Source organism: Haemorhous mexicanus, chromosome 9 (assembly GCF_027477595.1).
Source record: "Haemorhous mexicanus isolate bHaeMex1 chromosome 9, bHaeMex1.pri, whole genome shotgun sequence".
Lineage (NCBI taxonomy): Eukaryota > Metazoa > Chordata > Aves > Passeriformes > Fringillidae > Haemorhous > Haemorhous mexicanus.
Genome location: NC_082349.1, coordinates 2,414,610 through 2,555,277, shown reverse-complemented (window position 1 = coordinate 2,555,277; position 140,668 = coordinate 2,414,610). Strand labels below are relative to the sequence as shown.

The 140,668-nt window shown below is 46.0% G+C and overlaps 5 protein-coding genes and 1 long non-coding RNA gene across 12 annotated transcripts; 4 read left to right on the top strand and 2 right to left on the bottom strand.

Annotated features, from left to right (window-relative positions):
* Positions 1-45,800: 45,800 nt before the first annotated feature.
* Positions 45,801-46,942, bottom strand: LOC132330773 (uncharacterized). The gene is made up of 3 exons (XR_009487425.1): positions 46,657-46,942; positions 46,433-46,530; positions 45,801-46,009 (listed from the first exon to the last, which is right to left on the bottom strand). It is a non-coding gene; the product is annotated as an uncharacterized LOC132330773 (long non-coding RNA).
* A 691-nt stretch (positions 46,943-47,633) lies between these two features.
* FOXD3 (forkhead box D3) lies at positions 47,634-49,367 on the top strand. The gene has a single exon (XM_059853625.1). It carries the CDS (start codon positions 47,667-47,669, stop codon positions 48,873-48,875), a length of 1,209 nt encoding a protein of 402 aa, XP_059709608.1. The 5' UTR covers positions 47,634-47,666; the 3' UTR covers positions 48,876-49,367.
* A 7,689-nt stretch (positions 49,368-57,056) lies between these two features.
* On the top strand, positions 57,057-75,158 carry ALG6 (ALG6 alpha-1,3-glucosyltransferase). 4 transcript variants are annotated; one of them, XM_059853619.1, is made up of 15 exons: positions 57,057-57,159; positions 59,448-59,548; positions 62,448-62,532; positions 64,270-64,359; positions 65,007-65,095; positions 66,748-66,830; positions 67,436-67,500; positions 69,376-69,561; positions 69,757-69,892; positions 71,932-72,017; positions 72,374-72,458; positions 73,500-73,570; positions 73,855-73,923; positions 74,326-74,524; positions 74,693-75,158. In XM_059853619.1, the coding sequence occupies exons 2-15, from the start codon at positions 59,467-59,469 to the stop codon at positions 74,885-74,887; spliced, it is 1,521 nt and encodes a 506-aa protein (XP_059709602.1). In that variant the 5' UTR covers positions 57,057-57,159; positions 59,448-59,466; the 3' UTR covers positions 74,888-75,158. The 4 variants fall into 4 exon arrangements, with proteins under 4 accessions (XP_059709602.1, XP_059709603.1, XP_059709604.1 ...); XM_059853620.1 differs by having other exon boundaries at positions 57,068-57,090; XM_059853621.1 differs by lacking the exon at positions 57,057-57,159 and adding an exon at positions 60,908-61,113 and having other exon boundaries at positions 59,424-59,548.
* Positions 75,159-76,891: 1,733 nt separating this feature from the next.
* On the bottom strand, positions 76,892-95,400 carry ITGB3BP (integrin subunit beta 3 binding protein). Of its 2 annotated transcripts, none has more exons than XM_059853623.1 (9): positions 95,319-95,400; positions 91,434-91,476; positions 88,563-88,701; positions 86,342-86,414; positions 85,524-85,602; positions 84,722-84,815; positions 83,565-83,624; positions 78,197-78,317; positions 76,892-77,775 (listed from the first exon to the last, which is right to left on the bottom strand). In XM_059853623.1, the coding sequence occupies exons 1-8, from the start codon at positions 95,321-95,323 to the stop codon at positions 78,208-78,210; spliced, it is 603 nt and encodes a 200-aa protein (XP_059709606.1). In that variant the 5' UTR covers positions 95,324-95,400; the 3' UTR covers positions 76,892-77,775; positions 78,197-78,207. The 2 variants fall into 2 exon arrangements, with proteins under 2 accessions (XP_059709606.1, XP_059709607.1); XM_059853624.1 differs by having other exon boundaries at positions 86,342-86,411.
* EFCAB7 (EF-hand calcium binding domain 7) lies at positions 95,398-115,704 on the top strand. Of its 2 annotated transcripts, XR_009487456.1 has the most exons (16): positions 95,398-95,530; positions 97,667-97,836; positions 100,412-100,623; positions 100,989-101,075; positions 101,508-101,697; positions 102,386-102,513; positions 105,511-105,652; positions 106,152-106,261; positions 106,802-106,959; positions 107,153-107,286; positions 108,725-108,873; positions 110,600-110,809; positions 112,101-112,208; positions 113,218-113,283; positions 113,896-113,964; positions 114,589-115,704. XR_009487456.1 is itself a non-coding variant. In XM_059853618.1 (15 exons), exons 2-15 carry the CDS (start codon positions 97,668-97,670, stop codon positions 113,902-113,904), a joined length of 1,872 nt encoding a protein of 623 aa, XP_059709601.1. In that variant the 5' UTR covers positions 95,398-95,530; position 97,667; the 3' UTR covers positions 113,905-114,124. The 2 variants fall into 2 exon arrangements, 1 of the variants encoding a protein (XP_059709601.1); XM_059853618.1 differs by lacking the exon at positions 114,589-115,704 and having other exon boundaries at positions 113,896-114,124.
* Positions 115,705-115,727: 23 nt separating this feature from the next.
* Positions 115,728-139,337, top strand: PGM1 (phosphoglucomutase 1). Of its 2 annotated transcripts, none has more exons than XM_059853615.1 (11): positions 115,728-116,032; positions 128,208-128,370; positions 129,099-129,245; positions 130,118-130,243; positions 130,758-130,948; positions 131,280-131,434; positions 132,374-132,489; positions 135,634-135,769; positions 137,222-137,405; positions 138,160-138,294; positions 139,126-139,337. In XM_059853615.1, exons 1-11 carry the CDS (start codon positions 115,787-115,789, stop codon positions 139,213-139,215), a joined length of 1,689 nt encoding a protein of 562 aa, XP_059709598.1. In that variant the 5' UTR covers positions 115,728-115,786; the 3' UTR covers positions 139,216-139,337. The 2 variants fall into 2 exon arrangements, with proteins under 2 accessions (XP_059709598.1, XP_059709599.1); XM_059853616.1 differs by lacking the exon at positions 115,728-116,032 and adding an exon at positions 124,226-124,542.
* The last annotated feature ends 1,331 nt before the right edge of the window (positions 139,338-140,668 follow it).

Genomic DNA, 140,668 nt, shown 5'->3' with positions numbered 1-140,668 from the left:
TATTTTTCCATATATAGAAGTTTTCCACATATGACTTGAAATTTCAGTGAATAAAAGCAACCAAAGCAGGTAAAACAAAACAAAAAAAAAAAAAAAAAGGAAAACTGTCATGAGGAAAATGAACACGTAGCTCTGGAATATACCCTTTAACTTTAGGGCTATATTGCTGCTTTTCTTTCTCAAATCATTACCCTTTTAATAAGCAGCATTAGCTGTGAAATAATCAAAGTTATAACAGTTAAACAACCTCTAGGATTGTTCAAAGGATAACAAACATGATTTTGAGTGATCACTAAAATACATGTGCATATTTTATATGTAGATATGTATATAGATATATGCACCTACATAGTCAGCACATACACGTATCGATATAGAAAGGCATTTCCAGAACAATCTGCTCTTCTCCAGCAGTGGACTTTGGCACAACACAATCACAGCAATTCTCAAGGGAGCTGATTCTACCAGTGCTTGCACAGGTTTGAAAGATTTTGGTTTTTTAGAAACCCTTCCCCAAGGAGAACGGGGAGGTGCCCCCAGGATTCCTGCCCTGGCATGCAAACCACCAGGCAGAGTCTGGGCAAGGCACAGATCCTTTCTGCCCCTTCCCAGCCCAGTGCACCAGCTGGGAATGATGGACTTCAGGTTCACCTTCAGAATGCTCCAGTCACCCACAAGGCCAATTCCTGATCATTTACCCCCAGGAGAGGGGAGGTGACAGACAGCTGATTAATGTTTATATTCCTCAGCTTTTTGCTTTTCAAGAATTTTGCCATTTTAAAATCCATGTTTGGAAAGGCTTAGATTGAGCACTAGTTCACAAAAGGTTACTTAAACTACCAGATACTGGGGTGAAATTAATTAATGCACTTGTCTAAAATTCAATGAGAACTGAAAACATTCAAAATCAGAAAAATTGTATGAACTGATATCTAATCCCATATCTCAACAAATAACAATGGACTGTTTATGCTGCATTGCTCTTTTCTAATCTCCACATATTACTATAATTATTAACTGCTAGTCCTAAAATCTATAGAGTTATCATTATTGTTATTATTATGAAACTCAATCTCATTTTCATGTCATAAAGATAAACCAAATCTCATTTCAATTAGTTGCAGCAGGAGGGAATGAACTTTAAACAGACATTTAATTTCTGAAAAAAAAAATTAGGAAGTTCTTCATGGAAATGTTATGGCATTTTGAAACAGATTAATAGTTCAGTATGAACACATCCACCCTGCAGCTAAATGATGGCTGTACTGCGATCAGGAGACAGGTTAAATGAGCAAAATCAGTTGATACCACTGGTTTGGATCTAATCAAATAGGCTTCATTTTTATGACTTTTTAGCTACATTATTTTTTCATCCCATGTGTTCTCTGAATTGTTACTGGGGGTGAGCTGCTTTGGAATTGGGTTATCTTTGGCTTCAATGGATCTGGGTGGTAAAGAAGTCCAAGGAGTGAGGGGGTGCTTGGCATTCTGGTTGCTGTGGGAATGATTCCAATCACTCTGTCTCCATGGAGCACATCCCTGGACACAGCAGCCACCTCCTGCATATTTTATCACTGCTCCAGGGCAGGATGTAAGCTCCACCAGGGCAGGCTGCCTCCCCAGCACCCCCACCCACAGCCCCTGCCAACCTCTTCCAGTTGGTGAAGAGTTGGCCCATGAGGGTGCTCAGTGGTTTTGATCAACAAATCTATGGAATCATAGACTGTTGAGGGGTTGGGATGGACCTTAAATATGACCTAGTCCCAACCTCCCTGCCATAAGTGGGGACACCTCTCAGGTTGCTCAAAGCTTTAACCAGCCTGGCTTTCAACACTGCCAGAGATGAGGCTTCCACTGGGCAACTGTTCTACTCTCACAGTAAAAGATTTCCTTCTAATATCTAACCTAAATTTCCTCCTTTTCAATTTGCACCCATTACTCCTTGTCCAGTCATTACAGATCCAGGTCAGAATCCCTCTCTGGCTTCCTGGTAGGTTCCCTTTAAGGCTGAAAAAGGGCACCCCATGCAGGTGCACTTCAGGATCCTTGCAGCTGGAAAAAGGGAATCCAATGCACTGGCTGAACCCACAGTTATGGATGTCTCCAGAAAGGCTCAGCACCATTGCAGATACTGCAGTGGTGACAGAAGCCCTCAAGCCTTGAGACATCCTGGTCCTGGTGGCATTACCAACTCCTATAGACCTCAGTGTCCATTTTTGCAGACACTTTTGCCAAGCTACAAAATTACTTAATTATCCATTGCCCGGCAATCCAAAGTTTTGAGCCAGAAACTGGAAGAAAAAGAAGGTGTGAACAGACTGGGGATTTCCTCACCTTGCTGCCCACTCTGCCCTCTGTTTCCCCCTCCCCTGTTCCTCGATGAAGCAGTAGCAGCGCTGAGCGGGGTCCCCGCGCGGATTCCCTGCTCCATCCTCCCATGGAACATCCCCACCTCCTGGTTAGCGCCCAGATCACAGCTCCGGCCGGGGGAGGCATCTCCTCCAAGCCTTCTCCCCACTGGCCGTTTACACGGCGGCGTTTTTACCCTTTCCTGGACTATGTTCAGAGGTCAGAAACATTAAATGTTTGATGCCAGGCCAACACTAAAACACAGAAATAAAAGACACCCTGAAGAGCTGAAATCCAGACACACGAAGTCAGTTTCGAGAAGTTTCACTCTCTCCTTCCACTACCATCAGGTATTTGCTTCCCAGCGCCCAGGCAGCAAAGGCAGGGATACACCCAGGAGACAAAAGCCGTGGCTGGCAGAGAGGGGCACCATGGAGGAGGACAGAGAAGGACAAAGAGCTGCTCAAAGTCTTGGAGGAGCTGACAGAAAGGAGTGGCCTAGGGAATGCAGAACTGGAAGAAACAGGTGGGGAATTAGGGGAGAGTGATAGACGATGAGGAACTTTATTAGCTGAGATGATGAGGTTTAGAGAAACTGAGATTGAATGAGAGGAAATTTCTGCATAAGGACAAAGAGCTGGGACAATGCAGAGTGGGGAAGGAGGGAGTAGTGGATTAGAAGCAAGAAATGTGTGGGAGAAACTGATCCAAGAAGAAAAACTAGAGAAGTGGTCAGGACTGGAACGAGAAAACTGGGGAAAAGACTGACCATAGTTTGAAACATGAGGGAATCCAGGCTTCTTGAAAGTCACAATTCCTCTACTTGCAGAAAGAACCGGTGAAACCCAGTGGCAAAGTGTGACTCATGGCCATGAACTCAAATTCCAAGTCACTGTGGTGAAGCCAAAGGTACCAGCTCTTGGGACACACAGGATGTAGTTAGACACTGTTTCATACAAGATTTTTCCAGTTGGACCCTGTTTGTCTATTTAACAGCCAGGAAATCACAGATAATAAAATCAGCTTTAAAATCATCAATTCCAACACTCCCATTCAGGAGCACCAGAGATAAGTTTGTTTCAAAAAACTCCAATTTAGCTCCATTTTATATTACAGCACAGCACTTAGAGAAAACATAATTAAAATCATTATATATTTTTTTCTTTTTTTTTTTTTCTGCAGAACTCTCTCACCACAATATCCTTTGAACGCAGGGTTGGGGGTTATTTTCCTGTAATATAAAATCAAGTGGCTTGTTTCCTTAAAGTAGATTAAAGTTGAATTATGGCTCTGTAACATCATTTTCGGTCTCTGGTTTCTCAAGAAATGCTCACAGAGTTGGCAGCAGAATTCTGTGGGCCAGACAACAGGATTTTCATTTGCCCTTCCTTTGTCTTGTATATATATAATACAACATATATTTAGCAAAAAATAAACTGCAATAAAAATTAACTACATAAATCCATTATCATGTGTTTTATAAAACCACAGGTATGATCTAATAACAAAACACACAGCCAGGGTGACTTCTGTGATCCCAAAGCAAAAATTACTCTAAATTTCTCTTTCTGCTTTGTGCACTGATCACATCTCATGCAGCAGTAGTCCATAAAGGGCTTGGAAAACTTATTTTAGAGAAGAATAAAAAGTAGTAGCCAATTTGGCTAGCAGCCAAATCACAGTATCACCATGCACCACTAAAATTTACTTTTCAGAAAAAGAGCTTTTACCATTTTGTGGTAAAAATCAGGGTCTTCTTTGGACATCTGCATCTGGGCATCCAAATTCTCTGTTGATTTTCATAACCTTGACCCACATCTCCTAACAGTCCTACTGTATTTATGAGCATCTATTGTAACACTTAAAATGAATAAAGAGAAGTGATTTTCTGCAAGCTTCTGCTCGAACTCAGTGAGATAATAACAAGTCTATAACGAAGGGAAATGTTTTTTTAGCAGATGAATCAGGTGGATCACCCAAGTAACTCAAATCACCAAGGCTTATTTGTTTGGTGTAATTCCTAATTGTTTTTGGAATCAGTTGAGTGCCTCCCCTCAACAATAAGTTTGCCTTATTAAGCTTATCCATGCAAGGAGAGGGATTCTTGACATGCTCAGGATTGCTTCTGCTTCCGTCTGTGCTAACCAGCAGAGAAGAAAGTTTTGCTGTGCTTACAAACCCCACAGCTGTAACACTCCCAGTCACAAGAGACCATGATTTACTGGAGTTGTTAAAATAAAGTGGGAGAAGAAATTGTTATAGGTCTTGGAAACTACAGAAAGTTGCCATTTAGACCACACTCAAATCTCAGAGGAAATAGGATCCACTTGAGAACAACAAAATACTGTGGGATATGGATCTGGTTCTCTGTCCACAGCCAGTTCATGTGCCAGAGAGTGATTTCCCTTTGTGAAAGGATTTGTTTTATGCTTTAACGGATCTGGGCATTTTATTGACATTTTAGGACATTGTTAATGGACGCTCCAGATCTGTATCCCTAATGATAATTTGACAATAGGCAGCATTCTCTATTTGAAGATTTATTTGGGATTCCTGAGGAATACTGCCCCACACAGAGAGCAGGAATCAGCTATTTAGCAGCATACTGTGATACCACAATAGTGTCAGCTATTCCAAAGGGAAAGTGAAAAATGTATTTCACTGAGACCTCAACAAGAATGCAGCAAGAGTGAAAGTAATAATCCAGTTGCAGCCAAGATGCCAGGGCTGTCTAAAACAGAAGCAAAAGGTAGTCCCCCAGGTTTTCAAGACTTTGTTTTCACACTTCAAGCTCTCACATGCCACCTGTACAGTGTTTATTTGCATTTCTACAGGACATCAGGGCACGAGAGCTGCAGAAAGGAAGGTACTGACTGCCCTGACTCAGAAGTGCCCCTTCTCCAATCACAATCAGGTTGCCAGTTCTATCTGAAATGCTTTAAGTAGAAAAAAAAAATTAAAAAGTAAAAATTATTATACTAAATAACTATTAACAATGTCTAGATTTCAATGACATTTCAGTAATTCCCTCCTAAAAAGTCATTCTGCAAAAACTGAATGTTCATTGGATGTTGGGGGTTCTCAGACCAAAGGCTTAGATATAAAAACTCCAAACCCAACAGGCCAAATTCTGTTTATGGAGTGGCAGCTTCTTGTGCATCCCTTGATGCTCTTGCTGAGCCTGTACAGGTTTTTCATACACAGCTGAGGAGTCTTGGGAGCCAAAGGAACCCCTCTGAAGGCAAAACTTCACCTTGAGCTGTGAGGTTCTGCTCTAGAGCCTTTTGCCTTTTTTGCTGTGTGACAACAGAGTTTTGTGAAGCAGCAGAGCTAAATGAAATGATTTGAGAAGGGTCAGAGCAAAAAGCAATCAACCAATGGGAATGGTCTTGGCTGTCTTGTATTACTTGTCTGCATTTCAGGGAGGGGTTTGCTATTCATATCTTTCCTCCTGATCTCTTTCCTGGCTGGTCTTCATGTTTTTGACCTCTCTTCTCTTTATTTTAGGGCCCTCTCCAATAGCTTATAAATGCCACTATTTGTCATGTGAAAATTCATTTTGAAAACGGGCTAAAACCCTCCAAATTTCCCTTGCTGCAGTTCAGTGACCCTCCCAGTTTTAGAACAACAAATACTTTGTTGTCTCTAATATTCCCTCTTCATCGTGTGTGACAGTGCAGTACAGGACATGAGTTATCCCTTCACTTCAAGAACAGCCTGGCACAGGGAATCCCAGTTTGGGTGGGAATAAATGGAGCCTTCAGGCAGCAGTGTATAAGCAGGATAAACACCAACCAGCCTGTGTGACACTCTGAGGTCAGGACATTTGCTCTGTTCTGTGCAGAAGGAAGGAGTAAGGATGCTGTTGGAAGGGTGACCTGGCACAGGTCCACATCCCTGCTCCCACACCACCACTGGAGATTTGGCCCCCTTGGAGCAGCCAACACAACTGTCCAGGTAGCCCCTGGTTAGTGCAGGCCTGGCTGATGCTTTGATCAGCCTGACGAGTTTTAGTGGCAGGTTCTTGAGGCAGGCTCCTCTGACTGGGCTGGTTAATGACTCATTACAGCAGCAGTTGTGCTCTCAGAGCTGAAGGCTGAGAGCTGAACCTGCTGAGGAAGCAGCCACCACAGACCAGACCTGCTCTGCTTGGAGCAGCCCCTCTGATCCTGAGATGACTTAAATTCATAGGAATTCAGATCCAGGGGTTCTTAAAAACATCCCAATGCCCTGACCCTGTGCCAAGAGATTCTAACACAAACACTTGCTGGCTGCAAGGTTAAGTTACATGAGAGGGACAAGCACACACAATTAGACATTGACACCTGTTCTGGCTTGGGGAGGTTTATGCTGCATAAAAACCTCCCAGGAAGGCACTACACCTGTCCCAAGGTAACAACAGGGGGTTGGTGCAAGGATTTACAGAGCTGGCAGGGAATATTTAAGCATGCAGGCTGATAGAACAGAAGGCTAAGAGGAGGTTTTTCCTCAGACTATAATAACAGTCTCAAATTTCAGATCTCCTTGATTGTTTTCTGCTCTGTACCTTCAAGCTGCCCCTCACAAACACATCAACAGCCCCCTAAAAACTGGGCCTATGCTCCAAGTTCTTAACTGAAGTTGGGATTTGTTCATGGGCTTTAGGTTTGGAGCCACGGACAGTTTACAGCTGATATTTGGTATCCAAGCCCTTCATGGAAAAATATAACACCATTATTATAATTTATTTGCATTATAAAGCCACTTAAAGGACATGGTGAGCAGAAAATTAAACATGAAGTGCTGATCATAGATGTAGCAAAGCTTCTCTGTTCCTCAGAACATATTGGCAAGATAAATTGCTGTTCTACAGTAATAGATATCTGAGTATCTCTTTGATTCAGTTTAAATTATATCTGAATCATATTTAATGCAAGTTTCACAAAAATGCTGTGTGATTAAGATCAATCAATTATTAAGGGTGTGTTTATCAGTGTGTAGTACCACCGCTAAATTTAAAAACATTCTTATTAGTTCTTTGGTATCTAATTATTCTATAATAACTCATATTAAAATTAAATTAAATCAGCAGCTGAGATGCACAATTTAAACCAACTTCAATTAAAAAACCAGCCAAATTACCCCCCCCTCAAAAATAACATCAAATAAAATCTAAACCCAAATAATTTTGAATTAACAGCTGTTCAATAAGATTTTAACTGAAACAAAGTGGCCTCAGTTGCTCAACTTTTACAGTTACACCTGCATGTTGCAGGTGCCTGACTCAGACACCCTTTGGTGGGTAAATCACCGTGTTCTGATTGTCTTCAAAAATCCCCTCTATTTGTTGGCAATAAAAATATTAACTTCTTTCTTCAGTTTCATCAGAGTCTGACAAACACCACAGATGAAAAGGAAGGAGTGTGTGGCAGCCTCGGGATAAGATTCACAGAATATTCTGAGCTGGAAGGAACCCACAAGGATCTTGAGTGAGTGGCCCATACAGGGATTGATCCCACAACCTTGGCATTATTAGTGCCATGCCCAAACCAATTGAGATTGTGCCTCATTTGATACATTATAATAAGCTCTGAAAGTCATTTTTCATCCCATTTTTCTTTTCCTAGAATCCTGAAAAAACAGGATGATCTGACACCCAGAATAATCTTCATCTATTTATGTGTCTAGATTACTCACAGAATTCTCTCTAAAGGGAGAGAAGGGAGAGAATCCTGGAGGGAAAAGCTCACTCAGAGTATTCTCAGGAGACAGGGACCCTTCCACAAGCAGGATACAGTGCTGAGCTACAGGACCTGCCTGTACCCTTCATCCTGTGCCAGCCAGGCTGGGGCTGCCACAACAGCACTCAGCCCTTAGACCCACTGTCTCAGGTTTAGCTGGGTGTGTATCCCCATGTGTCAGAGCTGGGGCAGTTATCCTCTGTTCATTGGGCAGTTTTCTTTACCTCTCCCACAGCCAATCCTCCCTCCAGGAGATCTCTGCTGTCCATGGCCAGTGAGAGTCCCTGCAGGGCTGATCAAATTCCACCATCCCATGGGGAGATGCTCCACCCAGGGGAGGAGCCAAGCATTCCTACCTGGATCCAATCTGCCCTGGGAACAGCCCAGCAGCCTTTGCCCCCTGCATTCCCAGAAGAGCAGCTTTCTCCTGCCCTGCATTCCCAGAGGGAGAGCAGGCCCATCTCCAGCAGCCCTGGAGCTGCAGAGGAAAACTCCCCCCTTCTGCAGGATCCCTGCTCCAGCAGAACCACAGCTGGCACTGCAGGAGGGCTGAGCCCCCCTGGGATGGGACTGTGCCACCACCCTGAGGCCCCCTGGGATGGGACTGTGCCACCACCCTGAGCCCCCCTGGGATGGGGCTGTGCCACCACCCTGAGCCACCCTGGGATGGGACTGTGCCACCACCCTGAGCCCCCCTGGGATGGGACTGTGCCACCACCCTGAGCCACCCTGGGATGGGGCTGTGCCACCACCCTGAGCCCCCCTGGGATGGGACTGTGCCACCACCCTGAGCCCCCCTGGGATGGGACTGTGCCACCACCCTGAGCCCCCCTGGGATGGGACTGTGCCACCACCCTGAGCCCCCCTGGGATGGGACTGTGCCACCACCCTGAGCCCCCCTGGGATGGGACTGTGCCACCACCCTGACCCACAGCGTGTGAGGTCGAATTCTGACTCTGGCAGTGGGGTTTTTTTGTTTGTTTGTACTATTGCATTTGTATTTTAATTTTCCTAATAATAAACTGTTGTTCCTATTCCCATATCTTTAAGAGAGCCTCTTAGTTTCAAAATCATAATAATTTGGAGGGCGGGGGTTTACATTTTCCATTTCACAGAAGGCTCCTGCTTTCCTTAGCAGACACCTGTCTGTTCAAACCCAGGCACCCACCAATACCTTAAAGCACGAGGCCACCCATAGCCAAATCCAGCACAACGTGCACAAAGCCCAGGCAGAAGAGTGGCTGTGCAGCTCTCAGGTGAGAAATCGTTCCACCCAAATGGACCATGAACGTAAACACTGACTAACGAGAGCGGTACAGATTGGGCCATTAAAAGCAAGGCAGAGATGAATGGAAATGTCTGAGCAGGAACATAAAGCAGCCCAATTTCTGCCACTAAGTAGGAGTGGGAGTATAACAGTCCTTGTTATAGAGTTGCTGGCAGTGATGTTATTGTTAAGGCTGAAAAAGACCTGACATTCCAAATCTCTTTTCCCTTGTAAAACAGCAAGATTTGGAGCTTGATCCTTCACTTCAAAGGCGGCTACTGCAACTGCTTGACAAAGGAGAAACACGGCATGGAGGAGAAGGGAAAAAAAACAAATGGATTACAGAAGTTTGTGCTGAATGCAGCCCCAGATGAAGGTGAGGTTTCAGTTCCACCGAAGCTCAGAGTTGGGGTCTTCTGCAGATTTGCCCCACCACAGTAAGCCAAGACAGAAATAACCAGACAATAACCCAACTACAGCAAAGATCAGAGCCAGGAAAACCCACATTTCATGAGAGAGGACAGGTGAGATGACAGCCAACTCCAGACAAAATGGAAAGGAGCTACAACTCTAGGGACTGATGTCTGTAATCTCAAGACTGGGAATGAAAGCCTGATTATTAGCAAAAAGAAAAAAAATAAATTGACCTTTAGAAAATAAACATATACAAATATATCTAGAAAGATCCTTGGCTCCTTTTTTTTTTTTTTTCTTTATATAGGAAAAAAAAACTTGAGGAAAAATAGGGACTGTTTGGGTTTTTTTTTTCCTGTCTGGCTCATTGAAGCTTAGGATTTATTTATTATTTTATCCAGCAACAGAAAGTTCTAATTCATCAATTCTGTTTGTGAATCCCAATGAATCCCAAAAAAACCTAATTCATGGCTTGGTTTAAGAACATTTTTTGGTTCCTAAAAATTCCAAATTCCTGGCTGATTCCACTGGGCTTCTCACTGAAGCTGAGAAACATTCTGAGGAAAAAGAGAGAAGAACTGAGTAGAGGATTTTGAAGTTTGAACATTTGTCTTTGTTACGATCAGAAATGAAACCTGAAATTTTCAATGAAGGAAAATTTGTACAACATGGGAAATAGTTTCAGTGCAAAATTGAAACAATAATTCTAACATGGCCTTTTAGAATTTGACCTTTTTATCTCTTAACAACATTCAAATATAATACAGAATTTGAATATTTGAAATGAAAAGTAATTTCAACATTTGAAATTTCCACTTTTTGCTCTGAAAATGTCAAACCAGGATATTTCAACTTTCTGGGAACTTTTTCCCCTCTCATTTTCATTGTAAAATGAGAACTTTCAGCTTGGGCTGCTCATTTACAGGAATCACCAGGACAAGTAGCTGTCAGCAGAAAGCTGAGGGACTGCTCCATAATCAAGCTCAACCATTAATTTCTTATTCCACTACTCACTACCTATTTTTGATAGGTTGTGGATACTTTAAAATATTTTTTGCAACTAACATGATTATGCAAATTTTTTAGGCTGAAAATTGTCTGTCCCCTTTTTATGGGGAAAAACAATCGTGAAAACTGCTTTAATTAAATCCGAATTGGACTGTGAACCAGAAGTGCCAACGCTTTGAGTTACCTTGATGCAAAACTGGAGTGGGAGAAATCAATTTATCCCCCACTCACAGATGTTTTTGCCAGTTCTGCACTGGAACTCAAGGTCCTACATTTGCACCTCAACCCAGCCATTCCTCATGGACAGCTGCTGGCCAGCTTCTGAAAAGGAGCTAATAACTCCACCTGCATTTACAGATAATTCTGAGATGTCTGAGTGGAGAGAATTATAGAATGACTAAAAGTTATTATGTATCATGCGTGTGTTTGCCCATAAATAATAAATTCCTGGAGCAGACCAAAGAAGTTCCCACTCCTGTCTACCTTTATAACAAATTCATAAGCAATAGCGTTGTACATGATTACTCACCCAGCTGTTCCCTTTCCAGTCATAGGTTTCCCTCTACATCCAAATACACCTCTCTCCTTATTTAAGTTGCATGGATTTTGTTATTTTTAATATTTCAGAATGGAAACACCCATTTATGAAGCAAAAGTGTAACAAAAAAAAGCACTGTCTTGTTTGATTCTAATTCTTTACGCTATTTTTTTCCTAATGCTCCTTATTTAGAGCTCTTCCCCTGTTTATAGCCCAGGAAATTGCCAAACCTGATCAATATTTTTCCCTGATGGTCTGTCAAGATTGCCACAGTCAAGCTGCCAGATTCTGGTGGTGGTGGGTCTGTGGTGCCCAGCCCTGGCCCTGGCCAGCTGAAATGGCTGCTCAGGCTAATTTCCCTGTCTCTCTGCATCCTACCAGGATTTTACACTAGAAATAAATTGTCACAGGGAGAATATTTAAATTCAGGAAACAAAATGTTCCCACTAATTCAATGTAGCCATCTCCTGCCTACTAAAAGTTATGAGTTATGTGTGAAGTAAAAAACCTCTCTGCTGCATGAGATAATGAGAAAACGGGGATTCTTTATTCATTGTACTTGTCCCTCTGCACATAACATTTGTATATCATGCCAGGACTAACCTGTGTCACTGCACTTATAGCCACAGACCAGACTAAATGCCTGCCCTTCACTGTTTTTACGTCATGATTCATATACTCTCCCTGCTCTTTCTGACTGCCTGCAATTACTTGTGACAAATGATTCTTCAGTGTACTGTCTGCTTTACCTTTTCAAAATGTTTCCATGGTTCACAGATAAGTCAGCTAGTGTACACTGTACTGTCTTGTGGGAAGTAAATCCCAGGACAAGCACAGGAACAGGTTCCACACCATTTTGCTGGCAGAACTGCAGACATTCAGCTCACTCAGCCTCAGCATGAGGAGCCTGGACCAGCCATGCCAGGAGGGCTGGGGCTCTTCCACTACAGCACTGTGGAGATCCCAAAGGAACAGATTGTTCCCTACAGCTGGACTCTCTTAGGAGCATAAATCCTTGCTCCTCGAGGAGCTTGATGTCATCTATAACAAAAATCTGGTCCAAAAAACAAATCATTATTTTCATATCTGCTGTGAAAGAACATGCAGCTGAATGACCCCTGTTGGCCTGTGTGTTGAGCACATCTGTAGCCAGAGGTGAATTCTGCCTGGATCGAAACCTCTGAAATTCGCGGGGGCTGATTCTGCCTTCAGCTCCAGCAGTGAGTATCAGAGGAGCTCCACTGACCTCAGGGGTGTAAGTGCCAAGAGACCCAATCCATCGCCTCCTCCTGGCCGCAGAGAGTGAACTCCCGTCTCGGCTGGATCTGCTCCTGCCCCCCGAGTGAAGGACGCTGTGCCACTCCCGCTGCTCAGACTGCCCAGCTCCAACAGATTCCCTGCCTACACGGGGTCCTTGGCCTGCCCGCGCCCCCGCCCATCTGGCTGGAGGCACTGAGCCCGTGCAGGGTGGTTGGGTCATTGGGCAGACACTGAGGGGTTACCTGTGCGGGCAGCAGAAGGCTGCTGGTGACATCTGCTCTGCGGGGACCGTCCCTCGGGAGCGGTGCTGGTCACACCCCCTGCGCCTGAGTGCGCCTGTTGATCACCACGTGCCGAGGAAGGCAGCAAAGCAGGGCCGGGCAGGAGGTGGCTGCTCCCGGGCGGTTGTGGCAGCCCCAGGGAGAGCCAGCGGAGGCTTGTGAGATTCCATGCTGTCATCATAACACTTGGCACTGAAAAGGAGTACCCTTCTTGTGCTCCATTTGCAGAATTTTCAGGGCTTCCTCTTGCAAAACAGATGCAAAACGCTGCCATCTGTTCATCGTGCCCATGACTGTGCGAGATGAAGAAGTAAAAAAAGTGCCTGAATGGGAAAGCTGTCATCATCCAACCCAAGAGCAGGCACAAGGCTGTACTGTGCAAGGGAAGGGCTGTTGTCACGGGGTCTGATTTGTAGCACAGTCATTTTCAGTTCTGAAATATTCACTCACTCCCTGGCACCTTAACCAAATAAATTCAGTGAACCCCAGTAAGCACGGAGTTTATGGATGTGGCGGGTCCTGGAAGAGAGCAAGGATCCAGTGCCTGGCCTCAGAATTACTTATACAGAGGGAAGAAGAGAGACAAACCATAAAACACTCAGTAGCTGTGCTGATACCAGATCAGGCTTGTGCCTGGGCACAGGACCCAAGCAGCAGCCAGCCAGCAGCTCAGAGCTGTGATTGCTGCATATGGTCAGACCTGGGTCATCTTCCCTTCACCGGTTTTGTTGGCAAGGTAACACCCAGCGTGGGCGGGTGCTCCCAGGCTGCAGATGCACCTTGAGCTGGCTAAGATGTACCCGGCAGGGCCACCAAGCTCCTCTGCCACATCCCCACAACTGTGCCTCTGGCTGGAGAGGGGCATAAGAGCTTCTGTGGGAGAAGAGCCCTACAGAGAGAATCCAGGGCACACAGTGTGGGAAACTAAGGTTGTCCTGAATGTTTTCTGCTCTGGTCACTGGTTCTGCTCCTCGTTGCCCACAGTGAACGCCAGCTCAGGCATTGCTGTGGGCACAGTTGACTGTGCTGTCTCTGACACAAATCCCAACCAGGGACAGAGGCACTGGCACGGCAATTCCACACAGGACACAGCACTGCTCAACTTCCTTGTTTTTATGGACAGGGACGCTGAACCCAGACTCTGAATTGTCAAGTGCCTCTTAGAATGCAGAATGCCACGCTAAAAAAAGCCAAGGGAAAGCAATTCAGAGAGAAGAAAAGGATGGAAATATCTATCATTCAACAACACTGACAAAAAACAAACCCTGGCAGCAGGCTTCTATGCACTGCCTTGTTTATGCCAATGTTGGTTGCAGCTCCTGTTGGGATCAGAAGCACAACAAATTGTCTGTTTCCCTGAATCCAGAGGGCTCTGATAGCTACTGACCATGCTGACAGAGCCCATTGCCTGCATTTGAATGGGAACGATGGATAGGAGAAACAGCCACGCTTGAACACATACAAGATTGTTTTTGTAAATCCAAGACTGTATTTACAAGTTCCAGCTTTTAAGGCCAGGGTATTTTATTTACTTTGCTGTTTTTTTTAATAGTGAAAAAGCAGGAGAGCAATCCATCTGTCTGAACTGGAAGCTTCTTATAAATAAACAGCAATAAAAAGCAACACTTGAAATTCATTTTGCCCACTTGTGTTTTGTCTGAGTCCCCCCCAGAATCTAAATCAACGAGAGATCAGACTGTAGTTTGTGAGCAAATTTCCTTCAGCAGGAACAAACAAAAATAGACAAAGATACCCATCCTCCTCATACTTTATGCACAGTAATGCAAGTTATTTTCCACTCCATTTAGACTTTTCACCTTCCTTTCATTTACCCTGTTTTTTACAGTTCAATAAATATTTTTCCAAGCTCCACTTGCCAAACAAAAGAGTTTAGCTTCAGTGTTACTCCTCTGACAAATATCCTTATGGTGTTGCACATGTGAGCCATTGATAAACAAATTAAAATTCTGTCCCAGCTCAGAGCTCAGCTGGCCCATTTCATCTTGCGGTATGGGTTTGTAAAGGTCTGGGTGTCTGTCATCCTCCCCTAACCTTGTCTTTGTCAAAGGGATACAAAAGCCTGCACGCTCGGGGCCTTACGATACTGATTAGTGTGAGTGACAAAGTGGAGTAGCAAGTCCACTCAGCCCTTCATAATAAATCTATCAAAGAGTAATAGAATTCCATCAATTCTGCATCATCCCCGAGGGTCGCTGTGCTGGGATGGAAAGTGTGTTCCGCTGGGATTGTACAACTGTTATTATTCAATTACACTCTTTTCTTCCTAGTTAAAGACCATGATATCATTATCACTTAATGAATACATATAATTGGATCTGGACTCTATGTTTGGCTGATGAATACCACTCACTATTCATTCAGTCTCAGCTCATCTTCTGACCATTTATTATAGACTTTTGGCTGAAAACCATGATGACAAAGGGAATTTGAAATTAGCTGAGAATTCATTCAATGCTCAGTTAGACACAAAGGCAAAATACAATTCTGACGCGTAAATGAGGCTGAGACCACACAGAGAAGTTTTGCCTAAAAGTTAATAGCTGTTGATTTCTACACAAACACATTGAGGTAAGAGCAAAGATATTTTTAAAGACCGCCTCACAACTTTGCAAGCAAGCAGAGATTTCCTCTCTCCCTTCCCCAAACTGAAAAAAAAAATTAATTGTCTCAAAGGTAAATAAATATTAGATCTTTTGAGTTGGTACTTTATTTCCCAACTTAAGCAAATTATTAGCTTTAAAGATGTCATCTGAGGCCATTATGAGCTTTAACTCAGCCCCGCTAAGCCAAACACCATTTTATGATTAAATAACATTTAAATCTGACAAAGCAAAAGTGCTTTCTATACAGTATATTTATTACACCTAATATCGAGACCATCATTAAGTTTCATCAAACAGTGTGCCCCCAAAGGAAACTGGCCCTCCTATTCATATTGTTGGGAGTAAATGTAGCATACCTCCTTTGGATCACTGGTGAACAGGCCACCTCATTAATCCTAGTTAGTAGATGCTGCTGGGCATGTGGAGCAGCCAAATCCAGATGCTACCCACAGAGCCTCTCCAGGCAGTTAGGGAATCACAGAGTACCACCTCAAGCCCTCCATACATCACTTCAAATTAAATTTACATTAAGTGCTACTCCATCAGAGCCGAGAGAAGCTGACATCTTTGGAAAATGCAGATGATAATCCATTAAATCCTATTATATACATGTCTTCTAATTTTACTTAAGCTCATGCATACCAAAGTGTGAGTTTGTGTTAAAAATTAAAGACCCTTTTACTAGAACAAAAGACTTTATGAACTGTTGACTTTGGGAGGGTTTATTACAGGATCAGGCTATTCTGTCAAGACAAGTAGACTTTTTTTTTTCCCCCTGTAAAATTTCTGGTTAATCATTTGTTCCTGGGATCTTTTTTCAAACACACAATGTGTCTTTGCTATTTCCATCACCAACTCTTTGTTCTCCCAGATAGAAGTGCAGCCTCTTTAACTTAATCAAATGTTATGAATGAAACAGTGGGACACATATTGTCTCCTTTTGCAATTAAGAAAATATTTGCTGGCAGCTTCCTAACTGGCAACAGCAAGAAGATGCTATAAAATCATCACAGTGAAAAAGCTAAGGATTTAATTGCCCTATTACCACATATGTCAATCCCTTTATATTTTCATAGTCCTTAGTCACAGTTTTTACTTTTACTTTGATGAATCTCTTCTAATTTCAGAGCAATGATCTTACTATTTTTGATTCCAGGTACTTATTTTTTTACATTTAACCACTGTATTTTATGTTTATGTTTCTGTCTCATTTACCTTTCTGCAAAAATGGAAAATACACAGATTTCAAAGAAAGGCAATAATTATCTCAGATATAAGGCAAAGGTATTATAAGGAAACACACCAAGAAATAAAAGACACACATATGCATATAGTCACACAATTAATTTAAAAGTTATTTATCTGGCCTTTTAACTTTTAATCAATGTTTGGATTTCAGGCTTAAATTTGCTTTAGCTTTCAAGCCAGTTCTTTCCAAGTGTTTGACTCTGTTTCCTTTACAGAACATGTAGGACACAGATAGATAGATAGATAGATAGATAGATAGATAGATAGATAGATAGATAGATAGATATACATACACCTAATAAAAATGTGTCAGCTTTTAACTGTTGTCAGTCTTTGGCAATGGCAGAAGTGATGGGGCAGACTGTCATCTGGCAGAAATAAGTGTAACACCATAAAATTCAAGTGAATTAATAAGCTGACTGAAGTTTTTCCATGGATATTTCTGATTTATGTCAGCTGAGGATGTTTCCCTGTGTTACTGTCTAGAAATACAGCAGTAGCCCAGGTTTACAAGCTGGGTTGCTCCTTTTTTCTCAGTCCAGTGTGAACAGAACCTTTGTGAGCTGGTGGTGCCTCATGGAGGACCTCAGGTGCTGTGGCAATTGATGGGGCAGCTCACCACAGCCACAGTCTCATTTTGCAGTAATTTTTAGTATTACAAATACAGGCTCTGAGCAGAACTCATGGAGGATGGGTAATAAAACAAACACATGCAATTTGGAGGTGGTTTTCAAAAAAGGAGTGGCATTGGCTGCTCTCACAAACCTTTGCTCACCAGTCTTCCTGAAGAGTTGTACTGAGGCTCCCTTACCAAGAAGGACACGTGACAAGTAAGAAAGTGATGTCACCAATAATTAAAACTGGAGAGTTCAGTTTAATCTTCTTGCACAGGGATTTATGCTTGTTACTGCCATTAAAACTAGTAGGATCTGCTTCCATAAATTCCCATTTAGCAGGTTTATAACATTACCCAAATTATTGCTCTATAATATATTTACACCCTATGATTTCAGAAGATTCCTTTACCTCTGAACATCCCTGGCTCCAATTTTAATAAATCATCCCATCAGGAAAATATCAAACAACATCTATCATTTCAAGTTTCTTATTTCATTTTTTACAAAGGGACATAATTTGTTATGTTTTTGTTCCTGATGGGTCAGATTTCGTTTTCATATTTGCAAGTAAATGGCAACTGAATTGGATGAGCCAAAAAACACAATTGACCTTCACTATTAGGTTATAGCTAAGAATTAATAGTAGTCTCTGAAAGATGAGACTGAATTACATAAACACAGCAACATGATGAAAAAATCATATTAAAAGCTTCATATTAAAAGCTTCATATTAAAAGCTATGGAGAAAAATGCAGGGTCATCCCCTTTTCATATTTTAGACTGCCTTTTCCAGGGACTAGAAAAGAATCAGTCAGGCAAAGACAACCCCAGGCTCTACTGTGGGATTCACAACCCATCTCCACTGCTGATCTCCACCAAAACAAAACAGAGACACTTTCAGAGATTTCCAGAATCTGGCATTTGAAGCAGCTCAGAAAAAGCATATCAGGTGTATCAAAAATAAAGCCATATATTAAAAAAATTATCAAGTTTTCAACAGTATCCATGAGGAACAGTCCAAGTACAACCAAAACTTACCTTATGCTGGTGTCAATCCTGAACCTAGAAGAGAGACTTCAAAACCAAAACGGGGGTTTAAAGGACCCTTGGGAAAAGGCAGCATTGCCACTGATAACAAACATCTCTGGTGTAGCCCTGGTGACAGATGTGGATCTCACAATTACAAGGAGCTCCCAAAACCCAAAAGAATTTTCAACCTAACCCTTCTGGGAATTATAGCTGTAACCCAAGGGCTCAGCTGAACAACCCAGGGCTGGGCTGCCAGTTTTCCACCTGACCCACAGGAGTTCCTTGCTCACAGCAATTGCAATAAAACACCACATAATTTGGGCTGATTTTGGACCAAATAAGTCATTTTCCATTTGCCCCACAGCATGGATCTGCCTCTTTGCTGTGTACACCTCAGTCCCTCATGCTCAGGAAGTGTCCCTAAGTCATGAATCCTGGTGCTCAGCCACCTGGGGAGCTCATGACGGCTGAAGTGGCCTCACACCATTATCTGTGGGGCAGGGAACACCTTTCTGCTCTGTGCTCTGTTTAGCAACAGCAAAAAAAGCTCATGGCAGAGGCTCTTTTTCCTCATGTCCTTCTAGTCTGCCACCAGTTTGTACAAGTGCCAACTCTTTCTCTTTCTGTGAGCTCCAGAGGAGGAGCTGAATGTTGTTATTTACATGCAGCACCACTTGGAGATGGAGCCTCGCAGAGGTCCCAGAGCACCAGACATGGTCGGTCCACACAAACAGCAAGAGGCAGCCCTTGCCCTCAATAACTTACAGTCCAAATAAACAGGACAGGCAGAAGGTCAGAGAGGAAACAGAGGGACAAAAGAAGTGACGTGATTTGCCTGCAGTCACCCAGTAGATGATTGGCAAAGTCAGGATTATACTAATAGATCACTGAATCAATCCACTGGCTAAACATACTGCTTCCCATTATTTCTTGGGAGGCAAACCAGGAAGAATGATCTCACTCGGCTGAGAGCCATAATAAAAATAACAGCAGCACTGAGGGCAAGTTCAGAGCTTTCCTCATGATGTGCTGCAGATCTGCTAGTGGAGAGGTTGCTCTCTCCACCACCATATTTTGAATTGTCTTCACGGCAGCAATGATGGAAGACAGAGGAATGGCTGACAGTACTGAATAAAACTCCATGTAAATTCCCCTTATGAACATCTGATAAGTATTTATATGGGCATAAAGGGTTATTTATTTCCCCGACCCCATGAATGATTTACATGCTACTCTCCATTTTTATAACGCACTCACTCAGGCTTGAGCAGCAATGTACTCGGACTGGCTTTTTCCAAAGAAATGACTTGACACAGAGCTGGAGCCAGGATGCTGGGTGGGGGTGGGAACATTTCCAGGGATTTTTTCTGTCTTTCACAGTAGCCATTTTCCTCCCTCCTTTCCACTTTTGACCTTTTTTTTTTTTTCCACTCCTGTCTATGAGTTTCATCTTTCCCCAAGTCTCTGCAGTCTCCAAAGTCCTTTGCTCATTCTGTAGGTAGAATAATCTTTTTTATCTGACACCTTTTAAGGATGAGACTCAGGAAAGAGACTGCAGAAGTTTAAACTACAATCACTCAGTGAATGTGACTGCAGTGTCTGGGAAGTTTCTCTGCTTCTTTAGCTCTCACTCCAACTCAAGCTATGCCAGCATCTCCTCCAAGGGTTTTCCAACCTGAGGGGCTGAGTAGGATTTTTGAGAGCTCTGCAATTTCACACCAGGTTGAGCCTCAGAATTTGAAAATCTAGGTCCAGTTTTGTGGTTTAAAAAGGGAAAAATCAAAGTTTGGACCAATTCCTGATACAGAGTTTACAGCTCAGCCAAATCTTAATATTTTTCCCTGAGTTCATTTCCTTCTGCCTGCCAAATGTGCATCTTAATAGTACAAAAAGTATTTAAATGGGTGCTGTGAGAAATATTACAGATAGATTTTACATGGGACTTATAAGGCACTTGGCCTTCAAATTCCAGGCAGATGAGTGGGAGTTCAGCTTGAGGAAGCACATTTTTCTCCTGGATTCAGTAAAATGAAGAACCGAATACCTCACTTCCATTAACATCAAATGTAATGGATGCATTCCCACTCAACTGTATTTGATAGCTGGAAGGAACACAGTAAATATGTTTACAATGTGTTGGACAATAATTTATCACTTACATTTCAAAGGAAAGCTTTTTAAAGAGTATAAATTCATAAACCTGTGGCTCTGCAACTTATTCTCTGACCCTTCATGTTCAATGCCCAACATCTTAAGAAAATAAGACTACTTTGTCTTCATTAGAAATACTATTGGAATCATCCAGAATGGAATTTGATAATGTTTTCCATTTCTTTATCTGTGTAGCAGTATTAAATTACTTTCATTTTACTTGTAAAATGCATTCAGTTATTAAAAAATTAAGGAAATTAAAACATGGAGCTCCATATCAGATATGAATCTGATAGGAATTGTGTACACTACCTTTGTCAGCTCTGAAGCAAAAACAGCAGCACAGTTCTGAGGTTGTGTACAACCTGAAACAAAGAGAGAATTAAAGTTTTGTACATGGTTCTCTCATTTTGCGAGATTTAGTCCAACTTTCTGTGAAGTCAGAATAGCCCCAAAGGCTGGTCCTGCTGATAGCAGCCTCTTCTATGTTTTTTTAAATTATTCCACAGCCCTGACTCTCCACCAAACTGACTGCAACAGTAAAAACCCTGTGTGGGAGTCTGAAGTGGTGGTGTTAGTCTGGATTTCTTCTGTTTGTAGCTTCGTGCCACTTCTGAGGAGAAGAATTCCCCTCACACCCATCACTCTATAGGACCACACAGTCAGCCCCCCATATTGGAATGTCAAAGCATCTCCCACCTCAGGGCAATCAGCTCCCTGAGGGCATCTCTGCCATCACTGGACTAACCTGCACAGCCAGCCAGGCTCCACAAGAAAGACATTAAACCATTTGAAAGCATCCAAGGAGGGCAGCAAAGATGGTGAGGGGCCGTGAGGGGAAGCCTGTGTGAGGAGAGGCTGAGGGCTCTTGGTCTGTTCAGGAGACTGAGGGAGGCTCATCCCAGTTACAGCTCCTGGAGCATTTGGACAATGCTCTTAGGCACAAGGTGGGATTGTTGGGGTGTCTGTGCAGGTTCAGGAGTTGGCCTAGATGATCCTTGAGGGTCCCTTCCCACCCATCAGTTTCTGTGATTCTTTGATTCCGCCAGGATGTGCAAACCGACCTGGAACAGCCATGGCCGGCTGTCTCCTCACGAACCCTCAGAGGTCCAACATGGCGCCTGCCTCTCCTCAGCGTCTCTCAGCCTTTCTCCTCCCCTCAGGACAGCCAGGCTGTGTGGGAGTCACGTTCTCACACAGGATTGCTCATAAGAGGATTGCTCATTGCTTCGTCTGACTGGTGGCAGGCGAGGATTGTGTGTGAGGGAAGCGTTTTCCCGCTTCCCCACTTTCCCGCCTCTCCGTTTTCCCGCCTCCCCGCTGCCTCACAGCGCAGGAGGGGCCTGGGGCCGCGGATGGTGAAGGGTTTATCCCGCACCTACTCCTGCACTGGCTTCTTTGCCATCCCTGCTCCGGGACCAGTGTGACCATGTGCTGAGGCAGAAATAACATGGGAGATACTCCTTGCCGCCCAGCTTGTTCCTGCAGGCAGGCAGGCATGGCGTCCTCTGTGCCCACACCATCTCCTCAGGGTTTAACCCTGTGAAATTCAGTGGATTCTCCACAGAAAGCCCAGTCACAGCAGCGGCAGCAGAATGCTCCAGGCTGTCTGGATCAGCTGCTCTGGTTCCAGGGTTGTTGGCAGCCACAACAAAGGAGCCAAACCCACAAGCAGTCCTGTGCTCTTCATTCTCCAACAGAGCGAGGCCATGCAGGTCCATGGATTAGAACCCTAGAAGCATAGAATATCCTAAATTGGAAGGGATCCACAAGGATCCTTGAGCTCAAATCCCATCCCTGCACAGGCAGCCCTGCAATCCCACCCTGTGCATTCCTGAGAGCATTGTCCAGACACCCCTTGAGCTCTGGAAGCCTTGGGGCTGTGTCCATTCTCTGGGGGGCCTGTTCCAGCATCTTGGGCAGAAACAGAACCGTTTGTGTCACTGCAAAAAGCCATCAGTGAAAATTTTGGTGGCCTTAGCACCGGAATTTTCAAATTAAAAAAATTAAGAGGCTGCAAGCGAAAGAAATTGCAAATAGTCCCCCCTGTTGGTACAAGGAGTCTGTTGTGCTGCTGCCGCTATGAGATTTTATTGTGAGCTTAATGTCAACAGCTTCAATTACCATAACAAAAAGAAGGCCAGATTTCATGCTGGCAAAGTGAGTGACCTTCTCTGAAATCTTTCTCATCGGTACAACATCTCCATCTTCCCAGGGCTTCCCCAGTGTGTGTTTGGTCAGCCAGATTCCCTCAGTGACCTGCTTTGACTAACATTTCCTCACAAAACAAAGATGAAATTATCATAAACAAAGATTACATTTATTTTAACACTCAGCTTTTCATCAACATTTAACCTTTATGGGGAATCAAATTATTTTTCTCCATGACTAAGAAAAATCTAGTGATATGTAATTAAAACAACAAAGACGAGTCCCGTTCTATACAAGTGTAATTATGTTCATGTGGTACCACTGTAATTGAAACACAGAAGATGTTTCAGTCTGTATTAAAAGAGAATTTCTTTCAGTGGGTTTCCTGAAGCTCATTAGATATTCCCTGGCCTATTCTCCTAAGTAATTAGATTTTAACAGGATTTTCAACAGATCAGAGCAATCTCTGTGGGTGCCAATAGGAGACTCTCCCTCTGGCCTTACCAGCAGGGCAGCATGGATAACATCCAGGCTGGGAGTTAATAGGACAATTACTGGCCTCTTTTAAATGAGTTACATTAATGCACTTAAGCTAAATGGCTCTGCATATGATTAAATATTAACATCTGCAAAATATGAAACCATGATATGCAATCAAGTTTTGTTGTTTTAATTTCCCAAATGCCGGATTTCAGTGGTGTATGTAAATGTTCATTGGATAGTGTATGTTAAACTTTCAAAACACAGATCAACACTGTTTGTGAATGGTTCTTCTGGAGCTACTAAGTTAAACATCTTAAAATAGCACAAGGCAAGAGGAAATTATCAAAAATTTTATAAAAACAAGAAAAGGAAAAAAACCCCAGTCTTCATTTTGAATGCCTCAAAGTGAGCCAGGTCACGATTTCCAATGCAAACAATAAAATTCAAAATTTTGTTTTAAGTACCTCAATACCTAACGGCTTCCCAGCAGGGATGGGAATAAGACATAATTACAAAGGCTGAGGAGAAGGCTGAGGTACTCGATAGCATCTTTGCCTCAGCTGTTTGTGGACAGTTGTTCTGCAGACACCCAGCCCCTTGCGCTGGAAGACAGGAATGGGGAGCAGAATGGAGCCCCCATAATCTAGAGCAGCAGAATTTCCACTCTCCCAGGTTGTTCCAAGCCCCCTCCAGCCTGGCTTTGGACACTTCCAGGGGCAGCCACACTTCTCTGGGCACTCTGTGCCAGGGCCTCACCACCCTCACAGCCCAGAATTCCTTCCCAATATCCCATCCATCCCTGCCCTCTGGCAGTGGAAGCCATTCCCCTTTGTCCTGTCCCTCCATGCCTTGTCCCCAGTCCCTCTCCAGCTCTCCTGGAATCCCTTTAGCCACTGGAAAGGGCTCTGAGCTCTCCCTGGATCTTTGTCTTCTCCAGGTGAACACTCCCAGCTCTCCCCACCTGGCTCCAAAGCAGAGGGGCTCCAGCCCTGGAGCATCTCCATGGCCTCCCTGGACTCATTCCAAGAAGTGCCCATCCCTCCTATGGTGGGGACCCCAGAGCTGGACTCAGTGCACCAGAAGGGCCCTCACCAGAGCAGCGAGAGGTGAAGAATCACCTCCCTTGACCTGCTGGTCACACTTCCTTTGATGCAGCCCAGGACATGGCTGGATGTCTGTCCTACAGTACGTTCATTTGTTGTTCTGCATCTCTCATCCACTCACCAGACCCTGTGCCCTGTCCATGCTAACCCTGACCTCTACTTGCACGTCTGCTGCCTCAGTAAGTCCTTTCTGTGAGTTGACTCTGTCACCCCAACGTGCTCCAGCCCCCTGCAACACTCACAAAATCATCTGACAGGAGAAGTAAACAGAGCTTTGATGTGGGCTGGAAACACATTCACTTTGCAACAAGAGGTTGGACTGTGTACTGATGCTTCTACATTATTTCCCCAAATCCTTCCTGTGGGAAAGGATTTTTTTTTGTTGCTGAGAGTTTCTCCTGTCAAAACTTCTAAATATTCCTTATATTTCAAGATTATCAGGCCTGCACAGCACAGAGGCACTTCACTGTTCCATCTTGGGCTCCAGAAGTTAATAATATCAGCAATATGGAGCACATTCTTCCCAAAGTACTCTACAAATATGAAATAATTACTCACTGTGAGCCTGCTGTATGGCAGAGAAATATTACTACTGTCTTTCAGCTGGGAAACTAGAGCAGAGGTTAAGACCCAAATCCTTCAATATCTAAATCCCCATGAAGGATGTAAGGATCTGTGAAGTCTAAATGTAAGAATCTGAAGTCCAGTGCCCCCAAAATCAGTAGAGAGCTGGGATAAACATTAATTCCTGGGGTTTAGCTATGATTTCAGTCCAGAAAAAACTGTCTTGGACTTGACCAAGTCCATGAAGTCTAAAGCAGGACTAACAGTCTGGTAGCAAACTCTCTTGTTTCCTTCCATGACTCAAATTTACTCTTTGTCATAACTACCAAGCACAGTGAGATGGAACTTAATTTGGGGTGGTGCAGTGATGCCTTTAGATAATTGAAACAGCTTCTCCTGCTGGGTGGTGAGGGCTGACAGCAGCATTTTATCAGCTGCCTCAATTTGAAATAAATCAAAACTACGTATCTTTAGATAAAAAACACAATTTCCTCTTTCTTTGCCCAAATTCCCCAGACTTTCAGATCAGTTCCAGCCATGCCATGGTCACAGTCCATGCTTCCAAGAGAGGGAACTCACCCCAGCTGCCTCGGGTGACAGCGCTGAGCTGTCACCATCTGCTCTCAGGAAACACTGCCATGAGAGCTGGCCATGCCATAGCAGCCTCCTCACAAATCTGATGGAGAGACACAAATGTTCACATGGTGCAGCAGCAAATGGTGGCAGCCCTTGGAACCAAGATGGAAAATATTAGTGTAACAGCATGACGAGAATGGAAAACAAAAGAGAACAAGCAGGACAATACAGAGGCACAAAATTGCAGTATGAACCTCAGTAAACGTGGAGATATTTTAGCCAAGGGTGCTATTATTAGCAACACACAGGCTTGTGATCATCCAGGAGTTAACCCAGGCAGGCTCCCATGAAAAGCATTATTGTGAATTCCATGAGAAGTGGGGCAGAGCAGTGCCTACAGTTCAGCTTCTGACACTCCCCATTGTATAAATCTGACTTCAGTTGCCCAAATCTTTGCCAACCTTCACCCATTTGAGATGAAATGTCCCATGATGACTGTCTGCCTCAAGCTGGATTCTCTTGCTGCATTTCAGAAGAAAAAAAAAAGAAAGAAAAAGGGGGAAAAAAAGGAGTCACATCTTTCTTAGAACAAAGAAAAGGCAAAATATTTTCTTTTGCCCACATTAAAAAGAATCTCACAAGAATCTCATTGAGGAGATCTCACTCCAGTATGGTTTGTGCTTAAAATTTGGCTGGGAGGCTTCTGTTGCTTGTGGGAATGAATTCTTGATTCTATCTGGATTTGGTGATGTTTATAAAAAGTTAGAGGTTTTAGAGTTTGTCCACAACATCCTCTGAAAATTGTCTTTAGCACATTGCTCCTCAGGCCACCATGATGCCATTGGAGCAAGCAAGAGAAGAGCAGCTTTGGCACAGGAGCAGAGCTTCCCAGGCTCCCTGCTCTACCTCCCAGCCTCCCAGCAGCACAGACCATGAAAACACAGCCCTGCTGCAGAGATGAGCCAGACCTGGCATTAAGGAGACAAAGGCAGAAATTTGGATCAGGGAGGCAGATTTTGGGGAATAGGACTGGAAAAGAGGGGGATTTTCAAGTGGAAGGAAAGGGAGAACTGTTGAGAAGGCAAACAGGAACTTGGATGCTCAGAAATTATCAGAATGTGCATGTGTGCTCAGATGGGCTTCAGAGGCTTCCACAGGCTCTTTGCCTCAGTGCCTGCAGTGTGCACTGCACAGAGTTGTTTTCTTTGAGTTTGTACTTTTTTGTGGCAGCAGCTGGAATCATGCAGTTGGAGACTGACTCTCTATTCAGGCATATGACAGAGACAAATTAAAGTGACCAGAATAGCCCCAAATCAGGCTTTTTCTAACTTTGGCATACTTGGATTGGCACTCCCCTCAAGTAATTTTTGGGTTCATTCATCTACCCTGTAAAGCGAGCTCAGATCACCACAGGCTCACTCAGCAGAGCCCACATCCAGCAGGGATGATGGGAGAGATGGGGGTTAGGCAGGAGAAAATGCCAACCATGGTTATAAAGCCACTGAAGTTAAAAGGCATGGCTAAAACAGAAAGAGCTTTGGGGTGAGAGAACAGCTCCCATTTGCACCTCGGGTCAGTACATTGGACCCAGCCCACCCCACCTCTTCAGTTTGTCTCTAATTCCCAGCTAGAAATGCCTGGCTCAGTATTTGCCAGCTCGGAGCAAAGCTTGCCATGGGATGCACTTCCTGAAGGGTCAACCCCCAAACCTGGGACCATTTGCTGTATCACATGTGCAGGTACATGTCGGGGGGCTCAGAGCTGTGCCATATCTGGATGAAAGTCTTTGCCCCCCAAAACCAGCTGTCATGAGGGGACACAGCTAGGTGCACATCACAGCTTCCCAATAAATATTTCCATGTTTCCTTTCGTGTTCTGGCCCAGCACAGCTTTTACAGTACTATCAGGGTGCTTTTATGAGATTCACCCCTTGCAATGGGAAGGTTTTTATTAGAAACACGCCTTCCTCTCTGTCATTTATGATAAATAATGTTTATTGATGTTCACTTCCTTCAGTGAAATAAAGTGTCAAACAGCACGTTGGTATTTGCCAATTTTCTTTTCACATTTCATGTTATGTGCTTTTTATGTTACATGCCTGATTAAAAATTTAAACATTGTCACCGTCAGTGCTAAAATACGTTGCCAGAGCATCTCTAATTATGCTTCCTTGTCTGCTCTGAGCAGGGACTGACATTTCTGGGTCAAGATCTGGTTGTTGATATGCAGCACGGGAAGTATCCGATAGCCACTTGCTGAAAAATAGCTCCTTCTCTCCCACGATTATGGTGCACAATGCAGAGCAGGTACCCGGGGCAGGCGGCTCTGCCACGCCAATTCCTGGCTCGGGAGGCGCTATCTGCTCCCTGCACATCATCTGGGATCGCAGCTGATTTACCCAAAATACAAAGTGCTAGAGGAGGAGCTCCTCTCATGGAGCTGTTCTGGCTGGGAAGGTGGGCAGGGGTCCCATCCTGCTCCTGGCCCTGCACATGCTGAAGCCCAAACATTTTTCACCCTCCTGGACACATTGGCTATGTACTCAGGCTCCCAGAGCAGGAGGTGCCAGGAGTAGCTGCTTTAGTGAGGTCGTGGGAAGCATTGTTCCCTTGCTGTTTGTGCACCTTTCTTCAGCAGATCTTTGGTTTTTTTCAAGAGAACGTGAAAATATAAAGTCCCTCTCTTGTTTTTCTCCCTCTATAGACACATCCAAACCAACAGACACACTTCTGTTAGGTTTGGAAGCATTTTGGAATGAGCTTTTCAGCAAGAATTTTTTAACATGCTACAGATGTTTGTATTTTTAGCAGTTTGTTTTATGTTTTCTGGCACAGGCAGGAACCAGGGCTGGTCTGCAAACACCAACCTGAGTATGGAGCAGGACATCTGACAACACAAGTGACCTCCAGGAGGAGCCTTTGCACATCTGAAAATGCCACTAGTGCTGTGCACTGGTGGAAATATGGCTATTAACAAGAATCCCTTTCAATGTTTGCTGCGTTTGTTTGCAATGATAACACATTTCACATAGTTAGAACCAGCCAGGTTTTCCAAGAGATTCCATGATCAGAAAACTCAGCTGTTCTCCTTGGGAGCTGATGGTTGATGAACAGTTATGAAATGCAGCCATAATTTATTGTGGATGTTCAAATTAGTTAAAAGGTGGTGTTATATATGGCTCAGTGTTTCATCAAGAGTGTCCTTATTTGACCCATTAAATGCACATTGAATAAAGACTGATATTTTCTGAGATATTGTAAAAATCCTTCCCTGATGTTGCTAGAATTTTCTTGCATTGTTTTTTGCTCTCAGAAATTACTGACATTTTCTCTTTGGAAAGAAGAAAAAAGTAAGAAAAATCTGAAATGAAGCTCCAAATTTGAAAGTAGCCATTGAAATTCTAGAGGCTTTACTCAACTTCCTTTCATTTTCTGAAAACACTGGAATTGTTTTTATTTAATTTTAAATATAACTCCCTGAATTTTTGACCAGTATCTCTGTGTGCCTGACTGGCACAGAGACAGAAAGAAAAAGGTGTCTGGCTAAAGGGAATTTGAAGAGTTTCAGGATTTAGCGCTGACAAACCTGGCTTTAAGTGGGAAAAAAAAAAAAAATCTCAATATCAGCAAGACTGAATCAAATTTGTGGCCTGAAGAATAAAGAAATCCAAATATCCAAATATACAAAAGGTTTCAGCCAGAGGAGCATAACCCAGGTTGCATGGCATGGCTGGAAATGGAGCTGGGCACTGGCTGCCTCTGCAGCATCAGGCTCAAGGCATTTCTGGCAATCACATCCAAGACCCTGAGATCCAGCTCTGAACTCAAACCTGTTATCACTAATGAGGATGGGAGTCATTTTGCAAGAGCTGTAATAAACATTTGTTCAAACAAAAAGGAAAGTGAGATTAGAAAACACGCAGTCTGTCATGGCATTAATGGAAAACCTATTTGTGCCTTCTATTTGGGAAAAATTATTGAAGAACAGTTCATCCATGTGAAAATATTAGCACTGTAATTCTGTCAAGGTCAGTGAGACCTAGAGGTTTGCTGAGAAATCACCTTCATTTCACCAGGTAAATAAAGAACTCGTTTTTCAAAGGAGCCTATTGAAGAAGGCACTCCATAGCAACAGTTAAATTATGAATACAGCACATATGTTCCATATCATATCATTTACAGCACACTTTAGCATAGACATAATGCTTAGTAACAAACTACAATACCATTCACAAAATGCATTTAAATAGCATAATTTAGTTCATTAAATCCAGTCATTTACAGTAAATCAAAATTATCACAGGAATTGAAGAGAGTACACAGTTGTTTGTTTGAATAGTTAAGCTAGGGAAGTCAATTCCTTTTTGAAGGTCAAGGACACAGTTGTTTCCATTTTCTGTTGTAAAAAAGATACAGCCTGTGTCATAAGATAATTTAGTGTCATCTGAATGTGATCAAGTCCTTTCCTCTTGCTTGTTCTGTATTATATAACTGGCATGCCTAAAATATATCTAAGTCAAGAAAATGCTTTATGTATAATGTTATCAAATTAGACTTCTTTTTCTTTTACGGACTGAGTGGATGTGATTCCAGGCTTTTAAAAGGATTTAGCCTTGCAAATCTGCAGCCTATTACTTGGAAGCAAAGATGTATGTTTTCCCCTAGTTCAGCCATCAATTGCTTGGCCTGTGGAAATATTATTATAAAAGAAAAGTGGATTTTTGGAGCCTTTTTAAGCGATACATTCTGGCTTTTGCCATCAGAGGTGCAGCGTGTGTCTGTGTGTGTGTGGTGCTGGCAAGGCAGTGGGTGCAGAAATGACTTTGCAGCACACACCAACTGCACAGGGATCTCAGGAGGAGTCACCAAATCCCCCTGGGAATTCCTGAGGTTTAAACCCTCCTACAGTTTCTTGGGCATCAAAGAGAGGAAGGTGAATTGAATTACTCCCCACATTTAAAAAGCGTGCTCCGTTTTTCACTCTGAATTTGCCAAGCATCTTCTTGCACCTCCCTGTCATCTTCCCTGATTGACATAGGTTGAAAAGGCCATGACAAAAGTTTTCCTGTCCTGGCAGAAACTTTTGGATTGTCATCAAGCCTTCCTACACTGCTCTGAATTTTGCTCAATAGAGTCCTTTACCCAAGACCATGCTTTTCTCTCCCTTTCTATAATTCCTGCCATCAGAATCGCTTCCAGGAAATGAGAGCCCTCTGCTAGGTCTTCTCTCCCTTGCAAAATTTTGTATGCGATGGAGATGCCTCTGTTGCATCCATGAGAATGAAATGCCAACTCTTTTCTGACCACCTGGAGGGGAAAATGAATAAGTTATGATTTCCCACCAATGGGCTATCCAAGCACCTGAAAGTGCTAATTAATTAAGCCTCGTGTCACCCTGGCAAAAGAGGGGGGTTTGTGTTGGGTGTTTTATTAATGATTCTACAGTCTGTGTATAACTAAATTAGTTTAGCCTTAACTGAGCTTTTTTGGGTGCTGATGGCTGCCTGGCTGGAGCAGCACAGAGGATGCTCTCCACTTCCAATCCCACATCATTTCAGAGCTGCTTTTTTCTCAGCCAGACTCCACGGGAGGGCTGGGAATTGGGCAGTAGCAGCTGTCCAGGAGGGAACAACACCTTAAACTGCCCCAAAATGTTTGCATGGAGCTCTCCCTGTTCCCGCTCGCATGGAATTCCGCGGGATGCCCTCGAAGCAGCAGCCGAGGGCTGACCCCAACTCGGTGGAGCTCTGGGAAACCCCCGGGGAGAGCCTGGGAACAGCGAGGCAAGCAGCCAGCTCCGGACGGGGAGGGACAATTAGAGCCCAAACAAGAATGAATTATGGTGCAAATTGCTTGTTGACACTGGCGCAAAACAAAAGAGAGAGAAGGAGAAAATGTTCTAAAGACAAATAACCTTCTCCATCTTGCCGGGCACAGGGGGAAATGCCGTGAGCAGGCACAAAGGACACAGATGGCAGCGTAAATCCTTTGTATCCCACACTGCCAGCACAGCTGTCCTGGGACCGCAAGGGAACCGACCTCTTACTGCTTACCCTGGGCACTGAGGAAGCACCAAGAGGGCTCACTAGAGTAAAAGTGCCAACGTTTGCAAAGGACAGAGCTGTGAGCCAAAGGCCAGTGCTGCAAAAATGTGTCTGGACACAGCTGGAACCTCCTCTCCTTGCCAGAGTCCTGGAGCACAGTGAGGACCAGCCTTGCCTGGAGCCTCCGGGGAGGAGGGGTGCACTGTGGAGTCACTGAGGATCTTTCCCAATTTTTTAGCTTTCCAGCCAACAGCTGGAAGGCCAGGCTGTTATCAAGTTCTTACAGGCTGGAAAACTAAGCTTCAGATTCCTGCAGAGGAGGAGGCCCCATCCCTGGAAGTGTCCAAGGCCAGGTTGGATGGGGATTGGAGCACCCTGGGTCAGTGGAAGGTGTCCCTGACCATGGCAGAGGGTGGAACAAAATGAGATTTAAGGTCCTTTCCAACCCAAACTATTCGGGGATCTGGAATTCTTTGAAACCAACTCAGTGGAGACAAGGAAGGAAATGAAGGCAGTGCAGGGATTTGTCGAGTTGATGTTTGTAAACGACTTTCAACACAGCAGGGCAGAGCTCACCTGGAAAGGTGCAAGACTTTTTCACATGCACAAAATCCATGCACACAACAGCAGGCTCCAGCTAGGAACAAGCACATACAAAAGGAGTTTCCAGTAGTTCCCACCTCCCTCTGCACAGATATCAGACACTAAAGTCCCTGGCACAGAAAGACACGTTCTGTGTTTTACCCTGGGCACCTCCTTCAGGAAAACATGGGATGTAACAGTTCAGGGGGAAAAAAAGTGTTAATCCAGGACTAATTTTAGCCCTGATTTTATTGCAAGAAAAGTTGGGTTGATTATAATCCCCTTTTCCTCCTCTGGAGTATTTCCTATACAGCATTTTTCTGAAACAGATTTAAATCCTTTCACAGAAAAAGGCAGGTTGTTCACTTATTTTACAGAAGTGGAAACTGAGGCACAAGGAGAAAACAGTTACTTGTTCCTGGTGAGCTGCAGCCCAGGGAAACTCCAGCTTGCAGGCTTCAGCTAACTGGTCTGGAAATTGCACAAAATCATTAACTCATCCTTGAAATTTTTTCATGATAGATTGTAACTATTCAGTCTGTCATCCCCAGAGCCTGCCTCTCACAGGAATTATGACTATGTACCTGAGGGCTGCCACTATGGAATAGCAGAGGGATACATCACATCTGCTGCCAGGCAATCCTTAATGTGGCTGTGTTTGAGTGCTGCCGGCTGTTATTGGGACTGCTACTTCCACTGCTCTTACTTGAACACTACAGTGTTAATTTGGCACCAAAACTGCATTTAAGGCTTCACAGTGGGACTGGAAAGCAGCGAGCTCAGGAGGAAAATTCCAGCCTCAATTTGAGGTAATTATAAATCTTTTCTCTCCCACTCAGACATTATATTAATGCTGCTGCATTGGACCAGAATTTTATCTTTCATTTCCACTTTGCTTCTTTGGATGGGCTTCAGCCAGGCTTTGAGAGGAGGGGGGTCAGAGCTGAGCACTGACAAAGAGCCTTATTCACAAACCACCAGCAGCCCCAGTGGCAACTTCTCCCAGCACCCCGGAAGCAGCTACGCCGTGACAGGAGAAACTTGGACATCAGACAAACTCCAGATCTCCCCTGCAGCAATTATTTCCTGATAACTCCATGTCTGACTTCCAGCACTGCACTGCCTCTGACATGGACTTGCAGACTCCTCCTGTTGAGCTCAGAGACCTTAGGCAGAAGCTATCACGAGCCATCTGCCAGCACAGCACCAGCTAAGGTGTTATTATTTATTAAAAAGACTTTGCTGCCTCCCAAAAAACTGTCTTTGATGGAGTTAAAGGACTCTGAGCCAACCTCACCAGTGTTTCTTGGTCTGGATCAGTGGGGATGTTGAGCTATGCTTGGGAGCTGGACATAAGGACTGCTGCCTGTGCCTGACACATTGGAATATTGCATCCCAGAGGGTTGGGAGGCTTTGGGAGCAAAGAACAGCTGGTGGATGCCCTTGCCCCTAGAGCCATGCCCCTACAGAGTCCCTGTCAGTGTCTCCATTACTGGGGACAGCTCAATCCCACCCTTCTGCATGTCCCTGGTGGGAAGCACCATTGTGGCCAAGGTAGTGGTGTGTGTTGCAAAGCCAACAATAATTTGTCACACCACACGGGGCTAAAGGAGTTCCAGCACAGGGGTGGTTTTCAGCAGCTGGAGAGAGAGTCCAGACCCATGAAGAGAGGTGACACCAGTGATGGTGAAATATTTCCAACGTGGAGATCAGCAGCAGAATAAGAAAAGGTCTCCTGGCCAAAGCAAGCCCATCCAAATCCCAGTCTGCTGCAAACACCACCCCCTTCTCCTTGGAAAAGCAGGGACACCTACCCTGGGTGGGGTATGTACAGCTCAGAGCTTTCAGCAACAGCTCAAGCTCCCCACATCCTTACAGTGAGGGCAAACCTCACTGCCATGGTGATTCAAGACACCAAAGTCAGGCTCCTGCTTTTAATTTCTCTCTGGTGGTGTTTCACTTCCTCCCCATTGCTCAGATGGAAACCCTGGAGCAGCTGGAGGGGGGAGCAGATGGGAGGTGAGGAGCCAAAGCAACGTGGGCACCACCCTGGTGGTGTCCCCACCAAAACGTGGGGACAAGGTGGCCATGGGTGGCACAGGCAGCCCTGCTTGAGCAGGCACAGAGCTCTCTGCTCCCAGCCTGTCACAAATCAGCACCCAAACAAATGTCTCATGCAGCAATAAACCTGTTGAAGGCAAAAATGAGCTGCACAGCAAGGTTGTGCTTTGGGAATGTCTCCACCACGGCAAGAGGAGCTGCTGTAGCCAGTGATTAGGTTTATATTACAATGTGGCTTTTAAGGCTCACTGTGCTGAATAAAAATTTAGGCAATTAGTGCTCTTATTTCTTAGGAAGAACTGCTTGCTATCGTATATTAATACAGCTTTTGCTCAATTAAAATTGTTCTCAGTCAGCAAAAACAATTTCTGCACTGTAATGAAATAATGAAATAATTATATGCAAGGGAGGACTTCTGATCTTTTTAATTATTCTATTCTTCATTTTTAAAAGGGCTATTTCAAAACGCACTCTTATAATTGATTGCTATAAATCAGTCAGGAGCATTCTAAGGATCATAAATATTCTAACTTTTAAAAGACAAAGAAATGCTAAATATTCAATGAAATCCTTCAATATTCAGAAAATTTAATCTAGGGTAAAAGGATAGACTGCTCTTTTGAAAATAAAAAGTAAATTTGTTGTCCTGTGAAAAATGAAATATCTTGAATGTCAGTAACAGAAATGGAATTAACAAGAGATCTTTTTATTGTTTTTTAAGGTCATTAGGCTGTGAATTCTATAATTATGGAAATTGTCAGTCCAGTTCTGTGCAGTGTTTGCTCCCATCCATAAGGTATTGGAATGTTCAATCAGTCTCTCTCGTGGGAAAGTTAGGTCATAACTGTAAGTGTACCAGCAAAATTGAATTAAGCAAAGAGATTTCATTAGTATTTATAGCCAGAAGGCATCTGTAAAAGTACAGGGCAAAGAAGTTATGTGGAAGTCAAAGGAGAAAAAAAAATGGGTTTCTGGTGACAAAGGCGAATCTGAAAGAGATATAAGTGTATAATGAATAAGAGCTATTGAGCGCTGCTCCAAGGAGGGAGTTGCAAAGATGTCAAATATTGATTTTCTTGTGTATGCCTTTGGACTACATATGTAATTGTTTGGATTTGCTGTCTTCATGATACAACAATATTTGTTGTTGAAGGTTAAAAAGCAGAGTGTGAAACAACCCAAAAAAGTCTGAAACGTGTTGGAGAATTATAATAATTCCAGCAGGAGGGCTGCAGGAGCAGAATGTGGACTTCAGAGCAAATAAACACTTTTATGACAGGCAGTTGTGTATTGGAGGTGTCTCTCCTGGAGCTGCAGAAACACACACTGGGTGCAGGGCCATCGAACCATATTGCATTTATTGATTGAAAATATACCATTGGCTTCTAATGAGTCTCTCCCAGTTTTTATACCGTGGAAATATTCTGAGATCAGGTTTATATGTGCAGGGCGCTTGTACAGACAAATGTTGTGTGTGCTTTTGTACAGACAAATGTGACCCTCAGTTGTGAGTTGTTTGTTGAGGAATGCCAGTGCCTCTCTGGGCTGTACTGCAGAGCTGAGAATGTGTTTTCTGATGCTGATTAACATCTCAATGCAATCAACCTCTTGAAATGCTTTCGTCCTGAAGAAACAAGTGCACAAATCACCTTCAGAATTAGTCTCCTTTCTAATAGTGCTGACATGGAAATTCTTGGTATTTCTGCACAAGAGGGATTTGTGACTGCTTGGAGTGACATTTTCCACATGGGATCCTTATGCTGGCATGCCAGCAATCAAATCTTCACTGGCAACTTTGTGCCTGATTCCAGAGGCATGTGGATTTCAACAGAAGAGAGATCCTGGAGAACTAAAAGCAAAGGGTGTCCCTGGAAAGTTGGAGACAACCCAAAAATCAGAGCCCACCTAAATTATTCAGTCTCATTTTAGGTGATCAAGTTGGGAGGTGGGGTCTTTATTTTCAGGATCTAACAGAGGCTGACAATCAGCTTATAACAAAGAATTCCCAGCGAGGAGCAGCTTGGAAAAAGCCCAAATCCCAGCTGTAAACAAGAGTAGGAATGGAATCAAACTCCCAGTGAACCATGGCCATGATGAATTTGGTGTCACAGCTCCCTTTGCTCTCCGTGGGGCTGCAAGTTCATCCTCACCTGCAAAGAGAAACTCCTCAGGGACCCAGGGAAATTTGCAGTGCTCCTTAACTTGTCTAAACATGCAGCTCTCTCAGGGGTAAAAATCACATCTGTTCCTAGTCCAGGGGTGTGACTTGCTGGTTCCTTCCTCGTTCTGTCCTGCTCAGGGTACCAAGGCACCTCATCTTTCACCCAAGTCCCTTCTGCAGAGCCCTCCTCAGTCACAGCAGCAACTCTGCATGCTGGAGGTGTAGGGGGATCAGGAATTCAACTTCCTTTTGTGCAGTAAGGAAAGAAATCTGGAATATTTTGCCCTGACTCTCTCAGCTGGAGCACTTTTACTCTGGTCCTCATGTGGTGTAATTCTATTTATTCCATTACCCACAGCCATCAGTGAGATGGGATTTCAGCACAGAGAGCTGAAGTGATTTTCCCAAGGTTTTCCTACAAAAAACCAGGAATTGGTGTCAACAACTCTGATATCCAAACCTATACAAACTTCTCCAGACTATCCTATTGAGTATTTCCCTAAATTCAACAAATCATCCATAAGAACTCATCTTGAGGACATCCCTTTCCTCCCTAGGAAACACTAATCAAAACTAAATGTGGATTTGTTAATCTTAGGTGAAAATACTTTCTAATAAGGCACGTTTGTTCCATGAAAATAACATTTCCAAACCTGCTAAACTGGGAAACTGCTTGATTTTTCAAACACCTCCAAGAGTGGAGGGCAGGACTTCCACTTCTCAAACCCATGCCATCCCTTCTCCAACCCCAAATCCTGCTGCCTGTTCTGCCAAGGAGTGAAGGGGCTGGAAGTTTTTGGAGCCCTGCTGTCAGAGTACAATGTTGCCTAAGCAAGCATTAAGAGATTATGGTAATAATAGGTGTGCTTACTGCAAATAAAAGGTTTCATTAATCAAGCCATATCGAGATAAACCTGTCAGTGGACAGAGGAAACTAGAAATCAAACGCTGTGAAAGTTCTGACAGATTGTTAAATAGAAACCCTTTAAAACTGAATTTAATTTACTGTGATATTACAGATATTTATGCATCAATAGGCAAGTGCAGATTGAGTTCGGAGGTCAGCTCTGGTGCTTGAAAAATAAACGCACGGAATGAAACAGAAGGTGACAGTTACCTTTGTCAGAAATTACAGTTTATTAAACTAAATATGAAGCTCTCTCATCTGGTTTGTGTTAAGCACCAAGGCATGGGGCTGGGGGGTAATTTACTGCAGTACATTGGTGAGGAGATAATTATGGAAACACTCCTCCCTTTTTGTCAAAGTTGGCTTTATAAACTTTAACAGAAGAAACCAGGAACAAACATTGCAGCATAGAAGCACAGTCAGGTACCAAAGGGCAGCGAGCACAAAGACCTTTCAGCAAGATTATTCACGAGTTATGCCATTAAAATGCTGCTCTCCTGTCAGGCAGTGGGATTTTATACTTCTATATTAGCATTTATTTAATTAATTTCTCCTGTTGAATTTTTTTCTAAGTTCTCCATTTTCAGATTCGTACCTTCCTCAGAATCAGGACACTCCTCTTCCTTCCCCCTTCTTCCTCAGCTTCAGGAAATCAGATGAGCAATGAGAAAGAAACACAAATTTAAGGAGATTTCTGTCCAGGTAATTCTGGCAGCGAGTTGCACAAAGTTGTTTTTGAAGGGAGGTGCCATTCCCCTGGTCAGGAGCTGCAGCTCAGCCTGTTCCATGTCATTCTCTGAAGGAATAAAGATTGGTCACTGCAATGTCAGGGGCAGATAGAAAATAAAACATCATTCCTGTTCCTAGCAATATCAAATCCCATACATACAATCTTTCCACCACTGGATCCATATCTAACATTAATATTTAACTTAAACACAACAGTTACATTGCTTACGTGGTTTTATTTCAGATGACTGAAATTTGAAGGGAAAATTTGGACCTAATAGTGCTCCAGCTGAGCCAACACCAAGGACAGAAAGAAGTCCTTGAATAAAAGCAGTCCTAAGTGAAAATAAGTATGTCAGTGCTATATGAGATGAACATATTTATCTGCCAGACTTATGTGAGATCATATCTAAATGCATGGCTCCAAAACATATAAGTATATTACATTTCACACACGTAAGAAACATGTAAATCATGCAGGACATGCTAGCTATAGCTATGCTGGACATATGTCCTTCCCAGAATGACAGCCTGAAAAATCCTTACCAACTCAGGGAAAAACTCCTGCAAGTAAGTACTGCAAGGGAAGCAATGCCATGAGTGAAGGGGTTCAGGATCCAGCACAGCTTTTTGAGAAAATGCCCTTTTTTGCATGCAGAAGGAGTGCAGGACTGGGCTGTTAGTTATTAGAAGCCAAATTAATTAATTAATAAAAGCAAAAGCAGCAGGATAGTGTGACAAGTCTCAGCCATGAGCCTCCTCTGGCCATCCTCTCTCCATGAGCAGTGTTTGTTAAACACCCACCAGCCCTGTTTCCAGCCTGAAGTCACTCAGGAGCTGCCTTTGCTGCAGCTTCAGTACAGGAATGACCATTGCTCCAGGTTGAGGTTCACTAAGAAATGAAAATAAAATGATAAAATCTATCAGGAGAAAGGCAGGAAGGAAGATATTTCATATATATGAAGGTGAAAATTTACCTTACAAATTTGAAGAAGACCTATGTGGAAAATGAAGCTCTAGTTCAGCCTTAGAATATTGTTAACCTGAAGCACATGTTTAAGTCTCATTAATTTACATGGTTTAAATGCTATGCACCTTTAGGCACTGGAAGGGGCTCTAAAGTCTCCCTGGAGCCTTCCCTTCTCCAGGTGAGCACCCCCAGCTCTCCCAGCCTGGCTCCAGAGCAGAGGATCTCCAGCCCTGCAGCAGCTCCGTGGCCTCCTCTGGACTTTATCCTGCAGCTCCACATCCTGATGGGACCCAGAGCTGGAGGTGGGGTCTCACCACAGAGGAGTAGAGGGGACAACCACCTTTGTCACAGGAACCATGAGAATGAGCCCTGAGCAATGATCTCATCTGGGTTTTAAGGAGGAAAGCCACAAACTGGAAAGGTTTAAATAAAGCCAAGGAGCCCTCTTATAACCATGGTGTGCAAGCCCTGAATGATCTGTGAGTATCACAGAGCCATTTTCACCAGGAAAAACGCAAGGAGCAGCAAAAAAACAAGTAAAGAGGAGCCACAATGGGTGTGAGTTTCCTGTCTGTGGCCAAGGGCTGGGGCAGAGATCACTGCCCACCTTCAGAACCTGCTCCAAGCCCTGTGGCCACATCCTGACCTCCTGCACCAGGAGCAGCCAGTCCCAGACTGGGCACAAGCCCAGCCCTGGGAAGGATTAAGATTTTTATCCCCAAGCAATACTCACTGCTCCTTAGCAGAGAGCCCAGACAGCCCTCCACCTTTTATTTATTTAGATGAGTTTACAAAGCAATTAAGACATTTTGGCAAATGCTGAGGTGCAGATTTCCTCCCTTATGATAGATCATTCCTGGCTTTTTTTCCCCTGTTTCCTTCTGGACAGATAAATGTTTTGTGGTCCCACAGACATATTTTCTCTCTGCCCAGTTGCTCAGAATCCATTTAAAAATGCCTGTTGAACTCTTCTATCACAGAATACTTTAACAAGAGTCCCTAAATAACCTTTATTTACAGACTGCAAATACTGCCTGACCAGCTCAACATGTTTCATCACTTCCTCAGCTGGAATTCCTCTTGGAAAATTTTCTTACCTGAGCAAAAGGAGAAAATCCAACAAAAAATAGTAATATTGATATGTTTTAGGGAATAAATACTTATTCTTCACATCCTCCACTTTTAATTGGAAATACCACCCTTTAATGATTTTGGTCAAAGTTAAAATCCTCCCTGGTTTTATCTGTCCTGTCCTAGATAGGAGCTGAGTTGCCAACATGTGCTCTCAACATGGAAGTGCTGGAAAAGCTCATCCAGAAGCTTCTGAAATCAGTAGGGTTTTACAACATGCCCTGGAAGGCATTAAAAAACTTTAATAAAATGTTTAATAACATACCTCTAATAAGGTGAAGGATCTAAATGGAATTTGCAGAAAGACCCTGATGAATGTAGCTGATAAAGCTTCATGGGGGAAGGAATCTGCAGCTCTCCTAGAAGTGTGTTGCCCCCAGAAAATTAGAAATATATATTTTTTTGGTTTTAAGAAATAGATTTTGTTGGGGGGGGGGGGAATAAAGCAGGATTTTTTTCCTTCTACAGCTGGCACTTCTGTTTCCAAGATGTTTGTGGAGGTCACCAAGTTTTCATAGAAAAAATATGATCATTTAATTCTGTGTTTGAAGATGGAGGAGGAAAATGTTGGACTGGCAGGTCAGGATGGCCCTTTGGTGACTCCCCATGCTCTGCCCTAAGCCAGGACTTGCAGGGCCTGAGCAATGCATATTTTCTTTCCCAAAAACAACCAAGAAGTCCCCTAGAATGTGTTACAGCACTCTCCAGATAAGGAGCTACCTGGTTTAGCAGGTGAAGAGGTGCTTGGGGAGTTTTTGATAGAGAGATTATGGACCTGATTACATTAATACCTAACATGGGTTTTAACCTGCATTTTGGGTAAAATTCACCGTTCTGCAGAAGGCCCATAAAAGGCCTGTGCACCACTTACGCTCCACCAAGGCCCCATTTGGATGGTGCACGTGGAGCTGGGGTGATGCATGGGCCCCGTGCCTCGGGATGGGCCCATCCCTGACCCATCAATAATATTCCACGACTTGGGGAAAAATATTAGCAGAGTAATTTTATTAACAACAGCCATAACTCACCGCTTGTCTTGGCACGCTTAATAAAGGGAATCGAGGGTGCTGTACACGAGCCAGAGGGGCGGCTCGCAGAACTATCCTGCTAAAAACAAACAAACAAAGCCCTGGGAAGCAGGAGAGCACGTGGAGGGGGAGCTGGCTCCCACCAGTGTCCTGGCTGTGCTGAGGAATGCAATGAAATCAGCTGGTGGATCTCACGGGGTGGGGAATCTCACGGGGGTGGCTGTGAGTTAACTGCTGCCAGGAGCGCTGGGGCAGCCCATGGAGAGCTCCCGGTTTTCAGCAAAGGGATTTCCTCCCAGCCCTGGAAATCCTCTTAGCGTCTTCATTTGCATCTGGCTGGCCAGGGGAATAACTGAGAAAACAACCCTGCTGTGTCTCCCTCACACCTCCTGCCTACCTGCCAAGTCAAAACTCGCCGGGACAGTGGTGTGAAAGGAGCTGCCACTGCTGCCTCGCTGTGGGTCCTCATTCTGAGTCGTGTCCCTTCTTTTCGTGTTGCATCCCCCTCTCTGAAGGCATGTCCCCATATTTGCTGCCACACCGGCACCACTTGCACCATCCATTCGGGCCACACTGACATGAAGGAAAAAATACTTTGTCGTGTTGGTTTATTCAGATAAATAGGGGCATTTTCACATCAAATTCCCTCATTTTCACTCAAAATCTTCTCTCCTGAGCCTATCCAGAGTGCCCTTTCCATCCATAAATGGAGGAATCCCCAGGTTTTGAAGGAGCAAGGGTGGTCTAAGCACATCCCTTCCCAGAGCAGCCATTCCCTGGGGATGAGCTGGGGGTGTCCGTGTCTCACCCCGATATTGCTGCGGTGCATGGAGCAGGGCTGGGGGCTGCCCTGTGCCTCCCCCTCCAGCCCTGGTCTGGGTCACCCCTTCCCACCCATCCCTTCCCTCCACTAACTCCAATCAATCAAATTTAAAGGAATTTTTTTGCCAGTGAATTTTGCTCCTTTGTATTTATTACAGCTCACAGTACAGGAGCCTCCTCCAGGGGCAGGGATGTGCCAGGGTGTTTAGGGGATGGGTTTTAGCCATTTTTTTGGAGATGGCTGGGGATGTGAGCAGGGCCCTTCCAGAAATCAGCACTGCTGGATGCCAGGGCTGCGTGGGACTGCAGAGTGGGTGCAGGTGCTTGCGGCCAAAACCGGGGATAAATATCCATTTGTTTAGAGTGGGGATTTGCAAAATGAGAATCTGAAGAACAAACGAATTTTGATTGAACGAGTGCCAAATGTTTGGGTGTTTTTTGTTTTTTGTTTTTCAAATCAGGTCTCAGCTAACTTTGCAGCCCTCTTGCCCAAAAGGCGGCAGAGCTCCTCTGCTCACACAGCCTCATTTGCCTAATAATAATTCTGTATTTTAACTTATTTGATTATTTTTGCTCTCTCCTTGCTTTGTAAAGCACCCAAATCTCTAACCTGTACCAGGCTGCACTCTTCTGACCCTTTTGATTTTATCTGTAGATCCCAAGAGGATACCTTGGGACATCTGAGTGCTGCTGCCTGTTTTTGCCAGCTCCCCGGGATGTTTTCCTGCCTGTATCCAAGCCGGGGATGTCTCCCTGCGAGCCGAGCCGAGCCAGCACTGCCGGGTGCCCCTCCACCTGCACCCTGCCAGCTCCCAGGGGAGGGGAGGCGCAGAGGAGGCAATGACCAGCACCAGGACGCGCCTTCAGGAAAACGAGCCCCAAATTGAAGGCGATTCGCGGTTCTGCACCAGCACGGCGTTTGGCTGGTGTGTAGATCCGGAGCAGGGAGAGGCTCCGGGTGCAGCCGCAGGGGCGGCGGGGGGATGGACTCGGTGCGGGGCTGAGCCGCTCCCGGCCCCGACGGTGGCGGCTGCCCGGGGGGAGCATGTGCGGCTCATAAATGTGAACCGCACCTACACGCGCATCCCCCCGAGGGGCCGGGGGGGGGTCCGTGCCTCCCCCGCCCGCCCGCGGTCCCCTGGGGCCGGGCGGCGAGCGGGACCGGTCCCGCGGGGCAACCCCGGCACCTCGGCCCCGCTCGGAGGGGCGGGGGAGGGGGGGGGGGGGCGTGTGTGGATTTGGGGTGTCTCCCAAAGGGGAAAAGGCTGCAGGACGTGGAAAACCCGCACCTGGTGAAAGCCAGGCTCAGCGGGAAAAGCAGCGCGCAAACAGCGCGGGGACACGCGGGCCAGCCGGGAGAGGCGCAGGATCCGCGGGGCGCGGCCCCCGTCCCTCCGGCAGCGCCGAGGGTGCGAGGGGGGATCCCATAAGTTGCCTTCCCTGCGCGGCCGCGCACCTCGCGCGGGGGAAAGTCCCGCGGCCGCGGAGCGCCGGCCGCCCCCAGCTTGGGTTTCCCTAAAGGGGATCTGGGGCTAAATAATGGATCGATCTAAAATTAACCGGAGGAATGGAAATGCTCTAAAAATAAGCCAGCAGCTGCCGTGGTCGCAGCCCCCCGCTCCCGTGGGGAAGGGGGAGAGGGGCCGGCCGGAGGAGGGGGCGCGGGCAGAGCCGGACGGGCTGCGCGGGGCTGCGCGGAGCGATGGCCGCTGCTCTGCGCGGGCGCGGGGCCGCTCCGCACCTCGGCGCGGACGGAGCCCCCCCCCCCAAACTCCGCCGCCCGCCTCGCCGCCGGCACACCTGCGGGTTTTAATTTTTCTTTGTATTTCTCTATGTTCAATTCTTCTTATTTCTGCATGGAATCTCCGAAAGCCTTTGGGGAAGCGGCGGGTCGCTCCCCCGGCAGCAGCGGCCCGGGGCGGGGAGCGACCCCGGGGGCTGCGGAGCGTGTGCGGGAGCCGCGGCCGCGGAGCTGCGGGGCAGCGCCGGGCACAGAGCCGGCCCCGGGCCGCTGCGAGCCCCACCGCGCACACACACGCGCACACACACAGACACACACACACGCACTCACACTCGCACACACCTCCTCCTCTTTCCTCCTTTTTGATCCACGCAGCGATCCCATATCCTCCCGGCTTGTCTCTTTTATTCTTTTGTACTGAGGCGCGTTGTCCTGGCCAGCAGTGTGAACGGGGGCTTTGTAAAACGGGACAGATAAAAATGAGCAACATCATATTGTTTGACAGAATGATCCAAAATGATAAAATGCCTTCTCCGGAGGGGGTGAAAATGGTGAATTCCTAAAAAACAAGAGCGTCGCTTCTCTCCTCAGCCTCCCTGCGCTGCTCGCTGTAGCCTAAAGGGATCTGCCGCCTGCACCAGCCCGGATCACGTCCAGCCACTCTTTTCATTGGGAAGTCTCTTTTTAAAAGCCTTCATTTATTTATTTTTAAATAAATAAAGAAGGGGGGAAGCGGCTTCGGCTCGGGACCCCCCGTTCTCCTCGCGGCGAATGAAAAGCGCAGTTTTCGAGAGAAAGGCTCGTTTTGATTAAATCTGACATGCTGCTGATAACTCCATGCTAATGTGAAATAATTAACATAATAGCCATAATTAAAAGCACGCTAACAATGCCATAAATTTATCACACAATTTTACTAGCTTTCTGCCCCTAACTGCTCTCTCATCGTTAATTAAACGTGTTGCCTTTTACAGAATGGATGTTTATACATTTCCAATACAAATAAATCCGAAACCGTTTTGGAAACATGACCAATTTCGTTTTACACTGAGGTCTGCCGGGTTTACGAGCGATTTATTACGATTTAAAAAAAAAAAGAAAAGAAAAAGGAAAAAAGGATAGAAAGAAAAAGAAAAAAAAAAAAAAAGAAACCAAACACGTGCAAATAGAGGCCTAAGAATAGAGGGGGGAAATTATATATATTTAATTATCTACATCTTTAGCGAAAAGCCCTGCCGAAGGGGGTTCCAGGCCCCGCCGCTCGCCCCATTTCAGCCCCGACCCCGGTCCTAGCGGTCGGGGGATGTCTGCGTGTCCCTGTCGTGTCCCCTCCCTTGGATGTGTTTATTTTACAGGGATTTCTCACCCGCAGCCCCTTTCCTGCGAGCCCTTTTACCCCCGCACGTTCGTACCGAACGACAATGCTGGTTTAATCCAGGTCAGGTCAACGATTTATATAACTCATTAGTGAAAGTAATAGGCTTAAGGAGCTGAAAGGGGACACCTTTGGTTTCTCCTTCCTTTAAAACGATTACAGAAGCAGAAATTGCCCCAGCCCTGTCTTTCCTCCACAATCCCCCCCACCCCCGAGGCTCAGCCTCCGGATTTATTTTTAACTCGCTTCGCAGCCCAGGATCTTGCTTTCCCATATTAGAATCAAATTGAGTTGTAATTAATTTCTCCCTCTCTATCATAACTTATTCCATCCTCCCTTTTCCCGTTGCGCTGCCGTGTCTCTATTTGACTCCGTATCGATCCGGACGATACAGTTTGTTTTTCTCCTGTTGCTAAATCTATCTGTCTATATGGGCGCCCACTTTCTATTTCTGGCCGTGTCATTATTGTGGGTTTCCACCTCCACGGGAGCTGCTTTAATTGTTTTATCGCTTTGCAGGACGCAGCTCCTGCTCCCGCTCACCTCCAGCCCTTGAACTTCCATGGGTTCGGGGGCTCCCGGCTTATTTGGGGGAAACTTTCCTGATTTTTTACAAAGCTTTTCTCCGCCCTGGTGGGCTCCTGAATACTTTCCAAAGGGATGGGCTTCGAAATGCTGCCCTAAACTTCAGCAGGTGAAGGCCTGGGAGCCGCAGCAGCGCCCGCGGACGGGCGCGGAGAGGCGCGGAGCGGGGCGGCCCCGCTCAGCCGGCAGCCGTGATTGAACACGGGATTAGCACAATAGAGCCCTAATCGAGGGGAAACGTTTCTTTTCACGCTAAGCACCGTAATTAATAATACGAATCAATTAATTTGACTTTTATTGTGCCGAAGAAAAGCGCAACAAATGGAACAGGGGGCTGCGGAGTTGGGGTTTTTCCTCCTTTTTCCCTGGGAGAGCCTTTGCGGCGCGCCGGGTGACACACAAGGCGAGCGCGTGTGCGAGCGTGTGTCTCTGTGACTCCGCGTGTGACAGCGGGCGGTGCGCGGGTGCGGAGGTCACGGGCCGCGGAGATCCTGTGGGAGACGCTCAAGAACGGAGAGCGGGCCGAAAGCAGCTCCGCGCCCCGCGGGAAGGTTCTCCCCACCCTCCCCCCCGGCACCGGGCCCTGCAGAAGCTCTGCGAGGGGCCGGGACAGCGACCCTTCCGAGCCCCGGTGGGTTTGGGACAAGGACGGGAATGGCTTTCCCTAAACCAGCGCAGCTCCTAGGAAATCGTTGACTCCTGGGTTATTTCCCTAATTTAATTGTATTTACCGAAAGCGGACAACACGTGCGGGAAGCACCAGAGCGAAGGGCTCGGCGGGACGGGTTAAAAAGCCAAACCCCGAGAGTCACCCGCGGCCGAGGGCCCGGGCGGGGGGTTCCGCACCGGGGCACGGGTGGGCAGCCGGGCCCCCTCCCGCCCCGCCGGGCGCCTTTCCCCGGGCCGGGGCTTACCTGGGGCCGCGGCAATACGGTCCTCACATTCACACACACTCCCTCATTTCCTACTTTTTCATATGCTAAAGCCCGAAATGATTAAGTCGTTAACACCTCTGAAAAGGAAAAAAGAAAAAAGAAAAAAAAAAAAAGAGAGAAAAAAAAGTAACCGGCGAAAAGGTTCTTTATTTATAGTTTCCCTTTGTTATTTTACGTCTTTTTTATTTCTCCCTGCAACTAACCTAATAGATTAATCAATAGCTATTCTCCGGTCTTCCGTTTCCAGCTGGTGCTGCTGCCGCTGGAAAAAAATAATTAAAAAAAAAAAAAAAAAAAAGAAAGAAACCGACGGAAAAGTGGTTTCAAAGCCCAAACTTGGTGCTTTTAAGCGCTCCTGCGGCGGCGCATCCGCTGAGCCTGCGCTGCCGAGCGCCCTGGGAGCGGCGGCTCCGGGCCCTGCGCACCGGGAGCGGCAGCGGCGAGCCCCGGTGCGGCAGCATTTCCGCGGGGGCCGGACGGTGCCGGTGCCGTCGGGCCCCGTCGGGGCGGGCAGAGCGGAGCCGCCGCGGGTCTTTGTTGACAGTCCATGAAACAACTCGAGTTTTGCATGACTTCACAGCGGGGCGCCTGACGTCAGGCGGTCACGTGGAGCCGCCTCCGAGTATATCTTTAACGGGAAAGTAATCTATCAGGCAGTCGGGACCGCCGCGCTGCCAAAGTGGCGAGCGAGGCCCCGCGACCCCCGGCCTCCTGCCCCCGCCCCGCCCGGCCGCCGGCAGCTCCGTCCCCTCCCTCCGCCGAGGGGGGGAAAAAACAGCGGCCAAAAAAAAGCCAGACGAGAGAAGGAAAGAGGGAAGAGGAAAGGAAAAAAAAAAAGCCAAGCCGGCGCGGAGGGCAGCGGAGCGGTGCGCGGCGCGGCCGCGGAGCGGAGCGGTGGAGCGGCGGCGGCCCGCGGAGCGGCCCCATGCGCGGCGCCCTCGGGCGCGCATCGCGGCGGGCGGGATCCGGCGGCGCCGCCTGAGCCCCGATGCCCGGCGGCGGGAGGTGACCGGGCGGCCAGGGCAGCCCCGCGGACGGGAGAGCAGCGGGCGCGGCCGCCCCATGCCCCGCGGGGACGGCGCCGCGGGGCGCAGCCGGGCCGCTCGGGTGTAGCCCCCGGGGCCGGTCGGAGGAGCGGCGGGAGCGGGGCGCGGGGGGAGCCCGGTGCGGGCGGGAGGCCCCGCCGCCGCCGCGCCCCGTCCGCCGAGCGGGGATGACCCTGTCGGGAGGCGGCAGCGCCAGCGACATGTCCGGCCCCGCCGTCCCGGCGGCCGAGGATGTGGATATCGACGTGGTGGGCGAGGGCGACGACGGGCCGGGCAAGGACAGCGAGGGCGAGGCCGGCAGCCCCGCCGCCCTGCCGCGCCTGCCGCTGGACGAGGCGGCGGAGCTGGCGCTGCCAGCGGAGGCGGGCGCGGAGAGCGGCAGCAGCGGCAGCGGGAGCCCGGCCGGGACGGCCCCCGGCGGCGCGGCCGAGGGCGGCAAGGGGGGCGGCGAGGAGGGGGCGAGCGGCGGCGGCGGCGCCGGGGCAGCGGGGCAGAGCAAGCCCAAGAGCAGCCTGGTGAAGCCGCCCTACTCGTACATCGCCCTCATCACCATGGCCATCCTGCAGAGCCCGCAGAAGAAGCTGACGCTCAGCGGCATCTGCGAGTTCATCAGCAACCGCTTCCCCTACTACCGGGAGAAGTTCCCCGCCTGGCAGAACAGCATCCGCCACAACCTCTCCCTCAACGACTGCTTCGTCAAGATCCCCCGGGAGCCCGGCAACCCGGGCAAGGGCAACTACTGGACGCTGGACCCGCAGTCCGAGGACATGTTCGACAACGGCAGCTTCCTCCGCCGCAGGAAGCGCTTCAAGCGGCACCAGCAGGAGCACCTGCGGGACCAGACGGCGCTGATGATGCAGGGCTTCGGCGCCTACGGCCTGGCCGGACCCTACGGCCGCCCCTACGGGCTGCACCCCGGCGCCTACACGCACCCCGCGGCGGCCGCGGCCGCTCTGCAGTACCCCTACATCCCCCCGGTGGGGCCCATGCTGCCGCCCGCCGTGCCGCTGCTGCCGTCCAGCGAGCTCAGCCGCAAAGCCTTCAACTCCCAGCTCAGCCCCAGCCTGCAGCTGCAGCTCAACAGCCTGGGCGCCGCCGGCTCCATCGTCAAGTCGGAGCCCAGCAGCCGCCCGTCCTTCAGCATCGAGAACATCATCGGCGTCCCTGCCGCCAGCTCGGCCGCCAGCGCACAGACTTTCCTGCGGCCGCCGGTCACGGTGCAGTCGGCCCTCATGGCCCACCAGCCGCTGGCGCTGGCCAGGACCACTGCGGCCATCGCCCCCATCCTCAGCGTGCCTACCAACATCATCGCGGGGCAGTTCCTGCAGCCCGCGGCCCCCGCCGCCGCCGTGCAGGCCAAGTGGCCGGCGCAGTAGCCCCGGGCGGCAGCCCCGGGCAGCGCCCCGGGGAGCTCCGGCCGCCCCCTCGGGGCTCCGCGGCCGCCCGGACCCGGAGCAGCAGCGGGCACCGGCCGCCGCCACCGCCGCTTGTACATATTTGTATCAAAAATCACTGACGTTGCTTTCGGGGTTTTTATTTTTCTAAAGAGGCGAAAATGACGGTCGCGATTAGGAGCTGCGAACTTTCACTTTTTTTGAAGGTTCCGGCGCTCCGAGCGGTTTTATCCGAAATAAACGAACAAACGAGGAAAAAAAAATGTATAAAAAAGAAATAAGCGGGGGAAATTTTAAATATTAAACGAACGAACAGAAAAAAAAAAAGAGAATTTTGGAGAGAAAAAAAAGGAGGAAAAACGCTGTCATTCTATTATAGAAGTCTGTTTATATATGAATGAATATATGTATTCTAAATGTTATTCCCTTCGTGTTGTACACAACTTTGTAAATAAATTTTTAAAATGCTCTGCCCGTCTCTGTGTGAGCGGTGTCTTTGTGACCCCTGCCCGCAGGACGGGCTGCGAGGCCGCGGAGGCTGGAGGCGCGCTCGGGGCGCGGCCGCGGAGCGCCGGTTCTCCGGTGCCTCGGGGCTTTGGGTTCCGCCGGTGGCGGAGCGGGCGGGTTTCCCGCGGTCCTTCCACTCGGTTCGGGATGCGCCGTGCGCGGCCGCGTAGCGACAGTGTCCGGCCCTGCTCGTTCGCGGAGCGACCGCGGCGGCGTGGCCGCCATCACCCCGATTCCTTCCAAATCCGACCTTCCCCTGCAGATCCGAGACTCCCGCGAGCGCGGCGTGATGTTTCCCTAAATATATTAATTTTTCTCGGCCTGAATTCAACACTACATCCCGGCGCTGCGGCATTCCCGGCCGGAATAGGTATGCTTTGGGTCTGCGGTCGGGGCTAATTAGAAGCTAAATTATTTTAAATAAAACACGTTGGGTCGATTTAATCAATGTTTACTATTTATTTTAGAGGGAAAAAAAAAAATATATATATATATTCAGGCTGTGGCCGTGCGGTGTCCGAACGCGGATCTTTCGTTTAGATCAGAGAAATAATCAGGGTTAAAGCAGCGGTTCTTCCCCCGGGAAAGGATCGGCCTTTCCCAGTTAATTCCCAATAACTCAGCTTAAATGGCAGCTGTTAAAATTAAAAATAATATACATACATACATATATGTGTGTATATATATATATATATATATACACGTATTTTAGGGACTAAAATAAGGAGACAGTTAAAATCAAAATTAAAAAAGGAATTAATATGTAGCCTTCTAATATTTAAAGCAGCGCGTCGGGGGGTTGTGCCTGCTGAGATCTCGGTGTCTCCTGTGCACTGACAGTGTTTGGTGCTTTATTATCTCCCTCTTACAAAGTTGAATTTTGTCACCTTGGAAAAGCGTCGTGGATTTCGCTTTTCCGCTCAAATAATTCGTTGTCTTTGTTAGGAAAATCGGCGGCATAAAATGCAGGCGGGATGCGGGATGCGGCAGGCTCGGCTGCGGGAGGAGCTGTACCAGGCGCTTATTTCCCCTCCAACAACCCTCTGGCAGCCGTGGATTTAAAATAAATATATAAATAAAAGTGTCCTTGCTTTCCTGGTAAGCAGTAAATATTATTTCTTCCTAAGTAAATATTTATACCTCTGCATACATAGACTAAAATAAACCGAGCAGCCCCGGTGATGAGATCGTTTGAACTTTATAAATAAGGACTCGCTAATCATCTGCCGGGGACAGGGAGAACCTGCAGGGAGCGGGGACACGCGGGGCCCTCCGCGGGCACCCACGGCCCCGCGGAACCCCGCGGAGCGGAATGTGGCGGTGCGTGGCGGTGTCGGAGGAACGAGTTGTTTCACAGTTGTGTCTGGCTAATCGGTTTTACACAAACAGCAAATGGTGGGTGATTCGTGCGATCGAGGGGGTTTCTATATTTAGCCGATCCCCTGGGAAAAAAGAAAGGAGCCTCTGCCCGGAGTCGCTGCGAGGCTCAAGAAGCTGCTGATCCAGGGCTTCCAGAGGACACCGGATAACAGGGGCTCATTCCATTCCCCAGCCTTTGTTACTTATAAAATTACTCGCTCATATTTCCCCACATAGCAGCAATGCCTCGGCTCGGCATCTGCGCGCCGGCGGCAGCGGCACCGGCAACTTTCCTGCCCGCTGCCTCCCTCCGGGAACCGCTTCTCCCTCCGTAACCTCCGGCCTCTCTTTCTCTCCCCGGCTTTCCCCTCCATCGCCGAGGACAGCGGCCCGCAGGAGAAGCCTTTCCCGGGGAAACGGCGGCGGCGGCTCCCGGGGCCGGGCTGCACCGGGAAGGCTCGGGGCTCGGGAAGAACCCCGGGATGAGCCCCCCATCCGACCGCCGCCTCCCCGCGGGAGCCGCCGGCAGCCCACAGCCGCGGTGCCGTGAGCGGCAGCAGGGCCGTGCCCGCAGCTGGGGGCTCCCGGTGGCGGCGGGGCTGCAGTGACGCACCGGGGCCTGCGGGGGGCGCGGCAGCTCCCGCTGCACCCGCGGGGAACGGGCGCGCCCCCCCGGGGCCGGGAGCACCCCCGGGACCGGGAGCATCCCCGCAGCACCCGGATCCGGGAACACCCCCGGAGCATCCGCGGGGACCGGGATCACCCTCACGGCCCGCGGGGTCGGGAGTACCTCCGGGGTCGGGATCACTCCCGGGACCGGGAGCACCCTCGGAGCCGGGAACACCCCCGGGGGCTGGAACAACCCCGGGGCTGGGAGTCATCGGGGAATCCGGGAGCAATTCGGGGGCTCGGGAGCACTCCCGGCGCCCGCAGCCACCCGGGACGGCACCGACCCGGGCGCGCTCTTGCAGCGGGCGGCACGATGGGGCGTCCCGGCCGGTCCCGAGAGCTACCGGCAGGGATTGGAGTAGGGAGTGTCAAAACTCGGTTCCCAAATAGGGGAGGGTTTGCAGCTGGGACGGGAGCGGCTTTCCCGGCTCCCAGCGGAGTGGGCGCAGCCCCTACAGCCGGACCGGGAGCGGGGTGCGGGGGAGAACCGGGAGCAGCGTATCCCGGCGAAGTTCCCTCAGCCACGGGCCACAGCCAGACAACAGAAACTCCTTCCCTTGTTCTTTCCCTTGTTTTCCCTTCCACAAACTTGTCCGCCGCATATGGCAAAACTTGACACGGCCGGTGACAGATGCCCATTAGTATAAGTCGTGTCACGTCGGTCCCTGGGGTGTGTTGGAAGTAACTAGATCCTAAACACCGGGAAAATGACCCTCCCGCAGCCCCGAGAGTTTACCCAGAACCACCACCCCCTGCACCCTCCCCGACCCCGCTCCTTATTTATTCCAATTACGGCCCCGCCGCTCCGTCCGCCGGGGGAAGGGATTTATAATAGGATCTGCCGATAGGATCCGGCCCTAATCCTCTAAACCATCACGCTGGTTGAGAAAGGGACGAGATGGGGCTCATCAGGGCCATTTCCTCGGCTGATGCGGGGCTCCCGGGGAACCCTCTCGTTTTCGCTGCTCGGCCGCGGGTGTTGCGCCCCCCTTTCCCCCCTCTCCGCGCTACCGGCCCCCAACGCCGTCTATTTATAGCATCACTGGTCTCTCCGGGGCACCGAGCGGGGCTGAAAGTTTCGGGCTAATGGGTGTTGAAAGGCTGCGGCGAGCGTTGGAAAAGGCAGGAAAAGACCTTTTGCTGTTATTTATTAACGTGTGCTTATCGCGCGTGTGTTTTTATCTCAGTAAGCAGCCCCAGCTTTCGGGGTATCCCCCCCGCCTGCCCCCAGCCCAGCCGAGTCCCGGGTGGCCGCAGCAGTGTCCCCGCAGGAGGCAGCGATCGGAGACCCCGCTCCGGAGCTGCGGGAGGGCACAACTGAGGCCGGGTTTACCGCAGGGGACAGCGCCGGGAGCGCTCCGGGCGGCCGGGGAGCGATGTCCATCACAGACCTTTCCTTCTCGGTCTGTCGCACCGAGAGGTGGCCGGAGGAAATCATCCACCGGCTACATCAACCCGCTTTGGGACACGGGCAGCGTTTGAGGACGGCTCCGGCTTCCTCGGGGGTTACGGGCTCGGGTCGGCACCGGCGGTACCGGGGGATTCACCCCGCCAAGCACTGCCCGAGCCGGCCCGGGCTCCGTGTCCTGGGCCGGATACAAAGGAAGGAGCGCCAACATTTGGCTTTGGGATGAGGCACCCCTCATCCTTCGCGGGGCCCTCGGGGGTGTCCCACTCGGGGAGAGAGACAGCAAGGATTGCCTTAGGGGAATTGGGGATTTCCCCCTACCCGTGTGGGTGCGGGTCAGGGGGCAGATCCCGGGGGATGGGGGAATTCGATGGGGGACCACGGGCAGTTTCTTTTATCTCCTTCGTGTCGGAGGTGCGCGCTCGGGGCCTGTCCCCGCCTGCTCCACGGAGGCGGAAAAACAGGCTGGCCATTCCCGGGGGCATTTAATTGGTGTTAAAAGGCAGAGAGTGAAGAATCACAGCGAGCTCCGCTCGCAAGTTACTCTGCCCATCCACGCGGCTGCGGACAGTCCGGGCATCCCCCGGGGCGGCGACTGATGCGCTTCAACCTCCGCCCGCAGCCGGGAGCGTCCGTGTCATCCATCCCCGCAGCCTCCCTCGCCACCGCCGCGCCTCCTCCCCGAGCCGCACCCGGGCAAACACCCGCCATACAGTTTTCTTGAGAGGCAACTCTTCAATTCCTGGGGTTTTTATTGAATTACGTGTTACCAGTCCTAAAACATTAAGCGTTATGTACTTAAAAGATACAGAGCATAGGTATTACATCCACAGGAAGTATTTTAGTCAGTGAATGTTCAATGTAGCAGGTAGAGATGAACTTAGCACGTCTTCCAGACTGAACTGGGAACAGACTCTTCAGCCATAAAATGCACTTAACAGTCTATTTAATAGTGGCGAGGTCCTTGAAAATGCAATATCCATGCTAATCTTGCCTTTTTCTAAATCAGAAATGAAAAATAGGTCAGGAAGGTAGAACCTTCCCCTTCCATTTAAAATATGACATTTAATCTATTTAAATAACTAAGTAAACTTTATTAATCCGGGATTTGGTAAGCAAGCTGAGGAAGCGGGAACCGCGCGACTTTATTAAGACGGCAAAATGTGAGAGGGAGCGTCCTTCAACTCCAGGTGCGATAAAATCCCTAAAATCCCGGTTTTCTTGAGCTTCAGCGAAAAGGGAAAAACCGAGACACACGAAAACCGCCCGACCCTTCCTGTTCAGGAAAGGATGGAAGGAAAGGTCCTGCTCTGCTTTACCGAGGATTCGGAGCATCCCTCGGGCTGGAATCCCCGGGTCGGACGAGGGAAACTCCGTGTAGCCCAGCGCCTAGAAAATGAGAAAACCCCAAACTCTCAGTAATTTGTAATTACATTATTAACAGCCAATATTTAATGGGGAAAAATAAAAACAAATCCATCTCCCTTCGGGCTCAGGTAGTGGTTTCTGACAGGTTTACTCCTGGTTTTGCTCGGCAAAGGAGAATGCGGGAGAGCCGAGGCTGCTGAGGGCTCAGAGCGGGGCTCGCAGCGCGCTCCGTGCCCGCTACATCCCGGGCGATGTCCCGGGGTCGGGATAATCTGGGAATCTGCAGATTGGGAATGTGCAATTGCAAATGCCTCCAGAGTTTGTTCCCCAGCTCGCTCCGGTACCGCGGCTCCGCTCACAAACGAAATTCTGTATGAGCTGGAACTTTTTATGGCCGCAGGCTCTTCACCCCCGCCCGCCCTAGCAATGACTTTCTCATTATTTTGGCCGCATTTCACCCCAAATTTGTGAATTTTTGCCTTGCCACCGCTCGGCTGCCATCAAACCATAGAGTCGGGGTGGAAGAGAGGAGGCAGCGGAGCTCCGAAGCCTCCCGAGAACGCCAAGGGTTAAGAAAAGCCGTTTATCTGCTCATTATCGGCTTCTCCTTACTCCTGAGCACCAAAGCGCGCTCGTCTCCTACCCCGCCGTATCAATGTGTCCTGAATGCCTTTTCCAGTCATTGATCTGGTCAAAGTCACCGCAGAAACACAAGTGACAGAGACTCAATTGCAGGCGACGCGCCCGATGCGAGTATTTAGAAAGCATTCAATAAAAACGCTTTCCCGGGGAGTGAATGATTTCACCTTGCAACAAAGAGCGCTCGGCTAATTGAAATAATGCACTTGAATGTGCGGCCGTGGGCTCCTGCTCGCTTATCCCAGCTCCAGCAGAGAATTAGCAATAATCTCCAAGGAAAAATCCAAAACCTCCTCTTTTAAAAAACATTTATTTATTCTTTTTTTTTTTTTTTTTTTTTTTTTTTTTTGTAATAGTCCACAGGCACCGAGCGTGGACTCTGAGTTATCAGCACTCCTCGGCCTTGCTCTTTGGGGAATTCCGGGCATGGAAAATCCTGGAGGGGAGAGTAAAAAGAGAGGAGAGAGGTACTGAAATAGGAATCTGCCCTGGCGATCCTCCCCCGGGCTTAGGCTGGGAATTCACTTATTTCAGTGCCATAGAGCAGCTCCAGCCGCTGTGCGTTCAGGAGGTGTAACTCTAAATTAGTTCGTAATTGATGAATTTGTAGGATTATCTTTATTTTACAGACTTGTCATTTCCAGACATCCTGTCAAAATCCTGACATGGATGCACTTTACCCAGCAGGAATATAAATTATTGAGTCTATCGGATCAGGCAAACTATATAAAATTCCATGGCCATAATCTGCCATTTTCCACAGGATTATGGCTCCAAACACCTTGGCAAGCCAGCAGACAGGTGTGATTTCAACCTTTATCCGCTTAAGAGAGCTTTCAGTCTCTTCACACCATCCCACATGAGGCAACACCACAAGTGGCTGAAATTATGGCAGGTGTAAGAGGGACCAGGATGTCCAAAGAATTTGCACTCGCAAATGGTTGGGATAGTGGACATCAGCATCCTGCGCTGGAAAAACATCAAGGAAGAAAAACTACCTCTGGTGTTCCAAAATATTATATTTATAGTGCTTATATATTTAAAAAATAATCTGCACATCTGAAAAAAAAATTACAAACCACTTTGTTTTGCAGTAATCTCTGGTCACTTTAACGTTTCTATTGTAAGCGGTTAGAAGTTTCTTGACCACATTTGTTTTTTGCAGCAGCTGTGTTTAAATCCATCACAACTTTCAGCCCTGGGATTCCAGTCCAAGCAGAGCACTGCTGCCAGCTCACCTGGCAGGTGTGCCCATGAAACCCTCAGTACGTGCTGATGGTTTATAGAATAATCAGTTTTCTGTTCAGTTTCATGTCCTGACCTCAGTCAGACACACAAGCAGAAGAAAAGACCAGGCTGGATGAGGTTTGGAGCAGCCTGGGATAGTGGAAGTTGTCCCTGCCCATGGCAGAGGGTGGAATGAGATGATCTTTGAGGTCTCCTTCAACCCAGACCATCCTGTGGTTCTGATTGTTGTTATGCTCTGTACTTCGTCGAGAGAATGAAAAGGGGCAAGACTGAAAGGTTTAAAAGTGAGGCCTATGGTGCATCACAGAGAGATTCCAGACTCTTCCTGGCTGTGGCCAGACAGCCTCAAGGGATGGCCCTGCTTGAGCAGGGAGGTGGCACCAGATGACCCCACTGTGTATTCCAGCCTGACCCAGCCTGGGATTCTGTGCCTTGTTCCCAGATATTGTCTCCAAGTTGTAAGGGCTGAGGGGCTGCTCCCCAGCTAGCTGGCATGGTAGAAAAACATGAATCCCAGGCCGGTTTAGGTTTAAAGGACCTTAAAGCCCACCCAGTCTCACCCCTACCACGGCAGGGACACCTTCCACTACCCCAGATTGTTCCAAACCCCGTCCAACCTGGCCGTGGACACTTCCAGGCATCCAGGGACAGCCGCAGCTTCTCTGGGCACCTGTGCCAGGGCCTACCCACCGTCACCGCCAGGAATTCCTTCCCAATATCCCATCCATCCCTGCCCTCTGGCAGTAGGAACCATTCCCCCTTCTATTGTCACTTGTCCAGAGTCCCTCTCCAGCTCTCCCGGAGCCCCGTTAGGCACCGGACCGGGCTCTGAGGTCCCCCTGGAGCGTCCCCTCTCCCGGCGCAGCCCGCGGCGCTCCCAGCCCGGCCCCATCCATGGCGGAGCGGCCCTGAGGCGCTCGCGGCTCCCGCCCCGCGCACGCGCAGAGCCCGCCCGGAAGGCGCCGCGCAAGCGGAAGCGCGCGCGCCGGCCCGAGCCCGCTGAGAGCTCGCGAGCGGGACGGGCTGAGGGGAGCCGGGGACGGAGCGGGGGCTGAGCCGTGAGGGGAGGTGAGGGAGCTGAGGGGTGACGAGGCTGAGGGCGGTCAGGGGGCTGAGGGGGCTGTGGGGTGATGAGCCTGATGGCGGTCAGGGGGCTGAGGAGTGACGAGCCTGATGGCGGTCATGGAGCTGAGGGGTGACGAGCCTGATGGCGGTCAGGGGGCTGAGGGGGCTGTGGGGTGACGAGGCTGATGGCGGTCAGAGGGCTGAGGGACGACGAGACTGAGGGTGGTCAGGGGGCTGAGGGGTGACGAGACTGAGGGCGGTCAGGGGGCTGGGGGGGCTGTGGGGTGAGCCGACTACGGGCGCTGAGGACTGAGGGGGCTGAAAGGCTGAGGAGGGTGAGGTAGAGCGGGTCGAGGAGACTGAGGGGGGCTGAGTGGGGTGAGGGGAGGGTAAGGAAGAGAGGTCTAGAATTCTGAGGGGGCTGAAAGGCTGAGGGGGGTGAAGGAGAGGGGGTCGAGGATTCTTAGGGGGCTGCAAGGCTGAGGGCGGTGAGGTAGAGCGGGTCGAGGATTCTTAGGGGGCTGAGGGACAGCAGGGTCCGCTGGTGGCCGGGGCCAGCTCGGGCGGGCTCGCAGCTCGGCCCGGTGCGAGCCCCGCAGCGCCAGCCCGCCCTGGGGACTCTGAGGAGGCCGGGCAGAGCGAGGGGTGAGAGGAGGAATAAAGGCGTCTCCTGACAGGGATTAGGGAAACAGCAGGGTTGTAAACACGTATTGCTGTAACAGATTAAATTCTTCATGCAGTGTGTGCGTTTTTCAGCTGCTGAAGTGTGTGCTGATACCTCTTTTAAAAGGAGTTCTATTCCGGCCCGTGCATCTATGGCTGAGTTCTGTCAGCTTCCTTGGGCCAGGGCTGGGTGGTTTGTACTGGTGTTATTTATCTGAATCTTCATCGTAGGCAGTGTGGAAGGATAGTGGTTTTTTGGGGCTTTTTAGCTGTGACTTTCACCTCATGCTTACGGGTGGGATCTTGAGATCACCTGATCAGGTGTTGCACATCCAGGGGAAGGAGAAAAGTTTGGGATTGACCAAACTGGCTTTATCATCCCCTAAAAATTATTTCTGACATTGTTACCCACAGGATACCAAGAATTAAGAGTTCTGTGCTTTAGAATCTAATAAAAGCGTGGCTTTTTGTTATAGGTAGTATGGGATAATTATTAAAGTTGAAAAATAAGTAGGGAAGAATATTTTAAGGGCTGCTTTTGGGAGCAGAGAAAAAACTCAATATCCCAGAAAACAATTGTTATTCCAAATGTAGGGGATGGCAAAAGTAAATGAGTGAAACAGAGATGGGGGAGTCTGCAGGTGAGGCTGGTGCTATGTAATAATTAAGAAGGTATAATTAATTGATGTTATGGTGAGATAGAAAAGAAGGATAGCTGCATCTTTTATTTAGATAAAAGTGTCTCCCCCGTGCCTCAGGCACAGGTGAAAACATGCAAATGTCAGTGTTCACCTTCCTACCTATAGACGGAGATCTGCTGCCACAGATTTGTATTATTAATTAACTTATTTTTCCCATTGGTGGTGGTGTTGGGTCACACTTTTCTGTGATAGTAAATAAATATGGGTGGAGTTGGAGTAGAATAACCTAAACATTCCTTAGATGTTGCTGGTGTGTAACTAAAACAGCAGCTCAGCGCTTCTGCTGTATGGGACTTCTGGTTTTGGTCAGTAACAAGTGTATTAAACTCACTTAAATCAAATGATGCCTTTTCTGCTAGGAAAGTCTATGGCAGTTGTACCCTTCAAGACTGGAGTAGTTTCTTCCTCACCTTTTTCCTAGTTCAGACTAAAATTTTTCTGATTCTTTGGGTGGAAGTTTGCATATTCTATAGTTAGCTGTTCTAGATTTTTTTTGCATAGGGCAGCATAATAATTTTACTGTTTCTTGGTTTCTGAGTTTCATGCACACAGCCTTCAATGTGACAGACCTGACAATATTTCTTACTTTTACTGGATCCTTAGTGTGGTGAAATGAGCTTGGTGGGACATCAGCCCTGTTGCTTTTTGGGGGTGGAAGGATGGAGAGTAATGTCTCTGGACACCAGTTAACTTTTAAATAAGTTTTATTTTCTTTAAACCAGCAGTGGGGCCTAGACCAGGTGTGCACTTTGCATAATCTGGCTGTGGTGCTCTTAGCTGAGGAAACAAGTGGCATTACCCTAACACTGGGCCATTGACTCACTTTTTAACGCCTGTGCTTGTTAATAATCCAGTGAGTTGTGACTGTAGGGCTGTTCAGCAGGGGAGGCTGGCTGTGCTGTAGCAGTGGCCCTGCTGTGTCCCCAGGTGCCTGGAGTGTGCAGCCATGGAGAAGTGGAGCCTGATGACGATCACGGTGCTGCTGGCGCTCACCGTGCGCTGGGCCGTGTCCCTGGGCTCCTACTCAGGTAAGGCACCTGCCCAGGCTGCAGCAGCCTCAGGGAGAGGGGTCATGGGCTTGGCAGAAATGGAGAGGAATGGTATTTACTGCTTATTTATTTTACTGGGGTTTATATAAAATCATACCAAAGAAGCAATGTGTTATTTCAACTGTTGTTATATTTAATTTCCTCTTGATTTCCCCGAGAATTCCTTTTTCTTATTTTTTGAAGTGTGCCATGATTAACATCACAGTTTGGAGCAGAACACTGGAAAAAACCACCATAACTTTTTTTTTTTTTTGAATGGTGCTGATGATCATTAATGTTTTAGGATCAATATCTGGCTGTTTTCCCCTGTGCCCTTATTTGCAGAATATTTCGGTCCACTTGTACATTTGCCTCATATTATTTTTTAAATTCTGTAGCAGATATGACCTTATTATTTATATTTTTATTTAGCTTATATGTAGCTAAATAAAAATATAAATAATAAGGTCATATCTGCTAATGCTGGTGCTAATGAAGACAGTGCAGAGGTGACATGGAGTGAACAATGACTCTGCCTTGTAGCTGTACCTCCTTAAGCTTGTTTACAGCAGGAGCCAGAGCTACATTCTGGTAATGGATGAGTTTTTCTCCTCCTCGTGTCAGAAGGCTTGCAAAGAATTAGCAAGTTCCTTTCCAAGCCTCCCAGTTCCATTCCCACACTTGGAATAAGCTTGCACAAGGCTTGCTCTTTGCAAATGTAAAGAAAAGATTAAAAATGAACCAATTCTTTTAAGTCTCATCAGCCCAGAGAATCACACGTCAAATTCTACTCTGGTTTTTTTAAGGCAATGGGGAGCCCCCTCCCCTGAGCTGCTCAGGAGCATTCTCGTGATTTTAAACTGGTGATTCTGGGTTTCATTTACTTGAAGAATTTGCTTGAAGCTGAACTGCATTTCCAATTGTTTTGGTTTGAGTCTGCTTTCTCAAAACGCCATTTCTGAGAGGTCTGTAGGTAACTGAGGTTTTTACCCATTTCTAGGCAGGAAACACCCTGGCTTCAGGCACACACGGAATTTCTCTTGCAGTGCAAGAGGATTTATTTAGAATTCCGTTGCTAACTAGATTTTTGTAAGTTGATTTAATTTCAAACCAATAAAGATTGTGGAAGAGAGTCTAAAATAAAGCCTGAGCTAAAATAACAATTTTGAAATCTTATTTCCTCCCCAGTGCTGATATAACTGCTTTTGGAATAGGAAAAGCTGAATCTGATCCAGTCCAGCAAATTATTAAATCTTAACTCTGAACATTGGCTGGCTGTAAAAAGACAAACCCCAGTGTTAGAGCTGTCAAACACATAAATCCACTGGGATTATTTGTTTCTTCTTTGTCTTCCTGCAGATGTGATAAACTTTTAATTCCACCCTCATTTACTGTGCACCCTTGGATCTCTGTCTCATTCCCACCCTGTTCCTTGCCATCAGCTTGCTTTTGGATCTGCCTCTGGAATTCAGTGAAGAAGCAGAAACTGATACCTGGTTTTGAAAAGTTACCATTAGTGATGGCCTGGTCTTGGAGAACTACTGAGGAAAAATTTGGTTTCATAGGTTAATGCCTAATTTCTTAATGCATTGCCAAACTCCTGCTAAATACAGGTATTGAGAGGCAGCTTCAAACCCTTAAAATTCTGTTCCCAGGTTAGCAATACAACTGAATTAGATCACTACTTTTAAGGTGGTTTTAAAACAAAATATTCCTGTTTTATTAATTTTTAAGTTAGTTGGTGTACTTGGTGCTTTCTCTGATGGAAGCTAAATGTGCATTGTCAAAATAACTGATCAGTAATTGGCTTTTAATTATCAAACCTTTGGATTAATATCTTTTGATCATTCTGAAGCCAATTAATTTTTTTCATCCCTTTTTCCCCCTCAAGACTGAGAAATTGATATGCACACAAACACTAAAATTTGGGGAATGTATATTTTGTATTTCAGTGATTTAAATATCTGTTTTGTATTTCAGTAATCCAGTGGCAGATTCTTTGTTCCACTGGACTTAGAGAATTGACACTGATGAAACTCCAGTGACCTCACTTATTTGGGAAACTTTAATATGAATATAGGAGAGTGGAGATAATCTGCTCTCTTCACCCCCCAGGAAGGAATTAGCAGAGATAAGAGGTCCTTTGCACTTTCTGGGAATAAATTGCACATTGCTGATCTTGTGGGATTCCCACAAACATAGATCATGGGTAAAACCGCAGATGGCTTTCCTATATTTTAAAGAACCTCTTCAGTCTCTGTCTGGCTCGTGTCAATGTTTCTCTGGGAGCACTATCAGTCTGGTTTCTGTTCTCAATGAGCAGGTTAATAGAAGTAAATAAACTCTGGGAGGATGCTTTGCATGCTGGCATTATCACAGTTAGGCTTCCATCGAGGGGAGTATTTGACATCTGAAGTATTTGCATTGAGAAAGCTTTCTTTTCCATGAACATAGCAAATAACAGTATTGTAATGATATTAATAGTCAGGTACCATGACATGGCTGAAACAAGTGAGAATATTGACAATTATCACACTCCAAGGGAGTGCAGCAGCTCCCACAGAATCACTGTAACATGTCCATTATGAGCATTTTCCTAGTTCAGGGAAAGTACCACATTTTTCATCTGCACTTGGAAATGATTTTTTTTGTCAGATGAGGAAGCAGTTCTTCACAGCAGAGTATCTTGATAAATGCTCATTGCAGAAATCTCCAGAAAGCCAAAAGAACACATATATATTTTTTTTTTCCTCTCTGTTAGACTGCATGATGAGGTCTCTATTTGCTCTCAATATAGCGGGATGGAGAATAAAATTAGTAATTAATATGCAATGCCTAACTGGTGGAAAGCAATCTATAAACCAGATAATGTCCTGAATGCTCTGTCCTGTCTTTTTAGGGGCAGGAAAACCACCCATGTATGGAGACTACGAGGCTCAGAGGCACTGGCAAGAGATCACCTACAACTTACCCATCAGGCAGTGGTAGGTGGTGCTTTCAAAGGGAGAACAGGGAAAATCCTGCTTGTTTCTTACACCTCTGAGTTCATTCTTTGCTTCCATGATCCATGAGATTTTTCAATGTGGGAATTCTGGATTCTAGATTTAAGTGCAGTGAGCTTTGTTTGTACAGATCATGTAAAGCAGGAGGAGAATTATTATAAATACTTTATTTGGTTTTGCATTATCCCTAATATTCTTTAGAGTAAAAAATTAGTCCATATATGTGCTATGACTCAAATTGGAATATGTTGGAATTCCAGCTCATCTTCCAGTAAGGACAGGGGTGTTTTGGGTGTGTGGTGTAATTTTTTCCCTGGCTGTCTGTTGGGGAACGGACTAATCTGACAAAATAGAAAATTAATTCACTTGTGTCCTGTAAATACATGTGAACTCTGCAGATGGCTCTGTGTAGTGACCTCAGATCATCCTGTTGTTCCTATATTCTCATTTTTGTCCATTTTTTTCCTGGGATATCCAAATCCTGACTGTGCCAGAGTTGGGATAAGAGGTGTTACATAATAATGGAGTTGGCAGCTTTGATCCACTCTGCTACACTGAAGTGTATCTCCTTAAAATGAGGAGTTATAGCAGCCAATATCCCCAGGCATTCCCAGGGGCCAGATCAGACACTGCTGCAGGCTGGGTTTGGCTGAGGGGCTGCCAGGTGGGCACCTTGGGCTTGGATTTGCTCTCTGGTTCTAGAATTGATATAGTTTTATATTTATAATTGAAGGGGGGTTTTGGGGTGGGTATGCTGTGGAATTGAATCTCTAATACAGCAGAGTGGGTGTTTGGAACAGCACATCTTGGCTGATGTGCAAGGATTGCATTCTAGAATTTAAAGATTTCTGGTTTATATTATTCTGTAAAGTCCTTTAGGAACATCTTTTTTATTCCGCTGTTAATTAAAACTCTGAAAGCTTCCTCACTAAATACTGCTGGATGTATAAGGGTTTTTTTCCTTTTTTTTTAAATTGAAAACTTTATGGAAAGTAAAAAGAAAAAATAAACCCCTAAAACTGGCAAGTGCCCTGAAAGTTGCAAACTGTGACATTCTGCATAAAGAATCTGCACTGCCTTAGCAGGAGCAATCTTGAATTGTGGGATAAGAGGCAGAGATGCAACTCAAAGAAATGTGATTTATCATCTGTTCAGAAGACACTTCAGGCAGCTCATAAAGAATTCAAGAAATATCATTTACTATTATAAATGTCAAAAATTGGCTGTATTTGAAGAGAGGAAGTGGAAGAGCCAAGATCCTGCCCCGTGGCAGTGGGAGCAGCCAGGCAGTGTTTCACTGGGAGGTGGGAAGGGGCTGCTCCTCATTGCTGGAACTTCTCCATGGACAAACCCCTCTGGTCTCATTTGGAAGAGGTTTTGACTGCTGCCATGGAAATCCTCACACAACATAATCCCAAATGGGAAAATCCTTTTCCTTCCTTTCACGTGGTCCACCTGGGTTTGGAGGTAGAACCAGGAGTTTTTCTCTCCACTGAAATGAGCTTTAGCAGCTTTTTTTCCAACCACAAATATGTGAACTCTGCATCACTTTTGCTGTTATTTTGTTGCTTGAGACTTACTTAATGTGCAGTAAAATTAGGCAGGTATAGATGTTGCCACCTTCTCGTTTGGATTTGGAATGCATTTAGTATTCAGTCTTTTCCTTGGGTCAAAACCAAGCTGGAAATGTAGTCTTTAAATTGAATTTTATTTTTTTAGGTACTTCAATACAAGTGACAACAACCTGCTGTACTGGGGCCTGGATTATCCACCTCTCACTGCCTATCACAGTTTTGTGTGTGCTTACATGTAAGTTCAGTGTTTGAAATCCTGTGTTACATTTTTCTTTCTGGATATTCAGCTCTCTCTACAAGCCACTGCTGGATCTGGGATGCCCAGGGGAAAATGCTGAAGGAACAGGGGGCATTGCCTGGGAAAGCTCTCATGTGTGCAGAGCCCAAGTGACATTTGATGAGTGGATATCATGTAAATAGAATTCTGTTATTGGAATACTTTTTCCACAAGGGCTTTGCTGCTGTTGGAATGAGACTTATGGAATAAGAATGTAGGTTAAAGTGCGCAGGCACAGCTATGTGGGGCATCTATGTGAACTGTAAATGGTTTATATTTAATACTTAAGCATGAAAGGTATTTACAATTGTTTTTTTTAAAGTCCCTGGAACCACACTGGAGGTGGTTATCTTGTCCTAATAAATATTGTATTCCATTTTTACTGTTTCCAAAGGTTATTTTAATTGTGAAACCAGTCTATAGTGTAAACTGATCTAGTGGTGAGGAAAAGCTTTCATTGATCACTATTGCTCTTTGAAATATTTCTTCTCATTCATCTTAATTCTTGGAATCTGCTCCTGTCTGTGTCATCTTTATTGCTGCAAGGAGTGTAAAGGGAAATGAGAACTGTCTGCATTTTGATGTGTCTGTACTTTGTTTTACAGTGCAAAGTTAATAAATCCTGATTGGGTTGCTCTGCACACATCTCGGGGCTATGAGAGCCAGCCCCATAAGTTATTCATGCGTACAACAGGTAGGAGGATTATATTTCCTTGGGATCGTCCTGCACATTTGTCTTGCTTACTAATTCAGCATGTTTAATATGCAGCTTCTCTGTCTTTACTGGTTTATTCTCAGGTTTTGAATTGGGTCCATTTCTGAGCCAAATTCATGCATTATTTCCTCTTCTGCCATCATTTGTGACCTGATAAATATAAAATATAGAAACAAGTTTTCAACCCAATTAATTAATTAAAAACTCTAAACCACAACTACTCTTTGTAGCATAGACCCACCTTTTAATTTTGAAAATATTCTTGTTTTCCCTTCTATTCTGATAAATAGTCTTTTTATTTTTAGCTTAACTTGATTTTTATTGTAAAATTATTTTACATGTTGCCTGGCTTTTCCTGACTTAATCTCTGGAGGTATCAGAGATATTCGTTAGGAGCTGATCTCAAAGGCAGAGATATTTGATATTATTACTGTGAGCAAAAAAGTAAAAATTTATTTTACTACTTGTATTCTAAATTTGTCTTCCACCATTTGATTATTTTGAACTGCAAACAAATGCAGAAAAAGATTTGTACCATAATTTAGTAGCTGCAGCAGTAGGACAGCAAGCAATGTGGCCAGTGAACTCTTGTTTCTTGTTACTGTTTTCTTTCATTTGAAATGTCTTTTGCTTTTTCTAACACAAAATGCTTTCTGATTGCAACAGCAGAATTTGCTGTTCATCAATAGCTTTTCTGTACCTCACAAACCTCTCAGTCTGCTCTCTGGTAATTGATTGAATTGAAAAAAAATAAAAATCACTAGTATTTAATTACCCTTGAAATGGTCTTTATTAATTTTGAAATCAACTCACACAACACTGATGGATCTGGAGAGCTGATAAACACTTTTTAACAGGGGCCATTAGAGGAGTGCATTAAAATAATTCAGGGTAGTCAATGGCAGCTTTATTTTAAGCTTCAGTGTATTTGTTTTGCTAACACCTTGTTATATTTGTTTAGTTGTGGCTTGAGCTGGCAAAACCATTCATCCCTGGATAACTGAAATGTTTAAACATCTCCTTTTCCTCTTGGAGACACTGCATGTTTGCTGAAAGCGGTTTGTAGAAATAATCTGAGGTTTTCTTAAGTTTTTAGGACAACTCAAGAAGAATTCACCTGCTAGACATACCCTGGGCAGGGGACCCTGCTGGCTCTGTTTTCTTATCCCATCTCACAAATCCTTGCTGTAGGCAGGTGATGAAAGCCAAATCCCTGCTCTCAGTCTCCATCCCCATCACTGGTAATTCACACAGAGACTGGGAGAATCTGGAGTTTCTTCCCTGTGCCCCAGCCTCTCAGTGCTGTCCCACAACCTGGGTGCAGGCAGGGCTGATTTCTTTGGGGCATTCCCGAATGCCTGCCCTGCTTGTGGCATGTCAGGAACTAGAGAGTGACTGAGGCTGTGCCAGGAGCCAGGACAGCTGAACACGTGGAAGCAGCAGCTTTGGGACATCAGAAATGAGCCTGAGAAACATTAACAAGATCAAATTCTGTAGACCTGGTTCTTTTTGTCCTTTGAAGTGGATCTGCCCAGTTTATTTCTGATATTTTGATGTTTATTTGCCTGTGTTTTTTCCTTGCCTCCTCCTTGTGGGAGGATTCTAATGGAAAGTTCATCTTTATTTTTCAGTGTTTGTTGCTGATCTGCTGGTTTATATCCCTGCAGTTATTTTATATTGTTTTTCCTTGAAAGAAACATCTGCTAAAAAAAAGGCAAGTACCTGGTGTGTGTAAATTAAAGAAAACACTGTTAGAAGAGAGTAGAGTGTAACACTCAACTCTTAGAACACCCTGATGGCTTCCATGTAAAACTGATGGCAACACTATAGCTCATGTTATAGGCTTTTCACTTTAAAACATTAAAAAAGCCTTTATTTTATCTTACAGCAATGCTTTTAATGCTTTTAATAACAAGATTTTCCATTAATTTATTACTTGAGTAGGAAAAAAAACCCCAAAAATTTGTGGTGTGGCAGGGTGGGATTTGGGAACTGCTTCATCTTGAACACTCCTTACAGTAGATTTTGGAATAACAGCTCTCTTGATTTTTGGAGTGGTTTAACATAGGTGTAGGTGATCTTTGAGCTGTTGTAAAGGGCAGGCAATATTCAATATTTTCTAATTTATGGCAAATCTTTATCCTTTTTTGTTCCTCAAAATATTCCTGACAGGTGATTACTTGTAGAGAATAAGATTCCTACCTATAAGATGCACCATGGAGGGCCACATTTTTTACTGGAGCTGGAGTAGTTCCTCTCTCTAATGTCTAATTTTGGGCTAATTGTTTTTCCCCTCTCTTTTTTGATCCTTCTTGCCAGGTTTCCAGTGCTCTCTGCATCCTGCTTTACCCAGGCCTCATCCTTATTGACCATGGGCACTTCCAGTATCCTTGTTCTGCATGGAAATGAATTCTGTTTATGGAATTACTGCTCCTTAGCACTTGTTAGCTGAGCATGGGGTGGCTTTGGTGTACAGAGTCATCTGGGGGGGTTCTGCCCACCCCAAACAGAGATATCAAAGGAAGCTGCAAGTCTGAAACATATTGGAGATAAAAATTATTGATATTGGCACAAATCAATCCCAACATGAATATCATTCTTCCCATGCCTCCAGCTCATCTCCCTGTCAGTCACTTCACTGCAGGCAGCATCAGTGGGGTTGTGACAGGGAGGAGAGTGATGGGTTGTGCTCCTGTGATTTGTGTGTGCTCAGGGAATCCCCTTAGATCTTCCCAGGATGGCAGAGCAGTGGCAGGTGGAGCTGTGTGAAATGTTCAGCTCTGTAAAACCTCCCCTTCTGCCTTGGCTGCACAGCTCAGGGAGGTGAGTTCAGGGCTGGATGGTGCCACCTTCACAGGGGGCTTTTTGTTGATAACAATCCTGCTTTTATACTGGTTTTGTACAGGGGCAGCCCAATGCTGTCAGCTCACCCCGTGCTGGAGGTGCAGCAGCTGCTGCTGAGGCAGGGATTTCCTGCAGCTTTCTGTGCCAGCCCTGCCACTCTGCTGTGACCAGTGCCACCCTCTGAGCAGCTCCAGCAAGGCAGAGATTGGTTTCCCTGAGCTGCTGCACGATCAGGCCTCTCGGTGTGAGTTTGCTGATGTGAAATCAATGAGGTGTCAAATACACCTGGTGATGTGGAGTGGGAAATGTGAGTGGGCTGAGAGCTCCGTGGGCAAGCTGGATGTGTTGTCACAGCTGCTTAGGCTGACAGAGGGAAAACAAAATATTGTGACATTTCTGACAATACAAGAAATACAAGGGACTGTTTACAAGGGATGGAGTGACAGGACAGGAGGGAATGGCTTCCACTGCCAGAGGGTGGGTTTGGATTGGATCTTAGGGAGAAATTCCTCCCTGGCAGGGTGGGGAGGCCCTGGCACAGGGTGCCCAGAGGAGCTGTGGCTGCCCCTAGAAGTGTCCAAGGCCAGGCTGGAGCACTGGGACAGTGGCAGGTGTCCCTGCTATGGCAGGGGTGGCACTGGATGGGCTTTAAGGTTCCTTCCAATTCAAACCAGTCTGGGATTCTGTGTTTACTGGTTTTTCGAAGTTTTTCAAAAAACAAGTAGAAACCAAAACTTTTGTTACAGTTTACAAAAATTACAAAACTTTGTGGCAGTTTAATAGTAAGAGTAGCTTAGTCTCTTCAAAATTTCCTGAGCCTGGGAAGCTCTTTTTAAAGCCACAAGGCAGTAACATTGTTTTTAGTAACTATTTCTCATTGTTTGAGCGGGATTAGCAGTCAGGGAACTGGTCATGGATGAGGATGCCTTGTGTGTGTAACAGAATCACAAACCCTTCAGAAATCCTTGAAGGAAATTATACATAATTTAAACACTGACAGATTGGAATATTCTGCATGTGTCTTGTGGGAGCTGGGAGGGGAAGCTTGTGAGAGCTTTATCATTACTCATGTAAATACCAAGAAGAAAATGTTGCTTGTCGCAGAGACCTGTCACTGCCACCAAAAGCTGGGTTGGCTGGATGCATGTGTAATTACATGTGTAATTAACACATACAGAATTTGCCCTCAGATTTGCCTGGGCAAGCTCTGAATCAAACTTTGGAAATATAAAAATGACTCTTTCAATGGAAGTAATTTTTTTATCTTTGGGGGCAACATAGTCACAACTGGCAACGTGTTCTTAAAGCTAACTTGGCAAAACTCATTTTACAAGCCATTTCTGCTTTCCCTCTGGGCATTAATTGCTGCCTTCCAGAAGTGAGATGTGTACCTTGTCCTTGACATAAAAAACCATATACAACTCAGTGAGCCTTGGCCTGGCCCTGTGGGCTGTCCTTTGTTTGTCCCATGACTGGGACCTCCTGGGCTCCATGGCATTTTGCTTGGCCTTAAATTATAAGCAAATGGAGCTCTACCATTCCCTGCCCTTTTTTTGCTATTTACTTGGGAAGTGCTTCAAGAAGGGACTGAAAGGAAAGGGGTAAGTGGGTTTAAAGTGTTTTATCTTCCCCAGGAATCAGCCTGGCATGGGGACTGGGGTTGTCCGTGTCTGCACATGGGCATTCCTGGGTTCATTTCTGTGGGAATCACCTGTGAGGTGTTGCTGTCCTGCAGGATTGCAGCCTTGCAGGATTTGTGGCCAGCCCTGCTGTGCTGATGTGCTGTGCTGTTGCAGGTTGGTGCTCTTGGCTAAACTGGCAGGGACAGTGCTGGTGTCCTTCGCTGCCTGCTGGCTCCCGTTCGGCACCGACGTGGAACAAATCATGCAAGTACTCAGAAGACTCTTTCCCATTGACAGAGGCTTGTTTGAGGCATGCATGTTTTCTTCTCCCACCCACTGCCCTGTCCTGTATTCTTAGATCCCTGGAGAAACCTTCAGGCTGACCTTTAGGATTTCATGGGGGAGACACAGCGCGGGGCGAGTAACTCGAGACGGCTTCTTCAGCAGTCGTTTCTTGCCAGTTATTTAATCCAGTGTTTAACCCCAGCTCAGCTGGCATCTTCCAGGATATTATACCAGGAGACAACACTTATCCCATCATCAAACCCATACTTCAATCCATACATTTTTCCATTGAAATAGATTCCATAGTAATTGACAGTGTCAGAAGATGTAACCTTGAAAGTCAACGGCATTGGCCTCTTGGGTTCTGCTCCCCTCTTTTCAATGGGATTAATTATTTTTCTAAAATAATTCTTAAATGGTGTTTTAGATACAGCCTAGAACTTCCTCTTTGACTCACCTTGTGCAGTTTCTACAATATTTTCCAAAAGTTTTAGGCCACTTCTGCTTTTGGTTTTGCTCATGGTGTGGACACGCCCATGCTGAAGGTGCTGAGCCTTAATCCAGGCACTCAGTTCCTCATTTACGGAATGGCAATGCCACAGGAATTTGGGATAAAAGAAAGGGTTCCCATGTCCAAATGGCAATGCCACAGGAATATGGGATAAAAGAAAGGGTTCCCATGTCCAAATGGCAATGCCACAGGAATCTGGGATAAAAGAAAGGGTTCCCATGTCCCAGGTCACAGGGAGTTGCTGCTGTTTTAACTGGGGCATGAGTCAATATTACACTTTTTACAGCAGATTCTCAATTCCAGGCTTAACCTAGAAAATGAAGCTTTGAATTTTCAAGTTGTCACAAGGATTAGAGCAAATTCTCACGTAGTTTGATTAATCTTAATTATTCTTTTAAACTTTTTCAGATGTAAATAATATCACAACTGGCACTTTTCTCCCCCCAAACGTTAGTGCTGATGTACCAAAGGCAGTGGAGGTGTTCTTGGTGTATTCTCTGCTGGTTTATTTAAAAAAACCCACAAACACCAACCTCCTCAAAACACCCCCCAAAAAAACAATGACCCTTTTCCTTGAGAATTATTTGGAATTTATAAAGGAATCATTTTGCTCACCACACCTTTTATTGAGTTCCAAGTTTAAAAATAAAGTCTTTAAATGACAATAACCAACGAGTCTGAAAGAGCTGGAGGATTTTAGTCTAATATTAGCCCAAATATTTTCTGAGCTGCTCAGGGCAGTGACTTGCTGGATGCTGATGGAGATAAGATGAGAATTTGTCCACGTAAGCAGCGCTCAGTAACTTGGCCTGGGGTGTGACAGGTTGTGTGCAGCTCCCATTTGCAGCCAGGGTGTGCCAGTTCCCATTTGCAGCCCGGGAACACTTGCTGGTGGCTGGAAATTCAGCCTGGCTGTGAGGAGGAGGTTGCTGGTGCTGCCAGGGCTGTGTTCCCCGGAATCCCCGGCAGATTCCGGGCGCTGGCAGCGGGGACGGAGGGGGCTCAGTTGCTGCTGGGAGTTGTGTCTACACAGCTGTGCCTCCAGCAGCTGTCTGGGGATGAGTTTCACCAGCAGGAGAGCTGCAGTTACAAATTTAATTTTGAAAGTGATCCTAGCACAAGTGCTAATGTCTTTAGACTTCTTGATTTATTGGGGTTAACTCTGTCAGTGCTAGCGGGCAGCGAGCACGGGCAGGTACGGGAGGAAACAGCACTGAGGGAGGAAGGATTCACATGGGCCAGGGTTTACCCAGGGACAGTTTCACAGCCTTACTCCACAAAATGTCTCTCATGGGTTAAGTTGTCATCCTTGTGCTGAAGAACTGTTTCTCACTTATTTTAGAGCCTGTTTTAATTGGGTCTCTTGAAAATTTCCATTTTCGAAGAGCACAATCATCCCCAGTACATCTGAGAATGTGATGTACTCCTGCAAGTGTTACTTGCACTCTCATGGCAGAAACCCAACAATCCCCACCTCCCAAGCCCCATTGTTCCCACAAACATGAGTGTAATTAGATATAATTATCACTGATTACCTTTTTATTTCCTTCCAGGATAAAGTAGCCAATATTTGGTGCAGTCTCAGTGTCCTTATAAAGATAAAGAATGTAATATCCCCTCGAACTCAGCTAAAACTCAGGTAAGACATAACTGGAGTGCCTCAGGTAGTTTCTATCTGCAATATTTTTTGCAAGAGGAGTAAATTTTCCTAAATTGTATTCCTTCCTATACTGTATTTTTCTGCCAAGACATGAAGGAGAAATACTGGGAATATTTATGACTGGAAAATTCCCTGCTGGTTTATATAGTGATTTAAGCTGCTTGGTTAAAACTGAGTTACAAATTCAAAGAATTCAAATATCTTTCAATGCTCTTAAAAGTCAGAGCTCCCAGTTCTTGACTCAGTAAAGAATTCAGGTCTGGCTCTGCAGAGAGAAGTGTTAATGGCTCTAGTCCCTCTTGTATTAAAACTGTTTTTCTTCCCCAATCCTTTAGTTTTGCTGTAACATTCCTGAGCCTGCTCCCTGCCTGTATCAAGCTGACTGTCCAGCCTTCCCTGCGAGGGCTTAAATTTGCCTTGGTGAGTGTTTGCTGTTCACTGCTCCTTGTTTTGTATCCCCGAGCACTGGAGGGCAGCCAGCAGTGCCAACAGCACTTGTGCAGGGCACAGAGGGTGGGAGCCATCAAATGCTGAAGGAATTGCTTTAAAAGTGTTTTACTTCCTCAGATCTGGGGCTCTGACCTGGCCTTTAAACCCAGACTTGTTCCTTAAGCTCAGTTTTCTTTATTTAACTCTGTGTTTTTATTATCTTCCTCTGAAGAGCCTTTGGAAGATTCCACACACATTTAAGTCTCATACAGAATTGGGATTTCTCCTCTTTTTGTTTGGCTTTCAAAGTGCCAGCTTTTCTTCCTTCACTGGCTGCAAAATTCCATTAAAAATTCCCCAAATGGACATTGTGAGCTCATGAGTGGTTTGAAAATAAAATGATCCCATTTTCCAAAATGTTTGCCTTCTCTTAGTCACATCACTGAATTGAAGCACATTGCCATGACTCCTGTGCAAAAACTGAGATTCTCCTTGAAATCAAAATTAGATGGAGCTGGGTCCAAGTTTCAGAGTTACAAGATGATTTCTCTTTTTAATTTTATTACAACATTACCTAAAACTAGCATTTATCCTAAAAACTGGTTGGTTTTACACGTTTTTATTTGGTGGAGGAATAAAAAGACAATTTGTTTACTTTTTCTGTTGGCTGGTCATGATGAGGAGCAAAATTTTGTGTCAAAAATGGGGGTAATTCTTACCAGGAGTGGGATTGGCCACTGCCTGTGTGTGGAATATTGTAATTCCTTGCTCTTGTCAGGGAAGCTGAGCAAGACTGAGGCTCTACCTGAAGGACTTTGTGACTAATTCTGGATCAAGTTCCAAACAAGGAACTTTGTGAGGGTGGTACAGAAGCTGCTCTGGGTGCCTGGGGTTTGCACTGCAGGAAATGCAGCAATTAATTGTCCAACTCAGCTCCTTTAGCTGCTGCCCCACACAGAGGCTGCAGCTGCAGCCACCAAAGCAGAGCTTGGCTTGGCAGTCACAGGCTGACACATCTCTGCTCTCTCTCAGGTCAGCTGTGCCTTGTCATTTTTCCTGTTCTCCTTTCAAGTCCATGAAAAATCTATTCTTCTCGTGTCAGTGTAAGTAAATTGTTTTTCTGTGGATAAAATTTGATCTTTTCCTCATCTTCTTATTGCATGCTGCTTTCACTTACAAATAGATCAGATTTTAACAACTCTGCACATTTGCTTTTATAAGTCATTTGTAAATGAAGGTGTGAGTACAGCCAGGCTGGCCTGTCCTTTCAGTGCTGGCTGTGGGGACAGTCACCAGCACTGCTGTTCCCTGGGAATATCCTATAGGGACTGGGAGTGCTGTTTGACTAGGGAATGGTTGATTTCTCTTTTTCTTGCTCTCATTCTAGCCCAGTCTGCTTAATCATAAATGAAATCCCCTTCATGGCCACGTGGTTTCTACTCGTGTCAACTTTCAGGTGAGTTGGGAAAACTGTTAACAGAGCTGGAGAGGGACTGGGGACAAGGGATGGAGGGACAGGACACAGGGAATGGTTCCCACTGCCAGAGGGCAGGGATGGATGGGAGATTGGGCAGGAATTGTTCCCTGGGAGGTGGGGGAGGCCCTGGCACAGGGTGCCCAGAGAAGCAGTGGGTGTCCCTGGATCCCTGGTAGTGCCCAAGGCCAGGCTGGAGCAACCTGGGACACTGGAAGGTGTCAGGGTTGAAACAGGATGATCTTTAAGGTCTCTTCCAACCCAAACCCATCTGGGATTCCATGAAAACCCTGTTCTGGCCCAGTTCTAGTAAGGATGAATTATTTACTGGATGTCCCTCCTCTCCCTGCACGCTGTGGCTCCGTGGGGCCCTGCCCACCCCAGCCTGCTGCCCCTGCTGCTGAAGGACGAGCTGCTGCTGCCCTACGCCGTCACCACGCCCGCCTTCCTGGCCGTGTGCCTGGCCTCCTTCTCCATCCTGGAGAAGACCTCAGCTGAGGACCTGCAGCTCAAGGCCTTTTCCCTTTCCCTCAAGGGTTATGTGTCCTGGTTTAAGTCCTTTCCCAGGATCGTCAGGAGCCTGGTAAGCAACTTTTATTCCTTTACCTCTTCCTTGCAGCTTTTCCCAGCACTGAAGTACCAGTGGAGGGGGGGCTGTCCCTTTTCTGTGCCACGTGGAAGCGTGCAGAGCAGCCAGCAGTGAGGTGGCAGCTGAGCTGTCTGAGGTGTTCCACGGCTCCTTGTGTTGCAGTTCCTGCTGTCCCTGGCCCTGATGGGAGTCCTGTCAGTGCTCAGTGCTGCCGCGCCCCCTCCCCAGCGCCTGCCGGATCTGTTCCCCCTGGCTGTGGCCGTGGTGTCCTGCCTGCACTTCCTGCTCTTCCTGGTGTATTTCAATGTGGTCATACTCTGGGACTCCAAGAATAGAGGGCAGAAGAAAATCAGTTAATGAAGCTGAAGCTGCAGGACTGAGGGTGCTCAGTGAGAGCTGCCAGCACTGCAGAGGAGCCTGTGTGTGATGGACACAACTCAAGGAAAGCCAGGAAAAACCTTTTGCTTATTTAAACACAAAACAATCAAAAACTGTTTTAAAGGAGAAATATTTTGAAGAGCATTGGGAATGGGATTTGATTTGTTTTCTTTGGAAGTGTCATACTTTTGTTACCATTTGTAAACCTTAAATGCTTAATAAAGGACCAAATTTTGCATTAATGCTAAAATACTGTATTTGCAAAAGCAGCATGAAGTTTTCTCCTTTCCCAGCTTAAAAAGCCTGAGGAAGTAGTGCAGGTAAGGTTTAAACTTGTGCCTGGCAGCACTGAAGTTGTGGTGCTGAATTGCTGTATGACACAAACCTGGCTTGTGGCATCAGTCACTGTCCCCCTTTGCTGGGGGTCAGCAGCTCTGCTGTGGCTCTAAAACTGCTGCAAATCTCTTTAACACGACTGAAAAGCCAAAACTTTTGGTTCTACTGCAATAAAAGCTGAGGTGCTGCAGTGTAGTTTGAAAATACCCAAACCCCTTATTAAATTGCACAGCAATTTGCAGATGTAAACTGAACTCAACTCTGCAATTTCTCCCCGGGCACAGCTCAGCCTCCAAAGCCAATAATTCAGAAAATACAAATTGATTGAGTAATTATAAACATAACAAAGCATGGAGGAAGAAAATAAATCATAAAGCAATTTAAGGTTGTATAGTTTAATTAGGAGTCAGTCTACCCTTTTTTTCTGTATCTATATATAAATATAAAAGAAGCCCCCCCTTGTTTAAAGGCTTCCCCTGTCACATTCCAGGCTGTCACTGCCCTCAGCCTCAGTGTGTGAATCAGCTGTTCTGGGAACTTCCAGCTGGGCCAGTTCTGAGCCCTGGCACTGCAGTCCCACAAGCTCAGTGTATTTGTGCACTTTTTTCCAGGCTTATTTGTTGTGGAAAAAATACCCCCAGGCAACACTGCCCCCCTGGCAGCTCAGGGAGAATGGAAAAGGGGCTCTGCAGTAGGAACTAGAAGGACGTTGGTTCAGTTTCCCTACACTGTAGCAGTTCCTTATAAAACAACAAAGCTTCCATCTTTTCACAGGGATTTAGGATTTTCTAGGTCTGACTCTTTACTGTGGCATGCAAGGCTCTGCCCACAGCACAGCCTTTCTGCAAGTGTGGGCCGAGTGGCACCGAGGGGACAAAAAAGGAACACAAAATGGAATCTTTGTCTCCAGAGGCTGTGAAATCCCAAACCCACCGTGTTTGTGTTTTCCCCCAAGGAACGGCTGCCTGAGGAAGGCAGGAAAATGAGGGTGGATGGAAGCAGCCCCGGTCTCGTTAGCCCCAGCAGAGCCCAGGCCATCCTTCCCCGTAGCCAAACATTAGTTTTGGGTGTATCCCTTTCCTTTGTCCTTGAGGTGGCCTCGGGGGGTGATAAAGTGAGAGTCACCCGATCCACCTTGTGTGGAACTGGAAATGGTTCTTAACAGCCCCAGCTGCTTCGGAGGCAAAAGCCTGGTACAGCAGGAGGTCAAAGACACGGAGTGCTCAAAGGCTGGGCTGTGCATGAGGGGCTGAGCAGCAGGAGCTCGCTGGGCAACTCCCATCTCCCTAAAAATGCCGCTTTAATATCTGCCCTGGGGAGTTCTGCTGTGCCTCACTGCTGCTTTGCTCTTGGCTCCTGAACAAGTTTGATGCTGTTCTTCCAGGGCTGCCCAGAACAGCTCGATTTAGACCAGCACAGTTGGTTCCAGACTCTTCTGAGATCAATATTTATTTAATTTCCAGCTCCAGAGGTTATAGAAACTCTGGCCGGCTCAGGGACCCTCAGCCTGCAAAGCCAGGGCTGGGGCACCTCACACACACAACCACCCCCAGCTGAAAGCCTGGCAGACTGGGGGGAGATGAGAAGAGCTGCCACAATTCCCTCAAACACTTCCTAACCTTCTTCCCAGTCAGACTGCACAGGCAGTGAAGTGCAAAATCATTTTTATTAATTAAAAACTCCCAAAGCTTGAGCATGTGTGTGCTTGGCCACACCCTGAACACCTTTATCATGCTGGTGCTCAGAATTTTACTTGTAAAAATCAGTTTATTTGAGGATGGGACTTTGCAGTGGTAGAAATGAATTCAAGGGTTTGTGTTTATGCTGGACTTTAATAAGAATAAATAGTTTTACTGCACTTTTTCAGCCTAACTGCAAGGATTTGAGAGGCAGGGGATTCACTCGGCTGGAGGGGTGAGGCTGAGGAGAAGGAAAGAGAAAAGCAGCTGGTCTATAAAAAGGGTTGGTTTATATAAAACAACTCTGCTCCTACAGCATTAAATGCCAAAACTAAACTCAAATGCTGACCTAAAAGCAAACGTTACCAGAGCCCTGTGCTAAGGCTGGGTCAGAGGCTGAGGCCTTTTTACCCTGGGGCTGGGGCTGACTCCAGAGGAACCCTCATGTGGGTGACAGATCTGTCCCCAGCCATGGCAGCAGCACCAGGAAAGTGTTTGCAAACCACTAAAACACATCCAGGGTGGGAATAATTCATTGCTGGCACTGCAGAGCTCCCTCCTGCCCCAGAGCCCTCCAGAGCCCAGAGCAGCACACAGCAGCAGCCCCAAGGCAAGGGCTGCACAGCACCCGGGGTGGATTATTTACATTGAGATTATCTGCTTGTGCACATTGTTAAGTTGAAATAGATGCCAGAAATGTTATCTGGACGTGCACCTGCCCGGCACAGCGAGCGCTCCCCAGCTGGGATTTGCTGGGGAGATTGGTTTACACTCAGTTCTTCGCTCCTTTTAAGTCCAGTCCAGCAGATGGAGAAGTTTGGGTTGATGTGGAATGCATTTTTCACATAATGCCTGTGGGGAGATGAGGAATGACTAAAATAAATAGCAATTAGACAGCAGCATCATCGTGCATGGGATCTGATGGAGTTATGGACGTGATGTCCAGTAAAACACACACAGAGCCTCAGGCAAGGCAGGGCACCAGCCCCTCTGCCTGGAGCTGCAGGGACATTTGGGGATGTTTTAAGGAGCAAGTAGCCAAAGGAGGAACAAACTGGTGAGGAGAAATGCTGCAACAAGGACAAGTAGCCAAAGCAGCAACAACATGAGGGGAAACAGCACTGGGTGTTTCAGTGGGGGAGCAGAGCTTCTAGAGAAGCTCTTTGTCGCAATGCTCAGCAAACCAGGAACAAACCCCAGGGCAGAGAACGCCTGATTCCCCTCAGGGCAGCCTGCAAACATCCCAGAGCTCTCTATGGTTTACAAGAAGTACCTTGGACCTGGTCACTCTGGCTGTGCCTTGGTGCTGGGCAAGGCAGGGAGCAGGCCCAGGGGCTCCTTCCTTCTGTCCAGGAACGAGGTGAAGAATGCAGCACTCCCAACCTGGATGTGCTCTGTGAACAAGGAAAACACAGAAACATAGTATGTGATGGACAACCGTGGTGTGATGGCAGAATTTGTGCAAATCCTGCCTCACACACAAGTTAAATAAGTTGCTGTGGTGGTTAAAGAACCCAGCACCCCTTTTCCTTCACCCACAGCGTCTCAGCAGGGATTTCAGAGCTTGTCCTGGTGAGTGGCTGCACCTGTGTTCCATCACTGGCAGTGATGGCAAAGTAGAACTGAATGTGCCACCAGGATGAGAAGCTGGTGCTGCCTTTTGCTATCAATAATAAACGAATAAATAATAATCCCCAAGGGCTGTGCCAGCAGAGCTCAATCAGGGATTGCAGCAGGGGAACTCCAACCCCTGGATCACCCAGAGCCATCCCAGAGTCACCCAGAGCCATCCCAGAGCTATCCCAGAGTCACCCAGAGCCATCCCTGGATCACCCAAAGCCATCCCAGAGCTATCCCAGAGTCACTCAGAGCCATCCCAGAGTCACCCAGAGCCACCCCTGGATCACCCAGAGCCATCCCAGAGCTATCCCAGAGTCACCCAGAGCCATCCCCGGATCACCCACACCTGGGGCCGCAGCCGGGCGGGGCCGGGCCGGGTGAGGGTGAGCAGGTGGCTGGGACAAGCACAGGAAAAGTGTGCAAGGGCAGAAAGGAACTCAGGGAATGAGAACATGTGGGAAGGCTCTGGGAGCAGGTGCCTGAGAGCGCCAGGGCAGCCACATGTCCCTGCAGCAGACGAGCAGCTCTGCTGGAGCAGCCCCAGGCCTGCTGGCTCGGGGCTGTTTGATTCCCCGGCCCGCAGGGGTGAGGGAGAATTCAGGATGACGCTGAACACACAAAGGGGATTTCCAGCAGCTTGAGCCTCTCAGCTGCACACAAACCCAGCTGGGGAGGGCACCAAACCCCACGGCCAGGGGGCTGCTGGGGCAGGGCCCCCTCAGCTCTCCCCAGCTGGCACACTGGGGTTCCGTGGGATCTCACACACCAGCACCTGCCCCTGGGCTGACAGCCTAACCTGGAGCTGCCCTTGGACCACACAGGCACTAAAAGGGCTCAATCTTCCCAAGTTTCCTTTCCCCTCCAAGTTCCCCCACCATCCTCTCCCAACTTTGACTGCTCTAAAACATTTACAGATCTAAAAAGCAGAGAGAAAAAAAATGTTCACCTGTCGGGTGATATAAAACCAATCTTCTACTAAATGTGCCAGAATAATTTTTCTCCACCTCAACCACAGTTAAAACCTTCAGTCTATTCATTACTGTCTTTTTATAGTATTTTTATTTAATAAAACCTATTAAGACTACCATACAAATCTCTTTACTTATGCTTTTATCTTTTAACTGATCAATTTTTATATTGCTGACATCCCTTCTTCACCATTTGCTCATTTAAAAATTCATAGTATATGAGCTATGTCTCTGGAGAAAACGTCTATAAAATTTGTTACAGCTGGCAAATGTGTATGAGTCAGTGATAGCACATGACTAAATGCTTCACAGAAAATAAAATTTGTTTCTGTAGTAAGCAGAACTGTTTAAATGTTATTTATTTTTATGTTTCAAAGAAAATATATTGTGAAGTGCTGCATTGATTTAATACGCAGCAATGTCTGTGTACACGCTGTACTGGGGAAATTTATGAAACCTTTGCACAACTCCTTTAATTGAATTTTCCAAATCTCTCACCACACACAAATAATCAATATCTTCTGCAGAGAAAACCAGTCAGAATTATTACAGTCTTTCTTTTCAATTTTGTTGTCATCAGCACATACAGAGCACCTGGATATTTGTAATGTCTGGATAGCAAGTTATTTACACCTCTTAAACATATAATTGCTACTAAGTGAGTCCAAACTAATGTTTCTTTTCTTTTTTATTTAAAATAATTATATTCATGGGAGAAAGCAGTATTTATTCTCATGTAGGAGTTGCTACATGTTGGAAGAACTACAATTCTTTTGAATTTTTCATTAAGCTTAATACTCTAAACTAGATCCACCAGAATTAAAAATTCATAGCTGTTGCATCTCTAAAAAGGCACGTAGGAAAATAGAGTGTAAAAACAAGGGTGAAGTCTGGGAATAAATGGGGCTGACACCTAAATCTAAAATGCAGGTTGACAGTTCTCTGTGTACTTGTCTGGGGCCTCCAGTCATATGTCTCATGTGCATTTCTGTATCTGCCACTGCAGTTAATGGCTTAATATTTCATCTGCATAGCCCAGGGTGCTCCATCACTGCAGAGCCCTGGAGCTGCCCCTTCCTTCCTTCCATCCCAAACTCCTCGTGCTGCTGGGCCCACACCCCAGACTCCTCCAGTCTCAGGCTGTTTGGAAAATTCAGGGGTGGGTACAGCCCCACAGCCCCAAATCCTGCAGGGAAGGAGCAGTGGGGAGCTCCCCCAGCTCCTGGGGCTGGCAGGGGACAGGATTCCTCACCTGTGCTGGGAAATGAAGCCTGGGGGGCTGGGCTGAGTGGGATCTGTCCCCTCCCCTCCTCTGGGAGGGACTCCCACGGGCACAAACTCAAAGCCACAGAATGAGGAGACAGGAATTCAAATCCAGCCCAGCAACAACAGCTTTTCATGCCCAGGACACAAACTGGGCAAACCACACCCCCCGGGGCAATGCCCACTGAGTGAGGGGCTGAGGTCAGCCCTGCCCAGGTGAGAGGGTAGGAAAGCCCCAGGAGCACAAACAGGGATGCTCTTCCACAGGGAAGGGCACAGGAACCAGGCCAGATCCCTCCAGTGGTACAGTTTTTGCTCAGCCAGTTCCCAGACTCACTTCTCCCAGCAAATAATGGCATTTCTTCCCTGTAAGTAAATACAAAGCTGGGCTGAGGAAAATAAATGTGGTTTTCAAGTCAGGGTTTTACAGATGGAAAAATCTACTGCTGTATTCCCCTTTTCCTCAGAAGATCTCCAAGGAGGAGGAAGGAAAGGTGGGGCAGATAACCAAGTACACCTAAAGGTCAAATCTGTAACACTTGATTTGAGAATGATGTGAAAATAAACCCCCAGAGACAAGTGGTTTAGTCTTAAGACACCCACATTTTGAACTCAAACTGACACCAAAAGGGATAAATGGTGGAATTCTGTATTTTTACCTTTTTATCTGGTTCAAGGAGGAGCTCTGATTATTAAGGATGTGTTTCTATTTCGCAGTGGTTGTGAAAGGGGATTTATGTTTTAAAATAAATGCAGTTTTCAGACTGGCAGGTGGAAACTCAGGAGTTTTGGTCCCTGAGTTCTCAGCTTTGCTTTCATCAGTGATTTCAAGTGGCGTGGAATAAAATCCATGCAGTTCCCCTGATCCAGTCTCCTGGAAAGCCACCCCTACTGCCCCAGGAGCACAAACCTCAGCCCCTTGCATTCACCCCACCATGAAAGCTGGGAATGCTCAGAACTCAGATTTGCCCCTGGGCTCAGCAGGATGAACAGCCCCACAGCAAAGGAAGAGTTTTTTATTTCATCACAGCCTGGACAGAGTTTTCCTCACCACTGCAAGTATTTGATCTCTGGAACGCTCTCATGGGCAGCAGCCATGGTTTGTGTCAGGGTTTTGGGGAAGCAAAGTGTCCCTGTCCTTTGTCACAGCCACTTGGAGCAGCTTCCCCTTTTAGCTCCTTCACTCCTGGAATCTCCAAACCCATGAAATCTTCCTTTAAAACGTGCACATCCCAACCTGCACATCCATTCTCAGCACATCTTGGACTCCCAGACACCGACTCGATTCATCTCTTGGCAGTTGTTTTACAATTTGCTTACTTTTTATTCAAAAACATTTTGTTTGCTGTAAATTCAAGTCATGGGCAAACAGTGATGCCCTTTTTCCATGCTGGTCACCCAAAATGATAAACTGAGCTCTGCACAAGGCTGCCCATTGAGCCAGGAATGTTTACTATGGAGTTGTTTTAAGAGGAGGTCGTTTATGTAAAGTAAATAAATTTCATGCCTCACCATGTGATGATAATGTGACATTCCATCTGGACCAAGCCACAGAACAGTCATAAGTTTTAAGCCTTGCCATAACTAATTAAAGATAATTATGAAAAACCCACATCTGAAACTAAAAGGCAAAGAAAAACATCTCCAGATGCTTCTCTTTGATCACAAACTTCTCTGCCTCTCCCGCTTCTGCATTTTCAAGACTGCAAAATTGAATTTATTCTTTGTGAAAGCAAAACTGACATAGGAACTTCATCAAAATTGCTCAGCTTAAACTCAGAATTCTCTTTCCCACCCTAGCTTCACAAAATATCTCTCATGTAAGCAGCCTGGCTGTGTGTTTGGGGCTAGGGGCTGCTTTCTGGAGCAGGGCTGGAACTCCAGAGTGTGAGCAGTGGTGAGCAGCGAGGAGCAGAGCACAAAGGCAGCAGTGAGAGCTCGCAGCATGCCCAGCCCTGGCAGGCAGGGCTGCAGCAGGAGGACACAGGCAGCTGTAAATCAGCACCTGCACACTGCACAAATCAGCCCAGCTCCCTCCCAGGGGCTGTCACTCCTTTTCATTTGCAGCTAATCTGCTGCAGCCCAGCAAATCTAAGCTTGATCAATTTTCTGTCCTTTAAGAGAATTCCCACAGCAGAGATGGCACCACTGCTCCTGGTTTGGGGTTTGCTCTGCTTTCAGATGGAGAATGTGAAGATAACAGAAATATCAGAATATCCCTGGGGGATGGTTGCTGGGTTTACTGAGTGTGAGGGAATTAAACTGTCCTGTGTGTGTCCCCTTCCCTCCTGCCAAGGCACTAAAGCAGCTGGGGATGAAACACCCAAAGCAGCTTCAAATATTTTCACAGCACTGGTTATGAAGAAACCCCAGAGCTGGGATTTCACAGCTCCCTGGAGTGGGTGAAACACCCCACAAGACAGACAAAGTGAAAAAGGTTTTGCTGCAAGATTGTGACACTGCAAACACAGTGGGAGGGAAGAGGATGAGGAAGAACAAGGATAATTGGGATATACAAAAAGTATGGAAAATCTTCTGGACCATGCCACAAGTGCAAGGCCATGAATGATTCCTTCTCCTGCACAGTCTCATGGGGAAATACCAACACAATGGAAACAGCAGCAAATATTCAATTTACATTTGCAGACCATTCAGAAGAAACACATTTGATTATCACTGTTTTCATATCCTAGAGGTTACCCAACTTATTGCAAGTGAAAAGGACTGAAAAGAAATCAAGCAAAAGGAATCAAAACATCTGTTCCACAGGAGTTATGAAGAGTTCCTTACCTCGGGCAGGGACTTTTCCATGGTTTGCTTTCAACAGCTGCAGTTTTTCTGCTTGACTCACTAGTGAAGAAATAAATCCAAAATCAACAAATGTTGCCCCAGAGCTTTCAAAGAAAATAATACCTCTGCTGCCTCCTTCACTTTCAAAGCATTTCAAGGGAAAAAATCCTCTCGCCTATGTAACTGTGCTCAAAAAAATTAACAAGAGTTTTCAAAATTTAGAGAATTCTGACAAGTTTTGCTTCCAAGCCTCATCCCACATTTTGTTCCAATTTTTTTTTCTAGTGCTGCCATGGTTCCTAATTCAGAGATGGGGGAAGGATGCTTCTTTCCCAAGGAGCTGAGGGAAAGAGTGGACACAGGAGTGGCAATAAGAGGTCTGAGCTGTCCTTTGGGCTGGCTGGCTGGCTGTCCCACCCCGATGGAAACCCAGCCTGTGCCCAGGTAACTCCATCGTGGCTCAGAAAGGATCTGGCACTACAGTGGGAACGGAGCAGGGCATGCCCACGCAGAAGGAAAATGGAATGAGCTTTGGAACACGAGTCAGGGAAGAAATGGTGATGGAGACACCAGCATGTGATGCATCAATTCCACTGCTTGGGAAGAAATTTTCTCTGGTACCTGTGGCTCTACTGTCCACCTGCTCCCAGCCGCAAAAAGCAGCAGCCCAGGCTCTCCAGGTTTGCTTTCCGGGCTCCTCTGGAAAAGCATTTCAGATGTGGAGGCTGTGAAGTGCCCTTATCCCAACACAACAAGCATCTGGAATGTCCATCATTGCAAGACGCATGAATGGCCATTTTTAAAGCCTGGAAATTTATATTCAGCCTAATCCTGCTGACGGGCAAACAAACAAACAAACCAACTTCCTCGGAAGGGGAGAAGAAAGGCCAAGCAATCCAAGTGCAAACGCTCAGCCTAATCCCCACCTAAGCACCCACTAAGTAGCTAACTATTTACTGACCATTTCCATAAGAAAAGGTGTTGCTTTTCCAGGTTTTCCCTCCCCAGTGTGCCTGGCTTTTATGTCCCTGCTGGATGCACGGGGACACTTGAAGTGCATTTTTCCTGAGTCCTGGGGAGTACCAAAGGGAACATCTGGAGTGATCCCTGGTAAATGTTCCAAGGGGATAAATAAATGTACTGAGCCCCCTCCTCACCCAGCGCTTGGGTTTTCTGCAGTTCAGCACTCAGGACACAGGACGAGTGTGAGACTCCGAGGATATTTTCCAGCTCTCTGCTGCCCTCCAAAGCCTGGAAAACAACAATTAAAATTATCCTTAAATCCCATTCCCAATATCTACTCCATAGCTACAACATACCAAAACCAATTTGGAAATTGTTCATAAGCTCTGAATTCCTCATTTTCTAAATAAACACTGCAATTAAAATATTTTCAATTAGTGTCATTGTTTTTTTGTTTTTTAAAAAATAAAATCTCATCCACATGAAGTAACTGAACACACTGAATTATTTCTTAGCTATTGATGCACAGCAACGAGCCTTGTGCTAAATTTAGTCAGGAAACAAAATGGGAAAAAAAGAGAGCAGTGATTTGCATTTTAACATGTATTGGACTATGAAATAATGATACTTTAGAGCTAAATTAAATGGTACAATCACTTCGACACAAAAGGATCTTTAATCTTCAAAGACATAAAAATCTATGCAGTTAATTCATATTTCGAGTTATAAATAATAATTTAGAACTACCTCATATTGATTTTATGTGTGTACAATTAAAAACTGAGGACATGGAAAAGCAAACTCTTCTAGTTTAAAAAATCCAATCAGTTTTTGAGTTTTTTGCATTTTCTGGATTTCCAAGTCCAACTTGCCTGGTTTCAAGTCTTTTATTTGTTTCCCTACCCCTTCAAAATCAAATGTTGCATATAAAATCCTAATTTTGCTTTCAAATCCTGTATTAGAAGTAGTTTAAAAGAAAATCAGTGTAAACCAGACCTTCAGGCTTGTCAGATTTGCTCTCAGTTTCAGAATTCTGGGCAAGGAATTTCTCACTTGGGAGTGCAGTTGCAGGAACCTGTGTAAAAAAGATGAAACAATTCCAATTATCCATGTCCTCACACACTGAAAATCCATGTTTGCAATGTTTCCCAGAGATTTTCTCGTTGGAATGGGGATGGATCCAGTTCAGCTGTTAAGATTTATATCAGTGTACTGGACAATGTATTTTCCAGCTGTAAAATTAAGTGTATGGAAGTTCACATGGATATTGAGTGTAGGTGTTGGTTTAGACAGGTTTTTATTTGACTGTCACTGCTGGTCTCCTGCAAACCTTTTAAAAACATTCTGAATTATAGAATGCAAACATCTCCATATCAATGAGGCCTCTAATTACCCCAATTGTTCTGCAGTTCCGGGTTCCTGTCACTAAGAGATGAGGCTGGATGTGTTGATCAAGAGATTCACTGAATCACAAAAAAAACCCAATTAATCAACTTACAGGTTTACACCGGTATAATGTCAATATTTTATTTTCCACTGTTTAAATGTCATCCCAACAATCTGTCCAGCTCCATCACTTGGAAGACACTATCCTACACTGAAGGAATTTCAGCCTAATGGTGTGGGAAAACATCCAGCAGAGGCAAAAACCCCAGGAAACAGATTGTGAGTTCAACTGCAATAAGGAAAAGGAAGAGCTACAACTTCAAACATAATATTTAGGTGAATAAACGCCACAGTTATGGTCTGGTGGTGAAAAAGAGATGCAGTCACAGCCCTGCAGCCATAACGAACTCCAAACTGATTGCACTTACACGTCGTGCTCTGTTTGAGGCTGCCCTCTCCTGGACAATCCGCTCTCGGAATCGCTCTGCTCGCTCCCATCTCCTCGGAAAAAGAGACACAATAAGGATAAAAATCAGAGGTGGGGTAATTGAAGCACCTGAAGAAGGAGCGGGTGTGAACCTTGAGTGCTGAGGGATCTTTCGAGAAGAGGAAAAACCTCAAAGCTCATTTGGAGAGCAGGACTTGGAATGACCCACACTAAATGATTTATAATTTACACTTCTGGAATTTGACCTCTCCTCAGTTTCTGGAAACCTTGGGATCACAGCATGAACACCTGGAAGTTAGAATCATCCTGGCAGATACTTACTGTGCTCTTCCAGGAGCTTCTTATCCTATTAAATGCAGATTAACATCGAGCATTATCCTGAAAATGCTGCAGTGACTGAGCTATGAAATTCCCATTTCCCTCCACAAAAACTGCCTGGCCCCAGGTCCATTTCCTAAACAACCACAAAGATACTGGGAATTGCTTCCAAAGGCTCCAAATGTGCTCTGCTGACAATATAATATTCCAGTCTGGCATGTGATGGATGGGGCAGGATAAATGTGACCTCTGACCACAAACGACACTCTGAATTTACATGATTTATCCAATTCCCACAGGAATCAGATCAGAACAAAACCAGATTAAAATTTTAGCTTGTCTATCAATACTTGTTCCAGCTATAAAAAAGTCACATCTGACTATCAGAAATGATTTAATTGTGGCTTAAGTTGAAGGCATCACAAAACGTGGGGATTTTGTAAATTCACCTTTAAGTGAAGGATTTGGAATTTACCAAGGGCTTAACGAATGTACAGATCCCAGACAGACCCTGTGGAATGAGGAGCTTTCCACATTTCACTGTAATAAATCTCCTTCCTGCCATCAGACTAAAAAAAAAGAGACCACACTCAGCATTAAACACTTTGATTTCTTCTTGTTAGATCTAAATTATTACATCCAAGTCTCAGCACTCGAGGATAAATTAACTTTTAATTTTAATATTTTGTAAAACATTTAGAAACACTTCAGGATGATAAAGTGCTATAAAAGTTTAAGCTTTAATACAGTAGCTAAAAGTGAAGACCCTCAAAGATTTCATTTTAAATCTAAGTAGTCAATAGAACTTGGACTTAAATCAGTTATCAATTATCAAACAGGTCATACTTTTAGAGCAGTACTGTGGGTTTTTAGGAGAGCAGAAGTTGTGGCTTTATATGGACAGCCTGGAACTTGGGGTTTAATAATGACACACCACCAACACCTTGTAGCTATATGAACAGAGAAAAAAAAAGACAGGCAGCAGGATAAAGAATTAGGATAAAATCTAAAATCCTGGAGGGAAGCTCCACCTCTGCAAATCCATCAGGAGAGGACATGGTCCAGTAGCTAAAATCTGCAGACACCCAGATAAATTTCCAACTGTGGCTGTTCTACATTGCTCAGAATATTTTTACTCAACATAATTCATAAATGTTGGTGAGGCCTCAATTACTGTACATAAATTCCAAAACCTCTGGGGCATAAAAAATTCTGTAACCCAACAAGAACCAGTGGCTGAAAATTAAAGCCAGACAAATTCAAAATCAGATTTTGTCTTAATAACTAAAAAATGGAACAAGGAATTTGCTAACAACAGAAACGATGCATTATTTATTACTATCATTATTACTTAATAATCTTTTCTAGAGTTGTACTGCAAGGAAATGAAAGCTCTATAGGAAAGATGAGAAAAGGTCCCTCTGTATTCTTCTTTTCAAAATAAAAAAGTTACACCAGGTGACCTGAGGGTTCCTCAACACTTCAAAGAGGCCACAAGCACAATATTTTTATACAGCCATAAAAGCAGCTCAGTCTACTGAAAATCTGCTTCTTGAGCAGCCAGAGTCAAAAGCTGTGACTGTGGAACTAAGTGAACATTTATCCTAAAGTGAACTGGAAATAATATCATTATAATCTTACAAAGGTGTGTTTTCTGAGAGCTGATAACATTCAGTGTTATGTAAATTAAAAATTGTCTCACTCAGTTGTTTTATAAACATCCCCAAGACTCACACTACAAAACATTAAAGATTTAAGTCCCAACTTTGGCTTTTCCAGAAGAGATTTTTCAAGAGGAAAAAAAACCCAAATACAGCAGATGGGAGAGAAGTCCCTAAAAGCAGGAAAAAGCTGCAGTAAGAAAGAGGGAATGTTCAGCTCACCCTCTGCTGGGGCACTGCTGGGGTTTTGTGCCCTGGCACTGCTGGGAGAGGAGCAGGGACTCAGCTGGCACGTGCCTGTGGTTGGGGAGTAGATGTTCAGGTTGCTCCTTTTGGCCTTCAGGGGGGTTGCATCAGGTGCCTGAAACAGAGAAAAATACAAAAAAAGTCCAGATGAATATTGACAAAAGCTCTCTGAATTTCCCACCCCCCCTAAGTAATTCCTGGCTTTATGCATTCCCATTATGGAAAACCTATGGTAAATGTTGTGGGGGGTGACTTTGTGCTCATCAAGCTTCTCTATCACTCCCTCTTCTCAATAAGATTAGTTTAAAAAAACTAAAAAACTAAAAAATCCTCTCAAACACTTTGTCTCCCAGGTTCCATAGAGAAAAAACATGAGTTTTCCAGGGATTTAGGTATTCTGGCATGATCACCTTGATGTTTGGGGCTTTTTAAAGCAGCCAAACCAAGTTATTATTTTTCTTCCAGTAATGAGAATTTAAAACACAAATATTTTTAGATTTTAGTTGTATCAAAAGTTATTTCTAATAATTTTTTTAAATGATTTTTTTTAATTGAAAAAATCCAGAGTCCCTTAAATCCAAAACTTTGTCTGTGGTTCAGGGTTTCAATATGTCTAATGATGCAAGAGGAATTATTGAATGATGATAAAGGATTTGTGCAGAGAAATTTTCAGAAGAACAAGTCTGAAATGCTGAAATATGAACTGGGATTATCTGGGACAGGCTCTAGCATGGATGCTGAATTGCAAGGATGAGAAACTGGGATTTTCTGCACATTCCATGTACAGAAATAAAAAACAACCAACCCAAACCTTTATTTCACAACCCAGAAGTCCTGCTGTTGGTCATCAGTAGTGGGACTTACAGCAGATTTTAAAAGATTTTAATGCTGCCCACTTGCCTCTGCCTTGTTTTAGTCTCAAATACCTTAAATAATTTCACACCTCTCATTTATACTCTTGTTGCAGTCTAGCAGCATTTAAACTACTCCTGATGGAAATTCTCCCTCTGTCTTGCTACATTCAAGCAGGTTAAAGAAATGTTTCCAATCATCTTTAAATGAATTATTAATTGAAGTATCAATGCTAATTTGGGGATTAACATGTCATCAAATCTCCTTTACAACAGGGAGAATCTCCAAACATTTCAGACTATTGTTCCTGCTTGAACAGCAGTCACCTCACCCATTTCTGGACATGGATAAGGTCATTTTAAACAAAATTCCTGCAGCACTTACAAGAACAATTTTTATTTGTCAGTAAGATTTTCTCCTCCAGGAAGAAGAATTTTACTCCAGTTATGCAATTTTTTAATGATACCATGCTAAGATTCCAAAAATCTAAAAAGACTCATTCCTGATCCGGTTAGTTTGTGAATATTTTGATCCATGGAATGAGGAATGTTTTGAATATTTTGATCCATGGAATGAGGAACTCTTGATAAAAACAGGGAAGGAATGACAGAAACAGCAAAGATTAAGAATGCATTTCACCCAAACCATGAGTTTACAACTTTCTGTTCCTTCTTTCCTTCTATAAAGTTATTTAATTTAAATCTTTGACGTGCATCTATTGGAGAAATCATGTGGACTAAAAATCAGTGTAAAGCCACATCCCTGAGCCTCTATTGAAAGTTTCTGTCCTTCAGGTGGGCTTTTCCTCAGCTCTTTGCTGCACAAGAGCCTGACTGCAGGGAAGCATGGAGTAACCCTTTTTATCTCATGGGAGGGGGTGGCTTTAGGGCAGGAAAAGCTGAATTCCATGGAATTTCAGCTCGACCACTCATCTACAGAAATGCTACTGCAGCCTAAGAAACAGCTGCACAATTACAGTCCCAGCTGCATTCTGAGCAGAACAAGCTGGGTAATGGCACACTAGGCTGCTAATTAAACTGTTAATGATTTATTTTTGGTGCCACAGCGGTCTTTTGCACCTCTGTTGAAATTTTCAAAAAATAAGTATGTAGAAATTTTTTAAATGCCCAGTTTCTGCCTTGTTCAATACCACTGAGGCCTCCAAAGATGTGCTGCACATCCAAAAACCTCTTCAAAACGACCCAGGCTCAGAGATTTACTGGGAGCTCGTTTGCTGACCAGCTCTTTCTCTCTGTACTTCTCCAAAATTTTCCTTCCTTTGCACCCTGCCATCCCCCCCAGCTCCTGCTGGCTGCAGCAAGAGCCACTGTGGGAGGTAATAAAGTGACATATGTCACGACATGCTGGTGGCTGGGAGGATGCTGGAGCTGCATTCACAACAAACAACAGCACCAGTACAATTTTATTTGGGTTGTGATAACTGCACTGAAATTGATGGCAGCGTTAGGAGTTTATTGTTTCATGATGCCAGATTAGCTGAGGGAGGTAATTACAGCCCTGACACCAAAATGCCTTTAATGTTTTCATTTCAATTTTGCAGTTTCTAATATGCAGATTACAGCATTATCATAATTCCATATTGTCACATGTACAATTACATGGCAGAACGTTTGCTTCCCAGGATAATGGAGCTAATTTCTAATAAATGATTTCACCAAGGATCTTAACTCATTCAGCTCTTGGGTAAATAGTGGTGGCAATAACAATATGCACATTTTTCAAGTGATTCATGCAGATGTACATTACTTAACGCCAGGCAGTTCTGTGACAAATGAAATACAATCAGTTTTATACTAATATTTGCAGCAGTAATTTTGTGCTTTAAGATTTGCCCAGACAACATCCAATCTGTAACGAGATAAAGGCAGCTAAAATGAAGTAGGTTGTTTATATCCACATTTATTTTTGCACACAGATATATGTACATATATATTTATACAGCCCAGATGGCTCCAGACACCACAGAATACTTACATTATGTTTTTTAACAGTGTCCAAATTTAATGCTCTCTTAACCCTGCAAGAGAAAAACAGGGACAGGTTTTATGGTCACGTAGACACAAAGATTTCTGTTAGTAAGGTCTATAATTGATAATGCTAAAGACAGTTTCCTTTTTTGGTTTCACATTTACTGATGGCATCCAAAGCAAATCCATTCCCCGAATGTTGCTTGTTTAGAAGGATAAAGTGTTTGCCTAAGAAAATCTGATTCTCCATTTTATACCAGAGATAAAATCCAGGCACTGAAGTGAAATGATGCTGAGTATTTATCTTTTCTCCAAGGCTATAAACAACAAGCATTTCCATTTACATACCTTCTGAGCAAGGCTTGGAATTATTTTGCCATTAGTCGAAATAATGTTTAAGACATTTAAGACACAGGTACAGGCAAGGTGAAAAAAGCAGTTTTTCCCATCATTTTAGCTCTTAACATGATTCAGTGCTACCAGGCTATGACTTAACTGGGGAACAGATGCTCTATGCCTTTACAGGTCCCCAAACCATAAGAAACTGTTTGCTTCCCTTCTTCCCTCTCCTGATTCAGGAACATGCCAAGCTCTCTCTGCAAAATCTGCTCCTCTGAACCGGATGCCCAGCTGTTAATGGCAACACTGGAAGAGGAAAGCTGAATATTTATAATACTTTATATGGTACAGCTGTCTGCTAAAGAGCAGTCATCAAAATTTTATTGAATGCAGGCGAAATGCTCCAAGGAAAGAAAGGTCAACATAAATTAAGACTATTTTTCCCAGAGACAACTGAAACTTTTTAAGCACGTTCCTAAATCTTAACAATAGTTTAAAGCGTGGTGTAAAACGATGAGAAAAAAAAAATCTTTGTAAGAACAGTCCCCAAGAAACATATATATCATACTGAATTCAAGAAGGTTTGGAATATACATCATATTTCAAGATCTTAGCTCAGTTTTCATCTTGGAAAAAGAATGTTTTGCCTTGTAAGGAATTCAGATGACCTCATTCCAAACATATCCTTTTCAAATTTATGCTGCTATTCCAAAACTGTAAATTAAAGGATTGGGAAAATAGAATGGAAACATATCTTTGATCTGTAATTCAGGCAAGGGCCTTATATGAAAACTGTTTTACGGCTATCTCTATTACAAAAAGGGGAAAGGAAAGATCCTGTCTTAAAAAAGCCAAGTAAACAGGTAACATTTAAATTAAAAAGGCCTCTGAAATCCTGGCCAAAGGGCAGCCAAAGCTGCAACAGTTTGATGGAATTCTTTACAATGTATTTCTTTTTTAAAGAGAACCTGGTATAGCTCAAGGAATCCTGACTCCATTACAGCTTCCAGCTCATGGCAGCAGAGAAATATTCCATTTATTAATGCACCCACACTGCAAGGATGCTCTGGGGGCCAATGCATCTGCATGTTACACTAAGGCATGTTCTGATGGAGGTTTTTATGGCAGGTGTCAAAAGGAGCTGAAAGCCACAGGAAATCAGGAGCAGGATCACAGCTGTAGGATGAAATAAATGAGAAACTGCGTGAAAATCCCACTAAGTTATAAACACTGAGAACATTTCTTGGGGGAAAGCTGTGCACTGATCAAAGCCACGCTCTTTGAAGTCTGTCAAATACTGTGTACAGCAACAGAGCAGCACACAGCCCAGATTTCTCTCTGCAAGCACCCTGAACTGTGGGGGCAGACATGGAGCCTCATTCCAAGCCCTTGGAAAGAGCTGGAATGTTGTATTGGAAAACAGAATTTTTAGGAAGTCAACCTTGCCTTGTGCCACCCAACAGCCTGGCTTGCTTGGGGGCTTGTTTTTAGTGATTGTCTCTTCAATGCCATAATGTGAGAAGTTAAATCAAAATAATTTAAAATTTCTGCTCCAACTCTACACACAGACCCCTGAAACCAAAATCAACCCAGCTCCTCCCATGAAAACCCTGTTGGCTGAAGTGTCCTCTCCCAGATCTTCCAGAAGAAGAATGTGGGGAAAAAACAGTACATGCAGACAGAATTCCTCAGGTATTTTAGGAAACAACATGAAGAGCACCACTTTTAGTTTGGTTTATTTTTTTTTATATAGTTCACTTTGCCTGTGGTGTAGAACCAAATGTCAGAGTGGAACAAGAAAAGGAGACAGAAAGATGGGGCACTTGTGAGAGTATTCAACCTGAGCTTCCTACCCCTGAATTAGCCTGACGAGGCTTAATTTATTTTCTTAACCATGCAGAGTATGATGGCACATGTTTACAGCCAGCTGTACAACCTGCAGTGATTATTTTGTGCCTAATATTTATCAGGTTAAAGAACTTTCCTTATTGATCTCCAGCAGCTCACGATGAGCAGAGACACACAAGAGCAGCACCAGACTTACATGACTTGATTAATTACTTATTGCTTGATAAATTGCAAAATATAGGAGAAAAATGAGCAGGATTTATTCCCACTGGAGACAAAATGAAGAGATACAGCCTGGAAAATGGGCATGGGGGGGTGTCATGCCCTGATCTCCACAGGCCTGCAATTCCTTCCCACCTCTCTTCATCTGAGTGTGTGTGAATCTATAAGTTAGTCACTGCTGTAATCGTAGTAAATCCTGTTGAATCACTTTATAAATATTAAATCAGTCAGTGATTAAGTGCTGCTAAACTCTTTTGCACCTGTATCTTTTGTATCCATATCCTTGACCCCGTGACCCTTCTTCATCCCTGGTCTCTGTGAAAATCATTCTAAATTGATCCTAATCCCATTTTCCTGGGTATGCTCCATCTGTGTAGGGGGCAATAGAGTGAACCTTGCCACCAAACTCTGTTGAAGACACACTTCCACAAATTCATACCAAAAACTGCTTTTTTTTGCCTGTCCCTTTAGTGGTGGCCAAGGGAGGGTTCAGTGGTGGCCAAGGGAGGGTTCAGAGGATGGACCAGGCTTTCCCCAGCAATGAGACAAGATGCAATGGGCAGAAAATGAGGTTCCACCTGGATGTGAGGAAGAACTTTTTTCCTGTGCAGTGACTGAGCACTGGAACAGATTGTTCAGGGAAAATGTGGAGTCTCCCTCACTGGAGATACTCCAGACCTGCCTGGGTGCCATCCTGTGCCATGGGTAAGGGATGACCCACTGTGGGTCCTTTCCAAACTGAACCATCTTGTGATCTTTCTTCTTACCCCTCTCCCACACAGCCCCACCGGTGTTATCCATGCTATGTAGAGAGATACAGAATTAGAATTACTGGGACTGGAAGGGATCTCTGGAGCTCATCCAGCCCAAACCCCTTGCCAAGGCAGGGTCACCCGGAGCAGGTGAGGCAGGCTTTGAATGTCTCCAGAGACGGAGACTCCACGACCTCCCTGCAGAGCTCTGCCACCCTCAGTGCACAGCAGCTGTTCCTGATGTTGAGGCGGAACTCGTTGTGTTTTAGTTTACGGCCATTACTCCTGGCTTGGATCGTGCGAGCAGAGCCGCCCCCGACCCCTCAGAAATGCAGAACCCACAGAAGGTCACCCACAGCGGCAGCCCCGCCCGCAGCGCTGCCCCGGCAGCCACCGCCGCCAGCATTTCCCGGTCTGTTTCCATCGGGAAACAAATCCCGCCCCTCGCCAGCCGCTCCTCCCTCCCGGGCCCGCTCTGAGGGCACTTCTCCCCTCACGGAACGCGTTCGGGAGCCGCGGCCCGCCGGGAGAAGCGCTCCCCTCACGGCGGAGCCCGCGGGAACCGACCCGCTGCCGTGAGGGGACGGGGGGACAGGAGAGAGCACAGAGAGAGGGAAGAGAACAGGGGAAGGGAGAGGAAGAAGAAGAGGGAGGGAGAAGAGGAAGAGGAAGGGGAGAGGGAGAGCGAACGGAGAGGGAGAGCAGCGCTGCCCCACTCCCCAGACACCTACGACATCCCGGAGCCGTTCCCGCCGCCTCCCCTTCGCAGCTCCCGCCGTGTGCCCGCCAAACGCCGCCGGCTGGAAACGGCGTCGAGAGCGGGCCGGGCCGGGGCGGGGCCGAGGAGCCTGGCAGGGCTGTGGGGCCGAGACCGAGAACGCCGAGACCGAGACCGCAGCCGTGACCGGTGTCCGTGTGGGCTCGTCGGGTCCCGCTGTGCGCGGTAGGAGCCGGGCCGGGGCCGGGGATGTTCGGGCGGCGGGTTCGGGGCGGCCGAACGCGCCTCAGGCGTCCCTCAGGGATTGCCGAGCGGGGCTGAGGGAGTGAGGGAGGGCTGGTTCCCCTCAGGGTTGGGGCAAGGGGATTGTAATTTTTAATTTTTTTTTTTTTTTACGGTGGGTGGTAAATGTAGCCCTTGAAGCCCCCTGTGCCCCCTAGGGAGGGAGGTGATGGTATCCATGCGGGAAAAGTTTCCTCGTTTCAGGTGGACGGGGCCGGAGCAGGGCAGAGCTTCCCTGTGCCAGTGTGGGTTCTGTGTGGGTGAGCCTGTGAGTGAAGGTCAGGGTTACCACGGAGGCTCTGACTTTGGGCGTCCGGAGGAATTTCTTGCCAGAAAGGCTGATTGCGCATCGGAAGGGGCTGCCCAGGGAGGGCTGGAATCCCCATCCCTGGAGGTGTCCAAGGAAGGACAGAGCACGGCACGCAGTGCTCTGGGCTGAGAATACTGCACTGGTTTGGGTTGGAAGGGCCTTAAAACTCATCCAGTTCCACCCATGGGCAAGGACTCCTTCCACTATTCCAGGTTGCTGAAACACCCATCCAGCCTGGCCTTGCACACTTCCAGGGATCCAGGGGCAGGCACAGCTTCCAGGGCCTCCCCACCCTCACAGGGAGGAATTTCTTCCCAATCTCTAATCTAAACCTACTCTCCCCCTGTTTGGAAGCCTGGGCTGGATTGCTCCCCTCTGTCTATTTTTCTGTAGTACAATTATCCAGTACAAATGTCCCAGCCTAAGCCATGGGGCTGCTGGCAGTGCTGTCCCCAAGCCATTGCTCACTGGATTTCCCAGCGATGGATTGGCAGCACTTCCTGGCCCACATAAGAAATATCTCAGTAATGGGAAGTCCGAGGACTACAAACAAGAGTTCACATTTTCTAAAAACTGGTTACTGTAAAATTAACATTTCTTCTTCTTCTCCTCCTTGCCTTTCCTCCCAGTTCCATTCCATGTGTGTAACACTGGTGCTTCATTATAGTGACACCCGTTTGTAGGAGCCAGGCTGTGCCTGGGGGTCCCTGTGGGGTCCTTCTGGTGCCTGTGTAATATTAAAGTGTCAGGGAGCTACAAATTGGGTACTTCATCCTTGATAAGCAATTATTATCTGCCTTTCCCAAGTGTAAAAGTTCTGTATAACTCAACAAGGTGCCAGTGACTGAGGCCACCTGAGTAAAAATCCAATGAGTCCTGAAGGGGACTCTGGGATGGTGTTGTCTTGTTGCTGAACTTGAGATATTCCATTTATTATACTGGAATATATTTCCTGAAGTCAACATTGGGTAAAATAATACAAGAAGCTGTTAAAGCAACAGCACAACAGGATTTAGTGTCCCTCTGTGATGGCCTTCTAAAAACCTTAATCACCCCTGGTGGAAGCAGAAGGCTGCTGTCAGAGTTTGCTGACCATTGCTGAGCAAACAGCATTGAGTTGTTTTAATAATTGAGAAAAAAATATGGTTTTGGTTTTTTTCCATTCATTTATAACTGGATGAGCCTTAGATTTAAAAGGTCTGTGTTGCTCAAAGTTTTATGCACACTTATTTTTAAAGTTTTATGCCCATTTATTTCTATTATTTATATTTAGGTAACTCTAAGAAATAGAATTCTGTGCTTAACCTGGCATTTTTTGAGATTAAGGGTTCCAATTTTGACCAACTTTATTATTATCCATAGGTTTTGTTGAATTATAACAGTAAAAAGAGAAAACATGGATGGCAAAACCTTGTTTCACAGATAACATGAAAATGTGGTTTTGTGCTTTCAAAAATCAAGACTACATAATATTTATATAATACTTGTAAGAGGAAATGTCTGCAACTATATAAAATACAGTGAAATTAAACTTTTTACTGCCAATGAAGGATAAACTGTGAATAATAAGCAGAGCTCTAACTCTTTCTGCTGGTGGCTCTCATGGTGCTTACCTACAAGTGTAGATAAAAATTCCCATCCCAGATTTAGAGGAAGGAAATGATATGACCTGGATGTTTGGGTACTTGGGGCTGGTCTGTGTTTCAGAGGACAAACAGAGGCATTTTTAGGACAGTTATAAATTCTAACTGGAATTTCATCCCTCACAGGATGGCCAGCACTCCTGGGAATCAGAAAGCCACACACCTGGAAAATTCCCAAGGGAAGAAATCCCAGCATGCAGAAGAAGCCATTTTTTACATGAACTGCAGAGCAGCTTATCTGACTGTCTTAAAAAGCAGCTTAGAAAATATTAAATCAAAAGAACAGCTCAGTTTAGGTAATGATTGAATCTTTTCCCCTCTAACTCTTGCATGGGATGATTGCAGTGGGGCTATCCCTGTGCATAAACTCAGTAACTGCTTTAAGGATTTGAGAGCAGTTTTGGATGCCTGCTGGAAGTGGGAATGCCAGACAGGGGCATTTTATTGTAGATCATTTTATTATAGATTTTATTTCTAAATCACCATTAGGAAAGGTCTCAGTTCATTTTAGAGTGGGCCTCTGTCCTGGCACAAAGAACCACCACAATTGGTGTTCCATAAGAATTCTTACTCCTTGTCTCAACTCCTCCTGAGTCACTGAATTACTTTCATAGACTGGAATCTAAAATTCTCATTTTTTTGTCCAGACTCTATTTGTGTGTAAGCAGTGGTGGTGGTGCCAGCAGTAAACAGAAAAAACAAATCTCTGACTGCTTCAGCTGCACTAAATAAGGCTGTTGGTAGGAAATGAAAGCTGTGGGGCTTTGGTTTGAAAACTTCAGGAATTTCAAAGGGAAGTGAGAAAAATTTACCTGTAAAATGGAAGCTGGTTTCTTAATAATGTATCTTAGTGACCAGGTAGGATAAGGGAAGAGTAAGGTAAGACTGAGTAATAAATAACCTCAGTTTTGAAGGAGTTTTTACTATGGCTGATAAAATTCCTCAAGCAAATACAATTCCAGTTTTGCAGTTTCTTGGAGTTGTAGGATTGTGTGCTCTGTTTGGGTGATGATTTTTTTTTTTTAGCATTTTCATTCTTTTTTAAAAGGTTTTTCATGGAAACCACCACTGTAAAAGCTGAGTGCACTGATTGCAGCTTCTTTCCCTACAGCAGAGCATGAAATTCCCCCCATTAACAAGGATATTCCTATAGCTTGGGACTTGGTGCTCTCCAGGCTTTCCCAGCTGCAATGAAAGGGCCTTTATGACATCCTAATGATAGTTTGGGATAATCTGGATTTTAACAGAGGGGTGGTGTGAACAAATGTCATCTCTCTAATAAAGGCTTTGGCTTCCAGCTCTATCCATATGCCACTTGGCTACACAGCAAGTGTTTGGGCATTTTGCTTTCAAGGTCAACTTAGAGAGGGCAGTTAATTGTTCAGACTCTCAATCCTTTCAGAGATATTTAGTAATTTATGTTAGAATTTGTAAGCATTGAGAGGTAAAGACTTATATTTCATCCTAGGTCAATTTTGGCATTTCTCAAACGAGTGGTACCAATATTTAAGCCCCTCTTGCTTCATGAAGTTTGGCTGATATTCCAAACTAAAGTGCTCAGTGAGAGATTGGCCCTGGGACATTTTATTTGTAGGAGTTTTGCTGATCCCCAAATGGTAGCTTCATTTCCTGTCTGGAGTGATTAAGCAGAACCAGACCACAAAGAAATACAAATAAAAGGTGCAGTCTGATTGAGCTCTCACAAATACAAATTGGGAGGCATGGAGGGAATGGCAAGTGCTGATCTCCCTGGAGATATAAAATTAAAGATTGCATATTTGAAGGATATCTGTTGAATATAATAATGTGCTGCACTGCCATTCCAGGGAGCTCTCCCACCCATGGGAGCAAACCCCCAGAGTCACTGCCCTTCCTTCCCTGGCTGCCCTTGACACTGAAATCCCCAAAGCACTGCTCTGTGCCCAGGCGTGGCTCGCATAAAGATGTGAGCCCTGCTCTGTTCTGGCTCCTCCAGCAGAGGTGGCAGGGCACAAATCTTTATTGAGTGCTTGGCACTGAGGCAGGGGTTAACAGCAGAGGTGCCTGGTTGGTTGGTTGGTTGGTTTGTTTGTTTGTTTGGTTTGCTGGTGACACGGGTCCCACTGAGCATTGTCACCATGCCACCACCTCATTTCACAGATGCTCCTCAGCAGTTCCCAGCACAGGCTTGGGCACTGCTCAGCTGGCTCAGAATCAAATGCCAGCCCAGGTGGAGATGGAGGATCTCCTGTGCGTCCCTTAAAGATTATTTGGGAAGGTACAAAAACATCCCTCTCATTTCAGATAGACCGTGCATTTGAATTTAATTTCCATTTAATGTAATACACTGAAAACTGAAAGGGTGTTTTCAGTAAAGACCTTGAAGAGGCAAATAGATCCAGCAAATTCATTTTGGAGATGCCAGGTGTAACACCCATTCCACTGGTTACATGTGTGGCATTGGCTGCCTGGTGGTATCATTTTTCCCTTAAAATTCATTTATCATTTGAATTTATATGTTCAAATGTACAGGCATGACAGAAAATATTGTCTCAGATAAATTCTACTTCAGATCTCAGTTCTTGGCAAAGGAAGTACAAAGATGATGTTGGTCTAGGTAGAAATAGGATCTAATAATGTGCAGACTTAAAAAAAATATATTCTTGATATTGAGACACTGGATATGGGCTGAATTTTGCACTGGAGACTGTCTGTGAGTTCATGGATATTTTGATTAAGATCATAACCAAAACTGTCCTTCAGACCCACTTTTCTCTTGGAGTGATTTGTCTTTAAAAAGAATTGAACATGCAAAATGACTCGAGGATGTTTGGAGAAAACTCCTTTTCTAACAGCTGGAATATATATCTAATATTGTGTTTTATTATTCAGTACTTCAGCAGGCTGGAAGAAATCCTTCTCAGAAGACCATTAACAAATACTGGACTTCACAAACATCTTCACTGAATTTTGATGATTTTTGTGCTATTTTAAAAAAAGAAAAGCCAGCTACAAAAAATGAACTGCTCGAAGCATTTGGTAAAATAGACACAGATAAGGCTGGTTATATTTCACATGATGAACTTTGTAAAATTCTTACAACAGTAAGTATCACTAGAAACCTAATTATCCATCCTTAATTAGTAGAGATTATGGAAATTAGATGGTGCTGGGAGCTGGGATTCCCCATTTTATGGGAGATTTTCATGGTGGGTTTCCAGAAAACACCACAGAATTACATAAACTGATGCAGTTGATCTCTTTGATATTTAGTAGCATTGTAAAGACAAAGTTTTTAATGATTTTGACCTCTGCTTTCATGATTGAAATCCAAATCTGTTGAAATCTATTGCAAGATAAGATTCTCTGAAGGAATATAAAAAGGCTTTTCCTTTGTTTGTGGAATTTGTTCTGTAGGTGAACAGGATTGTTGATTAGGAACCCAAACTGAGCTGGTTTTTCCTTGCAGAGAGGTGATAAAATGACCTGGGAGGAAGTGACCAGCATCACTAAACAAGCTGATTTTAACTGCAATGGCAAACTTGACTACAACAAGGTATGGCCAAGAGTGATATTTGTTCTTGTGTTATTGACAATATGAGCATCAGTGATGCCCTTACCCCAGGATTCTAAATTTTGGACTGAATAAACAGCCCACAAAGATTGATACATAAATATGGTTTCACAGGAGAAAAGCTGGTAAGAATCCTGTGTTAAAAATCAGTTTTCCAATATGTATAAAGGAAGAGTTGAAAGTCACACTTAATTTTTGTTCAATATTTAGACCTCCTTTTTGAATCATGGCTGCATTTTACTGTGATACCTGAATGGTTGTCCTGATTAATGAAAATTAAAATTATGTTGGGCTTGAAGAGGAAATGCATTTCATCTGCTGAGCTGTACTTTCCTTGCTAATGCTACATTTTACTCCTTAAAACCTTTTGAGAAACGTAACTTGGAGAGTGAAATATTCTTTTATTCTCTCCAGTTCTGTGAGCTGTACCTGAGCACCAGTGAGCAGTGCTGCAAAGCTGCAAGGGACAGGCTGGAAACTGACCCTCGGCTGAGGCAGCAGCACTTTGGGAACCAAACTGAAAATGTCCCTGGAGGGACCACACTGCCAGTGTCAAAACACTCCCCAAGGGCCTCCAGGAAAACTGATCACAAACTGGCTAAAGGTATTTGTATTGCTTATATTTTGTTCTCTTTCTTTCTTTCTTTCTTTCTGAAGCTCTGGCTCAATGAGCTGTTGAGTTTTTTGTTTAGTTTTTCTCAGATTACTGAAGATTTTATTGGTGAATATAATTTCTGCTGTGGCAATCACATCAATGTATCAGTAAAATATGTTCAAATGGCTGCATCTGTGGAACTCACAAATTCCTAAGGGAGGATTCTGTTGATTTTCATGTGACACAGACCAGAGGGAAGAGAGAAAATGAATGCTCAGGTGTTGCAATATAGGCAAATTATTTATTTCCTTCCTAGATCAGAGATGAAACCCTAAACATTTCTCAGTAAGCTGTGTGTTTGTTTGAATAATTGAGGCTGCTTTTCAAGCACAATTAATATGTTGTGGACATTTTAATGTCCTTTCTGAAGTTACAAAGATACTTCAGCACCTTCCCAAACTGCAAAAACTCCACAGGGAACGGGCTGCAGAGGCACCAAGTATGAAATTTTGGGATGTAGTTTGTGCTGCTTCAAATCAAAGAGGTGCAAAAATGGCAGAACAGTGATGAAGGGAAGTTCTCTGATGGAGTTCTTGTCATCCAGTTTTCTTTGTGCTTCTAAATGCAAGGTTTATGATTCATAGCACTAGGAGAGGGTTGAAGTAATGTAACTGTAATTAAATATCTCTGCTTCTAGGCGACAGCAGAGCTCCTTCAAGACCTTCATCAGCTCAAAGCAGCAAAGCTTCCACCTGCACCACTGTCACTGTGGGTGCCAGCAGCAGCAGGAACACAAAGCTAATTATTGAGCCTGACACAATGAAGGTATCACACTGAAAGGATGGTGTTTTCCTCTAGGCACCTGTGTTAGTGCATTTTAAAGAAGCTAAAATCAGAGAAAAATGGTGTCTTATGTTTTATTAACAGTTTGTCAAGGGCAGCTATAAACTACCGAGAGCTTTCTTGATACGTATTATTTTTATATATACGTATAACATTTTTATATACTGTTGGTTTTGCTGACAACAAGTTATTGGAAATAATTTTTCAGGTGTGAAGGTTTAATAGAACAAAATGTGTTTTTTATAAATGAAACCACTGTTGGAGAAAACAGTTAATGACTTCTTGAGAAATTTAAAATTGAATAATTTATTAGGTTGGTGAGAACTTTAAATGCTTAAGTAGTCTGAAAGAATGTGTATCATAAACCTCTGCATGAAAGGTAATTGGAAATAAATAACAAATCTGTGAGCATATTTAGTTTCTTGGGCATTGCTTGGTAAATAGATGCTATAACCTGAAAATATTGATTTTTAGTTAGACTAATATGTTCTATCAGTATTTTCTTTTAAATAAATCACTCATTCAATACAAATTCCTGGGGGAGAGAGACAACAAAGTCACTTTGCTAAGTCAATATTTGTAGAGTGTTAATATTGATCTTTTTCCCTTTGTTTTCCCTTTCTTGACTGAACCTTTACTAGTTTTCTTTCAACAGAAAGTAATAGCTGTAGAAATAGAAAACATTAACTGGGAACTGCTGGGATACATTAAAAATGTGCACCTGGAGACTCCTGTATAAAAGGGAAAAAATGGCTCTGACCACACAGTGTAACTGCTGCTGGAAAACAGAACTGATTGTCCTCAGGAGCTGCATTTTTGTTTCAAATAACAACTCTGGATTTGTTATTGAGCTCTGAAGGCCTTTAGATCTTCCCCGTTGCTGTTCAGTGACGTTTGCTCTATATTAAAATTTCCAAACATCATCTCCCAGGGGTTCTGTGCACTCTGTTTAGGTAGCTGGACCTCCATGCAATTTAACCTGCAATCTCACCTTGTTCAAAGATGATGTGGGGTGTATAAAACCAGCACACACTTCCCCAAGATTGGATTCTTTTTTTCTTTCTACAAGCCAGTAAAAACTGACTGAAAAAAAGATATTGATTAGTATTGCTTGGCATCATCCAGAAACTGAAATCAATCGATAAACATGGAAAGGCTTATTTCCCACTAATTAAATATTTCCTATTAATAAAAAGTAATTACAAATTAATTATATTAGTATTAATATATAATATTATATGCAGTTAGTATATTCTAAATTATTTCATATTAATAAACTATTAATTGTTTTAAACTTCATTTTGCACAATGCATGCTCTGCCAGAATCAATGAATAAATACCCTGGCTTTTATTTGTGGTGTGTATCAGAATCCACCACCCAAAAATTCTTTTTATTTGTCTTATATACAAGAATTTGATTTTATATTTTTGCTGTTTACCTGTCTTTTTGTATAAGTAAGAAAATATTGCCCTCAGGAGCAACACCAGCTTTACATTTCTGACAGAGGAAAACATTGAAAGTCAGAACATGGTGAAAGGCCTAAAACTAAAAAGCCTTAGAAAATTCCTCTCAGTCACTGCTTTTTTATTAGGAATTATGCATCAATGTGTGGATATTTTCAACATTAACTTCAATGTCAGTAGCAGTGACCAGCAGCAGCTAGTGCCCAACATTTCTTTCCCATTAACATTTCTAACACAAACATTTCCCACTTCAGCTATTATTTAACAACTTCTGTTCTGCTTTGAAGTGACAGAGACAAATCCTCTCAGAAAATCTTCTTTTAGTTTCTCAGTTTTACCTGGAATTTGATAATTTAGGACTCCTGGCACCACCCTATGCTCTCTGCCAGAGTAACAGGGTTTGATTTCCCAAAAGGAAAGGATAAGGATAAGGGTTTTGTCCAACAGTTTTGGCAGGTATCAAGCTTGGAGCAAACAACCAGTTATTTCAGATGTGTCAAGCTTGAAGCAAAAAAAAAAAAAAAAAATCCATTAAAAAAATTTCCTTTTAAATGAAATCAGGAGTTGTGAAGTGTTGGAATAACCAGTTTAGGAATAGCAGTGGGAATGATCCAAGAGGCTGAACTCCATGTTAGAATTCTGTCACTGATTTATGTTAATCCCAGCTCCCATTATCCACTTTTTGACTGACACAACCCCAGCTGTTGCTCCATATTCAACCCTCACCACTAAATCCCAGGGATATTTTGTCTCTAACCACTTTTTTCCTAATTATTTTTTATGATTGGTCCCCTTTTTCCTTGTCCTCTCACTACAAATGTGGTTTCATGGACAAAGAAGAGTGTAAAATTATTGGATAGATTTGTTAATTAGGTTTGTTAATTAGGCCAGGGGCTGAGCTCTGGCTCCATGGTCCAGAAATATTAAAGATTATCCCTAAAAACTTCTCCAGCAGGTTCTGCCCACAATGAAAAGAGTATGGGAAATTATAGGAGGGGAGGGACTTGGACAGCAGTGCCTGCCAGGGATTGGCCATCCCACTTTATTTTTAATTAATCTTTGTCTTTTCCACAGCCAAGTTACTTTGGAAGTCTTCTAGAACTTTCTGAGCAAAACCTTAATTTTTTAAGAAAATTCCAGACCTCCAAAGAAGAGCAGAACACAGTTGCAAAGTGTCTAATATTTGTATTTAAATTACTCCATGCTGTCAGCTGTTTGCAAATATAATTAGCAGAATCTTCGTGGCAATTCCAATTGAATTTTCAGCTCTAGGAGCATTGGGGTAATCTCTGTGCTTTTCAAGCATTTTCACAAGTGAAGCAATGTTGCTGTGCAAAATTTGTCCACAAAAAGGACTATTTGGGATTTTTTAAAATAAAAGTATATTGAGGCTGTATCTCATGGTGTGCTTTATGCAGGGTTTATTCAATAATCAAATTAATTAACGTTTTAGAGAAAACACTTTTATTTTCATCCAAAATAAGGCAAACCCTTAATATTTGCTTGGTTTCCAGGAATGGCAATGTGCACAATCCAGAGGCTGCTTCTACCTGGAGGAGAATGGGGAAATCATCAGTCACAAGTACAGGCTGCACTTACCCCAGAGATCTGCACTTTGGATCACCATCAAACCTTTCAGCATTCCCCAGGCACAAGGTGAGTGGGTTCATATTTCATTTTCTTCTCCAAGCCACCACCTCTTTTTAAGATTTACCACAGGACTTCATCCAGTTGCTGCATTGGAATTATTTTGTCTCCAAGTAGAATATTTCCTTTTTAATCCCATAAACCAGGAGCCTTTAAACCCCAAAATTGTTTTAAAGTCACCTGGGCTGGCTTTTTTTTAACTAATTTGTGTGGTGTGTAACCATTCCTTGATATTGTTCACCCTTAATGATGGAACTATTTTATCAATAATTCTTAATTATTAAATGAAATGATTAATTATCTGTAAGACAATCACAAGGCTTGGAACAATTTATTTGCTCAGCCTAAACAGGAAGAAAGTCCCAGTAGCATAGAATAGATTTTTTTTTTCCTCATTTTTCATCACCAGGCATCAATAAATACCACGGGAATATCTATTTTGAGATGCAAAGAAAAACAGTTTTGGGCCATTATTAAGCTTTTTTTTTGGTGATATTCTTCTTTTTAGGAAAATCTTGTCACTGGTTGTCAGTGGATACAGCTTTGTTTATTCTGAAGGAAAATGAAACCCAAGAGAATTTACAGCTTGTGAGCTTTACTGAACTCCAGAACAAAGAGGTTAGAGTTCTTTGGTGTATTCCTATTTTAATTGTTATTTTATTTTAGTGTGTGTGTTAATGCTGCAGGTGGGAATTCCATGGGTTTGGAAGGAATTCCAGCTGTACCCAGAATTGCTGAGTTGTTGGGTATATTTACAGCTATTCTGTAAAAACTCAGTTGTATTTCTGCACCTTCAAACACAACATTTCCAAGCAAAATTTCTTTAAATATCCTTGAATTCTCTTTCTCTTTGCCATTTGAACTCCATAGTGCACAGAATATTCTTTTCCTCAAATAAGAGAGCGTGAACTTATTTTCCCCCTCTTCCCTCATCTCTCTCCTGTCTGTTTTTCTAACTTTTATTCTAAGAGATTCACTGTTTTTAAATCTTTAAAGTGGCCTCACACAGCCAATTTTTTTTAAGGAGACAACCCAGCATTCCCAGGGTTTTCAAGTAATGAATTTTCAGGTAATGAATTTTGTATGAATATTACAGGCAACGAGGAAAGGCATCATTTGAGAAGTCTTCCAAACTTTTCTGTCTTCCTTTAAGAGCAGATGTTTGGCTGGAGAGGGGAGCTTGGATCTGGGATTTACTGGCTGCTCCCTTTCACAACTGGCTGCAGGCTGAGGAAGGGAAAAACCCAAATTCCTGGGGAAGCCAAACTGGTGTGGAGGGATGAAGATGGAGAGCTGGCTCTCACCAAAGAATTCCGGTGAGTTTTATTCCCAAACATGGCAATAAAAATCTCCTTTCCAGCTCAAATGTGGCTTTTTAAATCTGGATTTTCCTGAAGTACTCTTTGTACAGAATCATCTCAGACAGACTGAACAGTTCTTGGCAATGTTATGAGGCAGTGAAAGGAAGTGGAAGCCTTTGGAAATAGTTTGGCCTTTTTCACCCCTCAGAGCTGCTTTGTTGGATATATTTGAAACGATTGATTTGGATGGGAATGGCCTCCTGAGTCTGGAGGAGTACAACTTCTTTGAGCTGAGGACTAGTGGGGAGAAGTGTGACCAGGAAGCCTGGGCTGTGTGCAAGGGTAAGTTCATTTCTGTGCTACAGCTAATTAAGGCTATCAATTAACTTCCAAGCTGGATAGGACTGGGTATCCTTTACCTATTCCAAGAACATGTGTAGATATTTTTCTCTTCCTCCTTTCTTTTTCTTTTTTTCCAGTCTCCTGTCCTTTGCTTTGCTTCGTTCTGCTGTGTGTGCCACTGACCTTCTGCTGAGAAACTTCTTCCCCTTCCTAATTGTTTTGTAGCTGCCAAAACCTATAGGGTTTGTAATCCTGGATCATATGGGAAGGAAAGTGTCACAGGTATTTGTTTAATCCATCTCCTTTGTGCAGATTGGGCTGGTGCTGCTTTTTTTATCTCACGGTGTGGAGAGGGACATTTAATTAGTGTGGATCTGATGCTACAGATTGCCATCCAGAGTTTTTGTGGGTTGACAGTCTCCTTTTATAACTCCATGTCATGTTTGACATAATTCCTTTGGAGGCTGTGGCACATTGGCCAAAATACTTGAAATCTGGCAAGCCCTATTAATTATGTCTTCCCAAAACACTCTGAGGTATCAGAATTTTTCCTAACTGATGGAAAACTCCTACAAAAATACATTTCCATGACTGAATTTCTCCCCTATTTGATGCCTGGATGTGCTTTTCCACCCTTGATGGCTTTGCTAGGGTGATCCAAGTAGGAGGGGTGGAAATGTGTGAATAAATAAGAGAGGAAGGGGGAGAAGCTGGGGAATGTTTCACCAGGCCATCAATCAGAGGAAGGGTTCACACGAATATCATCAATCTTGACACCAAAGTTCAAGCCATTTATTACAGCATCTGTACCCTTGGATAGATTTATTAAATTGGTAATCCCTTTTTAATAATATATAGTAAAGATTAAGCATTGTTATGAAGATGAGAAAACCATTTTTAAAAGTCCCTGTCATGAGGACATTTCAATTATGTGTTTGCTGACATTAGAGTGGTGGATCTATGATATTCTCTCTAGAGAGGGGTGTTAGGATTACTGGAATTTTATTGCTTTTTAGGAACTAAGTAAATCATTTCTGTATCAAGGACCTGAAGCATTTCAAGGTGCTGGCTCCAGCTGGCTTTCATTTCCCATTCCTAAAATACCCCATTCTGCAAAGCTCAACCACAAACTTTCAGGAAAAAAAAATCAAAATGAATGCTTTTTTGTTTGAAATCTCCCTTTTTTGGGGCTTGAAATCTCCCTTTTTTGGGGCTATCCAATGTTGGTAGGCATTATCCCAAATCCACAGGGGAGCTCTGCAAACAGCACATGCCTGCTCAAGGCCATTCTTTCCCTAATAATCTTGGAGATCTGAGGCTCTGAGTTGGCTCCATCTTTTCAACCTTGTTAACAGGAGGGGGGTTCTGCCTTTGGGAGGATGAAGGTGTTTGCAGACAGAACAGATTTTTAGGTGCTGTTTTGATTCCTTTGAAACAGAAAATTTTGAGATGAAGAAGAATGAGCTAACAAGACAAGGATTTCTGGACTTGAATCTCATGGAAGCCAACGACCGGGATGGGGATCCTTGGGACCTTTGGGTCACTTTGTTGTCCCTGGGCTACAACAGAGCCTTAGAAATGACAGAGGTAGGAGAGGCACAAAAGAGCAAAAACCCCTGCACATGTAACTGCTGCAATCTTTGTGCCTGCCACAAACTGATTGCAGGAGGGGAGGGACCCACTGCCACCATTCAGGGCTGTCACTGTCACTGTCCTGATTCTGAGAATAGCATTTGGATCTTTGAAAAGAGAAATTCTCTTTTGCTTTAGAGAAAGCCAGGATGTTGTAGGGTTAAAGAGGAAGGGATTTTGGATTGTATCTGTTAAAATAATCCATGCACTCTGTTGGTGGGGAGTGATAGGAAGATAAAGGTGGTAAACTGTGACCTGTCAGCAAATTCAGAATAAACTGGACTTTTTCTCCTTTAAAAAGTCAATTTTGTGGCCCAAACCACAATATAAGTGGAAAAAGAGAAATTTTTTCCACATGATTCAGAATTCCTAGTAACATAACTATTTCTGTTATTGTTGCCTTTCACAACAATGTCTGAAGAAGTTCAACACAAAATTTTAATGCTTTATTAAAATTTTAAGGCTTGGGTCACACATTGTTCACTTTGCAGGACCAGGGATTATTTTTCTGATGTTTTTACACTTACAGATTTTAAAAATTATTTCTTTGTTTTTATATTCTGAAATACATATTACATATTTCTGATGTCAATAATTCTTTCTAAAGAAAGAGGATCTCTTTTAAGAAGAGAAAAAACTATGAAAAATTAAAGCATTCAATATACAGATAATTAAATCATTTAATTCCCTGGAAAAGCAGATTTTTAGGATCACAGTCTGATAATATTATTTAACTTTGTTAAACAGGTCAATGTAATCAGTATATAAAATATATCAAGACCTAAAAATAGTATGAGAGACATCAGTTGTCTCTCAGTGAAAATTTTGGGATGGTGCTGAGGGATTTAAGGATGAGCTCCTTTTCCTCTGACTTGTGACTGGCAGAGCCCTTGCAAGACTGTTTTTCTGCGTTTCAGCCACAAGAGAGAGCCCTCCTCCAAAAAAGAGCATTTTAGGGATGTTCTTCTCCAGTTAGGAATTTCAGGAAGGTGTTTTGTGCCTTGTTCCAGCTGGGGTTTCTGGCTCCAGCCTTTGCTTTCCAAAGGACAGCACAGCTCTCAAATGCTTCAGTAATTATTCTAAAAATCTCCAGCTGTTAAGTCGTGTCTCTCACTTAACTCTAATTCCTTGATTTCAAATAATTTAAGATGGATGTTTTGGGAGTGCTGAGACAGAACTTGAGAAATCCTCGTGGATTCCAACAGCCTTTAGAAGGGAATTGAGGTGCTGGGAGTGAGTCTAAGAAGATACAAAGTCCTGGTTGTTACACCAGGAGTAAAATGTACCCAAGGTACTCCCAGAGTGCTCAGTGCAGCATTGCAGAGGTGTTAAATCTGTGTGGGGTGGCACAAACAGCAGTGTGACAGCTTTATTTCAGACACTGGAATACATTCAGGGCTCATCTCAATTCCTGGACATTTTGCTGTCCAGGAAGGAAGGGTTTTCTGTGTTGAACTAAGTCAGGTGTACTGGGAATGGCATGGAAAAGACCAGTTGTCCTGGGCTTTCATTTGGTGTAAAAGATGGCCACAGCTCACAGTTTATAATATTAAACATTCAGGGAAATATTTATACCTGGGTCATTCTAGTTCAAATATAAAGTACTTGGGAGCTGTGGGTGAAAATCTCAGGGGAAAAACTACAGCTGGAGTGATGCTGAAACTCATCTTCTTCACTGCAGGCCTGCCCCTTTGTCATTGACATCTGGGCAGAGAGGTGCAAACCCAGAATTAAAGCCATTTCCCTGGAGGCAGGGGGCTCCCAGCTCAGCAGGGCTCTCTGCAGGTCTGTGCTTAACAAAGGAGAGGCCAAAGTGCTGGATGGCTCTGAGAACATCTTCATCCACACCTACAGATCAGGCAGCAGGATCACCTCTGTGATTGAAAATAAGGTATGGCCTGGAACTTGCATATTGTACCTTGTGTTAGTGTCTGTTATTGTTCCTCCTTCTTCCTTGGGTCATATATGAGAACTGCTGTTCCTAAAATCAGGTTTTGGTGTCTGTTTCATAAAAAATCCACTGCCTGATGTGCTCTTGTGGCTTCAGAGGAGCCTGGGTCAGTGCTCCTGGAAGGGGTGGGTTGTTATAATGAGGCAAGCACTTCTAACTACCATATAGAAACTGAGTTCTCATTTTTTGTGTTCACATCCCAATTTTTCAGTATTTTGGCACAGTATCATCATCATCATATGAGGAAACAAACACTAACAGCAGGAAATGCAATTAGAGCGAGAGCAAAGATCACAGCATTTACACTGCTGAATATTTTCAGTGTCCATCAGAAAGTCAAAGAGCTGTGATTTTTAGGAGTCTGCTATGGATGAGTTCTCACCTGATTATTCCTCCAGGTTTGCTTTATTAGTAATTCAAACTGAAAGTTGTAAATCCAAATAGAAGTGGTTGGTGAGATTTTAAACTTTTTTCCATAGATCACAGTGAATGTTCTCAGTTTCCTTCATAGCAGGAACTGTGAGTAAATAAACACAGCACAGTAAGATGTTAAACTTCAGATGCTTTAAATCTTAAAGGATCACAGCAAGAAGTGTATTTTTAAATGCCCAGACATTTAAAGGGGGTGGCTTGGGGGGCTAATATTAGGACTGGATGCTGAGGCTCCTGGAACTCTGGATTTGGCTTTGCACTTCGCCCTTTAGGGTGGATATTCCAGAGTTATTTTTGTGTTTGGGAATATGTCAGAGAAGGAGATCAGGGCTGCACTGAGACAACTTGATGCTCTCTGCCCCAGATCTCTGCCCACTCTGTTTATACCACTTGGCTTTGGTCTGTGGATCTCACCAAGCTGCGTGGGAATGCTGGGGAAGCTCCACGGGGGGGATCTGGACAGGCTGGGAAGATACAACAAGGCCAGGTTGTAACTTCACACGTCCTTGTGTTGGTTCAATGAATCTTAAATTACTTTTGACCATGACTGTGGTGCTATGGTACATTTGAAACTGTTGCTCTTCAAGGAGTGTCTGTTGCTCTTCAAGGAGTGTCTATTACTCCTCAAAGAGTGTCTGTTACTCTTCAAAGAGTGTCTATTACTCTGCAGAGTATCCATTAAGCATTTCTATCTCTTAAACAGCAAGGTCACAGGAAGTCCAAGGAGTGTGCAGTTACACAAAGAACAGACCCTTAACGAGGAAAGTCTAATGGTTCCTTCATGTTTTTTCACCTGCAGTCTGAAAATAAAGTGATAATTCATGTCAACAATGAGCAGAGTAAGAACTGCCTGAACAATAGGGGGCTGACAGTTTTTGCTGTGGAAGTGGCTCCAAAATCCATGATGGTAAGGCTTTTTATTGCTTAGCCAACTTTAGAGAAAATCAGGTGACATCTTTCTATTTTCTTTTTGTAGGGCTTTTATCATGATAATGAGCATGTGGACAGTGGCCTCTTCTGACCAGAACAGATCAGATGCACTTTTTGATATTTCAAAGCTGATCATGTATTAATGTATCCCTGTGTAAAAATCAATAATCCACTTTTTCATACATGGGCCTGTTTCACTTGTCCATTCTATTCATGCATCATTCACTAATATTTTTAATACTCTTTTTCTAAGGCTGTATTTTTTTTTTCACTTAGCAGTTTTTAATCCCCTGTATTGATGTGTGTGAGAACAGACCAAGCATGCACTAATCAGAAAGAGAAATAAATGTATTGCAGTCCTTGTGCACACTGTGATTTGCTGGTGGTTAACTTTTGTTAAACTTGATTTAGGGATCATGTTAACCATGGACAATTTGATGTTGCTGAGCCCTGCTGCAGAGCTGGGCAGGCTTTAGTGACAATTCCAAATGAGGGTCCTGAAGGATGGAATGTGATGGAAAATGCATTACAAATGAAGATGTTTTTCTTCATTTATTTATGAATAACCTTTTATTTTTCTGAAAGTGCACTCTCTTTGTTTAAAAGCAGAGGCATCCAAGCTATTTTATATTTCCCAGCTTTCCAGGGTGGATTCATTCAAGCCTGTTGTAAGCAGAGCAGTCCCATGACACAGGCAAGGCTGGGGCCCATTTAAATTGCTGCTGGCCCTTTAGATATCCACTGCCTCATCCTGTAAAGTGGTTTTTAATTTTAATTTAGGCTTCATTCAGTATAAACTATAGGCTCAATCCTTATGGATATTTTGCTGTGGAATTCAAGAGTAATTTTTGAATAACTATCAGTGTAGATGATGAATATTCACAATTTAGTGACACAAGTACTGAACACTTTGCTTCCACAGCACATTGGGTAACAGTTTTCCACTAAAGAGAATTCTCTTTCACCTCTGCTTTCTCTTGTGCCAGGTCTCTCAGCATGTGATGGCCCTGAATGAGCAGGAAGAGTGGATTTACAGCTGTGTGCACTCCCTTGTATGTTAAACCTCCCAGTGCCAGGGCTGGGAGCAGCCACACTCAACCAGGATTAACTTTGGGCAGCTTTTAGACAATTTATAGTCTTGTCCTTCTCAAAAAGCTGGCATACATTTATATTTCTTGATGATTTTGGCATGAAAACACTGAGGCACAATAAAAATTAGTGCTGTTCAGTAATCCAGCTGCCAGCTGTAATATAATTGTGATTTATAAAGGATTGTTTCCCTAAAGATGCTCTTATTTTCCATACCATGGATTGTAATTCCATCACAGGCTGGAACTTCTTCACTGAGGGGGAAAAAAACTTTGTTGAATGGGTTCCTAATTAAACATTCCTGTGGTTTTGATGTGACAAATATAAAGGGATGAGGCTCATTGTATTTTGTCACTTGATAAAGGATTTGTTTCTTTCCCTTTTTTTTTTTTTTTTTTTGTCATTTGCTGATAATCCTTATCTTACCCTTTGTTCTGTGATTTCTGCCTGGTTTTATACTCTTTTATATAAAATAAAGTCTGCCTTTCCATATGCAATAAGGAAATAACATCATTTGAGAAAAATGAAGGTTTGTCTTGGGCTCTTGACTGTTAACAGCAATTAATTATTCCCAGGGCAGCTGAAATAAGAAGACTGAAGTGCACCAAGTTTGGGCTGCAACAGCAATGAAAGCCATCTTTGAGGTACTAAAAACATTCAGCTTATTATGTTTTCCTGGTTCCTCTAAATATCTTTAATGTGAAAAAAAAAAAAAAAAGATGACCCTGGCCTCTGGATGCTTAAAAAGTGTTTGAGTTTAAAATAGCCATTAAATGTGTGTGACCTCATGTGTGAGGGCAGCAAGCAGTGTTGCAAAGTTATTTTTATCTGCCCCAAGTCCTGCTCTCTGCTGTTACTCTGCTGTAATCTTACACTGGGCAAGTAAATGTCAGTGACAAAATGAGAGCTGGGCTCTGATTTACACACTCAGGCAGGATTCCTGGTGAACTTTGAGTTTTCCATGGTTTTTCCTTAGCAAGTACCACAGGTATCATTTCAATTTTCAGAACTGTCTAAAAGAAGTTGAGGCCCCAAAAATACTTGGTGATTTTTAGCTCTGACTGAGCTCTGCAAATGCAGCCTCAGGCAAAACGTGGGTAAAGCAGAAATTCCCAGCTCCTTGTCTAAAAAGGAGTTGGGAAATGATGAGACACTGTGTGGAACAGACACTACAAAGTGAGCAGTCCATTATTTACATTCCTTTTGTTTGTAAAATCAGCCTTTTTAGATGTGGCAGGAATTCATATGCAACTCTCTCTGCATTTTAGGAAAGGAATGGTTAAAGCTGAGAGATCACTGCACGTGGAAAGAGTTGGGTTTGCTGCAGGTAAAAAACATGGCACAGCACTACACAGGGAACCTCATTTATTTTCTGATCATCCTGCTGCCAGGAAGGGTTTCATTATCCAGTTTTTTAAGTGAGGACGTTGGCAAAGTCTCCATGGCAGTTTCTACATTTCCTGCCCTGGAGGAGGTGAGATTAGAGATCTTGGTTGTATCTGCAGAGTCTTTTTCAGTTTGCCCCAAATCCAGGTGCCACCAAGACAGAAGAAATCCAGCTTCTCTATTTAAGGTTGAACACAGGTACCAGCTTATTTTCTTTGAGGGGAGACATTTAGGAGAAAAAAATCTCTGTATCAGGTAATTTCAATTTCTGGAATGTTCCCTTTCTTTTGAGAACTAGAGCTATAACAAAATTCAGCTTCTTCAAGGCTTTGCTAATGCTGACCTTCCCTGCCTTTGCTAATGGAGCTCTGGGGGGCTCCTGCTTCTGTGGGGTGCTCACTTCAGCCAGGGCCTGTCTGTAAGGCCTCTGGGGACATCCTGCTCCTGGCCACGGGGACAGCCAGGGTCTGGAGCACCTGGGACAGCTGGGGGGTTCACCTGGAGCAAAGGAGGCTCAGGGGGGACCTTGTGGCTCTGCACAACTCCCTGACAGGAGGGGATGGCCAGGGAGGGTCAGACTCTGCTCCCAGGGATCAGAGACAGGATGAGGAAAAAGGGCTTCAGGTTGTACCAGGGAAGGTTTGGATTGGATCTCAGGGAAAATTTCTTGATGGAAAGTGTCTGATCCTGGCACAGCTTCCCAGGGCAGTGGTGGAGTCCCCATCCCTGGAGGGATTTAAAACCCATGCGGATGTGGTACTTGGGGACATGACTTAAGTGGTGGCCTCGGCACTGCTGGGGAGCGGCTGGACTTGAAAATCTTGAAGCCCTTTCCTAAACCTAAGCCATTCCATGATTCCACGACACTGGCTCGGATGGAGCAGAGCGCCAGGACCCGGAGGTGCTCGGGGCTGTGACAGGACAGGCCAGGCCAGCCCAGGGATGCTGTCTGTCACCCGCGGGCTGGTGCGGGCGGTGCCTTTAAGGGGCGGTCGCGGGGCGGCTGCGGGGCGGTGGCGGCGGCGGGGCCGTGGCGGCCGCGATCCCCTCCCGGCTCCCGGAACTCTCCCGTCGCCGGCCATGGTGCGGATCGTGACCGTGCAGACCAAGCCCTACGGCGACCAGAAGCCGGGCACCAGCGGGCTGCGCAAGCGGGTGACGGTGTTCCAGAGCAATGCCAACTACACCGAGAACTTCATCCAGAGCATTCTGGCCACCGTGCCGCCCGCCGAGCGCCAGGACGCCACGCTCGTGGTGGGAGGCGACGGCCGCTTCTACATGAGAGACGCCATCCAGCTCATCGTCCGCATCGCCGCCGCCAACGGGGTAAGCACCGAGCGCCCGGGGCTCCGGGCCGCGCAGCGCCGGCGGAAATCGCTGGTGCTGGCGTGTCCGCGGCGTGGAAGTAAGGCGGTGAGTGACAGATGAGCTGACGGGGCTGGCGGGGGACAGCTCGCCGTCCGGGCAGGAAAACCCCCCCGGCAGCCTCTGCCGGCCTGCGGGAGAGAGTGGACGTTGGCCGGGGCAGAGGTGTGGAGGCAAACACGACTTTGCTCTAATTCCTTCTTCTCTGGTTGGGTTTTCCAGCTAAAACACGAACCAGCGGCACGGTGTGCAGCTGTGAGGTGTTGGGAGGGGGCAGCGTTCCCTTCCACAGCACTGGAATGCGTCTCGCTGCTGGGGGATTCCTCCGTGGGTTAGTCCAGCCCAAGGGAATCCCAGCAGGGAGTGTGATGCTGATGGGGAGAGATGTGCTGAAGTCAAGTTTGCAAAGGGAGGCTTTCCCCTACATTTACTCTTTTCCAAAGGAAAACTGTCCCCTTCTCCTGGGACACCAACACCAGCAGCAAACATTCTTCCTCTTGGACCACAAAGGAGAGAAGGGCTGAGGGTGCTGGTATGCTTAGGGTAGAACCTCAGAGTTACCTATTTCAAATTCCCAGGTACCCCAATTCCTGTAAATATCTGACTCCTTAGGAAAAAAAATAATAATTTGTGATTGCTGCCTTCTTAGGATGTAAAGAAGCAAATAACTGGTCTGGATTCTTTTAAAGCCGTGTAGAAATTTGTCTATTGAGATGTGTGGCAGCTGCTCAGCTCTGATTCCATAGCCCAGCATCCCTGGATGCTGCGTGCACCTCTGGAAGTGATGGATAGAGCAGCCTTCCCTGATGGAAAAGCAGCAGGCACTGCTTCATTTATTTGTTCTGGGACTTGGAATATGCAGCATTCCTGCCTGAGTGCACACACAGACAGGATCCCTGTGGATCACTGTGAATAGGCAGAGAACTTGTTCCCTGGGATGAAGTGTGAGTTTGTGCAGCTTTTTGGATGTGCATCCGGGGCCTGGTGGGCTGTGGCAGCATTCCAGGCACCGACCTCTCCATCATTTACACTTCAGCTCCATCCCAGCAGCAGAGGCCTGGGCTAGAGCTGTGCTGGGGGCTGATGAGGTGTTTTGGGAAGCATGGAGGGCCGGGAATGTCTCGGATCCTCCCCTGAACCGTGCAGTCACTCACGTAGGAGCAGAGCTGAGCTCGCTGCCAGAGCTGCAGCAGCGAGTCCCAAGGGCTGCCCTTGCCGGCAGGAATTTGCCTTGGAGCATTTTATCCATGTGAATTCCAAGTGCTGGCATAGAATTGGCTCTGAAGTCAGAAAATGTTCGGGAAAGGCAGGGAAAATGGGAGGTGAGGGAAGGAAACGTGTGGAAGAATATGTGGGCTGATAAATGAGCAGCAGGTAAAGCCTGAATAAGTAACCAGAGGTACAGAGGGCAGAGCCACTGGAAACTTGATTACAGATATTTGCTGCATTTTAGCAGCTCTGGCCTAAATTAAGACAGTGCAGGAACTGCATTGCCAAACTCAAGAGCAGCAAAACTCTCTGGTCCCAAGAAATGGTGTGACTAAAACCGGAGGGTTTCTTTAGCAAACACAAAGCACTGGTTTTAAATAAATTTTGATGTATTTTGGAGTGCTTGAGGGATATTTGGTTTGTGGGGTTTCTCTGTAATTGCAAATATCAGTTCCCTGGTGGTTACCACAGTGTAGTTAAGAAAGTCTCTTAAAATCCTCTTTCTTCATAGTAAATATGAAGTGACTGGAAGTTCCCTGCCCTTCAAAGAGAAGGATGGACAACTTCATTCATGGTAAGAAGGTGCCCTGCAGAACAGGGACCAGCACATGGAAACTTGCTCCTGCAACAGTGGGTTTGTCCAGGTGCTGGGACTCAAACATCTCCTGGTTCCAGCAGCCAGGTCTGAGGGGAAAACTCAGCAGCCTCATGCTGAGAAAAGCTGAGTAATACTAAGAAAACTGCTGGAAAAGTGCATTTCTGGTCCTGAGGATGAAGAGGTGGTTGATGAATGCTTTAAAATGGTGGTAAGATCTGGTTGAGTGGTGCTCTCCAGGCACAGGACAGACCTGAGGACCACAACCAGTGAGCTTTAGTTTTGCAACATAAAAGGAAAGGATGCTAAAATTAGCTTGAATTTTGTCTCCACCTGGAATGGTTAATATGGAACTAAGTGTTTATTTTTAAGTAGCAACTAGTCAGTTTGTAGTTATAAGATTAAGGGGTGTTTATCTTAATTTAAAGTTTGCATTTCTGTAAGTAAACTGAAATTGTTTGCCATTCCCACTTGGCATCCAGTGTAGCCTCCCAGCTTTGTTTTGGTCTGTGTGCCAGCTTTCCTTGGTGTTATTCCCACATGGTGAGTCTGAGTCTTTAATTCCACAAATCAGATCTTCACAGGTCCTGTTGGAGCATCACTGATCAGCAGAATTGTGGCTGTGCAATAATTTTATGTCAAAAACAACAGAAACTGTAAATCCAGGCGTGATGATAGAGCCAGCACCAGGCTGATGCAGTGACACTGTCACCTGCTGCTCCCCAAATTTACTGTGCCCTTGGTTCCTTCCTAACTGAACACTGTTCCAAGTGCTCAAAGCTGCCACACTCAGGCACGTTGCTGGAAAGGTGTTTGGAGTGCCAGGCTGTGCCTTGCATGTTAAATAGTGCCTGCTTTTGTTTTAGAGCTGCAGGACAAGCAGGGCTTTTATTAGAAATGCTGCTCTCTCCCCCAGGAAGTTTGGGTTCCTGCCTTGGCTGCTTTAACCTTTCTCTCCCCTCAGTTACCCAGAGAAACCAAGTGCTCAAAGCTGTTGCATTTATTTATCACTGCTCTCTTTTGGTAGCTCCCTTTTTCTTGTGCTGTTCTGCCACAGCTCCCAGACCAGCTCCCACTGGGTTCTTCCCTTTGAGTAGAAGCTCCTGGGATTCAAATCATCAAAATAAAGTGCTGATAAAGAAAGTTCTTCCAAAAAGCAACCAGGGTGAGATGTGGTGATGCTGAATCCTCCAGGCCAGTAGGAAAAAACCTCAATTTCTGTCTTACTTATGTTTATCTCAGAGGCAGAAGGGGAAATTGAGATGTGATATCTACAGTGAGGAAATAAATACCACTTGTGGATATTTCCTGGCTGCAGATGATGTGGATTTTAGAAGACAGCAGCTGCAGCAGCTCTCAGAGCCTCTTTTTACACCAGCCTGGACTCTTTTTGCCTGTAAAGTTAATTGGCTTATGTCAGTTTACAGTGGAAGGTGATTAAGTGGTCAGATTGTCCAATTTCAGTGCCCCTTTGGAATTTTAAACTCTGCACTCATGAAACTCCAGCTCAGAGCAAAGAGCTAAGGTGCTTTGCAGTTAATCTCAGCAAATCCAGCGGGCAGAGTTGAAATTCATCCTACCAGGGATTTAGCTGTAATCTACTGGGACAATGACTGTGCATGAGCAGACACCTCAGCTGGGGCTGGGCTGGCAGGGCAGAAATGCCTTCCCCTTGTCAGGGCAAAGTTTGGGACAGGGAGCTGGGCTGGAGAGCTGCTGTCCAGGTGTTATTCCAAATTTGAGCTCACCAGGATTGAGAAATGCATCCTGTCATGACCCTGAGCTGGCCAAAATATTGATTCATGCTTCAGATGAGGAGCTGAAATGTTTATTTTAGAAATAAATGGAGATGGCTTAGATATCAGTAAGAACAAAGAATTCTGAAGTAATAAAAGTGTAACATGTACACTTATAGTACATATTCATAGTACAAGCTGCAGAGCAACAAAATAAACAGCAGATGTGATGGGTAGAGGACAAACACAGTTGGCAGGATCACCCCGTTATGCAGAAAAACATCACTTCTTGATTTTAAAATAAGTTTGGTTTAAGTGAAAATCAGGAAATAAAGCCTCACCAGGAGCACAAGTCCTGAGCTGGGCACCAGCCCTCAGAGAGGATCTGGTCTGGGTGTAGGGGATTCCAGCAGGACTGGCTGAGGTCGTTCTGTAGGGAAGAAATTCCTCCCTGTGAGGGTGCTGAGGCCCTGGGACAGGTTTTCCATGGAAGCTGTGGCTGCACCTGGATCCCTGGAGGTGTCCAAGGCCAGGCTGGACAGTTTGGAGCCACCTGGGATGGTGGAAAGTGGTTTTTGGGTTCAGGTGCAGATTTCCAAGAGCGCCCAGGGCCAGGGGCTCTATATCAGCAGGCTGGGGCCAGAAATCCTGGAGCACTGAGGGAATCCTGCTGGGAACTCTCCCCTTTCCCTGGTGCAGGGCCAGGACAGCAGAGATAAAATGCAGATTTGGATGTGCTGTGAGGTGTGACCATTGAACAGAAAGTTTCACAATCCTGGTGGCTGGTGAGTGCTTCCCTGGAAAGGAAAGTTCAGCCCCTGCCAGTGGGACAAACCTGGGGATGGGGATTCATTCCCAGCCCTGTCAGCCCTTTTCAGCTGTTGTAGGAGCAGAACAGTCTCTTCTTTCTGTAGTGATTCATATCTGAGTGCACTTGTGCTGCTGAGATGCTGCCAAATATCCTTTTTTGCCCTCTGGAATCTCTACAGCAACTTCCAAACTCGGATTTTAAATTAATTCTTAATAGAAACAAAGCCTTTTGCAGTGGGAGCAGCTCTCCTTGTATGACCAATAACACACTTGCAATGTATTTATTTTTTTGGGGCTCCTTTTGTCCTGGCATTACCAAATGCCACTCCCAGCAGTGGCTGCCTGCACCGGAGTCATCCTGGGCAGAAAGTGCCAGATTTTGGCAGCTGCTCAGAGGGTTTTTCCAGGGCTCTTGGCACCCTCTTATGGCCGATGTGCAGGGACAGCATGGCCACTGGAGCTTTCCTGAGGGCAGGAGCTAAGGGAATGGGATTCTGCCTTAAAGAGGAGGCACAGATGAAGTGTAAAGTGGTTTTACTCCATTTGTTGCCCGGGATTTCAGGCTGAGTGTCTTCTTGACTGAGCACAGAAAAGGAGCAGAAGGAGATGCCTGTCACCAGCTGCTTGCTGTCAAAAATTCCTGCAAAGCTGGAAAAGGAAGCTTGCAGCTAAACACAGCCCCACAGAGGGAACATTGGCTTAATCTGCCCTCTGAATGGGAACAAAGACCTGGGAGAGGAAAGGAAAAGAGGAGTAGAAGGCACCCTGGACCTTGGAGAGGCCTGACCCAAGGGTGTAGCAGGTTTTGGGAACAGGGAATCACTGTTCAGTTTGACCTTTCCATGGTGGGTTCCCCCCACAATTATTTTTCTGGTCTGAATGCCTACATATAAAATTATAGCTTGGAGGAAGGCTGGGTTTGTGTCAGAGTGAGGAGCTGGGAGAGTCTGCCTCTAACCCAAGCCCTGTCCCAGACTTGGGAAGACTCCAGGTGAAGAAGGCTCCATCTCCCAGAAAAGAAGGCACAGCTCTCTCAGGGAGAGGAGATGGGTAGGGACCATGGAATTAAGGCAAAGGGGGAGCTGTGGCTCTGCAGTGTTTAATGAATTTAAGCCCTCTTAGAACAGTCTTGTTTGTCTTTCTATCATTAAATTCAGCAGTTAATTAATAGTTTTAACTCTGTTCTTGTGTGTGTGAAGTGCAGGACAGTAAAAGGAGACCTGGGTTAGGAAATATCCCTGTCTGTGCCAGGCTGGCTGTGGAGAGAGGGAGACTCCCTCAGCAGCCTCCACGTGCCATGGGCATAAGAGATCCAGGAAACAGGACCACGGGGAAGAGCTGCTCGGGCAAACACTGGGGCTGTTTGCTGTACAGAGAGGGCACTCAGAGCCTGATGGCAGAGGAGTTTTAGTGAGGAGCTGCCAGGAAGAGGATTATGATCTCTTTGTTTGCTGTGCCAGCAGATTGTAGGGAAGCACTTCCAGCTGCAAGGCTAAATAAGCACTGGCAGGGCTTACCTGGAGAAAAAGATTCCAAGAACAAGTTGGATCAACTTCCAGGAGGAGACCTGGGTGTCCTTGGTCCAGCTGTGGGGAGGGAGCAGATGACCTGAGTGATTTGTAAAGAGCACTCACTCCAGCCAAGCCTCCCAGATCACAGATCAAAGGACATTTCCCCAGTCCCTGCCCCAGGGCAAAGGTGCTCAGCACCCACCTTTGGTGACATTTTGCACCTCTGAATCCTCTGGCAGCTGTGTGATCCCCAACCCCTGAGCAGTGCTGGTTAAACAGTGACTGGTGATTGAGTTTGCCCCAAAGAGATGTTACAGGAAAGCCCTGGGAGCCAGGGAGCACCCCAGGAGTGTGGCTGTCCTTGTCCCTGTGCCTTTTATGCATTATTTTATATTATCAATTTTAATTATTTAATTATTATTTTGTATTATATTCATATTAGTAAATATGATAATACAACTTTGTTATGATATTAATAATATATTAATTAGTATATCATTGCTATATATAAAAATTATATAATTATTATATTATTTTTATATTTCATTTAATAGAATGTTCTTCACTTTATGTACATAAACATTGCATGAATGACCCTCCTCCCATTAATTTAGGTTGATTCCTCTGTCCACTCCACATGCACTGAATTTCACACAATTCCCACCCTCCATAGGTTTTTCCTTGCCAGTAAATCCAAGCCCATCCCGTGTGCAGTCACAGGAGCTGCTGGGTGTCCTGTGCCCTCCTCCTGTCACTTAATGCCACGGAATTTCCCAGGGCAGCAAGAAGGCAAAGAGCTTGCTTAGGCCTTTTCCTGCCAGGTGTCATTTTGGGAGCTGGATTTTGGGTTCTGTGCCACTAGAGGGAAACCTGGCCCTGTGCATGGGAATAAAGAGAGCTGCAAGATGCTGGAATGGTGGGGGTGGATGAAACACCGAGCAGTTTTGCTGTGTATCCCAGGCAGTCGCACTGCTGGGGTAAAAGGTGTGTTGGGTCACACAAATTATCCAATTCCATTTCGGTGTGCTGATGGATAAACCAGGATCTTGGGGACATGGTCAGGGTGGCCTTGGCAGGGTAAGGATTATCTGGATTATCTCAGAGGGCTTCTCCAAACTTTATGGTTCTGTGACCTTCTTTGGAAGAAAAGATATCAATTATTGCAGCAAGGACAGAATCAGCACCACAGGAAAGAGGCCCTGAGCGCCTTCAGACCTGTCACAATCCAGCTGTGTGTACATCTCCTTTTTGCTGCCTTTAATGGTGGGACTAACAGAGTCATTACCAAGGGTCTGCTCTTTAATTGCCCCAGTGATGTCTAGAAATTGTTTACAGCAGCTCAGGCAGAGGGCTCTGAGTGTTGTTAAAGAGGCTTGGAGCAAAGGCTGATTTTAGAATCATAGAATGGTTTGGGTGGGAAGGGACCCTAAATCCCAACCTATTCCCTCTGCCCTGGGCAGGGACACCTTCCACTATCCCAGGTTGCTCCAAGCCCTGTCCAACCTGGCCCTGGACACTTTCAGGGATGGGGAGTCCACCACCTTCCCTTCCTTCATTTTCCTTCCCCATGCTTGGGAAGATGAGGCTTCACTGCAGTTTCTTGGGATCCGAGTCTCTTCTGTTTGTGTTTAGGCTGTCCCACAATGAACAGCATTATGGGATGCAGTTTTCCCAAGCCTTTGATAGTTTCTTGTGGTTTTCATCTGGGTGAGACTTGCTGGGGGTGCTCAGCTGAGGCTCCTGAGGCTTTCCAGCCCAAGGCTGACCAGCTGTTCCTGCTGGAAATTCTCCCTGTGCTTCAGGGAGCTGTGGGAAGTCAGGTTGTCAGGGCAGGAGTCGCATGAGCGAACGGGAGGTAACAGATCTGTTCCCTTCCATTTTAAGAGTGACCTTTAACTCACCAGACTTTGCAAAATAGCTCCAGCAGGATCCTGCTGGAAGTTTGCCTCCAGAGCCCCAGAGTGTGGCCCTGCCCTGTGGAACTGGGAAAACGCATCCCAGCAGGGCTGGGCTGCTCCCACCTCCCTGCCCTGGGAGATCCGCAGGGATTGACACTGCTGGGCTCCATGGGATGGCTGGGAGCAGTGCCTGTGGCAACCAGGAGGTGACAAAGAAGACAGGAATCCTTTACAGTGAGGGACAGCAGCGTGGAATTGTGCCTTCTCCCTGACATTGATCCCCCGTCGCAAGTGCGAGGACACGGCTTCGGTTACAGAAGGTGCAGGGAGCTATTTTTGGGTGCTCAACAGCTCCCCCGAACTCCTGTCTCATAGGTGGCCCATTGCTGTGTCAAGGTTGGGGGTTAATTTTGCCATATTTGACTTTTTAAATGCACCTGTGTGACAAAGGGCCATGGAAGACGCTCCCCTGCCTCTAGTGACGGTGCCAACAGCTCCCTACAGCGACCAGAAACCGGGAACCAGCGGCCTGCGGAGGAAGACCTTCTACTTTGAATCCAAGCTGAACTATTTGCAGAATTTTATCCAGAGTATATTTTTTTCCATAGACCTAAGGGATCGCCAAGGAGCCTCTCTGGTGGTTGGAGGTGATGGGAGGTACCTCAATAAGTCTGCAGTGGAACTGATTGTCCAAATGGCTGCTGCCAACGGGGTCGGTAAATGTTAAACGGCTGAGTTCCTGTGGGGTGTGGCTGAGAAATGCAGAAATCCAGCAGAAATTAGGCACTGGGAGACTTAATTTCCCCAAAGGCTTTATTCAACTGCTAATAGTGATGTTTTTAATGGCAGATCAGCTGGGGAGTACAGAAATTTCTGTATTTTCACTCTAAGTGTTGCAGTTGGGCAGAGAATACATGTGGAGAAGGGAAAATAAATTCTGCTGGGGTTTGTGAGTTCCTGTTTTGTGCTTTGACATGCCCCAGGCTGTTTTCACCTGTGGATTTTTCAGTCTTTGCACAAGAATATGAACCCCTGATACTGTTCAGAAAGGAACTAACAAGGAGAGCCCTCAGAGTGGCAAAGGAGAAGAAACAACCATGTTTTGCCTTTCTCGCCAGGTGTAAGTTGTGGCTGTGGGATAAATGCTTAGGGAGCCTTTGAAAATTGATATGAGAGTCAGCAAGTGAGTGACAGCCTTTATAGGGAGCTCAGTTGTGCTGGAATTCTATGTTTTGGAAGCAGAGCAAGAGGCTTGTGTGTTTGTGGTAGATTGTGGTTCATGCAATGGGCTTTTGTCTTTGTTTCCTTCTGCTTTTTAGGAAGAGAAGGCTCTGCTGTCTGTCCTGGGTCTCTCAGTGCAGAGCAAACTTTGTGCAAAGGGACCTGGGTTTTAGGAATTTGTTTGACAAAAAACAGTGTAATCAATAGTGAATGGGAATAAGTGAATGGGAAAAGAGGATGAGAGAATTTTATTAATTTATTTTTAAAATCAACCTATTTTCCATCTTGTGGGTGAAAAAGTCTTCAGGCATTGCAGATTAATGTCTTCCCCTGAAATCAGTGCATGGGCAGAGGAGAAGAGCTGGAAAATGTGCACAGAGCCAGGCTTGGGGTGCCTGACACCAGGACAGATCTGCTGGTGAGGGGAGATCAGGCTCATCTTCACCAGCTCAGGCTTTGCCCTCCAGCACTGGGCCCAGGCCTGCCTAAATGGGATTTAGGGGCTGGTTTGGGTATTTTCCATGGATTTTTCTCCTCAGTCTGGCTCATGCCTGCCAGTGCTGTGCTCAGAGTGTGGGATTGGTGGTTTGGGCTGCATCTCCTGCACAGAAAGGGCTGCAAGGGTGGGCTGGGGACACCCTGGAGCTTCCATGGCCTGGAAAAGCTGTTCCCAGTGGTCCTGGGGGGAAGAGGGGTTGCAGGAGATCCCTGTGTGCATCCTCATGGGGCTTTCAGTAAAAGCAGGGTGGAATTATTGCCTGGGTGGTTCTGAAGTGCTGTAACCCCAACTTGCTGCACAAAGTGGGTCTGCTTTGAGAAATCCATGAAAGGTGTTTGTCCATCATTGCAGCCTGAGGTTTTCTTCATAAGAAATTCCACAGACTCAAAAAGGATCAAGTGTAAATCGTTCAGCACATTGTTACACTGAGGAACCTTCCCCAGTGGTTGCCACAGAGGATTTAGCAGTGGATGGGTGGGGAATGGCAGCTGAAAACCTCTGGAAGCCAAGGAGGACCCAAATCACAGGGCAGCTCACATGGAGACAAGTGTTCTTCCTTTCCTTCCTTGCTGCAGTTCAGGTGTGCAGGGAGGGCAGTGACAGGGGATTTGATGTGTTCATCCAGCTCTCTTGCAGCTGCTGCCTGCTTTGGCAGGGAAAATCCCTTCTTTTCCCTTCCTCTGCAGCATTCCTGGGGCACTGATGCACAGGGGTGCTGCAGAACGTGACCCTCAGAGGGAAACTGGGGAGCAGGAGGGGAAGTTATGGAGAGGAGCTTCCTGGAGGTCCCATGAGTTCTCAGGGAAACTGAAGGAGCAAGGTTTGGAGGCTGGAATAAAGCACAAGACAAGAGTGTCTGAGAATGGGGGCAAAGCAAACCCTGCTTCAAATGAAACATGAGGTGCAATAAATGAGTGATCAGTGTGTGGGCACAGTCAGGGCTCCAGTATGAGCTGCTCTGGGCAGCTGGAGGCAGGGCCCTCACTTTGGGTTTGTAAAGTGCTTTTTCCCATTTCTGCTGTTTGTTAGAGGTGCAGCTCTGCCAGCAGCTGGGCTGTGACAGCTGGGCCATGCAATAACTGATGGGCAGCGAGGCTGGGGCTTAGCACCTGGCAGTGCCAGGGGTCAGGAATCACAGCCATCCCATGCCCTTGGCTCAGCACCCAGCACAGCCTGGGAATGCTGCTCTTGATTCCTGCTCCAGCCTGGGATTGAATGAAATCCCTCCTCTTTCCCCAGCCTGTTCTGGGTCTGACCCCCTCGCTTGGTGCAGAGGGGTCTGGTGGGGTTTTAAATCCTGTCACCTCATCTGGGGGCTGTGGGAAGGAGTGTGTTCTTCCAGGGAATTCTGCACCTCCTGGTTTATTGCCTGGATTCTGAAGGTGCTGTATTGCTCAGCACATTGCTCTGGATCCAATCTCAGAGACGTCCCTGGGTTTATGGGAAGGAGGTGTGCTGCCCACTGCGAGGAAGAATCTGCAGCTGCTCCCAGGATGGTCAAGTTTTGTGTTCTTTTGGCTTCTCTCTGCCCCATTATGTGTTTTGAAGGCAGATTTTGAGGCCACAGCCAGAGGGAATGCTGGTTTTGGTGGTGTTTAATGCCAGCCCTCCAGTACATCCATGTGCAGCATTCATGGAGGAAAATGCTCCAACAGAGCGGGGTCAGATGCACCGTGGGGAGCTTGGGCAGGAACAGGGCTGTGCTTTACCTGCTGGCAGAGTCTGGGGTTTGGGCTGTGTGGGAAATAGTGAAGGTAGGAAGACTTTCAGAAAGCTGAAAGCAGGCCTCGGAAACAGAAAGAAGAGAGAACTTAGAGCTAGCTGCAAGTAGAAAAGTTACAATAGTACAGCGAGCAAGGACACGAAACAATAGTTTGAGTTTTAGGCTTGGTTAAGATAGACCTTAAGACTGCAGAAAAATATGCCTAGCAAGACAGTAGAAGGTTTTAGGCTTGATACTGGAGTATTGTGGATTGTTAATAGAAAGCATAAAAATAAGCATTGTGTGAAGCAGGTGTAGGTGTGCTTTTAGTGATTGGCTAGAACAATTATCTGTAAGCTTTAGCAATATGCCGTTGGCTAGAAAGTTTTTAAAATGCTCTGTACCAAAGAAATCTTTGGCTGCTGCAGGCAGGACATGAGCTGTTGCCATCTTCCCATTGTCTCAACCATGCAACGAGACTGATGCCACAATAAAGCTCAAGGAACGTGTCCCAGCAGTCCCATCCTGTTTGTGCAAACCTCCAACACTGTCAGTGCAACGGGCCAGGACTGGGCAATAAGTTACATAAACTCCATGCATTTACAGAAGGCTGAATTAATTTTCTTTATTATGAAACCCATTGCCTTTTTAATACCCTAGTTAGCTAGACATGGACTTGATTGGTCCTTTAATTAAAACAACATCACCATTGGTTAATTAAGAAACCACCCTTAGGTAAACAAATCTCCATAACACATTCCACACGTTCACAGTACCAGGTGCAGCAGGTTAGGATAAGAATTGTTTCTCACTCTTTTCTCTGCTGTTCTCACAGCCTTTCCCAGAACGACGCCTGGGAAGTGTCAGTTTCCCTCTGTGGCCAGAGAGCTGCAGCCACACCATCAGTGTGGAGCTGGGATTGCCCTGAGAGCTGTGCTGTGCTCCTCCCCTGCAGATCGGGCGCCTGGTGATCGGGCAGAACGGGATCCTGTCCACGCCGGCCGTGTCCTGCCTCATCCGCAAGATCAAAGCCATCGGGGGCATCATCCTCACGGCCAGCCACAACCCCGGCGGGCCCAGCGGCGACTTCGGCATCAAATTCAACATTGCCAACGGAGGTCAGCCCTCTTCCTGCTGCCTTCTGCTCGCTGCTGTTATTATTGATTACTCTGGGGTCCTCCCTGTGGGATTGAGCCCTTGTCTGACCCAGAGATGGGGTAACTGAGAGGCGTTTAAAAACGTTTATTCCATTTTCGGTTTCGTGTGAAGGGTGAGACAATACAGGTGTTATAATTCATGCCATCACAATCAGAAATCAACTATTTCCTAATTATAATACACCATAAGTGTTTCTTGGCCTATCAGCTTCAGTCACATTATGCTGTATATGCCTTCTCACCTAAAATTACTCTTCATGGGTCCTACTACAATGCATCTTTCATAGTTCTATTTCTCCAAAGTATCCAGTCTTATTTGCAAGGCCATCCTTTGAAACTTGTTTCTAGTTCCATTTCTTTCAGCAATGTCTGTCCTATTCCATGGCATTTCTAAAGTCAGCATTTCTTGTCTCAAGGTTTGCATACAGATGCACACTGTGTGAGCCTTCTGCCAGGCTTGGAGAATTCCTGACAAATTCATTTCCCACACCACCCAAGAATTTCTGTTCACATCCCAGGAATCAGTGCCCTGAGTGGTGGTTCCCCTTATGGAGCAAGTGATGCCCAACTCCCCTCATTCCCTGGTGTTCCTCTCCATTCCCAGCCCAGGTCTTTGCTCTGTTCCTCAAGTTCACTCCTCTTGCACTTGGATTCTTTAACATCTTCCCCTTGCCCATTTCATTTTGCAGGTCCTGCTCCTGAAGCCATCACAGATAAAATTTTCCAAATCAGCAAGAAAATTGAGGAATATGCAATCTGCCCAGATCTCCAGGTGGACTTGGGCACCATTGGGAAGCAGCAGTTTGACTTGGAGAACAAATTTAAGCCATTTACAGGTAAACAAATGTTCTTCCTCTTGGCAAGGGTGAGGAATTGGGGCTCTGTGGCCATTCTGACCTCTCCTTCTCATCTGTTGCATAATCTCAGTGAGGACATTGCTCCTGGCATTTATTTATTTGTTGATTTTGATCCATCAAACTTCCCTAAAATCAAAGGCTGTTTTTTCTGCAAGGCAAACATGTACTTGAAAACAGAAAAATGCAGTTACAGTGCATTTTCCTAATTAAAAATTGCAGAGTTTAATCTTTCAACTGATTTTTTTTTTCCCATGGTCTCAGATATAAAAGTTGTCACCGTGAGTGGGAAAGCTGTTACATTTCACATGTAACTTTTCTCAGTCAGCAGTGAAATATGAAAATAAATCAGAAAAATACTTCTTAAAAATACTGCAAGTACTTTTTTACTATCTCCTGGTGCTTGTAATTAACAAAGTTAAAAGATTATAAAAGTTGGTATTTCTCTCAGTCTCGTAGTGGGATTTTTATGCTGTATTTTGTTTTTGTGTTGGCTTCAAAGGTGCAACTTTTGAACTATGAAGTTCACACTTCCCATTGACTTTGGTGGAAATTAAAGATCTGATTTTATATACAAATTTTTAAATTTAAGTGAAGTGAGATTGAGCCCTCTTGAAGAAAATCCAGGGAGCCTTAACTGGGAACAGAGTTTGATTTTGTTGGTCCACTTGTGGCCTGATTAGCAGTGAGAGCCTGTAATTAAATCCCTAATTTAGCCCCATTATTCCTGTCCCTATTCTGATCCTCTGGGATGTTCAAGGGCTTTGTGCTGAGCCCTGGCCCTCAGCACAGCACCAGGGCTTGGCTGTCCCAGTTCCAGCTGTGAGGGTTGATCCCTGTCTCCTCTTTTCCAGTGGAAATTGTGGACTCTGTGGAAGCCTATGCCAGCATGCTGAGGAATATCTTTGACTTCAGTGCCTTGAAGGAGCTGCTCTCAGGGAAGAACCAGCTCAAGATTCGCATCGATGCCATGCACGGGGGTAAAAAGGGCTGGGCTTGGGGCACTGTGGGGTCAGGGGTCCTTGGGGATTTGTCACCTACTCCAGGAATTTCTACTGCAAGTTTGGGGTTTGGTTTGTAGCACACTGGATTTTTCTTTTCAGGAGCAAACTTTTTGTGTCTTGTGTTTATTTTCTTTTGTCAAGTGTTGTGTTTTGGGGGTTGGGATGAGCTGGTCTTTAAAGTCCCTTGCAACCCAAAGCATTCTAGGATTCTGTGAAATGTTTCATGCAATTCTGAAATGGTTTGGGCTGGGAGGGACCTTAAAGCTCATCCAGTTCCACCCCTGCCACGGGCAGGGACACCTTCCACTAGCCCAGGTTGCCCCAAGCCCTGTCCAGCCTGGCCTGGGACGCCTGCTGGGATGGGGTGGATTTTGATGAGAGCTCCTAAACTAAAAAGCACCCAAAATGACCCAAACTGAGCAGCCTGAGGTGGGTGGTGCAGAGCTGCCTGAGGGCTGAGCCAACTCTTTCCCCTGTTTTGCTGAGACAGTTGTGGGCCCTTACGTGAAGAAGATCCTGTGTGAGGAGCTGGGAGCCCCAGCAAATTCAGCTGTGAACTGCACCCCCCTGGAGGACTTTGGGGGCCACCACCCTGACCCCAACCTGACCTATGCTGCTGACCTGGTGCAGACCATGAAGACGGGAGAGTACGACTTTGGAGCTGCCTTTGATGGAGATGGGGTAAAGGAGCTGCTCAGAGTTCCCCTTCTTTCCCTCTACCCAGCTCTGGGATCTGGGACCTTTCCTCTGCCTCTCTCCTCTGTAATCATGAGTGAAGTGAACCACTCACTGCAGTCTGCCACAACAGAAATAGTTGGATACTGTGTCAATAATCCCAAACTGTAATTAAATAACTTTAAACCTGTGAAAAACCAGCAGGAAGGCGAAACACCGTGGAGGTGCTCCTGTGTAACTTCTCCAAAGCTCTGTGTTTATTTCAGAAAATCTCTGGGAGCTGCTGGGTTTATGGGCTGGGCAGCGAGCTGAGCTGTGCCTGTGCTGTCTCCCCCAGGACCGGAACATGATTTTGGGCAAGCACGGCTTCTTCGTCAACCCCTCCGACTCGGTGGCCGTCATCGCCGCCAACATCTTCAGCATCCCCTACTTCCAGCAGACCGGGGTGCGCGGCCTGGCCCGCAGCATGCCCACCAGCGGGGCCCTGGACAGGTAATAACAACCCCCTGTGGGCAGGGAGCCCTGCCAGGGCATGGCCAGCACAGCCCTGGACTGGTAACAACCCCCTGTGGGCAGGGAGCCCTGCCAGGGCATGGCCAGCACAGCCCTGGACTGGTAACAACCCCCCGTGGGCAGGGAGCCCTGCCAGTGCATGGCCAGCACAGCCCTGGACTGGTAACAACCCCCTGTGGGCAGGGAGCCCTGCCAGGGCATGGCCAGCACGGCCCTGGACAGGTAACAACCCCCTGTGGGCAGGGAGCCCTGCCAGGGCATGGCCAGCACGGCCCTGGACAGGTAATAACAACCCCCTGTGGGCAGGGAGCCCTGCCAGGGCATGGCCAGCACAGCCCTGGACAGGTAACAACCCCCCGTGGGCAGGGAGCCCTGCCAGGGCATGGCCAGCACAGCCCTGGACAGGTAACAACCCCCTGTGGGCAGGCACAGGGCAGGGAGCCCTGCCAGGGCATTGTGTGCCTGTTTCCTAGGGTTTCACCCTAACCTGTCCTGTGTGTTTGCTCCAGTGAGGAGTGCAGCAGTGCCAGAGCAGCATCGAGGGTTGATGGGTTAAACCCTGCCTGGGGACATGGCAGAGCTGGGATGTGCTCTTGGCTCTTTCTCTTCCCTACAGATAAGCCCAAACAAATGACTTTCCCTACCTTTCTTTTCCTTAAATTCGATAGTTACACTTTCTTGGTGAAATGCTTTGAGATCTGCAACCTCAAATTGCTCTGAAGAGCTGAGTGTTTGTATCTGTTCTGTAAATGCACGTCCCACCCATCTCCCAGGTACCACACTGGGATGAAATAAAGGGATTGCTCTAAAGCAGAGGCATTCCCTGCCTTCAGTGGCACCCCAGGAGAGCTGCTGATCCCATTTCCCCTGGGAGCACTGAGAATCCAGGGATGTAACTTGGCCTTCTTACCTTGGCAGGGTGGCCCAGGCCACAAAGATTGCTCTGTACGAGACTCCAACGGGCTGGAAGTTTTTTGGAAACTTGATGGATGCAAACAAACTGTCTCTGTGTGGAGAGGAAAGCTTTGGGACTGGTAAGTCAGCCTTCCCAATATCACCCATGATGGTGGAGTTCCTCCTCTTAGTTGTTTATTCTTTAGAGCTTGGGATTTATCTTTCATCTGCAGTTGTTAATACTTGTAAAAGACTAAAATATAAAAAAGGGTTTGGAGGAATTAGGGTGGAGATGAACACAATGCTAAAGGTTTTGTGAGGTAGGAGCTCTTTCTCCTCCAGTTCTCCAGGAAGGCATGTGGGGATGGAGGTTTGGGGGCCTCTTTAGTAGCCCAGCCACTGAGTCTATGGGGATTAAATGCAATGCTAAATGTATTTTTCAACTCTTGGTGGCCAGGAAAACCTTCTCAATGTTTTCATTTCTGAAAAGAAATACGGTTTGGAGCACGGAGTTTTATTAGGGAAGGTTTCAGGTCACTATTAAATCTCTGAGCTTAATAGGGCCCTCATTTTCCTGTTCTGAACACAAGGTATGATTTATAAAGTTTAAATTAACACTTGCCTTTGAACAGTCTAAGTGAGTTATTGAGTTCCTGAGAAACAAAGTGAACATCACAAGGAGTGTACTGGGGTGTGCAGGGAAGTGGATGGGAGCAGGATTTGCTCCAGGCTGGAGCAGGGTGCTCAGGACAGTCAGGATTCCCAGGAGGTCTCTGCATGCCCTGAGCTCTCCCTGGCATCTCCCCTGTGGTTTTGTGTCCTGCCTGTGGAAATGGGACCTTCCCTGAAGCAGCACCCGATTCCTGCACAACGGCTGAGTGAGTTCTATCTGGTCTGAACTCTCCCTGAGGTGTTGTTTTTCCTGTTCTTTAAGCATCTCTGATGGGATATGCAAGGCACAAGGTCCTGAGGGAATTTCTCACTCAAACCTTCTGTGCTTTCACACCACCATCCCAGGAAAACCTTTTAGCTTGTGTGTGGGTGCCTTGAACCCCCAAATTCCTGGAGTGAAGTGCTTTGAATGAATGTGGAGCTGGGATGCACAGCTGGAAAGGAAAGGAAAACCCCAGCTTTCCTGGGGCTGAGGAATGGGACCACAGCTCTGGGGGGCAGCAGGTTGCTGTGGGGCTCAGCAGTCTCCAGGAGCAATATTTTTGCAGTCAGATATTACTCTGATATGTGGGGCTGGGATCTGGCTGTGGGTTAGAAGAAAAAGTGAATTTCAGAGAATTTGGTATCACTGTAAGGAAATCTTGAAGTAAATAATGAGTAAAGAAAGATTCTGGAGTTTTGCCCTGAGTGATTTCAGCATCTGCTGAGTTTATATCCTGGACCTTGGCTAATGAGAGGGCACTGGTGCTTCAGGAGACAAATAAAACCAAATTCCTGGAGCTGCTGGTGGGAGATGATCTCAAATGAGCAGCTCCCAAAAATGTTTCCACCTTTGTATGAGCAACAAGCTCAGTTTCTCTCCATCCCTAAGGGACTGCCTCCCAAATCAAAGTGATTCCAGTCTGAGAGAGAGGTTTGGGATTTTGGCCTGGCAGCAGCACATCCAGGTGATGGGAGCTGAAACAGTCTGGGGGAACAGATTGGGAAAGGGCCCAGGAGTTTGGACTCTCCTAAAATGCAAAGGGGTTTGCCCATGTGACAAATGCACTTAGGAAGGAAAAAGGAATGAAAAGGGGTGAGGAGGGTTGGTTGACAGGAAGTTAATGAGGAGTTGTTTGGAGCTGGACTGAATGGGAGTGTTGAAAGGGAGAGAGGTGAAAGAGCAGCCCAAAGACCCAGTAAAAATTGAAACAAACTGTGAGGCAGTGGGACTGGAGTGCAGCAGCAATTAGAGTAATGTGACATGACAGAATTCCTGCTTGCTTCCCTGGCTATTTTATTCCAGCAATAAGTTGATACATCACATGGGACTGGTGTTTATTTAGCATTCCTCTCCATCACCTCTGCCCAGCTCTCTCCACCCTGAGGGACCGTGGGGATAATTTATGGCCACATCCACAACAGTGGGATTTGTGCAAAGCACCATGTAACCCCTGCCCTGCCCCCAGCCCTTCCCCAGAGGATTCCCACTCTGGCACTCCTCCAGAGGGTGGCATGGCAGCTCTGGAGTGCTCCTGGCATTTCTTTAATACCTGTTTGGAGGTTTTCCAGAGTGGGAAGGAGAAAGTTTTGCATCTGTGGGGCACAGGGTGCCAGAGGCACCGAGTGTGGGCTGGGTGTGCTCTGGGCCATCTGATCCCATTTCATTTGGGGGCTGTGCAAGGTCCAGCACCTCTCGGGTTTCCCAAGGGATCAGTGCTGTGTGAGCCCACTGTGCTTCCAGGGCAAGGCTGGGCTGGCTCTGGCTGCTTCCTGCTCTCCTTGCAGTGCCAGCTTTGGGGGAATCCACAACAAGAGGCAATGGGCACAAACTGAGGCCCAGGAAATTCCGCCTGAACACGAGGAAGAATTTCCTTACTGTGTGGGACAGATTGCCCAGAGAGGTGTGGAGTCTCCCTCACTGGAAACATCAAAAATCTGGCTGCAGTCCTGGGCTCAGGGATGGCCCTGCTTGAGCAGGGAGGTTGGACCAGATGCCCCACAGGTCCCTTCCAACCTGATCCACTCTGTGAATCCTCCTTGAACCAAGAGAGGGGCTTTTCCAGCCCCCAGTGAGAGCAGGCTGGAGGCTCTCCTGGCCTCTGCAGGTGGATGGAGCCTCTCCTTGCCCTGCTGCTGCCAGCCCCATGGCTGGTGCTCCCTGTTCTGGGGTGATTGTGGGGTTGCTGAGGTTTGGTTCCTCGGGAGGGCTGACATTCCCCTTGGTGCTGGGCCAGGAGATGGTCCCAGGGTGCTCCTTGGCAGACAGGACACAACAGCTGCTAAGGAGTTGTTGTTCTTCTTGTTGATGCTCTCCTTCCCAAGCTGCTCCTTTGCATTTGCCTTTTGTTTTTTATTTGATGCCTTTTTTATTGTGCATTCCCCATGACTTCCTTGGGAGCAGAGTTAAGGATGTGTGAACAATGAGTGTGTGTGTGTTAAAAGATGCTGAGTGTTTTATTTGGGCCAGAGCTGGAGCAGATGAGATCCTGACCCATTTTAATGACACAGCAGGGATGGAGCTCTGGAAATGCTTCCCGTTTGTGAGCTCTGCAGGGGGATGGGGGGAGGAGATGAGGTGGGGGCTGTGGTGTGAGGAGTGGGAATTGTGTCTGTGCTGTGGCTCCCCACAGGCTCCGACCACATCCGAGAGAAGGACGGGCTGTGGGCAGTGCTGGCCTGGCTCTCCATCCTGGCCGCCCGCAAGCAGAGCGTGGAGGACATCATGAAGGACCACTGGCAGAAGTATGGCAGGAACTTCTTCACCAGGTGGGGAAAGTGCTCCTGACACCTCCCATTCCTTGTGCTGCAGCAGAGCAGAGCCCCCGTGGCACAGCTGTGTCACCATCAGGCTGTTCCTGTGTCATTCCACTCCCTGAACACTTGGCAGCATTCCTGGGTGCCATGAAATGGGGATTCACCATAACTCTTTGTGGTGTCCAGCTTTGGATTGTTCCTCCAGATGTAAATCCGCTACCAAGGTCTGGACGTTTTATACTTGCAAAGCACCTTGTTTTCCTTTCAATTGAGATTTTTCCTCCAAGAGTCATTTTTGCCATGAGATCAATATACTTGAGACCCCCATATCACAAGTTAATTTGTGATATCTTCAGTGACAGCAGCATCTCACAGAATGGGTGCCCAGCCCCATGGCTGTTATTTACCTGGCTGAATTCCTGTCCAGTCCCCAAATACTCAAACTGAAGCGGGAGTAGACATGGAAGATGGCAAGGGAAGGAGTGAGAACCAGTCTGAACACAAGCAGAGGTGGGAACACTGTGAAAGCATGAGACAGAAATCTTTCAGCTTGGAAGATCTACATCAAAATTCCATCTCAAATTGCTAAGTCAAAGAACTTGCCTTTCCTTTGATTTTTTTAAATTTTCTTTTTCCCCCCCAACTCACCAAAAAGCCAGCACACATCTGAGGCATGGAAACCTGGGGAAAAATGCCAAAGTCTAGGATGAAAAGGCAGCCTTTTAGCACTCAAGGTATGTGAGCAGAGCAGGCTGAGCACAGGGCTAGGCAGTGAACAGAGCGGCACAAATCCTGCTGGCAGTGGGAACACAGATCTGGGATCCTGGACTGGGCTCCAGCCACTCTCTGCTGGGCAGGGACATCAAAGCTGGCACTGGATGTTTTCCTGCTGCAGTCACAGCTGCAATTTGCTGGGGGGATGCACTGAGGGTGTTCACAGTAACCACGAGGGAGCTGGTGGGGTGCTGTGGGCACAACTGCAGGAAATTCTTGGCAGTCAGTTGGATCTTGGCCCTGGCCCTCGGTCTGTGATACTCAGTGTGAGACAGCACTTTGTGCTTTCATCTCCTGGCACCAAATGCCTGTGATATGCTGTGCTGCATCCCAAGGATCTGTGTGGATATGGCTGCAGTGCTGCACACAGATCCTCCTCTCTCTTCATAGAATCCCACATTGGGCTGGGTTGGGAGGGACCTTAAAGCCCATCCAGTGCCATGGCCAGGGATACCTTCCACTATCCCACATTGCTCCAAGCCCAGTCCAACCTGGCCTTGGACACTTCCAGAGATCCAGGGACAGCTTCTTTGGGCAATGTGTCCTGGTGCTTTGATGTGCCTTTTCTGCCTGTCCTCCCCTTCAGCATGGGAGAAGAGAACACCCACAGAGCTCGAGAAGGGCATCCCAAACCATCCCAACTCATTGCATCCTCCCCTCCCTAATCCCTGTGCGTGGTGCTGGCTGCAGGTACGACTACGAGGAGGTGGATGCAGACGCTGCCAACAAAATGATGAAGGATTTGGAGGCGGTGATGTTTGACCGCTCCTTCGTGGGGAAGCAGCTGTCGAGTGGGGACAAAGTCTACACGGTGGAGAAAGCTGACAACTTCGAGTACAACGACCCCGTGGATGGCAGTGTCTCCAGGAACCAGGTGGGCACAGCCTGGCCTGAACTGGGACTGTTTTCTCCATGTCCTTTCTCCATCTGGAGCAGTGGGCTGGAGTGCTGTGTCTGGCAGGCAGCCCCTGGCTCTTGTTTCAGGTTCTGCAGTGTGGGTTAGGATGGGCATTAATCCCTCTGGGAGCAGGGAGAGGGGAACACAGGAGCTTTCTGTGGCTCCCTGAAGAGGAGGGATGGTGCAGGTCAGGCACGGCCACACTGGGTAATGCTTGTGAAGGCTGACCTAGAACAGAGACTAAACAGAGTTGAAGAATAAAGCAGAGATTTATTAAAAGGATAAATGGATCCACCTTGGGCAGCACCAGAACCCAGCCAGGGCTGCACCCAAGATCAACCAAAATGGTCGCAAAATGCACGACCGGGCACAGTGTCTCTCCCTGGGATCAGTTCTGCTCCATTTGCACCTTGCAGTTCATTGTCCAATTACAGCTTTAGGTTATGCAGTCCCATCCTTTTTCTCTCTTGATTCTGCTGTTTATGCTCCTGGGCCTGAGATTTGGATCATTTGTCCTTGGTGCCCAGCTGGAGCAGGAATTGTTTTGTCTCCCTGCTCTGTGCAGAGCTCACCATGCCCTGATATGAATCTCAGAATTACACACTAAAGCAGCACAGAATGTGAAAAATAGAAAAGCCAAAACCTGAGGCACCATGGGGATCATGGAAAACCCCTTGGCTACCCAGGAGGCCAGAGCTGAGAGCTTCCCTCCCTCCCATGTCCCGAGCAGGGCCTGCGGCTCATCTTCTCCGACGGCTCCCGCATCATCTTCCGGCTGAGCGGCACCGGCAGCGCCGGGGCCACCGTGCGCCTCTACATCGACAGCTACGAGAAGGATGCTCAGAAGATCAACCAAGACCCACAGGTGGGTGCTGCACCTCACTCCTGCCTCTGCTGGCTGCCAGAGCTCAGCCCTTTCTTAGCCCTGCTTTGCTTGGAGATGTGTGGGGGTGACAGGAATTTTGGGAGCCAAAGGTTTGTGCCTGCTTTAAAAAAATCAGTGGGATCACAGGATGCAGCTGTACCTACGGTGAGACTGCCCTGTTCTATACTGAGTTCAGTAAATGTTTTGCAACATCATTTATAAATGCTGCTGAGCTCTTGTAGGCACTGGAGGAAAAGAATCCTCCTCTTGTATTTAGGTTTAGCCTGGATATCAGGAAAGGGTTTTCCACCCAGAAGATGGTTGGGCACTGAAGAGGCTCCCCAGGGAATGAGCACAGCCCCAAGGCTGCCAGAGCTCCGGGAGTGTTTGGACAATGCTCCCAGGGACAGCGTGTTATTGTTGAGGTGTCTGTGCAGGGCCAGCAGCTGGACCCCATGATCCTTGGGGATCCTTCCAACTCAGGATCTTCTCTGGTTCTGCATTCCCCAGCAAACACTCTGTGGGCTCTCTGTGCCTAACTTCCTGTGACATAATTGACAAAAAGACTGAAAATCCCCCATTCTGAGGTGGGGGGGAACTTAGGATTTACCTGTCCTGTGCTGATGTGGAGTTTGGGATACAGCACAGGGAGGGTGGCAGCAGCACCACTGCAGCTTGGGATTTTCTCTGAGCACTGCATCCCTGTCCCTGGTCCCAGAACTGGGGTTGTGAGCCCAGAGCAGCCTTTGTTCAGGAGAGCTGAGCTTTGGGTGCTGAGGGATGCAGTGTGGGAAGGCTGCATGTTCTGAGCCCTCTCTTTCCTCCCTGCAGGTGATGCTGGCACCTCTCATTTCCATTGCACTGAAACTTTCCCAGCTCCACGAGAGGACCGGCCGCTCCGGGCCCACCGTCATCACATAGAGCTCTGGGGCAGGCAGCCCAGCCCTTCCCCTGGCCACTAAAAGAGGAATATTGATTTTATCCCTGTATTTAAGAACACTGTTTTGCTGCTAAGGATAGCCAATAAACCCCAGCCCTCAGCACCCCTTGTCCCCTTTGCTGCCTCTCTTTGTCCCCAGCACTGCTGGAGGTTGGGTGTGGTGCTCCTTACACAACTTCTGGGGCAGCACGTGGGCTCCTGGCTTTTCCTTAAACAAAAAGCTCTGGAAATAACAGAGACACTAAATTCTTCAGTAATTCACAGGCTTTTTTTACTATCTTGGACACTTTCCTGGGAAAGGAGCCCAAATCCTTTATCCCAGTTTGGATGAGCTTGTTTGGTTGAATGGGGACAGTAAGAGCCTTGGAATAATCAGATTTGCAGGCATTAATGTGCAATATCTTACCCAAGGGCACAGAGAGGGTCGCTTTGGAGACAGCTGTAGCTTGGTTTGATGTTAGGGCTGTGCAGCTGCACCTTCCTGTCCTTTTCCTGGAAGTACTCACATTAGTGGGATGGGTTTGGTCCTGTCCCTTCTTGGTTTGCTTGCCTGTGCCACCCAAATCCTGCAATCCCTGTGTCCCATCTCACCTTCTGCCCAGGGCTGAAACTTAGGCTGGTCCCTGGGCAGGCCTGAGGGAGCAGCTCTATTACCCAGGAATGTGGAACATGCCACCCTCATCCCAGCCTGCCAGCACCACTTCCAGGGGAGTCTGGATGTGCTGACAAAAGGCTTTTTATCTCACCTGTGCACAGGTGAGGGGTCTCTGCTGCTCCGTCTGCACTGACAGTTCTGCTGGGGGAGCTGCTCTGCTGTGGGGTGGATAAAAGCCCTCAAAAACCAGGTGCAAATAAGTCTAAAAGCCAAGGTAGGACCCAGGCAGAGCCTGAGGCTGGGAGAGCTGTGTTTTCCACACCATGCTCCTGTGCTGCCCAGTGCTTCCCTTGGCAGGATTGTCCCAGAGGTTTCCCTCAAGCCTGGCTGCAGAGCACTAAAGCAGGAAGCTGGGATTAGTGGGAGAAAAACAATTTGGCTGCTCTAATTTGCCGTTCAAGCATTGTGTGAACAAGTGACCCCAGAGTTTATGGTTGGCCTCTTGTTAAAGCAGGTCAGTCCTGGGTTCCTCCTAATGGAACTGTGAGTGTTTTCCAGTCAGACTGTGCTAAAAGCTGCTCTCTGCCCATCCTGGTGCTGACTGGTGCTGGTGACACACAGCTCTCTTCTCCTGGGGCTCCCAGCTTCTTTCAGCACCTTCAGAATGAGAGGCAAAGTTTCCTGTGCTCTCATGGCTTTATCTGGGCACAGTTCCTCCAGCTGCTCCTTCCCACCACACCTACAGGAGCTGCAAAGGAGAGCCCCAAGTGTTCCTGCTGTGACAATTTGTGCCTGTGCAGCCCTTGTCTCTCAGGCTGATGGGATTTGGAGCTTTGTGC

Bases quoted from the DNA above. Each gene is read 5' to 3' on its own strand.
- FOXD3 (XM_059853625.1), top strand. From the start codon at position 47,667: ATGACCCTGTCGGGAGGCGGCAGCGCCAGCGACATGTCCGGCCCCGCC.
- ALG6 (XM_059853619.1), top strand. From the start codon at position 59,467: ATGGAGAAGTGGAGCCTGATGACGATCACGGTGCTGCTGGCGCTCACC. The intron at 66,831-67,435 runs GCAAGTACCTGG...CCTTCTTGCCAG, and splicing joins AAACATCTGCTAAAAAAAAG to GTTTCCAGTGCTCTCTGCAT. The intron at 69,562-69,756 runs GTAAGTGGGTTT...GTGCTGTTGCAG, and splicing joins AAGGGACTGAAAGGAAAGGG to GTTGGTGCTCTTGGCTAAAC.
- ITGB3BP (XM_059853623.1), bottom strand. The intron at 88,702-91,433 runs GTAAGTATTCTG...TCTCTGTTTCAG, and splicing joins ACACTGTTAAAAAACATAAT to GCACCTGATGCAACCCCCCT. The intron at 78,318-83,564 runs GTAAGGAACTCT...CCTTGTTCACAG, and splicing joins TGGAAAAGTCCCTGCCCGAG to AGCACATCCAGGTTGGGAGT.
- EFCAB7 (XM_059853618.1), top strand. From the start codon at position 97,668: ATGGCCAGCACTCCTGGGAATCAGAAAGCCACACACCTGGAAAATTCC. The intron at 100,624-100,988 runs GTAAGTATCACT...TTTTCCTTGCAG, and splicing joins TTTGTAAAATTCTTACAACA to AGAGGTGATAAAATGACCTG. The intron at 105,653-106,151 runs GTGAGTGGGTTC...TCTTCTTTTTAG, and splicing joins CAGCATTCCCCAGGCACAAG to GAAAATCTTGTCACTGGTTG.
- PGM1 (XM_059853616.1), top strand. From the start codon at position 124,285: ATGGAAGACGCTCCCCTGCCTCTAGTGACGGTGCCAACAGCTCCCTAC. The intron at 129,246-130,117 runs GTAAACAAATGT...CCTCTTTTCCAG, and splicing joins CAAATTTAAGCCATTTACAG to TGGAAATTGTGGACTCTGTG. The intron at 137,406-138,159 runs GTGGGCACAGCC...TGTCCCGAGCAG, and splicing joins GCAGTGTCTCCAGGAACCAG to GGCCTGCGGCTCATCTTCTC.